Here is a 121,896-nt window from a genome sequence, read left to right on the forward strand (position 1 = left end):
TTGCTCCATCTCTGCCTCACCCTATCATTGCGCCTCACCTCCCGCCCTGTCTCTGATTCTGCACGTGCTCCTCACCTTGTGCCGTCATTATCGTCAAGCTGCTCGCAGAGAGAGCTATATGATGCATAGGCTGCTCTATTCCCTCCTTCCTAGCAACACTGGACTCGCACATTGCATCCCAGCTCACTTGCACCACCCTGACCTATCTGGCGTGCAAAGCCACTACCCGGCCTCACCCTGCAGGAAGAGAAAGAGCGAGAGAGCGAGAGAGAGAGAGAGAGAGACAGAGAGAGAGTGAATGCCCTCTGCAGGTGCGTGTCAAGCTGCCCCTCTTCGCTGTAGTGCCTCGTGAGCTCCGGCTTTGCCCGCCGCCCTTTCCCTTGCGAGGTGTTCACCCTCGCCTTCACTCTTGACACCTACCCTTGAGCCACGCATGGCCTATCGCACCAAGCCTTATCTGACACACGTGAGCTCCTCATTTGATTTTTGGTTTTCATCTCCATAGTCCAATGGGCATCCTTAGAAGCTCAAAAATGGAATCTGCCTTGGATTCCGTCTAATCAACCCAAAAAAGGATGTCTTGGCCACCTAGTGGTAGTGTTGATCACTCCACATAAGGATAGACTTGTGGAAAGAGATGTCAGCCCAGACGTTGAGAATTTGTCTATTTATTTTCTGCCAAACTCACAACAGTGAGTCTATGTATTAGATAGTCCACAAAGAAATGTACAAAGCAACATCAAGCTTGAGATGAGCCTTGAGAGACCAAAGGATACATCCAGAAGTTACACAGCCTCAAACCGAGATGAAACATAATCTAATGGCCCTTACTCCTCGTAATTGGACCTACCAATGAGAGCTACCCTATTCCACTCGTCCGAATCCTTGATTTTTCCAACCACAACAATAGTTTCCCTACTTTCTTTGATAATCTCTGAGAAATTAGCTATAGAGAGGTTCTTATCGAGCACTTGGTAGTTGTTGTCCTTCCAAACATGGTGAAAGAAGCAGAATCTAACAATTTGAGTACATATTAGAAGTTCTCGGCTTTTTTCACTTTTCCTCCTAACAACAAATAGTTCTTGGAGAACACTAGCTTCCAAGTTCTTTGGATCCATTTGTAGATCTTACCTATCACGCCTCTAATCCCTGGGCACTCCTAGAATAGGTGGGATAGGTCCACACTAGCCATTTTGCAACCCGAGCACCTATCGGAGCCGATAACATTGAGACACGATTTTTTGAATGGTGATTTGCATTAGGAAGTGTTTATAATATAGCCTCATTGTTTTGTCCAAAAATAGAAAGGAAACAAGGTGTATAGATTGAAAAAGGCTTTGTATATTTTAAAGCGCGCTTTGCATAATTGATATAAGAAGATACATCTTACATAGCTACATGAGTTTTTCAAAAAAGATTAGGTGATTGTGTTCATTGTTCTTTGTGTTGATAACTTGCTACTCAATGGACCAAATGAGGGACATGTTGCTGATTTAAGGCTAATTTTAATGTGTCTTTTAACATTCCAAATTTGGAGTTTTTGCATCATTATTTGGACATACATTATGAGGAATAGGATAGAGGTATTGCTTGTAGTCAAAACAAAGTATATTTACAAATTGTTGAAAATATTTTCTTTTGGTTTAGTTAACATGAGAGAAGAAAGAGAAAACCCTAAGCACAGCCCTAAATAAACCGAATGTGTAAATGTGTACATACTTCTATTTTCCTGAGTGTGTGTTTTAGTAGGTATGAATTTATGCAGCTATTTAACCTCACTTTTACTTTACCTACATTAGTATTTCTAAAAAGTAGAAGTGTTACTAAAGGTATGAACGAGTGAATTATAATTTTCACATGGGAGGAAAATAGTTTTGGGAAGGATACAAGGTATAGTGACCTTGCATTGACATTTTTAGAATGTACATAGATTTTCTATAAATAGTCCAAGAAAATACATGGCAAGTTGGATTCCTTGGTTTCTTATGGAAAAGAAATGAAGCATGCATGCCACAAATCTTTTTTTTATATAAAAAAACTCACAATCGCGAGTGAATTATATTAATCAACCCAAATAATTACAAGGTCTTGTCATGCTCGTGTTGAGCCATGACATCATCTAAGGACCATAATTACATCGGCTATCAGGGCAGCCATCCCTACCAACTCACCCCCTTATCCATGATACCTAAGGTCCATCTTTTAATTATCGATCGCCAAGATTTTCCCCCGTCCTAGGCATGCTCTTTGCTGACAACAAGGCACAAGTAGTCCTAGACCAATCCTCCAAGTGTTGCTTGCACCTGAGCGTCCATATTAGTACTTTGCTTGCTTGTATAATTTTTGCGAAGCTTGCCACCTCAAGAACTCCTTCAAACACACAACGGTTTCTTGTCTGCCATACATTATGTAAGAAGAAGTACCTGACGATTTGAGTGCTGATGAGGAGGGCAAGACCACCTGAATACTTCCCTCCAAGGAATAGATCAGTCTTGTAAAAACCAATTTTCCATGTTCTTTGGACCCACTTGTATATTTTCCCTTCGAGGCCTTTGATAGTTGGGCAATCCATGAAGAGGGGGGCCACATCTTCACTAGCCAACCTGCACCCCGAGCATCGATCTGACCCAATCCCTCTTTGCTGAATCTTCACCCCCGTCGGTAGAGCACCCCAAATTACATTCCATAAAAATACCTTCATGTGCTGCGGAACCTTTGGCTTCCAAATGTTCTCCATTACTTGCTCCCACCTTCCTCCGGCCATTGTTTTTTCCATATCTTGTTAAGGGGGTTAGACCAATTCTTCTTATGGATCATTGTATGATAAATGTCTTTAGGATGCAAGGCATCTTGGAAACATGCTCCTCCCATACTTCCAAAAGAGGACTCTCTCTCTCTCTCTCTCTCTCTCTCTCTCTCTCTCTCTTTACGGGCATATTTTTCTCTCTTGCATTTTCCATAATGGAAATTATGAAAAATTATCAAAATACCCCTCTAATTTGTGGAAATTCCAAAATACCCCTCAAATTTCAAAAATTCCAAAAATACCATTGTGTCTATTTTGGATGGATTGCTCTGGATTTTTTAGAGTTTATTCCTTTTGACAATTGAGGTCCATTTTTTATCATTGAACACATAAATTCTCATGAATTAGCTAGCAAAATAAGACATTTCTCTCTAAAACACTACAAGAGGTTCTTCATGTTAGCGACACTCAAAAGTTAAAATCCACGGCGTCTCTATGAGCGTCGCTATTTTCTTTATTGCATACTGATGCTTATAGCGACGGTCATAACGACGCCGACATGGGTAAAAAATAAATCGAGAGCACCAAAAACTCAAATCTCATATTTGAGTTTCGGCGCTCTAGCGAAACAAGTAAACCCATGTCTCTCCCCCCCTCTCTCTCTCTCTCTCTCTCTCTCTCTCTCTCTCCCTCCCCCCACACACACACATACACACACACACGAGGAGAAGAAAGAGAGCCAGGTATGCTCCTTTCCTCTCCTCCCTCTCATGTTCCCTTCCCCTCTTTCTCTCTCTCCCTCTCACTCACACACACACACACACACACATTGTGTCTGAGTGTGTGTGTGTGTGTGTGTGTGTGTGTGTGTGTGTGAGAGAGAGAGAGAGAGAGAGAGAGAGAGAGAGAATGCACACACATACATAAACAAAACACATACACACACACATTGAATGCACAAAAAATTACACACATTGAGAGAAGAAGAGAGAGAGAGAGAGAGAGAGAGAGAGAGAGGGGGGGGGGGGGGGGGGGGGGGGGGAGAAGACGAAAGGAAAGAGGTAAGGGGAGAAAACAAAGAGAGAGAAAGAGAGAGATAAAAAAAGTAGAGAAAATATGAATTAATAAAATGTTATATTAAGATTTAGGATTAAGTTAGATTTAAAGTTACATTTAAGATTAGGTTAGATTATATTTAATCTATATGTAAAATTTATGCTAAATTTAAAAGTAAGTTAGACTTATGATTAGGTTAAGAATTAAATTAGGTTAGATTTAAGATTAAGTTAGATTACATTTAGGTTTCCATTAAATTTAAGATTAGGTTAGATTTAGGTTTATGTTGAGTTTAAGATTAGATTACATTTAGATTTATGTTAGATTTAAGATTAGGGCAAGATTTAAGATTAGCTAGGTTGGTTTTAGATTTAGATTTAGGTTAGATTTTAGGGCATGTCAATGAAGGGGGAGTTCCAGCGAAGCTCAAGGCTTTGTCCAAAGAGCAAACACTAGGTACACAATGCAATCAACTGTCCCATCAAAATCTGACACCTATTAACTCACTCACTAACCATGTTCAATTAGCTCAAAATCACCATATGTTCAATTAGGTTAGATTTTTGATTTAGTTTTTATATTAAAGTCTATTTTCGGGATTATGAAAAAAAATTGGAGTTAGGCCAACGGTGATCCCTCTCTTCCTCTTTACAGATGCGACCTTAAGTTGGAAATCTTTCAACGGCATGATACTCGGATTGGAGGCCAACATGTAATGTGCACAGTAATCCCTCGAGCAAGGATCTGTTGTGAAGAGATGTTAAGATGCTGTGAATTGCTACAGCTAAAGAAGAGGCAAAGGGGTTTTGTCCACTACATGCATTGTCATGTAGACGTGGGTGTGTAGATTTCTTGTACCCACAAATATAGGCATTAACTAATAAAGACGAGATTATAACTCGGTGGTTTTGATCTTCGTGCACCTCTAGATCGAGGTGTACGGGGATCGGACACGACTAGAGAATGTGAGGTAGTTTATAGTGTGATCAAAGAGAGAGAGAGAGAGAGAGAGAGAGAGAGAGAGAGAGAGAGAGAGAGAGAGAGAGAGAGAGATAAAATGGAGGATGCCAATAGAAGATTAAATTTATGTCCAGGTTATAAGGGTTTTACATTCACTATGATTAGTGATGACGATGTGGGGCCATCCAACCGAAACTCCTATCTCTCAACAAGGATCTTATGTCCTTGTAATCAATGCAAACATGATGTGCGACAGACAAGACGTGTTTCTTTGCAACACGTTTGTAAATTTGACGAGTTTAATCCATCTATTATAGATCGAGTTGTTGCCATTTATAACTCGTCGGACTCCGATGTTGGTCAACAGACAGCAATCTTGCAACCCAATAGACGTATTCGCAGATGCTTTGGTCAAGCAACATACATGAGGCCACAAGATGTAGTCTCTGACAGCTCGGAGGATGATCATGCAGACCACATTCCTAACAAGGCTATGTTTGAGCCCGAGATCGATGAAACGATCGAGATGATCATGGATTCAGAAAGGCTTATCTATGATGATATGAAAAGTGAAGCCGATACGCCATTGTATGATGGAGCACGTGTGTCTAGATTCAAGGTGCTTTTGGTTCTTCTCAACATGCAGGAAAAGTTTGGATGGAGTGACACTAGCGTCACAGTGCTTTTCAGGTGATCTATTACAATGTGTTTACTTCAATAAAAAACTCTAGATGTATAATGATCTGATAGATTACTTACACAAGTGTACCGCATTGCTTAAAGAGCACATATTGCCAGCTGATAATGTGATGCCAGATTCCAAAGAGGAAGCAAGAAAGATCTTGCAAAACTTGGGGATGGATTACAATTCAATTCACGCTTGTTCTAACGACTGCATTCTTTTTAGAGGGGAATACTTAGACATGGAGAAGTGTGTGAAATGTGATTTTGAGAGATATCGAGTAGATCTCCACGCACAAAAAATTCCACAAAAGGTTTTGCGACACTTTCCTCTGCTTCCTTGCATCAAGCATTTCTTCGAATGTAAGTCCATGGCCACCCTAGCATCATGGAACGAGGAGAATAGATCTTCGAATGGTATGCTATGGATTCTTGCAGATTGCACAACCTGGAAACATATAGACGACACATGGCCGGATTTTGCTAGGGAAGCTCAAAATTTACACTTAGGGCTGGCGAGGGATTACGTAAATCCATTTGATTAGAGGTCAATATTTTACAATGTATGGCCTGTTGTCATCGTCAACTACAACATTCCCCCGTGGTTGACTACCAAGAAGGGGCATCTCTTTCTAAGCTTTATTTTTTCGGAGCGGTATAAAGTGAAGAATATGGATGTTGGTAGAGGTACAACAATTGTGGATTGGCATAGAAGTGGTGGATATGAGCCAACACACAGGTCGACGGAATGCTTTGATGAGAGGCATTCTAATGTGGACCATGCACGACTATCTCGGACTAACAGAATACTCAGGTGATTTATACTCAAACTCAAACACTATAAATCTTGGTTTTTCTCAAGCTTATCTATTGTCATGTGTGTACATGCAAGGGTTCAAACAAGAAGATACAGAGCATGTGTCACATGTGAACCTAAACTTAATGCACGTCAAGCGCCCTCACTAAAAAAGCAAATCTACGAAGATCATCAAGCGTATCTTCCAGAGAATCATGAGTTACGCGATGGTTTTTTGGGAAGAGATCCATAAGGGATGTCTGCACAAGCATGGTTAGAGCTGAAGGAGATGTGTGATGACGGTTTGCCCCCAGGGATGAAGAGACTCTCTCTATGGTATGAGTTACCATATTGGCCCAGACTCATGATCAATCACTTGCTCGATTTAATGCACATATTCAAGAATGTGGATAATCTGTTGTGGGACCATGTGATCGGCAAGAAAGATACTTTGGGAGCCAGAGTTGACCTTAGAAATGTGGATCGTATGGAGCAATATTGGCCGCAGACAGCACCCGATGGATCGATAAAACTCCCTAAAGCGCCATGGATTTTAACAGGAGCCAAAGAACGCAAAGTGAAAGAGACCATTCGATTTGTGTGGACCCCAGTGGCGTAATGCACTTGCTCCGAACGTGTTTCACTAAAGAAGGAAAGCTTACTAGTTTGAAGTCACACGACGGGCATAAAATGTATCAGGTATGTTTGAAGTGGAATATATCATAGTGGGAATTCTATAAAAAATTTGTGTGTGGACTTTAATATCATTGCTAGACGTGTTTTGCAATTTAGAGGCTAAAATCAATCGATTTTGCAATGCTTCACAATCCAGTGATGCAAAAGTGGATTTCACAATATGAGGATGCAAGGCAAGAGCGACAAAGGGCATCGATCAAGTGGAGATGGGAAAGACGACCACCGATGCATTATCCGACAGGTCTAGAGAGCCTACCAACATTCATAAGCTTAAGATGGTTGCACAACAAATTGAAAAGCGCACAACAGTGCGGTGAAGAAGTGACTGAGGAGGAGTGGAGTACTCTCGAGGTTGCGCGACCAAAATAATTTTGGAATGTACAACTCACAACTTTCTAGATGCTTGAACGGCCACTCACAATCTTTGTTGGTTGTAGTATTAGTCATACATAGCAGCATGGTGTAAAGGTCGACATTTTAGGGTGGAACAAATCGACAAAAAGCATTTTACACAAGATTGTGGAATCATGGCAAAATTTGAACAGTCGAGCCGACGATGATCCGCGACATTGCCTCGTGTTCGACGAGACTGCTTACTTTCCCCTTCTTTGCCCGCCCCCATACCAGCCACGGCCTCGCCATCTACGCCAGGTTTTGCGCGGCTATCGGCCATTCCTGGCTACACACCACTAGCTACTCCTCCGGGAGTCACCCGGGTCAACACTCCTCTGGGAGTCACCCCAGTCAACACTCCTCGCTTCAGGGCCCAGACTCTAGTGGAGGCACCTAGCGTCCATAACCCCATCGAGACACCACTAGGGACACCACCCGAGACTCCTGCCCAAACACCTAGGTTCATGCATCACAGGTGAGGGGACTTACCGTGCTCGGTCGCCATTAGTGAGACAACATCATCTTGGATGACGAAGGTAAGAAGGTGATCTCGCGCATGCGCGGTCTTTGCTCTCAGGCGTTTCAACACTACATACTAAACACCTGGAGTGAAGTGCCAAATGAATTAAAAGACAGAGTCATTAGCATGTTGCATGACGAGTTTCCCATGTCAAGTCAGGATGAGCGCTTCAATCAAGACCTGATGAAGGTTCAAATGCGCAAATACTGCAAATACAAGCATTCTGAAGTACAAAAAGAGATAAAGCATGGGTGGAACATACCACATTGGCTAGCCAAAGAAGATTAGAAGAATGCAAAGTGCGCAGCACACGAGAATCCTGACAAGTGGAAGCAACAAAAGGAGGCAGCCAAAGCGCGAGTAGAGGCAGGGAGCTCACACCACTTAGGGAGCGGCAGGTAGGCATCATTTGAGGACGATTTTGTAAGTCTTTCTGCATTGCTCTTTAGTTTTGGTAGTTACGTCTATTTGTACTTTTAAATTCTAGCATAATGTATTCTTTGTATGTTTTAAATCGTGGTGGATGATAGGACGTGACCCCACCCTGTACGAGCACGAGTACGCGGACAGAAAGAGCTTAAACGCCCTGATGGATATTCTCAGCTCACGCGGGGACATGGTTAGTATTTCACTTTACTCTTTTACATTTGTTGTATTTTAATGATAACCTAAGATAATAAATTGTTTTGTATTTGTATGTTTATGCTTACAGAAAGTCTCATTGTTTTTTTGCAAAATCCGATAGATACGCCGCTTGGACACGATGAGACGTCTGATTAAATAATGTCAGTCTAGTTGTAGCCAGATAGCACTAGTTTTCTTTTGTCATAGCATGTATAATGAGATGATGTGTATACGTCTTTTTGTAACTATTGAAAAACGATGTATTTTCTCAAATCAATGACAATTGTGTTGTAACTATTACATTTGCAAAGCTTAACAATCAAGCGATTTTGCCTATGATGTGTATAATTTTGTCATTGATTTACTTTCGTTTAATTACTTTTGTCAGTTTTGTATCTTTATTCTGCAAACAATACTATACATGATGGAGTTAATGGTTGTATTTTCTTGTGGGTGACTACTTTGGGTCCATACCTTGCACTTTCTTTCAAAGGTGAATCTATGCTTATCTTGGATTCAATTAGGTATGCTTTATTCTGGAAACATTCAATATGGTTGATGGGTGAATGCCCTGCCACCCAAAAAATTTTACTCTCGGGCGTCGCTATAAGCATCTCTATATAAGGTTCTACAACGTCGCTATGAGCGTCGTTACAAAAGAATTGCAATCATCGCTATAGACGTCGCTAATGTGTCACTATTTAGCAACGCATATAGCGATGCGTATAGCGACGTTCCCGTAGCGACGCTTGTAGCAACATCGGGGAGTAAAAAAACCCAATGTATTTTCGTCGCTAAAAGCGTCACAAGTGCACATAACCTCTTGTAGTGAAAATAATGAAACAATTCATCATCAAAGCCTACATAACCCGCTCAAATTCTAGTTTTAAGATCTTACAATGATAGACAATGAAGTGTCTTATGAAAAGGTACAAGAAGAATTGTCTTTGAAAATGTTTAGTCTCCTCTCCAAAAGTATTTTGGGAATTTCCACAAATTAGAGGAGTATTTTGGTAATTTTCCCTATAAATTAATATGCTGACGCATAAACATGATCCCAAGGAGTTAAATGGACCTCTTAGTGACACCCCATTTTTTCTTTGACTTTTTTTACTCTCTCTCTCTCTCTCTCAATTGTTCTTACCATCATAAAAACCCAAGAATTCAACCATGAGAAGTTTGTACATACAGACCCTAATTATTCTTCTCATAAATTTCACATGTGGAAAAGCAAAAAAGAGACGAGATCAGTTTCAAATCAGCCCAAGATGTCACGTTAGCAAAAAATGGAGGTAAAAATCACCATTCCATCAAATTTAAGTGATAACTCTATCCCATTTTTCCAATTCTCTACTCTGATCGTTTTACATTTTTAATCTTTTATTTTTGTCACTTATGATACCCTTCTTTTGTAACAATCCGTCATTTATGTAAACAAGAATTTATCTATTGATTGTAATTAAGATAATTTTAATAACCTTAAGCACCTATAAAATGGAGGTGTGCTAAGAAGAAGAATCCTTAATTTCTTATGTCAATTGCCTTGTGCAAAGCTCAAGTTTTGTTTCTCAAAGCCCCTTGTGAGCTAATGTGAATGCAAAGCTCACATGCTTGACACCATGCCTTACACTAGAGTGAGCAATTACTGAAACCCATGTATATTGGTCCATCTTTGGACAAGCTTATAATATCTAGATCAAGAGATTTGTGAGTTTAAGGAGCTAGCTTGGTTAGTTGAGCACTCATCCTCTATGACCCGAGTCATGGGTTCAAGTGCAGCCAGTGAACTTGAGTGCGACCAATGAACTTGATTGCGCTCACGAACACTCATTGTATCACGCGACCAAAAATGCTCATGTTGCTACCACACCAAAAAAAAGAGAGAGTGGGGAGAGAATTGACTGGATATATTCCTACTTGCCGGTAGCCACGATTGTATCTTGAATGCTCACAACATAGCAAGAGAAAATATCATATTTTCCTACAACCCTCCATAAGCATTGTAAGTTATATTTAGGAATTTTAAGAAAAAAATGCATGATTTTGGGACAAATTTTTTTGAAACAAGTTCTTGAGTGGTGGTGGTTGCATTGTGCTAGGTTGCAGTGTTGTCAGCCATTGGTGTCGAGTTCTAGCGAAAGTTTGCATTATGCTAGGTTTCATTATTGCCAAACCATTGGTGTCAACTTTGCTAGGTTCCATTGTTGTCAAGAGTTGGGTGTCTAACTTGCAGAATTTGCATTGTGCTAGGAATTAGGAATATACACAGAACTTGGAAAATGTTGATGTTTATATGGGGATCAAGCGTATACAAAGAAATGAGAAACATTGATTTTTGAATTTTAAAGTGAACAACTTTGCCTTGTTCTAGAAGCAGAAATAGAATTTGAATAAACTTGGAGGGCCTTAAGTGTGGGGCCTTGAGTTTTAGTAAAGCTGAAACGTTGAAAGTGAGTAAGCTAGAACATGTTTGACTACAAATTGACTACAAGTAGTCAAACCCCAGGTACATTGGCTGATCAGGGTGCCATTGTCGAGAGAGAAGAACCATACCACCGCAAAAGGGGTGGGGCCTAGAGTCCCCATCACCCGAGCCAAAGTCTGAGGTGCCACAAAATAGGAGTTGCTTCCACAAGTCATCGATGTGCCTCAGAGGACACTACATAAAAAAGGAGCAGAGCACAAGTCAAACCCCCACCAAAATGAGGCCCACAAACCTCATAAGACAGCAAGAGCATCCCAAGCCATCACATGAAGAGTCCAAGCTGATCGGGTGAGCCTTGCACCCACTACCATTGAGTCAACAACGACCATGCATGCCAATATGAAGAGAGTCACTACCACTGATCCCCCCCTCAACAGGGCCGATGCCAAATCACTGGTAGTATCCACAAACACAGACACCATTTTTTCCCAGAAGGGGCCATGGAGGGGCATCCTCCACCAAGGCTTAAAAAAGATGGAACGGGCATGGATGAGCATGCAGCAACAAAGTCGGAGTTGCCAAGCACTGCCTTCCTTGGGAAACCTAGCCCCGCATGGACAACACATGTCGCTGAGCATTGTCTCCCCATTAGCCCCTCTACCCTGCCCCGCAAGGTGAAAGTGGCCTCCCTTTCATTCGCACTTCACAGACATATTAAAATTGAACTAATCAAATCAAATTTTGATGTGCTAAAAACCTTTCCAAGGACTTTTCGTGAAGATTATAGCAGCATGTCATGTACAATCTAGTTTTAGGCTCGAGGAGCCACCCATCATAAAAATTCCATGCTAGAATTTGGTAATGGATTATGAGATCAAACAACCAAAATTTCCAAGGTGGATCTTCATGTACAAATTTTACAATACATGTAGGAACTCGATGAATTCTTTCTCATCGTTTTTTGTATAGAGCATAACATCGGGAGATTTTGCTTGGGCAGCATATACCTAGCCATTTGCAATTGCAAGGCAAGGGCCAATAGTGCATAGCACTGTATGTGATGCATCCCTTGCAAAACCTTGTGATTTTGTGGTGCTCTGTGGACAGTATTTTGAGAATTTGTCTAAAACATCTTGTGAAAGTTTAGTAGGAACTTGTAAATTCACTCATACTAGAAACAAGAGGGATTAAATTGAATGTTCTGATCTGAAAACTTTTGTAGCATTTCTCTTGTACACACTTCCAACAAGGCTCAAACTAGAGTTTGAGGCTTCAAGAGCCACCTGCCATTTAATGATTCCACTAGATACTTGAGCTTTGATGTAAGAAACTCAAACTCGTGAGCTTTTGAATGTACCACATGCCCCCCATCAACATGGTGATTCTTTGATCGAACAACACCAAGCTAGGTATGTGGTGCCCTCTTCACAAAAGCTCATGAGATTTTTTTTAGTCATAGTTTAGGATGAATGATGAGAAATTTTGTTGGAAGGGGAGTTGGCGAGAATGGGTGCTTGCTTCCAATTTCCAATTTTTGCTTGCACCTCTTCTTGTCAACCTTTCACCATCCCTTCCAATTACCAAAAAGTACTCACTCACACCTAGACTATGACAGCACACACACACACACACACACACACACACACACACACACACACACACACACACACACAAGAGAACAAAATGACAAGGAAAGAGTGTAAGAGGGGTGTAAGAGATATAGACATAATCATGGAGTACACAGAGAAACACAGCATAGCATAAGAGAGAAGAAAGGGGAAAATTTGAGCATCTACACAAGAACGGCCTAAAGATTGCAACCCCAAACTCCACGGCACCTCTTGTGGAGTTTGGTATTTGATATTTGATTCATTATTGGTGCCAAAATTTGGAGGCCCCTCTTTGACACTTTAGTCCCACTTTAGTTATGAGTGGTACACACTACTTATTGCATGACCCTCTTAGGGTGAGTTCGCACTATCCTATTTACAAAGCGTCCATAGTGTCTTATTGGTAAAAGATCTAAAATATTGTGTTATGATAAAATGACTGAGAGAATTATTATTTGCCGGTGCCTCCTCGTCAACTCCTAGAGTTCCAATCTACAAATCATCATGCACTCACGGTTAGTAAAATTCAAATAGACAACACATAATTAACCATTAAGCCAGCTATCCTACTTGCAGTTAACCACATACGACAGGAGGGTGCTCAGTCTCGTAACATCCCTCCCACCACGGATAGCAACTGTCCTCAATTGCTCACTAAAGAATCAACTGGACCGTGGGTGATGGAAAGTGTTGAGAAGGTCTGAAAAGTTGCGGAAAAAATTTTCAGGCATCCATTTGGCATCCTCTCAAGGGTGTCTATTCTAACTTAAAAAATTTTCCAAAGACCTGCTTTGAAGTTTTCAAGGATTATCAATTTAACGTCTTTTACGTCAAAAATCTAAAAAATTTCTTACCATTGTTTGTACCATTTCTCTCTCAACACCCTTCGAAGCTATCTACTCGATAAGTTGCCATATTGGGTTTGTTTTGGTCATATGATATGTAGAGTGTGTGTTTCTAAATATGATTGTTCACTTTTGTACGTTCTCTCTCTTCTATCTCTTTAGAACAAAATTTGTTGCCATTCATTCATAGTAATATTCATTTTGCTATCATTTATGGATTGTTACTTGATATTTTTAGTTAATCATTGATGATTTCATTCTATATATTTTTCAATCTTCATGCTACTAATCAAAGCACAAAGACCACTTTTAATCCTAATGCTGACACATCACAAATGCAATCACTTTTTAGTACAAATTCTCTCACAAATTGTGAGGTTAAAATTCCAGATTTACAATGGTTTACACTCTTTTCAAAAAGCTGAATGCCCAATCATTAAGTTGCTAAAATGACATCATTACTTTATTTACTACTAGTATGCTAACTCTGTTTCTACATAGAAACATGTCTGTATAACAAAATACACCAATTTCTTCGTAAATGTGTATTTTAGATCTTTTATCAATAAGCCACTATGGCTGCTTTGTAAATAGGACTGAGAGAATTATTATTTACCGGCGCCTCCTCATCAACTCCCAAAGTTCCAATCTACAAATCATCATGAACTCACTGTTAGTAAAATTTAAATAGACAACACATAATAAACCATTAAGCCAGTTATCCCAATTGCAGTTAACCACATGCAATAGGAGGGTGTCTTGTCTCGTAACATACTTTCGAAAGCCGTTTCTAACTTACCTCCTCCTTATTCCTGTGAAGTCAAGATCTTTTCTTAACTTAGTATCAATGAGCTTCTCTCGAAGCACTTCTAAGGCTTCAAAATTTCTCAAATTGCCTCTTCGTAATTAACCTCTGATTTCTCTTATTCACATGCTTGATGACTTAACAAAATAGACATGGAAAAAAATAGCCATACCTTTGTTTTTCTCTCGTTTCCTTGTCTGTAACTTCACAAATCCAAGAGAATTTAGCCATTGCTTAGAAATTAATGTTGCACATACCAAATTTCAATCGTCAATAAGTGGAGATAATATTTGATTTGCCAATTAGTTGTTAGGTAAGCCTTGATATTGCAAACTTGGTGCTGCATTTTGTAGTTTGCTCCTTCAAAATTTGAATCGGGTGCCAATTTTTCTCGAACCAGAAGCTCTGATATCACTGTTGGAAGGGGAGTTTGCGAGAATTGTTACGATATTGGGCACCCTCCTGTTGCATGCGGTTAACTGCAATTGGGATAGCTGGCTTAATGATTAATTATGTGCTGCCTATTTGATTTCTACTAACCGTGAGTGCATGATGATTTGTAGATTGGAACTGTGGGACTTGACGAGGAGGCGCCGACAAATATTAATTCTCACTGTCCTATTTACAAAGCAACCATAGTGGCTTATTGAGAAAAGATCTAAAATACTGTTCTAGGATAAAATGACTAAGAGAATTATTATTTGCCGGTGCCTCCTCGTCAACTCCCAGAGTTCCAATCTACAAATCATCATGCACTCATTGTTAGTAAAATCAAATAGACAACACATAATTAAGCCAGCTATCCCAATTGCAGTTAATCACATGGAATAGAAGGGTGCCAAGTGTCATACATTCATTTTATCATAGCATAGTATTCATTAGTTGGCAACTGACTTGGTGGATGAATTGTGGCCATGCTCGGACGACATCTCCCCTATGGCCCATCCAATGCAAATTGTGGACATCCAAAAATCATGCAACATATGTGATCTTTTGTCCGCAAGTGGAAGTGTGATGGACCTTCATGAGCTTGCTAATTTCTTCAAAGTTGAAAACACCTTCATAAAATTTGAAATCAAACGTTAGTTTCAAATTTTGAAACTAATAATGGAGAATCGGTGACGTGCCAGTCATGCCCTATTGTGTTGCTAAATTGTGAGCCGCGGCCTGCCACCATGGAGTGTGTCATGAGCTTGCCATGCCTTCTTGTGATGTTGTGTTGTGAGCACACCATGAGCTGTGGCATGATATGGTATGCCTTGATCCCCCCATGTGGACTCACAACAAGAGAGAGAGAGAGAGAGAGAGAGAGAGAGAGAGAGGTACACCAATTGCGGCTCTCACAAACTCCTCCACCCCTCTCTTCACACCTGCTACAATCCGAAGTTGCATCTTATGTATCTCACTATCGCTGCCATGTCAAGCTAAATACCTCTGATCACTTCATGAGATCTTCTACCTCTGATCGCTTCACGAGAATTGATGAATATCCATGAGTTGGGACTTGGTGAATATCCATGAGTTGCAACATGATCTGAATATCATCGAGAGGAACCTCTTTCATGAACTTCACTTCTTTTGAATGTGTAGATGTGTGTAGATCATGACATGAGTTGAATATTCTACCTCTGATCATCTCTTCATAGGATCTGTTCAATCTTCTACCTCTAGCATGAACTTCACTTCTTCACCTCTTTCATGCATGTCATAGACAATAACCTAGCATGTTGATGCCTAGACCAAATCATCCTTGTTATTCTACAGACATTATGAACTTTGCCTTTGCATAGAGCCTTGCAATGCCTGTTTTGTGAGCCTCTCATACTTGATGTCAGTTGCACCCCCATCTGTGAAGTCCTGGCAGGAATGGATTGGTAAGGAGTCTGAGTCTAAGGACACAAGAGAGCGAGAGAGAAAGAGAGAACCTATTGGTGAGTGCTTGCCCTTCTTCTTGCTTGCTAAGGATGTACAATGTACACAGCCAACTCTGAACCAAGCAAAGGAAAGGGAAACCATATGTGGTCAATTGCCTCTGGTCTTCGAACCAAGATTATCTTATGTGTACATAACCTACAATAATGTGTGTAGATTGTACTAGTGTTTGCAGCTGATGTGTGTGTAGTGTACAGGAGAAGCACCTCCCTTGTAGCTATTAGCGGAGCTTGCCACATCCTACAAAGGCAGTTACACTTGCCCTCTCTTTTCCCAAGAGGACACATTTTGTTTTGTTTCCCTTTTATTACACCTGATCAAAGAGCCTAGCAAAGATTAGCCAAGTGCCCTAAAAGCTTTGCTACCTCTACAACAAATAAGATTAAACCCATGACAAACAAATTCACTAGTACTAACTACCAATGCATTGTCACTCGGTGGTCCTAGAGTCTCTAGCTCATGAGGTTCGAGCTCAAGTTTGAGCCTCATGACCTCGAGACTCAATTTTCAAACCTCCTAAGCTACAGATTTTAGCAAGATTCTTTCTAAGTAGAAACCATTTGCAAAAATTTCTAGCTCATCAGGCTCAAACTTAAGCTCATGAGATTCTTGAGACAAAGAGACTTGCCAAAATTCTATTTAGTTGAGCATTCAATCTATAGTTCATGGGCTCAACCTTAAGTTAGAGCCTCATGACTTGGACGCTCAATTTTCAGGCCTCATGTGAGCACTCTAGTATGACTTGTTTTAGTAGAGCATTCAGTCTCTAGCTTTCAGACTCGAACTTAAGTTTGAGCTTCATGACTTGGATACCCAATTTTCAAGCCTCATGAGCACTCTAGTAAAGCTCTTTCTACCTAGAAACATTTTGAAAGATTTTGTATCTCACAAAGCTTGAATTGAGTCTTTACCTTGTCTTACTTGAACTTATGTTTGAGTCTCCTGACCTAAAGGCTCAATTTCTAAGCATCATGAACACTCTAGTAGGATTGTTCCAAGCTAGAAGCAATCTACAAAAGTCGTATCTCATGAGGTTGAACTTAAGTTTGCACCAAAGACTCTTCCACAACTCTTCCTAGTTGATAATCATGGGACGCAATTTTTTGGCGAACACTTTTTTTTGAATCCAACGAGCATCTTTTTCTCTCTCAACCTTCGATAGTTGAGGATCCACTCTTTTTCTCTCTCTCCTCTCTCTTTCTCTCTCATAGATTTCTTTTCTTGGATACAAGGAACAAAACACATATGAATCATTAAACATACACACACTCTTTCAAATATTTAACACAACTCAATCAAAGCTTGTGCTCCCTTGAGCAATAACGGGGTCTCTCTCCCTTCTCTTGTAAAGCTCTCACTCTCCCCCGTCAACTCTCCACCCCTGCCTGCCTCTCTCTCTCTCTCTCTCTCCCCCTCCTCCAGTCCCTCCCTTTTCTCTCTCTCTCTCTCTTCCCCCTCCACACCCTCGTCATTGGCTCTCTGTCTCTACCCTGTCTCTCTCTCTACACACACACCCTCTCTATCTCTCTCTACATACATCCTCTCTATCACTCTCTCATTCTACCCCGCCAACTCCCTCTCCCTCTCTCTCTCTCTCTCTCTCTCTCTCTCTCTCTCTCTCTCTCTCTCTCTCTCTAGCTTGCCCCTCTATCTCTCTCTTCTCCTCCCCCCCCCTCTCTCTCTCTCTCTGTCTCTCTCTCTCTCTCTCTCTCTCTCTCTCTCTCTCTCTCTCTCTCTCTCTCTCTCTCTCTATATATATATATATATATATATATATATATATATATATATATATATATTGCCCCTCTAGTCCCCCCCTCTATCTCTCTCTTCTCCTCCCCCCTTCTCTCCCTCCCTCTCTCTCTCTCTCCCTCCCTCCGTCCCTTTTCTCTCTCTCTTTCCCCTCTACCCTTCTCTCTCTCTCTCCCCCCCATCCATTCCCCCTTTTCTCTCTCCTATCCTTCCACCTCCACACTTCTCTCTCTCTCTCTCTCTCTCTCTCTCTCTCTCTCTCTCTCTCTCTCTCTCTCTCTCTCTCTCTCTCTCTCTCTCTCTCCACCCATGTCCCCGCGGTGTGTGGACTATCGGCCACCCGTAGTCCACGTGGCATGGCCACGTGGACTACCAACCACCGACCATCCACGTGGACATGGGTGGAGAGAGAGAGGGGGGGTGAGGGGCGAGAGAGAGAGAGAGAGAGAGAGAGAGAGAGAGAGAAGAGAGAAAAGGGGGATGGAGGAAGAAGTGATAGAGAGAGGGGGGGGGAGGTGGAGGTGGAGGGAGAAGAGAAAGAAAAGGGGGAATGGATGTGGAGAGAGAGAGAGAGAGAGAGAGAGAGAGAGAGAGAGAGAGAGAGAGAGAGATGGAAAAAGGAGTTTGTAGAGAGGGGAGAGAGAAGAAAGGGAGTATACATGTCCTTGTGTGGGTGTGTGTGTGTGTGAGAGAGAGAGAGAGAGGGAGAGGAAGCGTTGTAAGAGACAGAGGGGGAGAGAGACCTTTTTTGCTCAAGGGATAACAATTATTGATCGAGGTGTGTTTGGTCCTTGTAAATGTGTGCTTGCCAAAGAAACAAATCTGAGAGAGAGAGAGAGAGAGAGAGAGAGAGAGAGAGAGAGAGAGAGAGAGAGAGAGAGAGAGAGAGAGAGAGGATCCTTAACTATCAAGGGTTGAAAGAGAGAGAGAATCTTTTTGGTCGACGGATCCCAAAAAAATGCTCGCCAAAAAAATTCCCCATCATCTTCCAGAGCCTCTAGCTCATGAGGCTCAAACTCCCATGACTTGGAGACTCAATTTTCAAGCCTTGTGAACACTCTATTGGGACTCTTTTGATCCATGAATCATTTTCAAGAGTGAGCCCCATGACTTAGAGACTCAATTATCAAGCCTCCTAAGCTAGCAAGATTCTTTCTAGGTAGAAACCATTTACAAAAGTCTCTAGAGATTCTTTGAGACAAAGACTACTGCCAAAATTCTATGTTGTTGATCATTCAGTCTATAGTTTGTGGGATCAAACTTAAGCTAGAGCCTCATGACTTGGACATTCAACTTTCAAGCCTCATGTGAGCACTCTAGTATGACTTGTTCTAGTGGAGCATTCAATATCTGGCTTTGGGGCTCGAACTTAAGTTCGAGCCTCATGACTTGGATACTCAATTTTCAAGCCTCGTGCGCACTCTAATAAAGCTCTCTCCACCTATAAACTTTTTGAAAGAGTTTATATCTCACAAGGCTTCAATTGAGTCTTTACCTCGTCTGGCGTCTTGACTTATGTTTGAGGCTCATGTACCCTAAACTTATGTTTGAGTCAGGTGACCTAAAGGCTCAATTTCTAAGCATCACGAACAATCTAGTAGGACTCTTCCAATCTAGAATAAATCTACAAGAGTCCTATATCATGAGGCTCAAACTTAAGTTTGAGCCTCATGCACAAGAGACTCTTCCATAACTCTACCTGGTTGATCATCTTCCTGAGTCTCTAGCTAATGAGGCTTGAAGTTAAGTTTGAGCCTCATGACTTGAAGACTCACTTTTTGAGCTTTGGGAGCACACTAGGGGGACTTTTTTGAGCCATGAATCATCTTCAAGAGTGTCAATCATGCTAAGCTCAAGAGCCTCATGACATAGAGACTTCTATAAAACTCTTTCAAGTTGAAAGACATATTCAAAATTCTTCAGCTCATGTGGATCTTGACCCTCATGACCTAAAGACTCAATTATTTATCCTCATGAGAGCTCTTGGAGGAATATTTCTATCTAGAAACTATCTGTAAAACTATCTATTGTACTAAGCATGAGAGCCTCATGAGCTAGAAACTTTTGAAAAAATCTTTCTAATTGAAATCCATCTTCCAAAATCTCTACCTTATGAGTCTCTTGAGCCTCATGACCTAGAGACTTGATATTCAAGCCTCATGAGTACTCTAGTAGGACTCTTTCTAGCTAGAAACCTTTTGCCTAGTTAATCTCTAAAATTTTTGGATAGCTTGACTGAAGATTTCGTATCTATTCAATATATTAAAGTTAATTGTGGGGGATTATTCCTCACTCATCCTTGAAAAATATTTTGAGGTATAATGTTATTCTCATGAGAAGCATATGGATATGTAAGAACTTGTAGCTTCTATTATCCTAGTTTAACAATAGGACTAGAATAGGTAGTTGGTATTTTACTTTCAAGATTTATTCTAAATAGAGAGAGGGACTTCAATAATTCTAATTGGTACAATTTTATGAAAATGGATTTGATGCTATTAGATCATGATGCTTTGGATTGTTTAGTTACTAGTCAAGTAATCAATACGAACAAATAGTGGTTTTCCCATGGAATTAGATCCCATAGTACATACTACTCTTTCCCAGAAGAAATCATGCTTATGCTCATTATTAATAGACAATTCCAGCATGTCCTCCATCAATCAAGCATGTGATAGAAGGTTGTGCATTTAAGTGATGAACCGCATTCCTCTCCTCTTTGATGCTAATTGATACTCTTTCTAGTTACTCTTTAACCTATCGAAGATAAACAAAGAATGTCACCCCAATGAAATTGTCTCACATTAGGAAAAATAGAACCCTCTATGGGCCCTTTCGGATTAAGATTAATTAGAGGCTAGCCAATAGGAAGAGGGTGGTGGACACACTCTATACCCTCAAAAAAAGTAGGGGTACAAGGTAGTTTTACACCTCTTAATGGCCTCTTACCTAGTGCGAAGGTAAGGGAGGTGGCCAGGGGAAAAGGATGGGGGGGGGGGGGGGGACCACTTTTCTCCCACTTTCTGGCCCAGATTTAAAAATATACTAAAAGTTTGAACTTTAAAAAAAAAAACCAAATTTCAAGTTTTCTCTCATTAAAGGTCCCCAAACCTATTTCATGGTCAAAAAATCATTTTTGACCTCCAAAAGTCAAAAACATGCACTAAAAAATCCAAAAAATTGATTTTTTTTTCAAAAAAATCAAAACATCATTTTCCAATCTCTCTCTAAAAACCCTTTTCCAAGCTCTCCATTGCTGCAACAACCACATGCACCCCCTATAATCTAGCATTATCTCTCTGCTAGCTTTCTCCCATCTCCATTGTACCACGAAGCAAGCTCCTGGCCCATCTCTTCCCCTTGCCCACCACATAGTTTCACACCAAGCTAGCTCCTCTCCCTTCTCTCACCTCCATTACAGCATGAAACAAGATTCTACTCCTTCTACTTTCATTCACTCACACTACATGGAAACCTCTGCTCTCAAAGATGGAAAAAGTATGAGCTCACATTACTTGCATACCACAACAACAGGAGGTGTGAATAGTGCATGGGCATTCCAAGGGTTCAACTCCAACATAAAGATAAAATGGTAAGAAAACTACCCTTGTAGTTTACAATCAAAGCTTAACATCATCTCTATCTTTAAGTTTATCATGTTAGAGAGAATTGACCTCTTTATGGCTTTCAATTTTTAGGCCTCACACCTCATAACGTTGGGGTGTGCTATTTTATTGATGGCTTTTGTGCGCCATCTATAGTTGTGTAGTATGTGATTGAGTCTCACAATGCAAGTAGGTTGTGTTATCTATGGAGAGTCATCAAAGATTCTCCTTCTAATTTCTTCTTTGTATAGTTGTCACTAGATTATTACAATGATATCATTTTGTACTTTATAACTTTGTGCTCACAAAATTTGTTGTCTACTTATAGAGTCAACTTGTTTTGAGAGGACATGAGCAAGAAACCATGTGAAGAGATGGAAATCACTCTATTTTTGGTCCGTGAGGAACCTTTCACTACCATGTTAAAAGATTTTGATAAGAATAGTAGGATTTGTGTAGAATCTTGAACCAATAGGTACTCTCTAGGAGCTCTTAGAAAAGCCATCCATAAAGTACTACTATCTTCCCTAGTGTCATAGACACACAAATACTCAAGTGTATATGAATCTCTAGATGAGGAAGACAATACTTATAAGATAGCAACAACATTGTATCCGTTTGTATTATTTTCATGAGGTTGGATTCTTCTATAATGCTTTTATATTTATACTCATTTTGGTGCAATATAAATATGTTTTTTGGAAAAATGGTGTCACATTGAGTGAGAGTATTAATTTAGATTACTAGAGTTTCATACAGATTTGAGAAACACTATTGACCTTTATGGATATTTTGATCTGCATATAAGATGTTTCAAGTCTCAAGTCTTAATCACTCCACCATGAATAAATTCAAGCAATATTTTGATTTCAGTTGAATCATTAATGGTTATTATTATTAAAGTGGATCATAACCTTTGTCAAGATGTCCTCATTTGGTGATGTTGAATATATATCATTAGCAATGTTTCAGAAGTTGAAAAAGCTAAATTCTTACTTTCCAACATGTTATTGTTTCCATACTATACCTATGCCAAGCTTGACTTAGAGAAAGGACAACTTGAGATGAAGGTGTCGATGTATAGCGATGATTGATAGGTGAACAATTAACTTATTTACTGATTCCTATTTCAACATACATATATTGTAAAGCCTTTGAGTTTCCACCTTTTTGAGTAGTGTTGACAAGTTTTTGGTATCAAATCTTCTTAAATATCCCTATTCATTAGCTATTGGTAGCTATTTTTTTGGTATTGCTAAAGATGATACCAATAGCTATCACCTTGTGAACTTAACTATTAATTTGCGATTTTTAAATTTACTTTGTAGCTCATTTGGATAGAGAAAGTGTAAACATAAATTATAGATACATTCATTGTTAACATAGAAGATATGTACCACTCGAGCCTATGTAAATTGCTAATCAAGAAACCTTTGGTTGGATACTATAACAATAGGAAAGAAATGGCTTTACCAAAACATTCCCAAGAACACTAGGTGGACACAAGGAAGTAAAAATTGGCTCTTTGTTTGGTCGATTTCTAGTGTTGAATGTGTAGTGCATAGGATTTGTGAGGCCTTTGACCCGGGGAGTTTACTAAAGTATATGTAACATAGCACATGTGTTCAACAGAATGGATTTTATATTCTTGTAAAGTTACAGAAACATGTGTAGATAAGGCCTATAAGGGGTACTTTTAATCCATTTTGGTGAACGCACGTGATATAATAAAAGTTTACATAGTGAATGTCCCGGGGCCTTTGAACACAGAGAAAAAGGGGGGCCGGGGGGGGGAGGCTGCTTTGAGTACATCAAACACTACACCTTTATCTTATGATCATGCATTGGAAAAAGGCCATATTTATCATTTTAAAGCCCTAGGAACCCTCAACAAGAGGGGCCACAAGGGTGCGCAAAATGGCCAAATGGGGACCCCTGCTTGGTTATTCCGCGCGTCCTTGTGGCCCCTTTTGTTGAGGATCCCTGGTAACTTAAAATGGCAAACACAGGCACATTTTACTTGTTTGGAAGTGATTCAAGTAGCAAGTTTTTTTTTTAAGTGTTGAACTTTTAGGCTGTTTTCAACAGCTTGTAGCTCCCAATTGGCTCCAAATCTGTTCGGGCTTGTCTCACATGAATATGTTCATCTTGTCGTGCTCTTCAACCATTGTGTGATGCAAAAAAAGTCATATCTTGCTTGGATTCTCCACAAATTAACGTGCAAGTTGGCAATTTCTTAAAAAATGATGTAAAACAAATATTTCTTACATTTTCCTTAATCTACGGGCTCCAACGAGCATTAGAACCATGGAATCTAAAAATACTCAAAGAAACAATGCTTTTCATTGCATTATGGACTATATTTCCTGCCAAAACTTTCTCAAAATCTCATCCTAACACCTTCAAAAGTGGCTTCCAAGGAGTGCCCTTGGTCAGAATGAAATCCTAGACTGTGTACAAACTTTAAAACAACCAATATTTCCTTCAAAAAACATTTATTGCTAAAAAATTGAAAATAGGTCCCCCCTTGGACTCCCCACAACGATAGAAATCAAAGGGTTCAAGGAGAGATATGGTGTCACAAGTGCATGGTAGGAATCTCAATGAGTGCATGGTGTCACAAGTGCATGGTAGGAATCTCAATGAGTGCATGGTGTCACAAGTGCATGGTAGGAATCTCAACGAGGTTTATTCCTTAAAGATCTCTAGTACTTTATCATGTCTTCTCATGTACATTCTTACCAAACAAAAACAAATTTACACTTTAAATGACTACAAATCTTATTTAACTTATCAAACAATCTAAAATATGGTAGGCCTAAAGTGCTCTTACACATCAACAAACAAAACAGTTCAAATTTCTTATCATTAACTTTGATAAAGATACATTCATGAACAACTTCCAAGGGGTAGTGCGGTCGTAGTTCTTGCATCCATTCCATGACATGGTATGCACATGGGGTGACCTATCACATAAAATATCTTTGGTGGGGGTGCCCTTATGTTAGGAAAGGGTGTGTTGCTGATGGAAAGCTGCTGTATTGTCCTACTAGGAATTTCTCCATGTTAGCATAATGATTCTTAGTGTAGTGGGAGCCACATTGCTTGAGGAGAGCTTTGTGACACCGTAAAAGATTATGTTATGCCAGTTCCTTGAGCCATTGTTGCAAACACCACCACTCAACTAGCATAGTAAGAGGTCACCTTGTACCATGATGCGTTAGAGACATGTTCTTCCAACAAAAACATGTAGGAATTCAACATTTGCAAGCTGTATAATAAAGACACTTGTTAAGTATATGATGTACAAATTTGCAAGTATTTCCATACAACTGGGACTAAACAATCCTAAAATATACATTAGGATGAGATTACCCACCTCTAATGAACATGGATTTGGAGCACCTACCTGCAAGATGTAACAAAGAAGGAGGCAAGTGGTGACACTTAACCTCTCTAACCTTTGACCTTTCACTATCCGACACTCATTGAGTTTCAGCACAAAAGAATCCTTTGTGCCAAGCACTACAAAGAAAGTAGAGGCAACACCTTAGACTTCAAAGTTTATGATGAAAGGGCAAGGGAACTGAACATGCTCATCACCCACCCAGCCATGCCCTATATAGACCCTTGGCCTGCTAAATATAGGGACCCCCTTGACTGCATGTCCATTCTGGCCCTTGGTCGTGTCTGGTCTTACCCTTGGCATGACATTACTCCCCCCTTGGAGAAGCATTTTCGTCCTCGAAAACAAGAGTGATGATACACTAATGTTTTCTATAGTGGGATCCTTCATGGATCCAGTTGTTTGGTTGATCGGAACACGGTTTAGCAGGAGGTTCAATGAAACCAAGAGTAACATCTTGATTTTCCAGATTGTTGTCCATTTGCAACTAGCTTGTGTTACCAATTCCTATCCTATCATAGTGTGTAGACTCCATGTAGAACACACATGAGTATTCAAAACGAGTTATCACACAAAGATGTACCCTAAAGAGTACCTCTTTTCACTTTCCATCAAAGTAACTTGCTAACATAACTCATCAACCAAGTTTAAGTCCTTGACTTGTTTTCCAATTTCAGCAGTAAACAACCCCACAATAACTAGTGTTCAAGGTTGAGAACTTGATTTATACATGAAGAGACTACACCTAGTCGCAGACATGCTTTAACTTATGGTAAGCAAACTCCAAGTAGAGCAATAAATGCTTACTAATTGGATCGCTTGGTGCTAACGTACGCACTTTGCATATCCTTCAGCACAAGATTACACTTTGTAATCTGCCTATCCCCTTGGATAATTGACAGTACTGAGGTGTGTTTTTCCTCACGGTTTACAGACAGTCTTTTCAGATGACTGGTAAATGGGAATCACAATATTGTGTAACATTGTTGAGGAATCAACAATGTCCGGAATAACTATCGTGGTTAACTTGAAAAATCCACAAACACCCAAACCGATCCATGACCTCTATTGGTGATTAGTAGCCCCAAAAGTAATCTCATAGAGATACTACATATAGAGTGAAAAATGCTTCATAAGCAACAACTTGAGGAATATGCATGCCGTTCCAAATCAGCCTTTGCTAAACGCTAGGGCCCATAACACCTAGTGTGCATGCATTTAGCAAAAAGCAAATCTGAACCTGTATATCCATGGTGATCCTTGCCAATACTTATGGCAAATGTGATGCGCCTAGCACACATTAAAAAGGAATGTAAATAGTTCTGAAAAAAAACTAAATACTTTAAGTTGCAATCTTTTGCAAGCCTTGCTGAAACTTCTGAACCATAATAGAAGGTGAAACATTAATCACTTCTAGGGACAAACAATGAAACTTTTTCGTTAACAATTCAGAGCCTTGCTATATGTATAAACAACCATCTGTAATGTTGTTTAGCAGTACTTGTACCTGAACAAGTCATTCTAAGTATCCGACAATTTTTGGCCATCGAAATTGCTTCTGATACGCCGTGCTTAAAATGGTCTAGAAAATAGATGCGACCAACACCTAGGGACTTTGTCGTGACACATATTTGAAATAGTGGGCGCCCAGTCTTAGAGACTCATATTCGCCACATGTGGAATATGTCTCAACTAATGATGTCTAAAAAAAGAACATCCTACAAGTACAAGATGTACTTGTGTGTGGAGGTAACTCTAAACACTCTGCGACAAGAGTGAGAGGGACCCTCATTCATTGCTCCACACTGGCTAAACGGAACTCCTTGAGTCCCTATACCATGTTGTATCCCATGTGACAACATGTGCCGTATCGAATCCTACAAGTGGATTCATAACAGGATAATGTACATTGGACACTACGGCCCAAAATACTTTGTACTGACATGTCCTTGGCATGGCTCAGAAATATTCAAGCAGATTTATATGAGTTGAGAAAAGACCAAGCAAAGCATACTAAAAAATTGAGTAACACCAAATCAATAGATGCGTACTTAATGGTCACTTACCCGTATTCAAATGCAGAGGAGCACGTCGCCCACTTGAGAAAAAACAAGCAACATTGCACTGAAAACCCTGGGTGTTGCCTTTGCAATCCAAACCCATTGGGTAGAATCTACGTAGTTAAACCACTTGATAAGACCCTTTGTAGCAAACTGCTCAACTAGCAGGTAACGGTAACCAACATAGTTAACCATGTACAGAATGATGAGAATCAACTTGAAAAGTTGAATTTTTCCGCTACCGCGTGATAGATTGTGGAATTCTTTCCTTGAAAGTATAACAAGAATAGATCAAACTATGATCCTCAATGCCTATGGGGTGATTTAGTAAGCACCCACTGGGTCGTACCCCAAAACTATGATGCCATAGACACTCATAATGCTATAGAGAGAGCAAGAAATCCACACAAGTGAGATACCTAGCTCGTATCAATAGCCATGCTGTCTCAACTGTTTGCTGCCTCTAGACTCCATGGTACAGATCAGCTGATGTGAGTTCAAGAGTATCAAAAACTCAGCTTGAGCGTCGCACTAGAAACATGTAGTGCAAAATGACATCGTAATCATCTGAAATGACAAGACTCTTGCTCGTCCATTAACGTCGATGTATTTGATGTGTACTCCACTGGGCATATCTGTTCAGTCGTAAGAACAATCACCCAAGGAATGCCAATAGTTGGGTCCTACCCAAAATCTGACAATGGCTCTTAGCCAGCCTGTGTGGCTCCTAGCCATTATGGCAATTATTGTTCAATCGTGGAACTGATGAAGACTAATTTGAATGGCATCTTTCCCAATTTCTAGCTAAGAGTTAGAGCACCTTGGCTCAGGCTGTGGCTCAGGCTGACTCACCAGCTAGACATGTATCAAAAGCTTCTTAGAAAGTTTTCATTATTCTTAGAGAGAAAAAAGAAAGAGAGAGAAGAAGAGCATGTTGGGCTGAGGAACTTTCCTTAAATTTCTAGAGTGTGTGCCCAGAATGTGTGCTCTTAGGAATCTTATGTCCAATTTGTAGCTTATCCTTTAAGCATACCACCATTTTCTATCCTGACCCACCTACCTTGCAGGGGTCGTGTTTTTTAGGTTCTTCGTAGTGTTGTTGTGCATTGACAGCAACCAAAAGTATGTGAAACAATCCAAAACTTATCTTGTCCTTGACAAGGTGTCTCGTGTTATACTGGAAGCGTAATCCATGATGTGGTGGAGTTCAGTCCACTTGGCCTACAATGCCATGCATGTAAGGTTGTAATCCCTTGCTATTGTGACGGTCTCAAGCGCGAGAGCCAAAACCATAAGTGCATTGCACATTCTGTAGTGGTAGTGATACATCGTAACGTGATGTCACTGTGCCTAAAATGGGAACAAATTTTTGATCGTACCAATTCCCCAAACTTGCATGCCCATGCCCTTAATGCCAAGTCAATGGACAGTATCTTAGCACGAAGACAAAGCCGTGCTTCATGTGAAACTGGTTATCCTGCTGTAACCAGTTGTCTTGAGATGTCAAGGAAGAAATCGCTCAAATGCAGCTCATAGCCCTATCTGTTGCGCGAGAGAGAATTATTGTATATATCATATACCCGTCTGGTATGTAATGAAATAACCTGCAATCATATCGCCAATTTTGTATGCTCATAGCACAGTCCAATGTGGGGATCTTTAATGCAAGATGCCCAAATCGTAGTCGACAGATACGAGTACCGACGTACAAAGATCATGGCAAACGAGAATTGACCTTGTCAAGCAATTTCTATTGAAATTGGCTAGTGCCATGTGGCGAGCATCTTTGCCGGCTTCTGGAAGCAGTAACAAGAAGTCAGTCATGTGGAGCTCTGTGCACCCTAGATGAAGTGGAGCCACCGGTTATGTCAATCTCCTTGAGATTCCATGGGCAGCAAAAGTGAACTGCTATTGATCCGTGCAGCAGATCAGGACTTCATGTACTCAAGTCATGCTTGAGTCATGTTGGCAAGTTAAGCATTGGTTCGATTCCAAAAAAAGTATGATGCTTGAAACGACTGTCACAAGCCGTGCTTGTGCTTGGAGTGCCTAAATTGCACGCACATCTGGTGCATGGAAAGATGATCGTTCGATTCTCATACATTACTTTATGTAGAGATACAACAATTAATTATAGATCAAGTTATGCGGATAACCATGGAGTAGGAACATTGTAATGCAGCGACAAAGCATACCTGAAATTGGTTGTCAAAGCATGGAAAAGCTATTTGCAAATCCGGACTGACTAAAAACCTCCGGCCTAGATATAGCACGATAATTTTTCAAGACATGCAATGCATGCTTGATCGTACTGATGATGGAGAACAATCGTTCTTGTTATGCTTATGCGAATAACAGAAGCACCTTGGGCTTGAGACAAGCCTTGCTTGTGGATGCATATACACGTCTAGTACATGTGTTGTTACACGGCATCACTCATAGCCCTTGCATGTTATACTATGCAACCGGTACTTAAATAGTTTGATAAATACAAGTAAAATTGAATGATTACCTTATAATTTACCTGTATAAACTTGTCGTGTTGATCACCTGGCCGGGATGCTCAAGCTTTCCTGAACCTCGAACCAAGCGTCAACATCGTCTTTGCCGAGCAGCCTTGCTTAGAACCTTGCCCGATGTCGGAAATCACAAATTCCAATGCTAACATGCCTTCTTTGAGGGATGGAACCATGTGTCGTAATCTGCATGCATCTGACGCGGTGTAGAGCAGGCCGTGCCTTTACATGATCGGACCCGACTGCCAACCCGAGAGCTTTGTGCGGGGCCCGTGCATGCCTTTGCATGTGAATGTGGTAAAGCTCCCTTGCAATGTAAAAAAAATTAACACTTTTTGTGGTTTTTTTAAAAACATTAACCACTGCACAGCGATGGCTTTCGGCCTTTGTTGCGCAGGGAAAGCCGCTCCCATGCCATCGCTATGGTGCTCCCCACGCTTCCATCCCGTGAGACGGGAGTTGCAGAGCAGGCCCTCATGCTCATGCTGAGCCCAAGACCCCTTGATTTTGATGAGGCCGATTCAGAGCACCCGAGCGTGTAAGGGTGCTTACTCGCACGGCCTCGGCCTCCTTCGTTCTGCATAATCAAGGGGCCATGCCCACGCCACGGCTTTTTGCTATCATGTCGACCTCGACCTCCTTTGCAGTTGAGCACGCATAGCATGCAAGCACGGTCTCCTCCTTCGTCCAGGCCTGAGAGAGAGAAAACTTGCATGAGAGAAGAGAGGCCTTGCTCTCGCATGAGAGAAAGAGAGAGAGTGAAGAGAGAGAAGCCATGCAAATCTCCTTCCCCTCCCTTCCATGGCTGCTCTCCCCTGTGCTCTGATACCAGTGAAAGGGCAAGGGAACTCAACATGCTCGTCACCACCTAGCCATGCCCTATATAGACCCTTGGTCTGCTAAATATAGGGACCCCCTTGACTACATGTCCATCCTGGCCCTTGGCCGTGCTTGGTCCTACCCTTGGCATGACGTATGATCAGAAGAAGACAACCAAAAGTAAGAAGTATATTGTTCCCTTCCACCAAGGGGTGTTTCTTTCAAATATGTGATGGTATTGGCAAGCTTCATAATATAGACATCCTTTTCCTACATTTGTTACTAGAGAGTTTCAATCTCCCTCTCCGAAGAGGAAATACTTTCGTGTAATGCCACTATTTTGAGCTAAAGAGTTTGACATTTGTGCATCCTGAATGCAAAGAAGCACCTGCACCCATACACAACCGATTGCAATAGCCTAACAAGCCTGCTTCTCACCTCCCAAGATATTGAAGAACCATCAACATTCGTCTCGCTAACGGTACGACGTTGTTGGGATGACCTATGTTCACCCTCACGTGCAGCCTTTTGGTGCAAACACCTTGGACAAGCGAATATGTATACTTTTGGTGTGTGGAGTACATGGTGGTGAAGGCACACGATTTGTGATGTCCGTGAGCACCATGGCAGCTATTGTGTGAGGAAGAAAAGGATGAAAAGAGAGAGGGGGGAGGGAGAGGGAGGAAGATGGGAGGAGAGAAGGGGGCAGGGGGGAGAGGGAGAGAGAGGGGAGGAGGAGGAGAGAGGGGGCAGGGAAGGAGAAGAAAGAGAGAGAGGAGGAAGGAGGAGAGAAGGGAGCAAAGAGGGAGAGGAGGGTGAGAGAGGAGGAGAAGAGAACAAAGGTTTTTTTTTTGGGGGGGAGGGGGGGTTTGAAAAAGTGGACTTTCAGTGCTTGTATGTTAAAAAAAGGTCAAGAAATGATTTTTTGTTGATAAGTTTATATGTTGGGTGGGATTTGTGAGTCAAAAAGAAGTAAAAATGACTTTCTTGAAAAGAAAAAAAACAAATTTTAGCTCTTAGTTACCCACGCTTTTGTTGATGTAGCCACTTCCCTTAACTCCCTTCACTTTCAAAAAGCTAGAGTCTAGAAAAAGTGACCTCCTAGGTCCACATCCTACATGTGTCTAAAAAAAGGTTAGGAAAGCCTACTCAAAACTAGCTTCTTGAATGCCCTTGTCCCCTTAACCCTACACAACATTAGCCTTAATCCCTAAAATTTAGGATTTCTTACAAGGCCCATGCAAAGTCCATATTTCTCCTAATGATGGATATATCTTTCATATATGTGCTATGTAGTTGCAAAAGCAGAGAATGCTTGTATCCTTTATAAGAGAGAATGCATACCTTTCGTCTCAAAGAGATGCCCTCCACAATCTAGCACGTGAGAGGTAGTGGTTTGTTTGTGTTGGAGCTATATATAGTGTGTACTTTACAAAATGCCCTAGACCTAGGGCTTAAAGCTATATATACATGTCTAGTGCATGTGTCTAGTCTACACACTCTTGAGGCTCTAGATGTGGTGTATTGTATACCCCTCCTCTCTACTTTTTTCTTGTCTATGTTCATTTTGGTGCTCTATCTTTGTTGGGTTCAGCATGGTATCAAAGTTATTATGATGATCACTTCATCTTGAGCTTGTTGGCGTGGATATGGAGTTCCCAACTCTCGGAGGATAAGCTTTGTTTCTTCATCAATTTTTTTCTTACATCAATTTCCATGGGGTGATTAAAAATTGAAGTAAAAAGAGGCCTTTTGTAAGATTAAAAGAGAGTAACTTTTTTCAAAAGAGGGGCAAATGAAGCCGCAATCGGTGTATCATGTTTTATGGTGTGTTCATATCATGTTTCTATGTGTTCATCATGAGAAGCCTCTCATTTCAATGCTAAAAACAAGTAAAAGCCTGATTGATAGCGTATAGAATGGGGTTTGATCGCTTGACACAGGTAACCAAGTTTCCATATCACAACTACAAAACCAATCTATTTATGCCGCATGTGTGTGGGTGGCCTTGCCTGCAGCGGCAGGAATGACTGAAAAGCAACATATGTGCATGGATGTGCCTAGCCAGAGGCAAGCGTGATTGTAAAGCAACTCCTTTTGTTATTTTTGTTTGACCTTTTTGGAATTAGGGTTGAAGAGAAACACACACAGCTTGGAGAAGACGAAGGAAGCTCAAGGCACACAATAGAGAGTGTATAACTTAGTGTGCAATGGAAAGATAGATAGCCCTAGAGTGATGGGCTTATATACAATGCACGGGGGAAAAAACCTCCTAAAGAGGGAAAAAATGCCCCGGCGATCCTAGTGTGTTCACAAACATCACTACCACATGTATATGGTAACAAATCCCCCCTGGAGTGATGCGGTGAACGAGAGCTGGAACATGAGTAAAGGGAAGTGACATGCCCTGAGGACATGATCAGTCCACAAAGGGGAGTAAGCCCAAAGCTTTGCGGAAAGCTTAGAGCTTCTCACGAGACAATGCCTTTGTGAAAAGATCTGCAGGGTTGTCCTGTGTTGGCACATAAGCCAAGCTGATCTCTCCTACTGAGAGCCTCTCCCTGACATAATGGTAATGCACCTCAATGTGCTTTGTGCGAGCATGAAAAACTGGGTTCCTCGCAACTGCCAATGCGCTCTGAGTGTCAGTGTAGATAGTGTTCGCAGTGTCTTATCCAACACCCAAATCAGCCACCATAAGGCGTCTGAGCCATACACACTCAACCGTAGCTGTGAAGACTGCCTTGTACTCAGCTTCACAACTCGAAGTGGCCACGATAGGTTGCTTCTTCCTCAACCATGATATACATGAACTGCCAAGCATGAAACAAAAACCACTTGTGGACACTCGCGTGTCAAAACAACCAGCCCAATCTGAGTCCGAAAAAGCATGTAAGTCTGGCAGAAATGATCCCCCCTTGGGATACAACAAGCCAAGATGTAAAGTGCCACTAAGGTAGCGGAAAATCCTCTTAACAGCCTACCAATGCTTAGACCCTGGGCTATGCATAAATCTGCTGACCTGTGAGACTGCACTGCAAACTGAATATCCGGCCTCGTGTTGCATACATAAATGAGGCAGCCAACAGCAGTTTGATAAAGAGTGACATCAGCAGGATCACCAGCATCATGTAGACTCTATTATCATATACATGTGGTAGTGATGTGTGTGAACACACTAGGACCGCTGGGGCATTTTTTCCCTCTTTAGGAGGTTTTTTCCACCGTGCATTGTATATACGCCCATCACTCTAGGGCTATCTATCTTTCCATTGCACACTAAGTAACACACTCTCTATTGTGTGCCTTGAGCTTCCTTCATCTTCTCCAAGCTGTGTGCGTTTCTCTGCAACCCTAATTCCAACAATTGGTATCAGAGCAGGTCATGTCCTCCCGGGCTTAGTCGCCAGCTGCTCCAGCACACGCCTGCTCACTTTCTCCGATTTCAGTGAGCTTTGGCAAGCGTTCGCAGGTCGACCAATATTTTGGGAGAGTTGGCGGAGCTCGGTCTGCTCAGAATTTTGATTCGGGCTCATTTCGGCCTCCGTTTCCACTACATGCAGTACTGCACAAGCTATTTCGTCATTTTGTGCAAAATTTTTGTCAGTGCCGTTTTCTGCATAACAGGTGCCTTATAGTCTTCTACTGTTTGTTCTATATAGCACAGGCTGTTCCCGCTCCGTTTCTCCTATTTTCGGGCAGTTTTCACATCAGGTGAAGCATTTACCATGGTGGCTCACAACAACAACACAGATGTGTTCAAGATGTTTGCTACTGAGGAGGGGTTGGATGGGGACAACTACCCTATGTGGGCTTATATGATGAAACATGTTCTTGTGTCAAAGGGTGTCTGGAACATTGTGCAGGGCATTGATGTACGTCCTGGTTATGAGGATGTAGGCGATGTTGAGGATGTTACAGGTCTTGCTACAAGGATTGCAGCTGTTAGAGTTGTTTTGCCTACGGCAGAACAAGCTCGTTGGGATGTTAAGGATGCGCAGGCTCATGCATTGATTGCGTTGTCTGTTAAGCGCACCATTGTTCCTCACATCCGTTCAGCAAAATCTACAAAACAGGCTTGGGATATTCTAGCAGGTCTTTATGAAAGCCACAATGAGGCTAAAATTACTTTGCTGCGTAAAGAGCTGGAGTCAAAGATTATGCATGAGGAAGATGATATGGACACTTTCTTTGCTAGTGTCAAGGATATCAATGAGCAACTTATTTCTGCAGGTGAAGTTATTTCAGAAAGTTCCCTTGTGCAGAATGTTCTTGATGCCTTACCAGATTCTTACCAGACTTTTGCTAGTACTTGGAGACTTATGACCCAAGGAAATCCAGAAGTTGTCAAGTTTGATGCATTATGCACATTGCTGTTGCAAGAGTCACTTTCCAGAAAAAACAGGACTAGACAGTGTGCAGTTGAATAGGCTTTTATTTCTTCTCAAAGAAAGGGTGGTAACAGTAATGCAGCCACTTCTTATGGTTCTGCTGCGAGTGGCAAAAATTATGTTCCTAATGCTTCTGCTGGCAGCAATTCGTCTCGAAATTATGGTGATAAGGGCAAAAAGAAGATGCGTTGCCATTATTGTAAAGCCAATGATCACTTGATCAAGTCGTGTCCTAAGTTGAAGGCCAAAGAGGCTAAGAAGAAAGAGGGTGGTTCCACTGCATATGCTGGTTCCACTAATTTCTGCAGGTGAAGTTATTTCAGAAAGTTCCCTTGTGCAGAATGTTCTTAATGAGCAACTTATTTCTGCAGGTGAAGTTAATTCAGAAAGTTCCCTTGTGCAGAATGTTCTTGATGCCTTACCAGATTCTTACCAGACTTTTGCTAGTACTTGGAGACTTATGACCCAAGGAAATCCAGAAGTTGTCAAGTTTGATGCATTATGCACATTGCTGTTGCAAGAGTCACTTTCCAGAAAAAACAGGACTAGACAGTGTGCAGTTGAATAGGCTTTTATTGCTTCTCAAAGAAAGGGTGGTAACAGTAATGCAGCCACTTCTTATGGTTCTGTTGCGAGTGGCAAAAATTATGTTCCTAATGCTTCTGCTGGCAGCAATTCGTCTCGAAATTATGGTGATAAGGGCAAAAAGAAGATGCGTTGCCATTATTGTAAATCCAATGATCACTTGATCAAGTCGTGTCCTAAGTTGAAGGCCAAAGAGGCTAAGAAGAAAGAGGGTGGTTCCACTGCATATGCTGGTTCCACTACAAATGCAGCCATTGATGAGTCTTCTCTGAAAGGAGATTGTGTTGCTGATGTTGATGCAGAATGGGCTTTTAGCGCAGAGTGCACTTACAATCCTGTTGTCCATGATGCATTCTTGTTAGTTGCTGCAGATTTACATGTGTGGTATTTCGACAGTGGTGCTACAAAGCACATTACCTCACATCGTGAATTGTTTACCTCTCTCGAGTCTACCCCTCATGAGAATTCAGTCACTTGCGCCAACAACGCCTCTTATCCAGTTCAGGGAGTTGGAAAGATTGTGCTCACTGCTGCTAATGGCAATTCCTTCACACTTGTTGATGCACTTTATGTACCTGGGATCAAGAAGAATCTCTGGTCTGTATCCGCACTTGCAAGACTTGGACTTATAGTCAAATTTGTGGATGACAGATGTACAGTTCATGATCTCAGTTTTGGTGATGAAATTGTTGCATCTGGGCTTTTGTGGCGTGGGCTGTATAAGCTCACTTTGTATGACAAGTGTGGACAAAATTTTGCAAATGCTGTTGCAGATTCAAGGGCTATTTCAGATGCAAAACTTTGGCATGCACGTTTTGGTGATCTGAATCTTGCCAGTTTGCTACGTTTGTAGAAATCTGATATGGTTGCTTCTTTGCTGCCTCTTGAAGCACGTGTCAAACATGTTTGTGAAGGCTGTATTTTGGGTAAGATGCAGCGTTCTAAATTTCCAAAGGATGGATTAGCTCGGGCCACATGCAGGATGCAGCTTGTACATAGTGATGTTTGTGGGCCCATGCAAACTCCATCCTTGGGCAATTACCTGTACTTCGTGACTTTCATTGATGATTACTCCAGGCATGCATGGGTATTTCCGCTTAAAGTGAAGTTCGAAGTTTTTATGTGCTTCAAACAATTTCTGGCTATGGCTAGAAATGTCTCGAAATGTACTATGGGCACCCTCCATTCCGATCGAGGGGAGGAGTATATGTCTCATGAATTTAATGCATTTCTGGTTAGTCGTGGGATAAAACACCAATGTACAGTGCCTTATACACCTCAGCAAAATGGTGTTGCTGAGAGGAAAAACAGGTCACTGACAGAAATGGCACGATGTATGGTCAAAAGTCAAGCTTTGCCACATTCTTTTTGGCTTGAGGCCATCATGTGTGCCACTTATGTACTTAACAGGTGTCCTACGAAAGCTTTGCAGTCTATTACTCCATATGAAGCATGGCATGATAGAAAGCCTTCTATAGAGCACATGCGTGTTTTTGGTTGTTTGGCATATGCTTTGGTGCCACAAGTGCAGCGCAAAAAATTGGATGATAAGGCTATCAAATGTATTTTTGTTGGTTATAGTGCTAAAAGCAAAGGTTATAGGTTGTATCATCCACAAACAAAACGTATTCTGGTTTCTCGGGATGTAGTGTTTGTGGAAGATTCTGTTCAGCCCTTGCTGTCATGTACTAGAGACAGTAATGTAAGCTCACAGGACATTTATGACACTTTGTTGCCTCTTTTCAGTGGTGGAAATACGAATGTAAGTTCCAATGAGGCAAATGTACAGCCTATGGGGGTTTCTGAAAATGTTTTAGATCAGCCTATTACTGATGCAGATGTACATGATGTACTTGATGGGGAAAGGGTTGAAAATGAGCAGGCTAGAGGTATGCCAAAATGGCTGGTGCACACTTTGTGTGACACTAAATTGGATGCACCTTTGTCTACTCGTACTCATTCAGGCTCTCGCCATGCATCTTATGCATCAGATTGTTATGCTTTGGCTGTGTCTAGCTTACATGATGTTGAGGAGTCTCTGTCTTTTGATGAAGCACAGAATTCAGAAAATTGGATGGCTGCCATGCAATCAGAATATGATGCACTTATAGAAAATGACACATGGACTTTATCTGATTTGCCTCCTGGAAAAAAGGCCATTGGTACGAAGTGGGTTTACAAGTTGAAACGCAAGCCGGATGGTGAGATCGATCGCCATAAGGCTCGATTTGTTGCAAAAGTTTATGCACAGCAAAAAGGCATAGACTATGAAGAGACTTTTGCTCCCACTTGTCGTATGACTACTGTACGTTTTCTATGTGCATTGGCAGCTGATTTTGGTTGGGATGTACATCAATCAGACTCAACTTCAAACATGTTTCCATGGGAGTGGCAATAGGTTCTTGCATTTGCAAAATTTTGTCCACACTTGTCATACAAAGTGAGCTTATACAGCCCACGCCACAAAAGCCCAGATGCAACAATTTCATCACCAAAACTGAGATCATGAATTGTACATCTGTCATCCACTAATTTGACTACAAGTCCAAGTCTAGCAAGTGCGGATACAGACAAGAGATTCTTCTTGATCCCAGGTACATAAAGTGCATCAACAAGTGTGAAAGAACTGCCATTAGCAGTAGTAAGCACAATCTTTCCAACTCCCTGAACTGGATAAGAGGCATTGTTGGCACAAGTGACTGAATTCCCATGAGGGACAGACTCGAGAGAGGTAAACAATTCACGATGTGAGGTAATGTGCTTTGTAGCACCACTGTCAAAATACCACACATGTGAATCTGCAGCAACTGACAAGCATGCATCATGGACAGCAGGATTGTAAGTGCACTCTGCACTAAAAGCCCATTCTGCATCAACATCAGCATTACAGTCTCCTTTCACAGAAGACTCAACAATGGCTGCATTTGTAGTGGAACCAACATTTGCAGTGGAACCACCGTCTTTCTTCTTAGCCTCTTTGGCCTTCAACTTAGGACACGGCTTGATCAAGTGATCATTAGCTTTACAATAATGGCAACGCATCTTCTTTTTGCCCTTATCACCAGAATTGCCAGACGAAGTGTTGCCAGCAGAAGCATTAGGAACAGAATTTTTGCCACTCGCAGCAGAACCATAAGAAGTGGTGGCATTGCTGTTACCACCCTTTCTTTCAGAAGCAATAAAAGCCTGTTCAACTGCACACTGTCTAGTCCTGTTTTTCCTAGAAAGTGACTCTTGCAACAGCAATGTGCATAATGCATCAAACTTGACAACTTCTGGATTTCCTTGGGTCATAAGTCTCCAAGTACTAGCAAAAGTCTGGTAAGAATCTGGTAAGGCATCAAGAACAGTCTGCACAAGGGAACTATCTGAAATGACTTCACCTACGAAAATAAGCTGCTCATTGATATCCTTGACACTAGCAAGGAAAGTGTCCATGTCATCTTCCTCATGCATAATCTTTGACTCCAGCTCTTTACGCAGCAAAGCAATTTTAGCCTCATTGGGACTTGCATAAAGACCAGCCAAAATATCCCAAGCCTGTTTTGCAAATTTTGCTGAATGGATGTGAGGAACAATGGTACGCTTCACAGACAACGCAATCAATGCATGAGCCTGCGCATCCTTTACATCCCAACGAGCTTGTTCTGCCGTAGGCAAAACAACTCTAACAGCAGCAAGACCTGCAACATCCTCAACATCGCCTACATCCTCAGAACCAGGACGTACATCAACGCCCTGCACAATGTTCCAGACGCCCTTTGACACAAGAACATGTTGCATCATATAAGCCCACATAGGGTAGTTGTCCCCATCCAACCCCTCCTCAGTAGCAAACACCTTGAACACATCTGTGTTGTTGTTGTCAGCCATGGTAAATGTTGCACCTGATGTGAAAACTGCCCGAAAATAGGAGAAATGGAGCGGGAACAACCTGTGCTATATAGCCCAAACAACAGAAGACTATAAGGCACCTGTTATGCAGAAAATGGCACTGACAAAAATTTTGCACAAAATGACGAAATAGCTTGTGCAGTACTGCCTGTAGTGGAAACGGAGGCCGAAATGAGCCCGAATCAAAATTCTGAGCAGGTCGAGCTCTGCTAGCTCTTCCAAAATATTTGTCGACCTGCGAACACTTGCCAAAGATCACTGAAATCGGAGAAAGTGAGCAGGCGTGTGCTGGAGCAGCTGGCGACTAAGCCCGGGAGGACGTGACCTGCTCTGATACCAATTGTTGGAATTAGGGTTGCAGAGAAACGCACACAGCTTGGAGAAGATGAAGGAAGCTCAAGGCACACAATAGAGAGTGTGTTACTTAGTGTGCAATGGAAAGATAGATAGCCCTAGAGGGATGGGCGTATATACAATGCACGGGGGGAAAAACCTCCTAAAGAGGGAAAAAATGCCCCGGCGATCCTAGTGTGTTCACACACATCACTACCACATGTATATGGTAACAGACCTTAGTCTTTTCATCTTAGTGCATGCCTTGTCCAAGTTCCTACATCTATCATATTTGCTTTTCTATTCATGATATGTTTGTTGGTAGTAGCAATGTGCTATATTTGGCAGCAAAAGATGTTTTTTATAAGGCTCGTTATTTTATTTGAATTTAAATCTACTTTCTGAATTGTTTTTAAGGTTGTTTTGAATACAAAGATACTTTCTAAATTATATTCATGTTACCACATTAGTAGCAATGGCTAGTATCTTTTCTTTGACTTACCATGTCTGAGGACTTGAAGTGATGTAAAATTCATTGAGGTGCTTCACAGTATTGTTTAGTGCGACATTCATTCATGATGTGGATTTATTCTCTCCAATAAATCGCGATGCATGATACCATGGTGGGGTTGTGTGTGTCATTAGTGATTACATTTATTTATTTGTTATGCTCACACGGTAGCATCTCTACTGACATGGCGAGCTCCATGATGTCATGGTATGTGAGATCATGGCATGTTGTCTTGTTACTACATACTATGTTAGAAGATCATCGTGAAGGCTACCATAAAACTATTTTGAAAATACATATATTTTCATAAGTAAGTGTACTAATTATCTTGATGATGTAGGGTGAGGTTACATGATGCGTCTTTATTCTCTTCATCCATGGCCATGGTTCTTGATAGTGCAAGGTGATGTTATGTGATTCATCTTTGTTCTCTCCATCCATGGCTTTAATTCTTGAAGCCATGAGTATTATCTCATCCACTTTGGAACTCATCACATATACATCTCATTTTGTATTTGAACTTGATGATCATCATGGATATTGAAGTCTATATTAGTGCCTCATTTTTGTATTTGACATTTCATGATCAATTAAGAAATTTTAAAGATAGTGTCTTTGATGCCATGGAGAGTTCCATGATTCCATGGTACATGACACCATGATGATTATATGATTTGAATTTTTTTGGGCCCCATCATGTCTATTTTATGTTGGCATTGTATACATGTGCACATGTGTTTACATCAATATCATGTTTGTTTCTTTGTTGTCTCCAAAGCAGCATTGTGAACCCTCCCTAAGACAATGTGACATAGTTATTTCTAACCTTCACATCTTGATATGTTTCTTGAGTTGCTATTGTTTATAGGAAAAGTTTCATGTCAAGCAGCATCTAAGCTGCTCTACAACTAAATTGTATACATAGGATTATAGAATTTCCAAAGACCCTTGAAAGGGAACATTTGAAAGTAGGAGTGATGTAGCTCCTACAATTGAAACTTTAAATTTGTCTCAATTTGAATTTCAATAAAGTGTCATGTGTATATAGTATAACTTTGGGTTTTTTCTTCGAGCCCCCAAAGGTTTTTCATCCACATTTAGAGACCTTTGTTTCAGCTGGTGTGTTGGAGCTATATATAGTGTGTGCTATATGTAGCTCCCTAACCATAGGTCCTAAGGTGATATATACATGTCGAGTGTGCCTATTCTACACACTCTTGGGGTTCTACATCATCTGGTGTATTGTCTCCCTCTCCTCTCTACTTCTCTATCATCTATGTTCATCTCTCTGCTTTATCTTCCTTAGGTTCAATAGTTTGGAGTCTAGAACCATACCCCTATCCTCTTTGATTTGCTAGATAGTAATGTGTTTTTTTTTTTTATATTTAAGATATATAATGTAATCAAAGGGTACTAGACCCATGAAATACATCTCATGGATGTACCTTTATTCAATTAAAATAGCAAGCATGATCATTGCCTCCATAAGAGAGAGTCCCTACATTTTGGATTAAAAAGATGCTCTCCACCCTCACATAAGTGAAAAATGCACAAACATCCTCCATTTTTCAAAATTGTGGAAATGATAAGGTTGAGAGCTAGAAAACATCCTCCATTTTTCAAAATTGTGGAAATGATAAGGTGGAGAGCTAGAAAACTGGTACAAGAGGATTTACACATTGTTAAAGGACACATATGTATTGGGTTAGCCCCTTGATATTGCTATCAAGCTCACATTTATCTTGTTGTAAATATGAATAACTGTATGGTTGTTTTATGCTTTGTGTCAGGGCTTCCCAAAAGCTATTCTTTCTAATCTAAGAAAAAAGAAGCACACTTCAAACTCTACCAGTCTTTAGGCCAACATTTGAAGGATTTTCTCATTTTTATACGAAAACATGTAAAAGTTTGGCTGTTTTCATTAGGGTCAAAAATGACTCAAAAAGGGTTGTTTGTTAATTTAAGGATTAAGGAATAGTTCAATAGTTCTTTGACACGTATACAAAAGTATGGCACTCTTTTCTCCTCTATTTTGGGTTTTGGTGGTCCTATTTTGACGGAGAACGGCTAAATGTCTTGATCATAAGGCTAAAACTGCTATATTTATGTGCTTTCGGCGAGTGAGCTCATTAAATTTGCGGCCCAAAGTAATGAAGTCTCATCTTTTATTCTATTTTATATTTCACAAAAGCGTTATCAAAAGATACGAAATCTATGTCAGAAGGCTCTCAAAACAAAGCCATTAATGACAAATCGCCTACTTTTTTCAAACGTATACCTTTTTCACTCTCTCTCTCTCTATTTTGTGAGAGGTTTAAGTCTTTCCGTCTCTATATTTTCTTTCTTCTTCTCTAATCTCTGAGTTTCGATGGCGTCTTTTGCACGTCGCCCTTCACATAACATAATTTCTTGTGACTTTCATAACGTTAGAGAGAATGGTCTTTGGAAGCCCATATCTTTTCGTGTGAATGACTGAGTAACAATGCTTCCTTCATGCAAAGGTGTACACAGAGTGAAGAGAACTAAACGTGATAAAGTAAAAACACCATTGGAAAGGTCGTGTTCTTGCTTTCAAAGTGACCAACAATGGTTGTCTAGCTAAGATTCAACATGTGTACATGGCCAAGGATATGGTGTTAGACTGGGAAGAACATCCCACACTGCATTCTTACTGTAAGTAAAAAGAAAACTTCTATTTGATACAATGAATTTTTCATTCTCCCATTGTTTTTTCTCATTTTTTATTCCATTCCAGATATATTTCCTTCAACAGCTGTGGAATGGCACCCTGTGGAGAGTTTAAGTGGGACGTTCAAAGCAATGCATAAAGGGATTGCAGATGCTATGTATGCTGACAAGCCACCTTCTTTTTACAAAACAGTGGATTTGTTTGTCTATTTTGCAGAATACAAAGTTCCATCACGAGAAGGTGCATATGGAAAACTACATCAGTTACCCGTTCCCACCATAAGTTCACTTGACTAGGAAGCTCCTGATGCATATACTATATCAAGCTTCAAATCCAAGATCAAAGAAGACATTCTTAAAGCTATGTCTCCGGGAACAATATCAAGAAGGATTAAAGTTCAATGATTCTTGCCTATACATGTCCTTGTGGCATGTTTCAAAACAATGGACTTGCAAAGGGCAAAGACGATGTGGCTTAATAAAAGACTTTCTATGACTGAACTGGATAATGTACTTGGAGACGGATGGAGTACCAAAGAAACCTTCCATATTGGTGATAATATTAGTTGTAGAGTAAGCCCAAATTCTATGTCTATCTCATATCAACTATGTCATCAATCATTAGTTATGGGCTACGACTATAGGAGATGGAGAAGCAAATTAGGTAGCTGGGTTCCTCTCGACTCTGAGGAAAATTGTCCAGAGGTTGAACTAAAGGTCACAGTCCATCCACACACCGAGTATAGAAGCCTTATAGTAACAACAAATGGAGACTACATGATGTTAGATAATCTCTTGAGTTTCTTGATGAAACATCTTTTAAGTATAGATTGAAAGTGGATGAAATTGTGTTGAGCACAAGGATGGAGAATTCAGCCTCTTGCATCACATGCCTTCCCCCAAAAATAGTTGTATTTGAGCCATTTGCAAGGACTTGAAAAAACACGTTCAATAGTGTAATCATTGCATTTTGCAAATATATTTATCTTTTCTCTACCTTATTGTGATCATTATTTATGTTGTTTTAAACTTACGTGACACCATGATACACATTTAAGAATCGATAGTTGGTATTAAGTATTTGAAGAACAAAATTATGAATCATCAAAGGGTATATGTTCATATGGACAAAACGAACAAAAGTGTATATAGCTTTTGTGGAGTAATCAATCATGAAACTCCACTTTTCTTTTTGCCTGAGAGGATTATGCATCCTCAGAGACCCTTTTTCTTTTGTGTTCAGAAGGGGGTGAAAGTTCAGGAGTGGGTGGTGGTGACTTGGGCTCCTAGGGCTTGGCACGGGGGACTTGGCAGGGGTCAGTGCTTTGGGCTCCTGAGGAGTGGTTGGCTTCGGTGACTTGGCAACCTTCTTTGGCAACATGAATGATAGCTTGAAAGGTGAGCTAGGTGCCTCCCCCTTACTGTTCTTAGTTGTACAACGCTTTTGAACCTTGAATTTCAATGGTGAGTGGAATGGATGGCCCTTTGTATCTGCTCTTTTTTTTGTAGGGCTCTTCTTCTTGGTGGGACTCTTCCCCTTGGCACGACTCTTCTTGGCATGGCTCTTCTTTGTAGGACTCTTCTTCTTGTGATCCCTTTTCTTTGAAGGGATTTTCTTTGTATAGATCTTCTTTGCAGGACTCTTCTTCTTGTGATCCATTTTCTTTGCATCCAAACCCTTGATGGCTCTACCATACCCCTATCCTCTTTGATTTGCTACATAGTAATGTGTTTTTTTTTTTATATTTAAGATATATAATGTAATCAAAGGGTACTAGACCCATGAAATACATCTCATGGATGTACCTTTATTCAATTAAAATAGCAAGCATGATCATTGCCTCCATAAGAGAGAGTCCCTACATTTTGGATTAAAAAGATGCTCTCCACCCTCACATAAGTGAAAAATGCACAAACATCCTCCATTTTTCAAAATTGTGGAAATGATAAGGTGGAGAGCTAGAAAACTGGTACAAGAGGATTTACACATTGTTAAAGGACACATATGTATTGGGTTAGCCCCTTGATATTGCTATCAAGCTCACATTTATCTTGTTGTAAATATGAATTGCCTACATAACTAAGAGTACTTGTTAATATCTTCTTATTCTTCATTTGTTATCTTGGTGTTTTCAAACACCATCCTCATTTGAGATCCCCTCACACATTGCTCTAGCAAGGGCTTGTAAACAAGTCCATTTTTGTTGCGCATTTGTTATCCCAGTTTATTAACGTTGTACTCTTTGATGATGCTTTTGACTCCATTGGCCTCTCTTTTAAAATTTTGTGAATTTGCAGACAATATATTATTTTGTGCTGCACTATTTGATGGAAGTACTATTCATTACCAATTTTTCTTCCATATCAGCAATATTAAAGTCATGTTTCCAATTTTTTCATTGTATATACACAAAGCAATATAGCTATGTGTTGAGGCTATGGTAACATGTTAAGGCTAAATTTATGATAACCACCTCTTGTTACATAGACCTTGAACCACGTTTGAGCCTCATGTCCACTTTCTAGGTTAGGTGAGGCATGTGAGGCTTGAACTTAGGTTCAACCCTCATCTTAATATGCTATAGAGAAAAAAAAAATTGAGACTTAAACTTATGTTTGAGCCTCACATCCATGTGATAGTACCTTGAACAAAGTTTGAGTGTGTCCACCTGCTAGTCTAAACGAGGCAAGTTTGAGTGTGTCCAATTGCTAGTTTAGACGAAGCATGTGAGGCTCAAACTTAACTTCAATCCTCTTCTTATTAGTATCCCACATGACACCAACAAGTGAGGCTTGGCTAGTTTAGACGAGGCATGTGAGGTTCAAACTTAACTTCAATCCTCTTCTTATTAGTATCCCACATGACACCAACAAGTGCCGCTTGAACTTAATTTTGAGCCCCACATTCGTGTACTAGTGACTCATTTTGATATGGTGCAAAGGGTCCCCACAAACAACCATGAGGTCAACTTTAACAAAAGCCATTTTAATTATAGGTCTCATTTTTAAAAATGGGACTTGAATAATTCCCAAAATTCGTGAGTATGAGATTTGTCGGCATTAATTCTACTTCAAGCCCATATGCCACAACCCTTGACTAACACTTTCATCACATTTCTCCTACTTGTCGAGAGAGAGAGAGAGAGAGAGTTCCTACATCACGAAAGAGGAAAAGGTGGAGTGCCCGGAGAGAGGAAATCCATGTCTCGCAATCTCAGCATGTCGCCTCCATAGAGAGAGAGAGAGAGAGAGAGAGAGAGAGAGAGAGAGAGAGAGAGATTTTTCCCTACACGATTGCATCATGTGAGCTCGTGTGCTTAGATTCCCCACAATTGAAAAAATCAACGAGAACGTCACCTCCGTCCCTCCCCATTGTCACTGACATCTGCCATGTGTGCACTACCAGGATGGGGTGCACACCATGATGGGGTGTCAACTATGTCACACCCATCAACTGCAACCTACGTGCCTAGCTAGGTATACTCTCCTCCTTGTCACCTTCGCCCGCTCCCTGATTGGCATTCCAAATGGCGACCCCTCTCTTCCTTTTCCATTTGCAATTTTTTGTCTCCTTTAGCATTTCCCTTGTCCAAACAAAGGAATCTACCTCGTGCTCTCTCCCCTCTCTCTCCTCCACATGCCTTCCACCCCTTTTCTTCCTAACGCTTATGTGAGAATCTTCTTAGATTTTCACTAATTCACTTGCTTCCCAAAATTTGGGAGACGTATTTTGCATAATCTCCAATTGGTAGAATTGAAAAGGTGGTTAAGCTCTATATTTTGCAATTTTTTTGTTTTCGTCATCAAACCCTTGCAAGTGTAAGCTTTTATTTTATTTTTTTCAATGAGATTGGGGCTTATTTGTATTTGTGAGTATTTTCTTGTAGACATAGCCCTTAGTAAGTCATTATAACAGGGTGGCAAGATAGAGAGAACTCCCCTAGCCCTAGGGTAAAGTAGCCAATTTAGAGATGAATTTTTTTGGGCCCCAAGTTTGGAACGGACCTGTCCCCAATTTAGAGACAATTAAATTGGCATATTTTTAGAATCTTGTCTATGTGTCTTGTTGTGGTTTGCTGAAAGGTGTACCAAAGTTGGGCCTTGAGTGTTTCTGATGCATCAAAAAAGGTCAAAATTGAAGTTTCTCAACTGGAGCATTGAAAAAAAATCTAAAAATTATCAATCTTGGTATCATCGGATTCATCTTTTCATGAGGATTCTGATGCAATTTTTAAATATTCAAAATGATTAGATTTGCAAAATCTCCCCCAAGAATATTAAAAGTAAAAGGCTTGTTTGTAAACCATCCCCAAACTGGCTACTTTACCCTAAGTACATGGGGGACTATTGTTGGTGTGGTTTTGGGTTGTGTAGTCATGGCTTGGTGCTCGATTCTTTCAAGGACTTTGGTGAGTTGTTTATGTGTGCTATGGTGGATTTGTGAGGAGTGATGTATGATTTAAGCTTAGTGATGCATGTGACATGTTGATTTTTGAGGCTTACATAAGGGTGGTTGATTTAAGCTTAGTGAGTGGTCAATTTGATAAAGTCACACTTATGTTGCCTCCTCTATTCCTAGTGTAGTGATTCTTTGAGTAACATTGGTTGAAAGCAATATCATTGCAATGTTGCTTGCTCGCGCTCTCTCTCTCTCTCTCTCTCTCTCACACACACACACACACACACACACACACACAGTTCATGGCCCAACAAAACTAGGCGACACCCTTACATTTTTCAAAGTATGTGTGTGGTGATTGGGCACGTGTTGTTCTTGGAGTTTGTTGCATGTGTTTGCATTAGGCCCTCACCTAGCAACACAAAAGCCTTTAGAGGCCACATCTCTTGGTGCCTACCCCGGTTTGTCTCACTGCATAGAGTTGGCCTTGAGACTCAAAGGGGTTGGATCTATAGTCATCTTAATATACCACATGAGTTTAGCCAAAGGGGTTTTCTATTTTTCAAAATTTAAGCAATTTAACATGGATACATTAACGAGAGGGGTTCTTTTTAATCCATTTTGAGAGAACACCCTTTAATGCATAAAAAAAGAGGGGTCAATCTATTCATGTCAACATTTTAACATAAGGTTTTTCAAAGTACCCTAACGCACGTTATATCATGAGGTTCTTAATAGTGGACCCCCCAATCCTCGAGGATTGCAAGCCTATTTTTACTCCTATGCATACATGTTTGTAGCTTAGTTCTCATGATGTTGATGATTACTTTGGTGCCACTTTTTATTAGAAACCTATTGGTTGCCTTATTTGTGCATGCATTACAAGGCCAGTGGTTTTGCTTAGTATGCAATGTCACATTCGAGCAGATTTACGCATAGCTTAGGGTCTAAGCATTAGAAAGCAATATTTTACACTTGAGTGGCTTTATCCCATATTGGATTATTTTATCCTAAGGGCAACCATTTCCATTGGATTTCATGCTTTCTTAGACTCACATTGGGCTAGGTTCTATTATGCATGATTCGTCCACTAGTGGTTTTTGTTTCATGCCTGAGAGCTCTTGGATATCTTGGTTGAACAAGAAGCATCTTATAGTGCCACTTCTATTGTGAGGCTAATCCAAAGGGTTTTGGATGATGAGAAATGTGAAGCTTTTTGTAAATCTTTGAGTTTACTCATGTTTTGTGGATGGCTCATACAGAGTGCTAGCTCATGTTCATCACATCACTCCAAGGGAATTTCTCACCATAGTCCATTAGGATCATCAAGTCACTTTTTTTCTTTGCTGGGAGGTTTATGCTTTAGGGCTAACCTTGTCTTTGTAGTATCATGTTGAATAATACCACTTCTTGTGTTGAGCGCCCTTGAGCTTCTCCTTGATCTTCTCAATCTTTGCATGCATTCAAGTATGGAGCTAGGAATTCTCTCTCACTACAATCACCTATGCATGCGTTTGAAAGGCATGTGGCATAATGCAAGGTGTTGACATGACCAAATTATTTCATGATGAGATTAACCATTGGGGGCTACTCGAAAACGATGTTGTGCTTGGTCAAGGTCTATTTGACATGTGCGCCAAGTGTGGGACTTCCACCGTCATAGAGCTCGCTTCATTATACAATGTGATTGGTACTAGGGTAAAGGAGTCAGTTGTAACACACGTGCCTTTTAAAAGTCATGCACGCCTCAATTTAGAGACAAAAATTTGGAATATGCTAGGAATCTTGTTTATGTGTCAACTTGTGATTTGCTGAAAATTGTACCATTACTGGGCCTTGGGTGTTTCTAACCCTTAAAAGACCTCAAAATTTAAACTTTCTCAAATTGACTGCCCAAATTAAATCAAAAAAATATCAATCTTGGTATTACCTAATCCGCCTTTGCATGAGGAATCTAATTTGGAATATGCTAGGAATCTTGTTTATGTGTCAACTTGTGATTTGCTGAAAATTGTACCATTACTGGGCCTTGGGTGTTTCTAACCCCTAAAAGACCTCAAAATTTAAACTTTCTCAAATTGACTGCCCAAATTAAATCAAAAAAATATCAATCTTGGTATTACCTAATCCGCCTTTGAATGAGGAATCTAATTTGGAATATGCTAGGAATCTTGTTTATGTGTCAACTTGTGATTTGCTGAAAATTGTACCATTACTGGGCCTTGGGTGTTTCTAACCCCTAAAAGACCTCAAAATTTAAACTTTCTCAAATTGACTGCCCAAATTAAATCAAAAAAATATCAATCTTGGTATTACCTAATCCGCCTTTGCATGAGGAATCTAATTTGGAATATGCTAGGAATCTTGTTTATGTGTCAACTTGTGATTTGCTGAAAATTGTACCATTACTGGGCCTTGGGTGTTTCTAACCCCTAAAAGACCTCAAAATTTAAACTTTCTCAAATTGACTGCCCAAATTAAATCAAAAAAATATCAATCTTGGTATTACCTAATCCGCCTTTGCATGAGGAATCTAATTTGGAATATGCTAGGAATCTTGTTTATGTGTCAACTTGTGATTTGCTGAAAATTGTACCATTACTGGGCCTTGGGTGTTTCTAACCCCTAAAAGACCTCAAAATTTAAACTTTCTCAAATTGATTGCCCAAATTAAATCAAAAAAATATCAATCTTGGTATTACCTAATCCGCCTTTGCATGAGGAATCTAATTTGGAATATGCTAGGAATCTTGTTTATGTGTCAACTTGTGATTTGCTGAAAATTGTACCATTACTGGGCCTTGGGTGTTTCTAACCCCTAAAAGACCTCAAAATTTAAACTTTCTCAAATTGACTGCCCAAATTAAATCAAAAAAATATCAATCTTGGTATTACCTAATCCGCCTTTGCATGAGGAATCTAATTTGGAATATGCTAGGAATCTTGTTTATGTGTCAACTTGTGATTTGCTGAAAATTGTACCATTACTGGGCCTTGGGTGTTTCTAACCCCTAAAAGACCTCAAAATTTAAACTTTCTCAAATTGACTGCCCAAATTAAATCAAAAAAATATCAATCTTGGTATTACCTAATCCGCCTTTGCATGAGGAATCTAATTTGGAATATGCTAGGAATCTTGTTTATGTGTCAACTTGTGATTTGCTGAAAATTGTACCATTACTGGGCCTTGGGTGTTTCTAACCCCTAAAAGACCTCAAAATTTAAACTTTCTCAAATTGACTGCCCAAATTAAATCAAAAAAATATCAATCTTGGTATTACCTAATCCGCCTTTGCATGAGGAATCTAATTTGGAATATGCTAGGAATCTTGTTTATGTGTCAACTTGTGATTTGCTGAAAATTGTACCATTACTGGGCCTTGGGTGTTTCTAACCCCTAAAAGACCTCAAAATTTAAACTTTCTCAAATTGACTGCCCAAATTAAATCAAAAAAATATCAATCTTGGTATTACCTAATCCGCCTTTGCATGAGGAATCTAATTTGGAATATGCTAGGAATCTTGTTTATGTGTCAACTTGTGATTTGCTGAAAATTGTACCATTACTGGGCCTTGGGTGTTTCTAACCCCTAAAAGACCTCAAAATTTAAACTTTCTCAAATTGACTGCCCAAATTAAATCAAAAAAATATCAATCTTGGTATTACCTAATCCGCCTTTGCATGAGGAATCTAATTTGGAATATGCTAGGAATCTTGTTTATGTGTCAACTTGTGATTTGCTGAAAATTGTACCATTACTGGGCCTTGGGTGTTTCTAACCCCTAAAAGACCTCAAAATTTAAACTTTCTCAAATTGACTGCCCAAATTAAATCAAAAAAATATCAATCTTGGTATTACCTAATCCGCCTTTGCATGAGGAATCTAATTTGGAATATGCTAGGAATCTTGTTTATGTGTCAACTTGTGATTTGCTGAAAATTGTACCATTACTGGGCCTTGGGTGTTTCTAACCCCTAAAAGACCTCAAAATTTAAACTTTCTCAAATTGACTGCCCAAATTAAATCAAAAAAATATCAATCTTGGTATTACCTAATCCGCCTTTGCATGAGGAATCTCATGCAAATTTCAAAATTCAAATCTGACCAGATTTGCAAAATCCCACCCAAAATTACACTTTTTTTCTTGAGTGTCTCTAAACTGGCTCCTTTACCCTAGAGCTTGCTCCCCCACTTTCTCCCTCTCCCCATCACCCTTTAACCACAAATCATTGTCCAAGGCAACATAGTGGGACAGACAGCTAGACCACCTCTTGTTTAAAAAAATCAAGCTGCATTAATTAGTGGACAACTCAAAAGAATACAGGTGAATAGAATATTCAAATGAATAAAGGAGTTTATTATTCCCGCTTATATATCAGCCGCACAAACGAGGACCATTTTGAAGGTCACGTATATTAGTTTCAAATTTCGATCAATGGATCGGTGAGAACTATCACAAGAAGATTTAGAAATTTTCTCATGTAGGAAAAGGGAGCCTTTTTCAGTGTTTTTCATACGATACATAACATCATGAGCTTTTGTTTGGGAGGCACTGCAGAGCTAGCTAGGTACGATTGGGGGAAGGGGACCACCGGACCCCCCACCGGGCCGACGGTCCCCTGCCCCCAGTCGTACCTAGCTAGATATGCCGCGCCTCCCTCGTAGAAGCTCATGATGTTGAGGTAAGTCAAAATGTGGGAATTATTGTGAGAATCTGTCCAAAACTTCTTCTGTATGAAGCTTGAGAACGTAAAGTAAGGTGTTCTCTATTGACAAGTCAAAAAAGCTAGAGAGAGATGGATAGAGAGGAGGGGCTACAAGTTTGAAGGAGGAAGCTAGCAAAGGTGGAGAGAGGAGGGGCCATAATTTTGCAGGAGTAAGCTAGCAAAGGTGGAGAAAAAGCGCTTAGACTCCAAAAAATTGACTCTAGAGAAGATATCAATTGGCTTGCTTCATGACACAAAACCAAAGATATATAGCTTAGATGGCAATGGAGGTGCATACTTTTTGTGACGTGGAGAGTTCAACTCCTTTATGTAACGTACCAGAAATTTTTTTGTGGTGTGGGTCAAATTGTTTAACGTTGTAAGAAAGAGCACAAGCTTATAAACCAAAGCTTAGTACAAATAGAAGACCAAGTTGGATAAATATAACACAACTATTTAAATTTAAGAAGGATTGGATTTTAGCCTTTGATTCATGAAAAGAAACCCATCGAAGTCAAGCTTGTATAGGTACTCTACTAGTGCATGAAAAGATCACCACGGAGCTTTTTATAACCACTGGTCAACCCTTAAAACACATACACAATTGCCATGCAACCTCTGAAAAATTATTTTATCGAGCCATCTGTAAACCGATTTTATCGATAATGTAATTCATTTAAATTGGGGAATTAACATTAAAATATGTGATTCATAAGAGGAAATTAATCCCTTTTTCAACTTTTTTCTAGCATTAAAATATGTGATTCATAAGAGGAAATTAATCCCTTTTTCAACATTTTTCTAGCATTTTTTCAATTGAAAAAGCTTTGAATGGATAAATCAAATCTATTACATTTAAATTCGGAAATAACAATGAGAATTTCCGAATTGTGAGAGGAAATTAATCCCTTTCCAAACGTTTTCTAAGCATTTTTCGGTCGAACAAGGTTTGGATAAACCAAACATAATTAATGTAAATTTGTAAATCAAAATTGAAATTTGTGAATCATGAGAGCAAATTAATCCCTTTTCCAAAAAAAAAATTGAGCATTTTTTAATTCAGCAAGATTTGGATAAACCAAACCTACCTTTCCTCAAGCATGAACAAGAGCCTTTAATAAATGACCCTCATGGGAGAATTACTTTTCCTTGCACGCAAAAGTCATGGATGTCTAACAGAAGCTTTTGGTTCTATGTACCTATCATTCAAGAATAATGTGTTCTTTAATTTCTATTATATAAACACAAAGTGAGGGTTTTTGATACAACACATCATAAAAGCTCTTCTTGTTTCCCCTAATCATGGATCTTGATACAAATATGGAGCAAATCAATGCTCAAAGTTTTTCAAGTGATATCAAGGTCACCATAGACCACATCTACAGTGTTGTTCCCGCCGGTCCGACTCCAAACGAGGCGTTTTCTTTGTCCAATATTGATCTAACAGTGATGTTCCCTGTGGAAACAATCTACTTCTACAATGCTAAGCATGGGAAGGTCTATGATCGTGCTCATGTAGACAAGATAAGAGGGGCGTTAAGCAAACTATTGGTGTACTACTATCCACTAGCAGGGAGGTTCAAGTTCAATAAGGATAAGGATAGGATGGAGGTTGATTGTAATGCAAAGGGGGTTCTGTTTGTGGCGGCAAGCTCGATGCTATCGATCAAAGACCTTGGTGAAATTGGGTTTGTCAATCCCACATTTAGGGCCTTAGTGTTGAACCCTCTTGCACTAGAGAGTCCACCAATTGCCACCATTCAGGTTAGTACTAGTGTCTTTCATTCTCATTCACATAACTAGGTTTGTGTTGATTTGTAACTAGGTGCCATAGCAAGTCATTAAGGGTGTAATTTGGCTTTCAATTAGATATATTAAACTAATTGAGTCCTCAATTGAGGCTTTCATCTCAAAATCCTACTCAACTCTTCCATTCTTTGGTGTCTCACAGTTTTGCTTAGCCTCCTTTGCTAAACTTGAATATGTCAAATTTATGTTATGCACCAATGAGTTCTTTTTTTTAACCAATTCTAGTCCATTCATGTAGGTGACCACCTTCAAGTGTGGCGGATTTTCCTTCGGCATGTATACAAGCCATGCGGCATTTGATGGTTTGTCATCTTGCAATTTTCTCCATAACCTAGCAGCCATGACAAGGGGAGATGATATCAAGGTGATCTTTAAATTCCTATCAGTGGAGCGTAAATATCTTGATCAACAAAAATTGTAGATCAAATGCATTAATAGGCCTAATGTAATCTGAACCCCACTGGAGACCTTGTTTATACAAACATAACAAAGATGTAGGGAAAGATAATGAGCTTATTATGAACTTATTAGTCCTCATAAACTAGCTTAAGTTAGATTGTTCTCTTCTTGAAACATTTATAATCACTCTCTCTTTTGATAGTGTAGATTGTGCCGGCATTCGATCGCACATGCCTTAATGCACGTGACCCTCCAAAGATTGAGTACGAGCATCCAGAGATGATGGAGCTACCAAAGGAGGCAAGTAGCATCTTTACAAAAGGAGATGTTGACCAAGGGGTGCAGGTAATCATAATGTCAATTTTCCTTGATGATAATAATGTGGGTGTCTGAGTATGTAATTGTATTGAGCTCAAAAGCTCAATACCCATGACGTATAGGGACTGGGCTATCTACCGCTTTTAACCCTATCTAGATAGGTTTTTGAACAGATTTATGTGCAGAAATCCTAGGAGCTTTGTCTTCTACACGTTCAATCGATTGCATTTGTTTGAGCAAAAGCACAACAACATATTTGATGTATTCATAATTTTTGTCTTATGCAATCTAGCTTTTTGTGTCAAAATTTTTGGATTCCGGATGTATTTTATTGCTAAAATAACAATGGCATGAATTATCTCCAATTTTAACTTGGATCTGTTCAGAGAACTATCTATTACTCTACAATACTTGTTCATCCATTATTATTGAGCCCCAATTGTAGATCACCTAGTCAACTATCTATTACTCTACAATACTTGTTCATCCATTATTATTGAGCCCCAATTGTAGATCACCTAGTCGACAAAAATAAGATATATACATCCAATTATGCCTTTCATCCCTCACCAACTCTAATTGTGGATAACCATAGTTTAAAGCCTGTCCTCGTGTTATGAAGACATAGGCAATTTTAAAGTTAAGCAATGGTTCATTACTATGTTTATTTCTACACAAGATTATATAAATGTTTAGTGTTTAGCATGTAGTTATTGTATGAGTTTTGTGCAGGATCTTACAAAAATTTCCTCGCAACATGCATACCGCTCTTTTCCATTCTCATCACTTGAGCTAAGGAAGATAAAGGAGAAGGCCATGGAGGGGGCTGATCCATGCTCCACTTTTGAAGCCATGGTATCACATGTGTGGCAAGCACGAGTGAAGGCAACAGAGCAAGAGGGTGATGGGGAGCAACCTGTGATGGTTCTCTTTGCAGTCGACATTCGCAAGCATGTGAAACCGCCCTTACCTAATAACTTTTGTGGCAATGGGGTAATAACTGCCTATGCACAAGCAATTGCAAGAGAAGTAAGAATTCAACCTCTCTCCTTTTGTGTTAGAAAAGTAAAGGAGGGTATCAAGAGGGTCACTAGTGACTATATAAAGTCAGCTATAGATTGGCTTGAGGTGCACAAGGGCATACCTTCCATGGGCATCCATGGTACTTTCTATCTCTCTGCTTGGTGGAAGCTTCCCTTTCACAAAGTGGACTCTGGGTGGGGTGAGCCCATATACGCCGGCCCCATCATGACAGGTGTTGTTGACATGGTCCTCCTCATCTCCAATTGCTCTCCTCTTGATGATGGACTTAATCTCCTTTTGGCTTTGCCACCCGATCAAATGGCCAACTTTGAACACCACATCCACATATAGTAGCATGTACAAAATGTCTTCAAAATGAAATGAGAAGCTATCTTGCGATTCTCCTCCTCATGAGCCATCTTGTATTGTGCTATTTATCCCTTCTTGAATATGAATAACTGTATGGTTGTTTTATGCTTTGTGTCAGGGCTTTCCAAAAGCTATTCTTTCTAATCTAAGAAAAAAGAAGCACACTTCAAACTCTACCAGTCTTTAGGCCAACATTTGAAGGATTTTCTCATTTTTATACGAAAACATGTAAAAGTTTGGCGGTTTTCATTAGGGCCAAAAATGATTCAAAAAGGGTTGTTTGTTAATTTAAGGATTAAGGAATAGTTCAATAGTTATTTGACACGTATACAAAAGTATGGCACTCTTGTCTCCTCTATTTTGGGTTTTGGTGGTCCTATTTTGACGGAGAACGGCTAAATGTCTTGATCATAAGGCTAAAACTGCTATATTTATGTGCTTTCGGCAAGTGAGCTCATTAAATTTGCAGCCCAAAGTAATGAAGTCTCATCTTTTATTCTATTTTATATTTCACAAAAGCGTTATCAAAAGATACGAAATCTATGTCAGAAGGCTCTCAAAACAAAGCCATTAATGACAAATCGCCTACTTTTTTCAAACGTATACCTTTTTCACTCTCTCTCTCTATTTTGTGAGAGGTTTAAGTCTTTCCGTCTCTATATTTTCTTTCTTCTTCTCTAATCTCTGAGTTTCGATGGCGTCTTTTGCACGTCGCCCTTCACATAACATAATTTCTTGTGACTTTCATAACGTTAGAGAGGATGGTCTTTGGAAGCCCATATCTTTTCGTGTGAATGACTGGGTAACAATGCTTCCTTCATGCAAAGGTGTACACAGAGTGAAGAGAACTAAACGTGATAAAGTAAAAACACCATTGGAAAGGTCGTGTTCTTGCTTTCAAAGTGACCAACAATGGTTGTCTAGCTAAGGTTCAACATGTGTACATGGCCAAGGATATGGTGTTAGACTGGGAAGAACATCCCACACTGCATTCTTATTGTAAGTAAAAAGAAAACTTCTATTTGATACAATGAATTTTTCATTCTCCCATTGTTTTTTCTCATTTTTTATTCCATTCCAGATATATTTCCTTCAACAGCTGTGGAATGGCACCCTGTGGAGAGTCTAAGTGGGACGTTCAAAGCAATGCATAAAGGGATTGCAGATGCTATGTATGCTGACAAGCCACCTTCTTACAAAACAGTGGATTTGTTTGTCTATTTTGCAGAATACAAGGTTCCATCACGAGAAGGTGCATATGGAAAACTACATCAATTACCCGTTCCCACCATAAGTTCACTTGACTAGGAAGCTCCTGATGCATATACTATATCAAGCTTCAAATCCAAGATCAAAGAAGACATCCTTAGAGCTATGTCTCCGGGAACAATATCAAGAAGGATTAAAGTTCAATGATTCTTGCCTATACATGTCTTTGTGGCATGTTTCAAAACACTGGACTTGCAAAGGGCAAAGACGATGTGGCTTAATAAAAGACTTTCTATGACTGAACTGGATAATGTACTTGGAGACGGATGGAGTACCAAAGAAACCTTCCATATTGGTGATAATATTAGTTGTAGAGTAAGCCCAAATTCTATGTCTATCTCATATCAACTATGTCATCAATCATTAGTTATGGGCTACGACTATAGGAGATGGAGAAGCAAATTAGGTAGCTGGGTTCCTCTCGACTCTGAGGAAAATTGTCCAGAGGTTGAACTAAAGGTCACAGTCCATCCACACACCGAGTATAGAAGCCTTATAGTAACAACAAATGGAGACTACATGATGTTAGATAATCTCTTGAGTTTCTTGATGAAACATCTTCTAAGTATAGATTGAAAGTGGATGAAATTGTGTTGAGCACAAGGATGGAGAATTCAACCTCTTGCATCACATGCCTTCCCCCAAAAATAGTTGTATTTGAGCCATTTGCAAGGACTTGAAAAAACAAGTTCAATAGTGTAATCATTGCATTTTGCAAATATATTTATCTTTTCTCTACCTTATTGTGATCATTATTTATGTTGTTTTAAACTTACGTGACACCATGATACACATTTAAGAATCGATAGTTGGTATTAAGTATTTGAAGAACAAAATTATGAATCATCAAAGGGTATATGTTCATATGGACAAAACGAACAAAAGTGTATATAGCTTTTGTGGAGTAATCAATCATGAAACTCCACTTTTCTTTTTGCCTGAGAGGATTATGCATCCTCAAAGACCCTTTTTCTTTTGTGTTCAGAAGGGGGGTGAAAGTTCAGGAGTGGGTGGTGGTGACTTGGGCTCCTAGGGCTTGGCACGGGGGACTTGGCAGGGGTCGGTGCTTTGGGCTCTTGAGGAGTGGTTGGCTTGGGTGACTTGGCAACATGAATGATAGCTTGAAAGGTGAGCTAGGTGTCTCCCCCTTACTGTTCTTAGTTGTACAACGCTTTTGAACCTTGAATTTCAATGGTGAGTGGAATGGATGGCCCTTTGTATCTGCTCTTTTTTTTGTAGGGCTCTTCTTCTTGGTGGGACTCTTCCCCTTGGCACGACTCTTCTTGGCATGGCTCTTCTTTGTAAGACTCTTCTTCTTGTGATCCCTTTTCTTTGAAGGGCTTTTCTTTGTATAGATCTTCTTTGCAGGACTCTTCTTCTTGTGATCCATTTTCTTTGCATCCAAACCCTTGTTGGCTCTACCTTTCTTTGGTGGCAAAGGAGATTCTCGATCATTTGGGTTTATTGATCTTTCCAAAACCATAGAAACAGCCTTCTCTCTCACCCACTTGACCCAAGACTCTGGATAGTCATGCAACTAAAACAAATAGAAAAAGGAATTAAAGGACATGAGTACATACATACATAGTTAAGAAATCAAAATAAATCAATGGCACATGAGATACACACTAACAGTGAGTGTAGTCATCTTGTACCTTGACTCAAGATATCTCCATGCATTGGCAAGCACCCTCCATCATGTTGAGTCTGTTTGTAAAGGCACTTTTTGATTGTAGTACTTGAAACCTTCTATATTGTAATCCTTATTTGTGGTACTCAGGTGACCAACAATAAGTTTGGCAGCACTGCAAGAAGACGATTAAAAAGCTATTAATAGAAAACAATGGGCCATCAAGCGTAGATCATACTTCATACTTACAGTTTAGTTCTCCCATGGATACTTGACAATGAATTCATAAATATAATATCTTTCTTCAAAAGATTGAAGATAATAAGACTCCAATGTCCTCTACAAAAAATAACAATTAGCTAGGAATACCACAGAAAGTTTTTAATAACATGTTGAGTTATAAGAGTTACCCTTCAACATAGGGGTATATTATGTAGTTGCAGGTCAGCATGTTAAAATCTTCAAAAAAAACTGGAAAGGCTTCCTTACTTGTTAAAAAGGCACTGTGAGAGGATCAAGTATGAAAATTTGCATAGTTATAGCCTCTAGAAGATCCCTCATAAGACACCTGAAAAAGAAACACATCCCCCAATGAGGCCCTTGTGCTTGCACATGCACTAATAATTAAAGGGGCAACACATACCTGAGACAGATAAAGAGCACAGTATCACCAAGCTCAATGTTGGGGTTTACAAGCATACTTCTGTCTTGAGGGAATATGTCACAATACACCTCATCATCCCCACACAAGGAGACATCCACCACCATTTGGCCTGTAACTTTTTCATAAAGGAGAGAGTTGGATGCTCTTAAAATTTTTGCTTGCTCTGTAAAGATAGCATCCTCTAAATCATGTCTTGCTCCCTCTCAACCTCCTTGCCTGCTTTGATATCCTGGGCCTTTCTTGTCTCATACTGATGTGTAACATCTTCAATGACAACCCCTGAATCTTTCTGCTGCCTGGAAGGGGGGATATTTAAAATTTGGAAGGCTTTAAGATCCTCACTAGGAATAAGCTCAAGAGCCTTATCAAACTTGTACCTCAGCCTTGACACAAGCACAAAATCTTTGCTCATAAGTGTGACCCTGTGAGCAAATGCAGTTGCAATGTAGCTATCATTCATAAATCCTATGAGAAAATCCTTGGCAGCCTCCTGAAGGCACATCAAGGCTTGAGATTGCCACCTTACTAAAACAAAGGTTTTGATATTCATCATGCTCACAAGTCTATCTAATATCTCTTTGACAACTCTCATGAAAGGTATCTTTGGAATCAGAAGACAAGTAGACTTTTGTGATTTTCTTATTTCCCTTAGAGATTTGACTTGGTAATTCAATCTTTTTCTAGCAGTAGGCCTCTGACGAGGTTGTGAAGGTGGTTTCTCTGAATCATCATCTTTCTCTGGATCTTTTGGGGCTTGGTAAACTTTTCTTGCAGTTTGTTTTGTCCTCACCATTTGAGAGTCGAAAACTTCTGCCTTTTGTCACAAAATACTTCAAAACACCGCACGACGCGATAGGGGGGACACCCACAGTCTAGAACATCTCGCTATCGTGTCGTATGTGAAGATGCTGAGCTCGGTAGCGCGTGGCGCGGAAACGTGAAAAGACACCTCACAATGCGATAGGTGCGCCACCCACAGTTTAGAACATGTTGCTATCACGTCGTATGTGAAGATGTTGAGCTCCATAGCGCGTGGTGTGAAAACATAAAAAGACACCGCACGACGCGATAGGTGGGCCACCCATAGTCTAGAACATCTCACTATCGCGTCGTATGTGAAGATGCTGAGATCGGTAGTGCTTGGCCCGAAAACATGAAAGGACACTGCAGGACGCGATAGGAGGGACACCCACAGTCTAGAAGACCTCCCTATCGGGTTGTACGGGATAGGGATAAGACGCACTCCGGAAGTGTGAAAAATTGGAGAGAAAGGGGGTGTGAGGGTCGATGAAAAGATGCCGGAGGATGCTTGGGATACGAAACGACACGAATGTGTGGTTTGGGGGAAGGTGAAAAATGACATGTGACTCTAGCTTTTTATACAACCGACTGTCTGTACAACGACCGTTGGAAGCATGCCACATGGCACGTGTGCATGGATGACACGTGTCATAGCGGTAATTCTTTACCACCTTATATAAAGCTTGATCTCGTCTTTTGTTGGTGTTGTACTTTTATTGGTGCCGCACGACGCGAGAATCTGCTCTGCTTTACTTCTCTCTCCACTCTACCACGGCTTCTCTTTTAACTCCATCACCTTGGTCCCGCACGACGCAAGGGTACGCTTTTGCAAAGTCTGGATGGGGCCTCTAGCGCTTCGTTCGGGCTTCTCTCCAGTCCATCAGTTTGGTCTCGCACAACGCGAGGGGAAGGCTTTATAAATTGTGGAATGGACCTCTATCGCTTCGTTCAGGCTTCCCTCTTCACTCCATCACTTTGGTCCGGCACGACGCTATCGCTTCGTTCGGGCTTCTTTTGGACGTCCTTGTCGACAGGCACGACGCGATAGACGAAGGCCGTAGATTGTGCCTGGGGCTTCTATCGCGCCGTTTGGGTTCTTTGGCTTCACCCTCTCCGTTTTGGTCTAGCTTCTCCGATTTGATTTTTTTTTCAACCAAACCATGAACGAAGGTCGGGAAGAGATTTTAGAGGAGAGTCCAAGTGAGAAGCTCTTGGTTGCTGTGATGGATGGAGGTGACATGGATGTGTACACCAAAGCATATGAAATATTCAACCCTTTGTTTGATCTTGCAGTTATGCTAAACTATTTAAAGGACCCTCCCCAAGTAATATGTGATGTCTTTTGCTCCCCAAGCATCTGTAATAGCAGTTATTGAAAGCTTTATTTATCTTTTTAAAGTCATCTGCATATGTAGCAGAGCTAACTTGTTGTCTCAAAACTTTCAAAAAATTATCGAGCTTCTTCCACACTTCCATGCGTTTGTTGGCTACATCTGATCTACTTTTGACATTGGTTGTTATTACACAAAGATCCTTCCAGCAGTTCTACATAGCATCAACTTGTTTGTTGTCATGGTTACTCAAAAATCTTCTGGCTTTTGCTCCACCCATTGAAACATCTTGCAAAACATCACCCGTTCCTTTTGAAAGAGTAGGATCTTTTTTTAGATGCACTTGACCACCATGAAAACCCATTTGAGAGAGCAAAGCCTCGCATTTTTCTATGCACTCGTCTGCAAGTTTACTTGGCTTAATAGAATATGTATAATCAAGATAGAGTCGAAGCAATTTGTCCAAGATTCTAATCTCTGCATGCATTGTACATATATGTACATTTTTTAAATCTATTGTTAGAATTGGATCCCAAATCATAGAACACGATGGGTAGTCGATGACGTTCACACTATTTCTCGATGGTGGTTTCCCAACCTCGTGTTCTGCAATCCATCCTTTTGTTCCAGTGCTTGCCATGCAATATAGACATGGATACTTGGTATTGGCACCTCTACATACACCAAACATGCACTTTAATGCTTTTAGGTCGGCACTCAAGTGCCATTCTACAATAAAGTCACCCATCTACACGGAGTTTTTCACCTGCATTTTGGTCTTGTATAACAGAAGGGATATCGGTCTACAAAAAGAGCCATTTCAATGTATCGTGATTTTCTACTAGTATTTGAGCTGCTCCGATCCACCAAAGCTCCATTTCTGATTGAGTTTTGTGGTATGGGGAATCAAACTTACCATGGCTATAGTCCAGTGCTCTATTCATTAGGGATATGGATACTCTTTCCATTTTTTGACATTTTTGAATTTGAGCTTCATCCAATTTCATAATAAATATAAGTTTTCCTTCACAATCTACTTCTTGTATGTTATAGTATCTCATTATAGCAGATTGAACATTTTTTATACTCATCCAAATGTTATTAAAAACATTATACTCAAAAGAAGATTTTTTTTTCTGTTTTTCATATGGCATCGTTCCTTCTATATGATAGTACTCTCCAAAATGTTCGGGTATTTCTTCATTTAACACAGTGCTAACTTTCCCAACATTGTGAGGCCTAGGCAACCCAAAAGCTTTAATCTTGTAATACTTTAAAACCTGAAACCAGGTTTTAGAGATGGCCCTGTAACCCCTTCTACTCACCCCCACTATGTCACAAACTTCTTGCATTTGAGAAGGCTGGACCAGTAAACCCATATCTTTCAGTAAATTTTGAAATACCAATTTCTTCTGAGTTTGATTTTCAAGAAGGTGCAAAAGTTTCAAAATATCACTTTTGTTCATTACCTCATTCAAAAATCTCACCCTTTCTTGAACATTGGACATATCAAATCCTAAAAGACTAGTCACATGTTCTCTAGTAATCTTTGTTGGAATTAGGGTTGAAGAGAAACACACACAGCTTGGAGAAGACGAAGGAAGCTCAAGGCACACAATAGAGAGTGTATTCCTTAGTGTGCAATGGAAAGATAGATAGCCCTAGAGTGATGGGCGTATATACAATGCACGGGGGAAAAAACCTCCTAAAGAGGGAAAAAATGCCCCGGCGGTCCTAGTGTGTTCACACACATCACTACCACATGTATATGGTAACAAATCCCCCCTGGAGTGATGCGGTGAACGAGAGCTGGCACATGAGTAAAGGGAAGTGCCATGCCCTGAGGACAGGATCAGTCCACAAAGGGGAGTAAGCCCAAAGCTTTGCGGAAAGCTTCAAGCTTCTCACGAGACAATGCCTTTGTGAAAAGATCTGCAAGGTTGTCCTGTGTTGGCACATAAGCCAAGCTGATCTCTCCTGCTGAGAGCCTCTCCTTGACATAGTGGTAATGCACCTCAATGTGCTTTGTGCGAGCATGAAAAACTGGGTTCCTCGCAACTGCCAATGCGCTCTGACTGTCAGTGTAGATAGTGTTGGCAGTGTCCTGTCCAACACCCAAGTCAGCCATAAGGCGTCTGAGCCATACACACTCAACCGTAGCTGTGAAGACTGCCCTGTACTCAGCCTCACAACTCGAAGTGGCCACAGTAGGTTGCTTCTTGCTCAACCATGATATACATGAACTGCCAAGCATGAAACAAAAACCACTTGTGGACACTCGCGTGTCAAAACAACCAGCCCAATCTGAGTCCGAAAAAGCATGTAAGTCTGGCGGCAATGATCCCCCCTTGGGATAAAACAAGCCAAGATGTAAAGTGCCACTAAGGTAGCGGAAAATCCTCTTGACAGCCTGCCAATGCTTAGACCCTGGGCTATGCATAAATCTGCTGACCTGCGAGACTGCAAACTGAATATCTGGCCTCGTGTTGCATACATAAATGAGGCAGCCAACAGCAGTTTGGTAAAGAGTGACATCAGTAGGATCGCCAGCATCATGTAGACTCAACTTCAAACCTGTTTCCATGGGAGTGGCAATAGGTTTGCAATCCTCAAGTCCAAACTTACATAGCAATGTCTCTATGTAACTTTTCTGACACAAGGCAATACCACCATCACACTGCTTAAACTGTATACCCAAGTAATGATGCAACAGCCCCAAATCTTTCATCTTGAAAGTAGCATCCAAATCAGCCTTAAATTCAGCAATATGTCTCTCATTTGGTCCAGTGATCAGCAAATCATCAACATAAAGAACCACAATGAGAAATACATCATCCTCACGCTTTACATACAATGTGCTTTCTGTTGGACTGTTACGAAAGCCTCGTTTAACCAAATGAGTGTCAGCTTTCTCATACCAAGCACGAGGAGATTGCTTCAACCCATACAAAGCCTTCTTACATTTGCACACTTTGTCCTCTTGTCCTTTTATGACAAAACCGCGAGGCTGCGTTACATAAACTTCCTCAAATATGTCACCATTCAAGAAAGCAGTAACAATGTCTGATTGATGTACATCCCAACCAAAATGAGCTGCAAATGCACATAGAAAACGCACAGTAGTCATACGACAAGTGGGAGCAAAAGTCTCTTCATAATCTATGCCTTTTTGTTGTGCATAACCCTTTGCAACAAGTCGAGCCTTATGGCGATCGATCTCACCATCCGGCTTGCGTTTCAACTTGTAAACCCACTTCGTACCAATGGCCTTTTTGCCAGGAGGCAAATCACATAAAGTCCATGTGTCATTCTCTATAAGTGCATCATATTCTGATTTCATGGCAGCAATCCAATTTTCTGAATTCTGTGCTTCATCAAAAGACAGAGGCTCCTCAACATCATGTAAACTAGACACAGCCAAAGCATAACAATCTGATGCATAAGATGCATGGCGAGAGCCTGAACGAGTACGACTAGATAAAGGTGCATCCAATTTACTGTCACGCAAAGTGTGCACCAGCCATTTTGGCATACCTCTAGCCTGCTCATTTTCAGCCCTTTCCTCATCAAGTACATCATGTACATCTGCATCAGTAATAGGCTGTTCTAAAACATTTTCAGAAACCCCCATAGGCTGTACATTTGCCTCATTGGAACTTACATTCGTATTTCCACCACTGAAAAGAGGCAACAAAGTGTCATAAATGTCCTGTGAGCTTACATTACTGTCTCTAGTACATGACAGCAAGGGTTGAACAGAATCTTCCACAAACACTACATCCCGTGAAACCAAAATACGTTTTGTTTGCGGATGATACAACCTGTAACCTTTGCTTTCAGCACTATAACCAACAAAAATACATTTGACAGCCTTATCATCCAATTTTCTGCGCTGCACTTGTGGCACCAAAGCATATGCCAAACAGCCAAAAACACGCATGTGCTCAATAGAAGGTTTTCTATCATGCCATGCTTCATATGGAGTAATAGACTGCAAAGCTTTCGTAGGACACCTGTTAAGTACATAAGTGGCACACATGATGGCCTCAAGCCAAAAAGAATGCGGCAAAGCTTGACTTTTGACCATACATCGTGCCATTTCCGTTAGTGACCTGTTTTTCCTCTCAGCAACACCATTTTGCTGAGGTGTATAAGGCACTGTACATTGGTGTTTTATCCCACGACTAGCCAGAAATGCATTAAATTCATGAGACATATACTCCCCCCCTCGATCTGAACGGAGGGTGCCCATAGTACATTTTGAGACATTTTCAGCCATAGCCAAAAATTGTTTGAAGCACATAAAAACTTCGGACTTTGCTTTAAGCGGAAATACCCATGCATGCCTGGAGTAATCATCAATGAAAGTCATGAAGTACAGGTAATTGCCCAAGGACGGAGTTTGCATGGGCCCACAAACATCACTATGCACAAGCTGCAACCTGCATGTGGCCCTAACTGAACCATCCTTTGGAAACTTGGAACGCTGCATTTTACCCAGAATACAGCCTTCACAAACATGTTTGATAGGTGCTTCAAGAGGCGGCAAAGAAGCAACCATATCAGATTTCTGCAAACGCAGCAAACTGGCAAAATTCAGATGACCAAAACGTGCATGCCAAAGTTTTGCATCTGAAATAGCCCTTGAATCTGCAACAGCATTTGCAAAATTTTGTCCACACTTGTCATACAAAGTGAGCTTATACAGCCCACGGCACAAAAGCCCAGATGCAACAATTTCATCACCAAAACTGAGATCATGAACTGTACATCTGTCATCCACAAATTTGACTACAAGTCCAAGTCTAGCAAGTGCGGATACAGACAGGAGATTCTTCTTGATCCCAGGTACATAAAGTGCATCAACAAGTGTGAAGGAACTGCCATTAGCAGCAGTGAGCACAATCTTTCCAACTCCCTGAACTGGATAAGAGGCGTTGTTGGCACAAGTGACTGAATTCCCATGAGGGACAGACTCGAGAGAGGTAAACAATTCACGATGTGAGGTAATGTGCTTTGTAGCACCACTGTCGAAATACCACACATGTGAATCTGCAGCAACTGACAAGCATGCATCATGGACAGCAGGATTGTAAGTGCACTCTGCGCTAAAAGCCCATTCTGCATCAACATCAGCATCACAATCTCCTTTCACAGAAGACTCAACAATGGCTGCATTTGTAGTGGAACCAGCATTTGCAGTGGAACCACCCTCTTTCTTCTTAGCCTCTTTGGCCTTCAACTTAGGACACGACTTGATCAAGTGATCATTGGCTTTACAATAATGGCAACGCATCTTCTTTTTGCCCTTATCACCAGAATTGCCAGACGAAGTGCTGCCAGCAGAAGCATTAGGAACAGAATTTTTGCCACTCGCAGCAGAACCATAAGAAGTGGCTGCATTACTGTTACCACCCTTTCTTTGAGAAGCAATAAAAGCATGTTCAACTGCACGCTACCTAGTCCTGTTTTTTCTAGAAAGTGACTCTTGCAACAGCAATGTGCATAATGCATCAAACTTGACAACTTCAGGATTTCCTTGGGTCATCAGTCTCCAAGTACTAGCAAAAGTCTGGTAGGAATCTGGTAAGGCATCAAGAACAGTCTGCACAAGGGAACTGTCAGAAATGACTTCACCTGCAGAAATGAGTTGCTCATTGATATCCTTGACACTAGCAAGGAAAGTGTCCATATCATCTTCCTCATGCATAATCTTCGACTCTAGCTCTTTACGCAGCAAAGCAATTTTAGCCTCATTGCGGCTTGCATAAAGACCTGCTAGAATATCCCAAGCCTGTTTTGCAAATTTTGCTGAACGGATGTGAGGAATAATGGTGCGCTTCACAGACAACGCAATCAATGCATGAGCCTGCGCATCCTTAACATCCCAACGAGCTTGTTCTGTTGTAGGCAAAACAACTCTAACAGCTGCAATCCTTGCAGCAAGACCTGCAACATCCTCAATATCGCCTACATCTTCAGAACCAGGACGTACATCAATGCCCTGCACAATGTTCCAGACACCTTTTGACACAAGAACGTGTTGCATCATATAAGCCCACATAGGGTAGTTGTCCCCATCCAACCTGTCCTCAGCAGCAAACATCTTGAACACATCTGTGTTGTTGTTGTCAGCCATGGTAAATGCTGCACCTGATGTGAAAACTGCCCGAAAATAGGAGAAATGGAGCGGGAACAACTTGTGCTATATAGCACAAACCGTAGAAGACTATAAGGCACCTGTTATGCAGAAAACGGCACTGACAAAAAATCTGCACAAAATGACGAAATAACCTGTGCAGTACTGCCCGTAGTGGAAACGGAGGCCGAAATGAGCCCAAATCAAAATTCTGAGCAGACCGAGCTCTTCGAGCTCGCCCAAAATATTTGTCGACCTGCGAACGCTTGCCAAAGCTCACTGAAATCGGAGAAAGTGAGCAGGCGTGTGCTGGAGCAGCTGGCGACTAAGCCCGGGAGGACGTGACCTGCTCTGATACCAATTGTTGGAATTAGGGTTGAAGAGAAACACACACAGCTTGGAGAAGACGAAGGAAGCTCAAGGCACACAATAGAGAGTGTATTCCTTAGTGTGCAATGGAAAGATAGATAGCCCTAGAGTGATGGGCGTATATACAATGCACGGGGGAAAAAACCTCCTAAAGAGGGAAAAAATGCCCCGGCGGTCCTAGTGTGTTCACACACATCACTACCACATGTATATGGTAACAATCTTTAATCTTTTTTTTCTTTGTCCAGAACCTTCTGTTAAGTTTACTACATCTCTCATTCGTTTTACTCGTGCTCTTAATCCTATTGGAGTTTCTTTTAAAGTCTGAAGCCGATGATTCTCTTGTTTTAGAGATGCTATTTGGTTTTCAAGTTCTAAAATTCTTGTTGCATTTGAAGACAAAACAGTTTTGAGATATTGAATGTAATGTGTATGATCAATGTGTAAATGAGATAGCTTAGAACTATATCCTAGTAAGCCATCAGGCCCATCACCAACAAATCATGAGGTGTGTGAAAAGATGGACACCTTCCAGTGCTAGGATCCGGTGGATATAAGCTCCCATCTGTCCATATATCAATGTGTTTCTTTCCCTCGTTGCGAAGTTGTCGTGCTTCATTTGCAATTGTAACTGGTCTTTGATAAACACTCCGCGTAGTAGCATATTCTTGGCTTAGCTTAAGTGAAACTTGCGGTTATCACTAATGGAAGATGTATCACTCATTGTAACTAATGAACACACAGAAAGTATAATGGAAATAACGTAGTAGCAGAACAAGGTGCATCAGAGAAGAAGACATAAAGCTCGCGAACGGTGAGAGAAAAAAGAGAGATTGAGTGATTCAAAAGTAGAAATGACTATTTGCCACCAAGTGAAGTAAATGAGAACAAATTTCGAGGTGAGCCGCAAAGGAATGTGAAGAAAATGATATCTTTTTGAATATTTAGAGATATGTACCTAGATACGCTTTAGATTGCGTAGATATGCTTTAAATGACCAAAAATCGGACAAATTTGGAGCCGTTTTGACCATAAACGGCTCTGCTAATTAGTAAGTTAACCAATTCCTTACCCAGCTCTTTTTGAGTTGTTTTTGGCCTAATGTCTTCAAAGAAACCTTGCGATCTAGCCAGGATTTTGAAATTTTAGTTGCTGAGAAATACACTAAAGACTGGTTCTTTTCAAACATGCTAGCCTCGTAGGGCCCCATAGTTTACTACTACTCCTTGTTGTATTGCTTCACATGAAATTACAATATATTTATGATGTCATGCAAACACATGCAGCATTAATTGCACCACCAAAAACAGTAGCTAAATGTCTTAACACATGGAAAAGAATGTCTTTGATTTGAGGTTCGGCTCTTGAAAACTTGAAGTGCTTTGTTGACTTGCTATAAAGCAAACATAGTGGATGCCAACCAACATGACAACATCCCAGCTTCTTGATATGACAATCAGTGTTTACCAAAAAGAAATTAGGAACCAATGGAAAAAAGGAGAGCTTTGAAAATCTACCGGTTTTTATTGGTTTTTACACTGAAATCCTCAAAATTTAGCTTCAAGGCGGCCCTCAAAACTAAGCGGGAGTTTTCAATTTTTTTCCTTTTAAAAATACACTAAAGGCCGGTTTTCTATGAACACTGATGACAATCAACCTTGCCATGAGAACCTTTAGACAATATCAAGAAGAGGTCCATAAGTTCTTGCAAGTGATAACCAGTTTTGAAAGGAAATACATTGTCTCTCTCACACTAGCCTTCCAAGGTTACATGGAGAAAGACCAAATGGACCGAACACTGGAGATGAGACGCAGAGTCGGAGTTCCCCACTCAAACGAACAAGACCCTCAAGTAGGCGTCCCTTGCGATATTTCTTTATATTAAACTCTCAGGTTGTGTGTAGAGGAGAGCCCCAACTCTGGAGCTGATGAGAGAAAGGCTCCCCAAGGCACTCATGTAAAGGGCCTAGGCCTCATGCATTACAAAGTGCTCAAACGCGAGAAAACCAAATCCTTTCTTTAAACCTGGCACCTATAAACTCCCAAAAAGCGCCCAGAAAGCAAGCTGCTGTAAGTGTAGACCAAGAGAGATCATCCCAAGTGGGAAGCTCATCAAGAACTTGTGCTCTTGAAAGTACATGTTAAGCAAAGTTTTGCTCAGCATGACATCAGCCATGACTGACAATCTAATATGAAGTGGATAAATATTTAACCTGATCCATTATGAAGTGGATAAATATTTTAAAAGGTAAAGCCTTGGAAGTAATTGCTAGACATTTGTAGATATGATAAATGTACTATGCACCCATGGTGTTGTCAAATCCATCTCATGCTCTGCTTTGAATCAAAATGTTACAAGTTTTGATATATGCCATATAGAAATGGTACAACAAGATGTAATGTATGGAGTCAAAGGGAACTCGACAATCCTTTCATCTCCTACACGAATAACATATGATGAGGAACGAACAAGAAGGCTCCGATGGTCTTGCAGCAATAAGCTTTTAGAGCTCACATATTGATGGTGTTTGTTATAGCCTTGATTATGTGAGCAAGCTCTCCCAATTGAATGATTGGTGTACACGCTTTTTTTAATTGATTGTACTCATGATGTCATTCTGATCTTCAAAACTGGCTAATGCCACTGACTAGATGTTGGAAATGATGTTTTTGTATGTGAGATCAAGGTATTGGATGTTGAAAATGATGTTTTTGCATTTGAGATTAAGGTATTGCCCTGAAGCTTCAAATTGGGTGTGCTTATTTTAGTTTGAATCACTTAATTTGTGTGATGTAACATGTTTATCTACACCCATCTTTACTGCAACTTGCGTGTATTTGAGAGGCTACTTTTAATGCATGCATGCATTTTTATGTAATCAAAATGTTTATTTCAATTCATCGGCATCAATCAAAGAGTGTGTCTGGGGATTTTATGTGTATAGCGAGAAGTGGGAATCTTTAGCACAGTATTGGATTTTATACTATGAACTTGTGAGAATTGAGGCATCGTGTTGAATGTAATATGTAGGATTCATCTTGATTCATTCACCTTAGCAAGAAATGTTTTTCTCTTAGACCAAACACACCTTTTCACAATAATATGATGTTTGCAAAAAAACTCTACAACAAGCTTTGGTAATAATTGTCTTTCAAAATTTTAGTCATAAATTAACGAGAAAATTGTAGCTCTCATTGGATATTTGGTTCAGTTTTTGGAAAGTTTCATTTTGAGGACTATGATATATGAAGAACCACAGAGTCACACTTAAGTCCATCCCCCCACCCGGGAACCCGCGTGTGCAAAGGAAAGAAAAAACACACAAGGCACAACACATGGGGCATTGGTCCTATGATGACTAAGCATCCGTAGTACAAATGTCACAACTATCATCTTTGTCATGGGAATAGTCATTTTACAAGGCCTAACATGGGAGAGAATATGCTACAATACATTCTTAGCAAGGGGAATCAAAAACACATGGATACTCCCTATATTGTGTGTGTGTGTGTGTGTGTGTGAGAGAGAGAGAGAGAGAGAGAGAGAGAGAGAGACATGGTCCGACTCCACCATTGAAACATGATTTTTCAAGGTAATTGGTATTGTCATGGCCAAAAATGGGCAAGAATTCAATGCACTACATTTTAAGGATTGTAGTAGTCATAATTAGAGTAGCACCACTAATGAGGGGAACTAGAGATAAGACAAGGTAGCTTTTTATTCAAAATGTCATCTCTTTAAATGCATTGAAGTAGCAAGGCGGTTTGCAGTAGCTCATTAAAATTTCAAGAGTGATCAACTCACACCAGTGAAGTAATTTCATGAAAAAGGTTGAAGGTGTAGGAAAGGCCCATTCTGCAGGTCCGACGCGACAACCGAGAGCCTGGTATAGAATGGGTGACCAACGACCATTCCCAATCGTCATGGTTGTTGGGAGGCTGACAAAACACCCAAAATATTAATGTTATGCCCTACTTACATGTCAACGCGATGAAAAGCACACGAAAAAAGTTCTGTCAATTTTTGTCGGTTGTAGTCGATGACTGGTTGCAGAATTAGTCGGCCAGCTACCATGACAAAAAGAACATAAAAAAAGTAGCTAAGAATGTGACATAATACGTGAGTAGACATATTTAGATGATTATGAATATGTTCTCTTTTTGCCGCCGGAGGCAATGGGAGTCTCACTCATCATTTTAAAAACAAAACTTGAAAAGGAAGCATTAATGCCCTAAATGGAAGGACCATTTAGAAACATATATAATAAGGAGACGCTCAGATTGACATGTTAAGACCCAAAATTGAAAAAGAAGTCACGTGAGGGTCTTACATGAGGGGCCCCATTTACAAACTAAAAAAAAGCCATTCAAAAATTTGTCCATCTTCCTCCCTTCTCCTTTAAGGCATGTTTTAAAGAGCCAATAAACTAGTGACACCTGTTGGTTTTAAAAACAAGGAGAGGCTGAGTGACATGACCACTTGGTTTTTGGACTACATAAGGAGTCCTTAGTGAAGGGTGGATTTTGGGTGCAAATCTAGACCATTGGAAAAAAGCTTGCCCATTAATGCCACATGACAAGCTAATGATAATTTTAAATCCATTTTTTAGGCCCTTGTGAGAGGATGTTGACATTTGTGAGAGGATGTCTTTAAAGAGGGCATTGAGTTTTGTGTCAAGCATTATTTTTTATGCCTTTGGAATGTATTGTAATGTAAATAGTTCATTGTTACACTTTTTTTCAAGAAAACACAATATTGTATTGTGACATTACATGTTTAAAAATAATAGTGCCACTTTCTATTTTTCTCAAAGAAGCTTTTTATTAAGAAATTCTTGTCAATAGCCTCATGTAAATTTTCACCTTGTTTACATCCTGCCAAGCCTTCAAACTTGCACGTGGCAACTTTGGCATATCAAAAAGCTCTTCACAAAAGGAGTGTTAAAAAATGCACCCTTGTATCAAGTGCCCTTCACAAACAATCCTTACAAAGGAAACTTCCTGTGTTTATCTTGCATGATATCTACAGAACATCATAAATGAGTCGATGTGCATCAACAAAAAAACTAATCTATAAGAGCATCTGACATAGCACCTTCAATAATGGCTCTGCTATGAGAGATGTAATTTTCAATTCAAACTGCAAGTAGAGCACAAGTCCGTAGAGCACAAGTCCGTAGAGCACAAGTCCATTGATAAACTCAAAATAATAAACAATCTATATATCTATATCTATATCTATATTCTATATAGTCTATAAAAAAGACAAGGTTTTGATCCACGTGGCTGCAAATGCTTGCAGCTACTAGATCCCCCTTCCCTTCTCTTTCAACTAGCTACTCGGGCTCTCGATGAAGCCCGTTCAACAGCGGGCTGCCACGGTGCCACCCTCAAGCAACGCTGATCCCTCACCTTGCCTTGAACAACGGGCCTCAGAGTACAATTTTACGATGGGGCCATGTGGTGTGTTACTGCTCACAACCAGAGAGTAGGGATAATGCTTGCCGACAGCTCGAGAGCCTCTCGTCTACCTCCGTATGTGTATTGCCCTCGCCAGCCCCTCTTCATACTCATTTCAATTCTCTCTCTCTCTCTCTCTCTGCACAATTTGCAAGGCCATGGCCACTGCCATCATCACCAAAACAAGTCATCAGTAATGTGGGGTGGGTCTTAGGCGGGCGGAAGTCAAGGTGAGTGGAGTCGAGGAAGAGGTAAGGGCTATTGGTGATGTCGTTGATGTGGTGCGCCGACGCAAGAGCTCCCGACGACGTCTAAACATTGCCAACTTGAAATTCTTGGTCAGTTATGAGTTGGAGACAGAGATGGGTGTTTCCATTCATAATGCTTTGATTGCGTGTGGGGGGGGCCAACTAAGATTGTGATGTGCATAAATGAGGTGTTTGTGGATGTGGCCCATGCATGTCTGTGTGTGGGTTTATGGTCTGCCTGTGTGTGGGTTTTGGACCATATGGCCCTAAGCCCATTTTTGAACATACTCGGCTCCTACAAAATCTCCCATCACCATAAACTCTAGCGTTGCAACAATGTACCCCTTGAATGTGATGTCCATCTCTCGGACATTGTTAGGGCGGAGCTCACTGTTCTTCCATTGGTAGTGGAGGACTCACTCGATCGGTTTCATTTATGCATATCACTTGGGCTCTCCCTAGAGACAGATATGCTCGATTAGCACTAGAGTCTTCGCGACAGCTGGCATTACAAGGAGATAGATCATGTTGGTATGCAGAGATGGCCTCTTGGTTTCAATTACATGGCTTTAGGATGGACCGGCTACCCCCATTTCAGTACTCTTTGGATGCACCCTCCATCTCCCTCACTAGGGCAGAGATTACCAGGCTCATCAGACAAGATTTGATTCAGTTGGATACGAAGAGGACATGGATACAACCTACACATGAGCTAGGTACGAAGATGACTTTCTATAGAGAGCATCTTCTCCAACTCACGGAGGATGGTTTTGTGATCAGACCAGGATACATGGATACTCATCTATCCCGAGGGATACAATGTGCTATTGGTCAGATACGCACATCCTCACATCAACTAGAGATCGAGACAGGCAGATTTAGAGGAGTACCCGCTGAGTCCAGGATTTGTTAGGTGTGCCAAATAGAGCCAGAGACAGAGCTACATTACATATGTCATTGCCCAGTATACTATGAGATACGAGGCCACTTTCACTGACTATTCAGAGAGGGTTTTGGGCCACTTTCTAGAGTCATGAGATACCAGGATCATAGATGCCTCGGATTATACTTACTAGAGATTCGCAAACACAGAGAGGACCTCTTGAAGAGGGGCACAATGAGAGAGATCCAGAGATAGCGCAAGATTACAGGTTTCTTTCAATCACAGACAGAGGAGTTCGAGCAGCCCCCACATCATAACAACACCAGAGGCACCAGAGGCATACTGCTTGATCGGGCGATAAGTGGGGCGGTCCCGTCGCCCACGGATGAGGGGGTCCTCTCGACATCGACGCAAATTGTGACAGAGGATCCATACCATACTGGTGCACATAGGAGCCGTCCCGGATACTGATGTATATGTATATGATGCCTCTACTTTCAGAGAGCTCCATTGTATCAGCTCACCCTTTGTATTCCCCTTTGTATCAGCTTTCACCCCACCCCTACCCACTATTTTGTTTTCAGTTCTTTGTACTTTTTGTACCCAAACCTGGTATGAGATTCACCACATGTAACCTTTTGGTCTCATAGGTCATTTTGGCCTTTTGAAGACGTTAATATTACATTTCATTTCATTTCTCTCTCTCTCTCTCTCTCTCTCTCTCTCTCTCTCTCTCTCTCTCTCTCTCTCATTTCAGTACCACGGGCCATTATCCGAGCAGAGCTAGCGGCCCCCTCACTTGTGGTGGAGGCGCTCACCAGATCAGTCTCCTTCATAAACCGCACATGGGCACTTCCTAGAAACAGATATGCTCGCATAGCACTTGAATCCTCTCGACAGTTAGCCATAAAAGGAGATACAACATGCTGGTATGAGGAGATGACATCATGGTTTCAGGCACATGGGTTCAGCATAGACAGGCTGCCACCATTCCATTACTCATTGGATGCACCATCTCTCACTCTTACACAGTCAGAGATCACCAAGCTCATCCGCCAAGACCTGACCCAGTTAGACACCAGGAGGACATGGATACAACCAGCACAGGAATTGGGCACGAAGATGGCTTTCTACAGAGACCACCTCCTCCTCCAGCTTACGGAAGATGGTTTTGTGGCGAGACCCAGATACATGGATACCCACTTGTCTCATGGGATACGATGTGCTATTGGCCAGTTACGCACATCTTCTCACCAGTTGCGGATTGAGACTGGGAGATACAACGGAGTGCCAGCAGAGGACAGGACATGCCCCTTGTGTAACATGGAACCTGAGACACAGCTACACTATACATGCCGCTGCCCCATCTACTACGAGATACGAGGCCGCTTCCATTGCTTGTTTAGAGAGGGGTTTGGACCACTCTCAAGAGTCATGGGATACGAAGATCAGAGATGTTTGGGTTTGTTCTTGCTCGAGCTGCGCAGACACAGAGATAGCCTGATGAATGGCGAGGCTAGCCAGTCTCAAAGACGGATCACAAACTTCTTCAGAGCAAACACGGGACAGCCGCAAGAGCCACTCCCACAACAGAGCTCCCCCTCATCTCACACCAGAGGCACACTGATTAACCACACTCAAAGTAGTTGCCTGGAACTGCAATGGATCTATGCGTCTTGATGTGGGTGCCTTTGAGGATAGCTTTACTAGAAGAGACATCATCTTTTACTCTGAGACACACCAGGCCCCTGGGCAATCCATGTCTCACATCAGTGGATACAGGTGGGAGACAACCTATAGACAGGAGACACGCTCAGAGCACAGAGGGCGGGGCTCGGGGGGAGTGGCAGTGTTATTTAGAGAGGATCTGCAGCCATTGATACATATAGCCCGCAGGGACGAACACGCTAGGTACATGTGGGTGAGATTGAAAGCAAAGATAGGCAGATACCTCTATCTAGCTATTTGCTACTTTCCCCCGAGTACATCAGTTTATGCATCACCCAGAGGACAGTCCCCTTTCTCTATTTTGAATGATGACATATGGGAGTTCTCTAGGGACGGTGACATTATCATCCTAGGGGACTTCAATGCTAGGACTGCCCATCACCAGGCAGTGTTTTATGATACTTCAAAGGAGATGCTAAGAGAGCTAGATGTTGTAGAGACGGGCCTTTCCAGACTATCACACGATGTGGAATATACTGAGTATGGGCGACACTTGATAGACATGGGCACTGCACATGGATTGGCCATCTTGAACGGCCTACAGAGATTTCCGGTTGCGGGAGGTTTTACATGCTTCCCACACAGACATGGAGCCAGCACAATGGACTATGTCATGGCACAGCCGAATCTCATCTCTAGTATCCAGGATCTCACAGTTGAGCCCAGACCGGTCGGGGTGGCAGTGGATCATGCTCTGGTGTCGATGACCATCTCCTTCCAGTTCATTGTAGCACACAGGCCACGAGTAGCAGCCCCTACTCGCTACACATTCACACGGGAGACGGATTCTGTATACATGGATGGAATCTACCAGGGTTGTCCACGTCCGTCGAACGGAACGTCCCGTCCCGTCCGTCCCGTCCGATCAAAAAAAAAAGTGAACGTTGGCGGACTTTTTTGACTGTTTTTACAGCCATTTTGTAGCGCCACGTGCTGGCAATTTTTGAACGTTAAAAATTGAACGTTGGGGGCCTTGGAGCCTTGGCCCTTGGGGCATCATAAGCCAATGTGCCATCCCACCCACCCCCCCCCCCCCCCCCAACATCCACACACACACACACACACACAAAGCCACATGGGCTATGGCCATGGCACATGGAATTTGAATTTTGAAGCATGATCTCTCTTTAACCCTCTTCTCCCTCTCTCCTCAAAACCTATATAAGGTTGCCCACCCTCTCTTCTTCTCCATATATCCCTCAAGCTCTCTCATTCATCTCCTTCCCTACTCAAGCTCCCTCAAGCTCTCTCCATTCATCAAGGGCCAAGGCTTCAAGCTTTGGCACTCCATCAAGGCTTCAAGCTTTGGCACTCCATCAAGTCTTCAAGCTCTCCATTACTCCTTCGAGCTCCCTTCATCTCCTTCAAGCTCTCCATTGTTCCTTCAAGGCTCAAGCTTTCTTCATCTCCTTCAAGCTCTCTATTATTCCTTAAGCTCCCTTCATCTCCATCCATCTCCTTCAAGCTCTCCATTACTCTAAAGTTCTCTCATCACTCCCCATCCCTCAAGCTCTCCATAATGCCGCCCGCTCTTCATGAAGCCTTCAACAAGCATTGCCGCTACTTTGAAAGGGTGAAGAACAAGCAAAATGTTTGCAAATGGTATTGCAAATATTGCCCGAAGACCATGAGCTCAAGCTCCACCCGCCTTATCATCCACTTGACCAAGGTGGGAGGGGAAGCGGGTCCTTGTCCGAATATCCCCGACGACATTCTCCAAGAGTGCAAAGCAAAGTATCTCCCCTTGAAGACGCGCAAGGCGGTTGCAAAGGCATCGGAGGAGGTGGTTCCGCCCGACCATGATCTCTCCGATTCGGGAGAGGATGCTTCTCCATCAATGTCCGTTGCATCCGGCGGCGCTACCATGGCCTCCACCGAGGGTGGTAGCGTCTCAAAGAAGAGCAAAAGAAGTCATGGTGGGCGGCCTCCAAAGCAAGCTACTCTTGCACAAACGGTGGGTGGAACTTCCGGTCCATTGTCTTTCCTCAAAGAGAGGCAACGACAAGCGGAGATAGAGATTGCACGCACCATCATTGAGTGCAATCTCTCTTTTCATATTCTTCGCACGGATCGTTGGAAACGCATGGTGAAGGCTATTGCCGCGGTTGGTCCATGTGAAGGGTGGACGGGAGTGTCATACCATGACATGCGCACCAAAAAGCTTGATGAAGAGAGGGCACGAATCGACAAGTCTCTTGACCCGTACGTGCCGGATGGGTAAAGTATGGTTGCTCTATTCTCACCGATGGATGGAGTGACCGCAAGAAGAGGGGAATCATTAATATCCTTGTCTCATGCCCTCTTGGCACCTACTTCTTGCGAGCGGTTGATGCGGGAGCAAGGGGGAAAAAGGTCACGGGTGCCTTTATTTACCGCCACATACGTCAAGCCATAAAAGAGGTAAAATTTTTGATTCCACTCTCAAGTATCTACTATTTTCAATTTTGTCTTTTGCCTTGGCTCTTCTCACTTTCCCTTCTTTCTCCATATGTAGATCGGTCCAAGCAACGTCATTCAAGTAATCACTGACAATGCCTCCAATTGTGCTTCCATGGCCAAAAAGCTAGAGGCGGAGTATCCACACATAGTATGGACTCCATGTGCATCACATTGCATTGACCTCCTCTTGGAGGACATTGGCGACCTACCTTGGGTAAAGGACATTCTATCCCAAGCCCTCTCCATCGTCAACTTCATCAACAAAAAGGTGAGAGTACTTGCGATATATCGCACTTACTCCGGCTTGGAGTTGAAGAAGCCTTCCGCAACACGCTTTGTCGCTATGTGGCTCCTCCTTGAGCGCCTCTATGATGTGCAAACCAACTTGCAAAAGACAATGGTCTCGGATGAGTTCAAAGCATGGATTGAAGAAGAGACCCAATCATCCCAACAAGATGCAAAGGCCATCCAACGGCTTTGCTTGAAGGAGGAGTTTTGGCAAGAGGTCAAGGGTCTTGTCATGGTGGTATTGCCATTGTATAAGGTGCTTCGGATGACCGACATGGAAGGGTCTACCATAGGTCTCCTTTACCACTTCATGGAGAAGGCTTACAAGGAGATTGAGAGATCCACCATTCTTGATGGAGCACCCGATGGTTCACGGTAAACATATCACCTTATGATTTATGTACATTGTAAGTTGTCTTTTTCTATCTACGGTTCTACCCTTCCATGCTTGACTATCTTTCTCTCTCTCTTTGTAGTGATGTGTTGGAGGACTCTCCAAAGAGAGATGACATTCTCTTCCTTGTTAAAAAGCGGTGGGATTGGATGAGGCGACCAATCCATGGCTTTGCCGCCCTCTTGCATCCGGCTTTCAAAAAGCCATCAATCTTTGCGGATCAAGCACGTCAAGAGGAGCGCGACAAGTACCTTCCAAAGATACTCAATGAAGAACACCATGGAGAGTTTCTCCAAGAGCTCATCAACTATGGAGACCAAAGAGGCACGGCATTCGCTTCCTCGGTGTGTTGGAAGAGGGATTCGTTAGTGAAGCCTCTTTTTTGGTGGGAATGTTTTGGCTATCAATTGCCTCACCTTCAAAGGGTGGCATTGAGGGTTCTTGGACAGGTATATCATATATATTAATAATTATACATAATACCATACCATAAATTATAAATTTATAATCTCAATCATGTCATCATTTGACATTCATCATTCATGTGACATGTCACATAAGTCACCTCTCAATTGAAAATTCCCACAATTCAAATCTCATGCCTCTCTTCTATCATCTATGTGCTCTAGGATTGCTCATCGGGTGCATGTGAGCGGAATTGGTCGGCGTATTCTCTTATACACACCAAGATCCGCAACAAGCTTTCTACGAAGCAATTGGAGCGGCTTATCTATTGTCGCTCCAATTTACGCATGTTGAGGTCCATGCACGAGATGCCAATGGCTAGGCACGTAATTGAGTTGGCTACATCATACTCTTTATTTATGCTTTCACATGTATGATGTAATATGTATGATGTATCATGTGCTCATATTTTTGCCATACCAAATTGCTAACTCCATTAATCTTCTTGCATGTTGTAAATGACAAATAGGTGAATGTAGATGAATGCAAGCTCTCCATTGAGACTCTTAAGAGTCTCAACAAAGATCGCGATCCAGAGGAGGAGCAAATATTTCGAGACCTCTACTTGGAGTTGGAGGAGATTGATCGCCGTGTCTCTCGCACACGGTCCCGCAAGAAGGTGGTTGTGCGAGCTTTGGCAACTACAGGTAGAGGAGCTTCCACTTCGGTTGCTCGTGGGAGTGGAAGAGCGTCGGCACGGACACCCAGGACCTATGTGCGGCGAGGCTCGGGTAGCGGATCTACTATGGCGGACACCACTTTGGAGAATGTGTCCATTTCTAGACCTGCGGATCCTAGAGAGCCAGAGTTTGATGATGAGGGCAACATCCTTAGTGAGGGAGATTATGGTCTTGCATCTAGTGCATCTGATGCAAGTAGTGATGAGGATGATGCAGCTACCTCTAGCTCAAGCTCGGACCACAACTCCGGTGATGAGAGCGATATGAGCACTTAGAACTCTCTCTTTATGCTTTAAAGTTTGTACCCATGGGCCATGAGACTATGAGTTGTGTCACTACTTTTTTGTACTACTTTTTGTCACTTGTATCTCTCGAGCCTCGACTCTCTACTTATGTAATGAATTATGAAATCAAATGCAATCATGATCATCTTTTTTCGAACATTGCCGTTTCCAATGTCCATGGCCAAATCTTTAATGTTCTTACTTGTAAGACATCTCCTTTGAGTTGTATGTACTTAATACTAAGTAGTTACTCATAATAGAGTAAAAGCTCTGAAAAATATATGATTTATTTTTTTGCATCGTACGTTACATCAACGTACGTCTAATTTTTTTTAGTTCAATTAGTACCGCACGTCTTCGTACGTGTAACCATCGTACGTGACCGTACGTGTCAACTATGGAATCTACAGACGCCTATGCACTGAGGACCCGGGGCGACCTCTGGAGGAGCTAACTACTATACTGACACAGGCATTACATGAGGCAGCAGTAGAAGCATACCCACACACCCAGCCTGAGCAGAGCCGCCGATCAGGGAGCATGCCTCAGAACAGCTGGTATGATGAGGAGTGCCGCCAGACTAGAGCCAGACTTCAGAGGGAGGTGTTGTTGGGGGACGTCACTCACAGACAATCACAGATTGACTTCCGACACCTGGTGCAGCGGAAGAAGAGGGCTTTTTTGGCTCGACTCAAGCAGGATCTATATCAGCTATTCTTGAGTCAGGACTCGCGTGAGGCGTGGCGGCTCTTTCATGAGCAGTCCCCCCCCCCCCTACTATTTCCTCCACAGAGACCTAGGGGCAGTACGCATCATCTTTGTACACAATACCTGGACAGCTGCCCCTCCCCAACCCCCCCGATCCATGCCCACACGCATGTGTCTTTTTCACCGCTGAGATGGTGAAGAAAGCTATTGACAGGATGAAGACTGGGAGAGCATATGATCATGATGGCCTAGTCGCTCATGCATGCAAAGACCTACTAGCAGAGCTTCTAGCAGTTATGTTTAACCGGGCCATGTGTGAGGGCCTACCGGACACTTGAAGCCTATCTACGATCATACCTATCTTCAAATCAGGAGACCCCATGGAGCCTAGGAATTATCGCACTATTATGATTGGGCACACACTGGCACGGTTGTGTGCATCCATTCTGGAGCAACACCTGAGTAGATGGGCAGAGAGGGAAGGAATACGTGCAACTGGGCAGGCAGGATTCAGGAGAGGCTTCTCTACTCTTGACCATATCCTAACACTCAAGGCCATCATCGAAGAAGGCAAATCTCATGGGAGACGGATCTATTGTAGCTTTGTGGACTTCCGCAAAGCTTTCGACACAGTACCCAAAGCTAGACTGATGCGCAGATTACAGGAAATGGGAGTACCCAGAGAACTCATTTGGGGGATCATGGCATTGTACAGATCAGTAGTAGGGCATGTACGCACCCCGGAGGGACTTTCTACACCGGTTCACTCCACTATTGGGGTGAAGCAGGGCTGCCCGCTCTCTCCTACTCTTTTCGGTATGTATGTGGATGAGGTTTGTGACTACATTGACAGTGATGGGGATAAAGGTGCTCAGTTGGCAGGGACATGGATTCCACTTTTGTTATATGCTGATGACATAGTGTTGATCTCTGGATCCCCAGAGGGAATGCAACGTCAATTGGATGCTTTGCATACGTTTGCCCACGAAAGTGGTTTGTCTGTCAACCTGGGAAAAACCAAGGTTATGGTGTTTAATACCACCCCACAGTGGATCAGGAGGTCAGCACCTACATTCACATACGGCCAGGAGACTGTGGAGTACACAGACGCTTACACTTACCTTGGAGTGGTTTTTAGCGGACCTACATTCTCACTCAGAAGAGCAGCAGAGACCAGACTTACTAGAGCCCACGCAGCATTGGGTAGATTGGAGAGGATGTGTTCGCAGGTTCAGTTTCAAGAGCCCTGGACGAAGCTCTGGCTCTTTAACACCTTGGTGGCTTCAGCATTGCTCTATGGAGCCGAGATATGGGGACCTTCACTGGATCACCACGGGAGGCCGGGTCGCTCAGACGGATGGGGGAACATGGAGAAACCTCTCGTCTCTATAATCTCGCCGCTCATTAGAGCCAAGGCATCAGTACCACGGGCCATTATCCGAGCAGAGCTAGCGGCCCCCCCACTTGTGGTGGAGGCGCTCACCAGATCAGTCTCCTTCATAAACCGCACATGGGCACTTCTTAGAGACAGATATGCTCGCATAGCACTTGAATCCTCTCGACAGTTAGCCATACAAGGAGATACAACATGCTGGTATGGGGAGATGACATCATGGTTTCAGGCACATGGGTTGAGCATAGCAACCAGCACAGGAATTGGGCACGAAGATGGCTTTCTACAGAGACCACCTCCTCCTCCAGCTTACGGAAGATGGTTTTGTGGCGAGACCCAGATACATGGATACCCACTTGTCTCATGGGATACGATGTGCTATTGGCCAGTTACGCACATCTTCTCACCAGCTGCGGATTGAGACTGGGAGATACAGCGTAGTACCAGCAGAGGACAGGACATGCCCCTTGTGTAACATAGAACCTGAGACACAGTTACACTATACATGCCGCTGCCCCGTCTACTACGAGATACGAGGCCGCTTCCATTGCTTGTTCAGAGAGGGTTTTGGACCACTCTCAAGAGTCATGGGATACGAAGATCAGAGATGTCTGGGTTTGTTCTTGCTCGAGCTACGCAGACACAGAGATAGCCTGACGAATGGCGAGGCTAGCCAGTCTCAAAGACGGATCACAGACTCCTTCAGAGCAGACACGAGACAGCCGCAAGAGCCACTCCCACAGCAGAGCTCCCCCTCGTCTCACACTAGAGGCACACTGATTGACCGAGCGATTGAACTGGTGAAATCCAGACGCCCGCGACTGCGAAGAACTACATAGCATCGACGGAGGCTACGACAGAAATTCGGAGCACGCTGGCCAGGCATGCACGACGCCCGGTCAGACTACTAACCATGGAGGAAATTGATGAGATTAGCCAACGACCGATGCTAGATCTCTTGTGATTCAGCTATCCCAACAAGCCGCCCATTTTTCTGCTTAAGTTTTGCTTGACTCACATCGACCAACTTAGGACCCCATAGTATATATCTTTGTTTTGTACTGTTGTTAGGTTATTTTGTTACTCTGACTTTGTATCAGATCCACCACTTTGTAACTTTAAGGTCTCATAGGTCATTATGGCCTTTTGAAGACGTTAATATAACATTTCATTTCATTTCATTTCTCTCTCTCTCTCTCTCTCTCTCTCTCTCTCTCTCTCTCTCTCTCTCTCTCTCTCTCTCTCTCTCTCTCTCACAAATCGACCTCCTTCATGCTTCCATCACATCCCTCACCCCCGAGGAAGGAGAGATTAAAGAGATTAAAGAGGAGGCTAAGGAAGCCCTCAAGGAGGAGATCACCAAAGCCCTCACCGCAAGCATTGAGGACAAATTAGAAGCCACCAAAGAAGGATGGGTCGAAGTGGTCAAAAAGAATATCAAGAAGGTAGCAAGAGAGGAAGCCCAAAAAGATGAGGTACTCATCGTACACACAACCATCGAGGAGGAGAAAATGCGACAAGCTCGTCGTCTCAATGTGCGAGTGACCGGCATCAAAGAAGAAGAAGGGTCCACACCCGAGAGCGATGGGAAAGCCTTATGCAAGAAAGTGGGATACAAGGAAGAAGAGATCCCTTTCTCCAAAGTTTGGAGAGCCGGCAAAGATCCAAAGAAGAGAGCTCTCATCCTCCAATTCGCCTCCGAGGAGTCTCGAACTTCTTTCCTCCGAAAGAGGGTCATCTTGAGAGGGCTAGAAGGCCCCCCGATTTATCTTGATGATGACCTCACAAAGATGCAACAAGATCACCGCCGCACGTGCATGCCTAGAGTCCACCAGGCCCGCAAAGAAGGAAAGAAGGCAGTATATCGAGATGGTAGGGTTATCATTGATGGCAAGACCATCGCATAGGGACTCGCGGCCTGTGGGACACACGAGGAGATTCATGTCACGGTTTGGAATTGCAATGGAGACCTATGGACACACCCAGAGAGACTTGAGGAGGTGATGAGAGGTCGAGACATCATTCTACTTACAGAGACACACGAGAGCCCAGAGAGAGGGTTACCACGGATACATGGTTTCCAATGGGAGTCTCTACATCGAGGATGTATGCGCCAGCACACCACTCGCGGTTCAGGAGGAGTGGCTATACTTTTTAGACAGGGGCTTCACAGCAGACTACAGATTGTTGCCCGGGACCCACAGGCCCGATACATGTGGATTCGCCTCGAGCTCTCATGAGACAGGATCGTCTACATTGCCCTTTGCTACTTTGCTCCCACAGGCTCCAGATTCGCCCCTATTGAGCAGGAGTCACCGTACGCATGCCTCACGGAGGAGATTATGGAGTACTCCACACTGGGTGAAGTCTTCCTTATGGGAGACTTCAATGCTCGTACGCGCAGTGAGCAGTGTGAGACATATGACCACGAGGACCCAGAGGCACTACACACTCTAGATGAGGAGGCTACTATGAGAGATACAGCAGACAGAGCTCCAGTCACAGCCTACGGACGACACCTACTTCGACTTGGCTCCCAGCACCGTCTCGTTATTTATAACGGGATGGCCCAGTGGCCCACCTCAGGGGGCCTGACTTGTATGCCACATGGAGTTACAGAGGGAGGGGGGAGTACAGTCGACTATATTATGGGACCCAGGGAGGCTACACACCTTATCACATCCTTCACCATTCCACCCATACCCATCGGAGCCGACCACACATACCTCTCTTTCTCCATCACCGGAGACACCATCCCACATAGCTCCACAGCACACACTCCACACACCACCATCCATTTCACACATGAGCTAGCCTCTCTTTACTCAGCCGAGGTCGAGCATGGCCTATGCCTCCTCCACCCATCCACACCACTCTCAGTTCTCACATCACATATCTCTTCCGTTCTCCACACTTCAGCTATTAGCTCTTTTCCACACACCACTCACACAGGACGCACTCCCCCTCCCGGGACTATGCCTCAGAACCGCTGGTATGATGATGAGTGCAGAGAGTTATACCGACGCCTCCGTGCACGGCGAGCCTTAGGAGAGATCACAGAGAGAGAGGCCAGACGAGATATGAAGACGCTGACACGCCAAAAGCGGCGAGCATTCGAAGAGGCACAGGAGCTTGAGCTATACCGCCTATTCATGAGCATAGATAGCGCGACGGCATGGCGCACCCTGCGCGAGCCACGTCCGACCACAGCTATTGAGGATCCACAGATATGGCATGATTATGCAGAGCGCCTCTATGAGGTGCGAGGGCAGCCTCCTATCCCACAGCCACATGAGCCACGCCCCACGTGCTCCTCCTTCTTTACAGCAGAGATGGTAGAGAGGGCCATACGCCGCATGCAGCACAGACGATCAGCTGACCACACTGGATTACAGAGTGAGCACATCATTTATGCGGCCTCCACTATAGCCCCGTTGATTGCACATGTCTTCAACCGGGCTATAGGGGAGGGCTTCCCAGAGGAGTGGACACAGCACACCATAGTGCCTATCCACAAATCTGGCGACACCCTGGACCCAGGGAACTACAGGACTATCATGATTGGCCACACGATGGCCAAACTATATGGAGCAGTACTTGAGGCACAGCTTAGCTACTACGCAGAGACCGAGGGTTTACGAGCTCCAGGCCAGGCAGGTTTCAGACGAGCTTTCTCCACCACTGACCACATCTTCGTTCTGCGCTGCCTCATTGATGGGGCAAAGGCGCGGAAGAAGAGGCTTTACTGCTGCTTTGTGGATTTCCGCAAGGCCTTTGACACAGTCCCACGCGAGAGACTCTTCCAGCGCCTTCACAGCATTGGGGTACCGACAGAGATGATTTGGGCCATATATACTCTCTACGAGAGGGTGACGGGTCGAGTTCGTTGCCCAGGCGGCTTTTCAGAGACCATTGCTAGCACCATTGGTGTTAAGCAAGGATGCCCACTCTCCCTGACACTCTTTGGGCTCTACATCGACGAGATCTCCGACTACATACTACGAGCAGGGGGAGAGGGGAGCGACTTGGCAGGTACTCCGGTCCACATCATGTTATATGCTGATGATATTGTGTTGATTTCAGAGTCACCCGAGGGCTTGCAACGCCATCTTGAGGCCTTGGACGAATTCAGCACACACAAGGGGTTGACTGTGAACCTTGGCAAAACCAAGGTCATGATCTTTCACACATCCAGTGCAGTGAGGAGCGCTGCCACCTTCACAGCAGCAGGAGGACAGGTTGATGTAGTCACCTCCTATGTCTATCTTGGCATCACATTCACCAGCCTACCAGGACCCTTCACTATGAGGCAGGCTGCTGCTGACAGGCTCACCCGAGGATATGCAGCTCTGACCATGCTAGAGCGGAGATGCCACCAGGCACACTTTCAGGAGCCCCGCACGAAGGGCTGGCTTTTTGACACCTTAGTCACCCCGGCCCTGATGTACTCGGCGGCAGTATGGGCACCAGGATTGACGGATGACCAGTGGACACAGCTTGAGAGGCCACAGGTATGTATGATCTCACGCTTGCTCCGCAGCAAGAAGACAGTGCCACATGACATTATTAGAGCCGAGCTCGCCACACCACCTATGGTTGTAGAGGCATTATTCCAGACAGTCTGCTTCATCCAGAGGATGAGAGAGCTACCTCCTGACAGACTTACTCGTAGAGCATTTGAGGCAGCTATACAGCTATCAGAGAGTGGGCATGCGAGAGCTTGGTACTCACAGGTCAGAGCATGGTTTGAGGGACACGGTCTTGACATGGAGAGCCTACCACCATTCCAGTACGACCCCCACTCACCATCTGTTCACCTCTCTCGCAGTGAGAGAAACTTGGTATTGAGACAGGATCTGTGGCAGCTATACACTAGGAGAGTCTGGGAGTCACCTGGCTTGGGGACGAGGATGTCAGATTACAGAGACCAGTTTCTCACCATATTGTCTGGGGGGTTCATACAGAGACCACGCTATATGGACACATATATGCCACATAGCTCACGGGTGGCGATTGGTCAGCTGAGAGTGGCTTCACACAGGTTAGAGATTGAGATCGGGAGACATACTGGTGTTCCCAGGGAGGAGCGAGTCTGCAGAGCATGCACAGCGGAGGTGGAGAGTGAGGAGCACTTTGTATGTAGATGCAGAGCATACACTGAGATCAGAGGCAGGTATGAGGCCTTATTCAGAGGACAGCCCACTCTCCGAGAGATCATGGACTCTCGAGATCAGAGACAGCTCGGACGTTTCTTACTAGAGATACAGAGCCATCGGGACACACTACTACAGCCACGCACAGCTACACAGACAGAGGGGAGACAGTCGCAGCTCACAGACTTCTTTCATAGGATTGCCACCCCTACCTCACCAGATACTCAGAGAGGAGTGACACTCCCACAGGCGGAGGTGAACCGAGCTAGACGACGACCACGAGTCACACGCTACAGGGGCGTGAGCTCCCACCACCGACAGATCGAGGAGATCCGAGCCCGGGAGCGCCGTGCCACTGAGGAGCGAGTAGCTCAGATGAGGGCCGACCCGACAGCTTTCATCCGGGTAGCCTTGGCACCAGCCCCGCCCATGTACCACATCTTACATCCCCCCATTTGTACAGGATGGAGCTAGAGAGCTTGATGCATTCTCATGATTGTACTACCTTGAGCATATAGACATGCATATACCCCTAGAGATAGAACCCCATCCCTCCTCAGATACTCCATTACCTACATTCAGTTCAGTTTTGTATCAGTTTTGTTTCATTTGTCTTTCCGATAGACGGATGACATACACGCCATGTACATTTGATTTGTCTCATAGGCCGATTTCGGCCTGACATAGACGTTAAAAATCTTTCTTTCTTTTTCTTTCTTTCTCTCTCTCTCTCTCTCTCTCTCTCTCACATCAATGCCCAAAAAAAATATAGGTTAAGTGTAAATTTATACACGCATATTATAACATTCCCTAAAATATTTTAAGAAATCCATATATTAAAAAGAAAGGACCCCTCTCCACCTGGCTACTTTAGTATGCAGCCACTGGGAAGAAGTCCTCACCAGCCAACCCCCGGATTCCAGTGTCCAAGCCATGTCAATAGGCCATGCCCTGACTTTACTGCATGTCTTCTCCACACCTCATGAGGCTTGGTCCCTACAGTTGCTGCCTTCGAGCTTTCTCTTGCTCAGCTCATGATGACAATCATTGTTGTTTTTGGTTGCCCAACGACAACAGCCAGCATGAGTTTATCCTTGCTACAAATTTCTAATAACATCAATGTAAGGATCATGCTACAAGAGTCAAAACAGAGATTGGACCTTCGATGTGATTTTGCTAGGGGACAATCAAAGGCTCAATAAAGATGTAACTTCGAGTAGTAATCTTTTTGTTGCTGCCTGCGCCACCGCCGGAGGCGGCGGTAGTCTCACTCTTATAACCAACCCTCTTGGAACATGTGGCTTACTTGGTTTGAAATATGTTCTGTATCATGCCCATTGAAATTTGGTTAGAAGCCTCATCAAGTTGTGAAACTTCTGCATTAGTTAGTTTCCAGCCGAGTGCCCCAAGATTATCCTGTGCTTGACGAAGATTCTTCACCCCAGGAATAGGAATGGTCCCTTTGCATATGCACCAATTCAAAGCAACCTGTAGAGAAAGTTTTCAAGCATGGTTAAGGCACAGTTCAATCAAGAAACAACTTTTGACATGGATTTGCTTGAACTTTACAGCAACCTGTTCTAGTAGCTAGAGTTGGCTTTCCAGTGCAGGGAGGTCACAAAAGTTGGAATTTGTAAATTGCTACTATTAAGAATGTGCTTACCTGAGACATGGTCTTGCCTCTTTGTTTGGAAATCGACGTTAACACCTTCAAAAGAGGTTCTAAACCTGGTAAGATTCTCTGAAAAAGTGCCCCCCTGCACAGGAAGCATCATCAAGTGGTAAATGCCATAGAAAAGTATCCTATTAAATACAGAAGGCATTACCACAACTGAGTTTTTTTTCCTTTCTTTTTCTTTTTTTTTGAGGTACAACTGAAATTTGATAGATGCCCCTGGGTATCGAACCTGAGTCTTTACACACCCACACATCCACCTTAACCCCTAGGTTACAACCCTGTTGGTGTTTGCGTTTGTTTTGAACCTCTTCTTATTTGAATGAAATATAATACTGCAATCAATACATTATCACAACCTGTAATTCAAGCAAAGTTGCAGCACGATATAATACGAAGAAAACTGATAAAAGCATAAAGATAGAGCTCCAAAGCAGATAACATGAACTCCCTCCACGAAAAGTAAAGGACAAAAAACATTAGTCTTCATAATATCTTCCTGTAAAAAAATGTTACTATAACATCCCAAAATGATTGAGACTTATGTAGTGCTGCAAAAAAAATTCCACAAATACTGCTTATGCAAAGAACAGAAAAGACCAGCCCCATGGTAGTAGCTTTGAATAAAATTATAATCAACCCTCGCATGCACTCAAAGCGCTACGAAGCCAAAGCGTGGCAGTTAAGAAGGCACTTGACTCTGTAGTAGAAAATTTTATAAACATTCATCTTAAAAGTAGTAGATGTAACAAGCAGAAATAAGAAGCCAACAACATGAGCAAATTTGATATTGATAGTTTGAAGATATTGTCCAATACAGCGAAAATATCTATAATGTAATCTCTTACACATGCTTGGGCAAAGTTGATATCATTAAATTCACAGGAAATATCTAAAAGGTACTCTCTCACTGTTGAATAGTTTATGCTTCAGGGAAGCTTACCGTGGCCCTTTTGGAAGGCTTGCTTGTGAGTACTTTCCTGTGAGCATACCCAATCCAAGAGGACTGTAAGCAATCAACTTAATCCCTAAACTTTGGCAAAGAGCTTTAATATCCAACTGCTCTGGGCCATTGCTTACGAGAGAAAACTGAACCTAGAACACATGTAACAGACAGAAAAAATTAGACCTGCATTCTGGCCAGAGTAGCTACTGTACGGGACACGGCATATGATATGGGGCGTATAATACGCGTACTAGACGTATTTTTTTGCGGATAAAAATAAAATGTGTGCTTCTTAAAATATATTTTCTTACAAATATTACGGGTAACCCACTTGAAGATCTAGTTTTGCCCATAATTCCATTGAAAATTAAAATGTGTAAAGATTAAAGTACAATTAAACTCAATGTCACTCCAGCCTGGCAGCCTACAATTGCACGTGTGTGGCTTACAGAGCATGTTTTTGAAGGCCACTTTAATAAAAGACCCAGCCCCTGACTTCTAAAAGTGTCTATGCTTTCTATCAATAATACGTACAGAACGTTACAAAACGTGAAGTACTGTACTTTAAACAAAATACGCGCATTTTAGCTGCTGCGATTCCAGCTTCCACGTGTTCATGCTCTCCTTTGAAAAGTTAAGCATAGAGTTTTCTGCTACCAATTAACAACCTGTGCTGTGCTAAGAGGTACGCCCTTCCTCTCAAGATAATCATGCACTTTCTCCAGCTGCCTTGGACCATAATTGCTAACACCCACTGCTTGAACCAGTCCCTGTAAGTAACAAAACAAGACTTGGTTGATGTTTGTTCTGGTTTACAGAGAAAGCTTTTTTAATTCTGTGAAACAACTTGAACATTAATTAATTAAGCAAACAATGAAAGTACGATTATCTAGTAGCGGTTAAACTTGCATTCTCCTTGATTCATTGTCAATTGCTTTGACGGCAGGTGGCAATGTTGTGTTGCTCGCAGTTACTTCTTTAGGACCCGTCACACATGAAAGACAAAATAAGGATCCATGTATCTTTACCTCTTCATACATTGCAACGAGTCCACTCCACAGAGCTTGCTCTTGAAAAGGAGCATAGTTTGCTGTAGACCAATGCAGCTGCCCAATTGCAAGTCGCTCACAATTTAATCGCCTTAAAGAAGCTCTGCAAGGTAGAGACACTCAGTCAGCAAACAAAATTCTCTTGCTTGTTCTACTTCATTTTTATTCGTGCACAGAATGCAAGAGTGTGTTTGTGAGAAACATTCAATGAAACCAAATAGCAATTGTCTGTCCTTTCAGCTGTGACTGAAGATCAACACATGCAACCAGAGTCATGTTTCAGCTGTAATACGTTTTAACAAATACTGAATCATACAAAGTTCTCCTTCTATAGCAGTACAACATGGATGGATTTTGGTGGTGTGATCATGTAGTCAAATATATACAACGGTCAAATACATGGGTTACAAGCATAGTCAGATGGGACAGGGAACAAAGTTCTCCTTATAATGTACATCATTCGGTCTCCTGTTGAAACTGAGCAAATAAATGTCTCAAAACATATAGGTAACAGGATCTTGAGAACTCATTGAGAAGAGGCCACCTCACATAAGGCAGAGAGAATTTAGTATGACAGGCTCATAGGCAAGTGCCAAGCCCGCCGAAGGGAGACCCGCATTGTCTAGAACCCTATAGAGGCTCCAACACTTAAGGTAGGTTTTCCCTGACAAGATTGGACTTCAATGGTCTGATGCTGTTCCAAACTAAGGCATCACTAGTAAGGGGACGGACTCCATCCCATCATGGGCGGCTGCCTCATGTGACAGGTTGCAGAGGAGACGTCCAACCATCCCTGACCATCCAGAAACCGTTGAACATACCAAGCTCCACTCCCCCCCGACCCAAAACCCCTTTTTTTGCAAAAATCTTTGCCTCTTCCCTTTCGCATGGGGCCCCTTTCTCTGTGTCGCAAGCAGCAATAATTAGAAGTTTATAATCACTGCTAATGCTATGCCTCCATAAAAGTCTCTGTGAATTGTTGGAAACAGTGCAGGTCATAAAGTGGAAAGTAGCGTACTGAGTAAAAGTTTTCACCCCTTACTTGCATGCAGTTACAAGCTGCCTTGATGTGAGCCGCCATGGATATGCTGCAAACTTTGTGGCGATATGGATGTTTCTTCGTCTTTGTTCTGAGCCTAAGCCAATATACATGCAAAACTTGACAATGATAAAGAACAGTTAAGAGCAGCCTTTATGGTTGACATCCAGGGACTTGAGCCAAGAAAATTTATTTTAAAAACGGGAAAAAAAAATTAATGAACCCACCACTGAAGAGAAGTTAGGTTGTAACAATCAAAGAACATGCAAACTACAAGCTCTATTGGGTAAAAAAGCCTCTAGTGAGGAGCTTCAACTGTTTTAGGGCGAAGAAACAAAAGGATACATTTGCAGTCAAAACTACTATTTCATGAATCTCTGCCTTGACTGTTTCATTTAAATGTCTCTTAATGAAAGCTGCTAAGGTTTGAGATAGCGGCAAAACATCACGTCCAATCTCTTAAAATTTCAAAAGCTTCAAACGTCAAAGATAATTCTTCAATCTCATCAAAGGTTGAAAAAACATGTTCTTGAAGCTATCTTCCTCAACTGTAGATCATACAGCACTGAGTAGTAGAGACACCTTAAAAATCTGAAACCATTGAATCTTAAAACAGCAACATATATATTATAGCTCGTGCCTAAATTAGTGACTGATCTGTGCCCCAAAAGTCTGTTTTGAAACCCTTCCACCCAAAACATCAAGTAGCATTGTGTTGGCTACTGGCCCTAACAACTTCGTTATCACAACTGTACAAGCAAACAGAAGTGGGCCAATTGAGAAGACGAAATGTGACGCTAACAATCTTTCTACATATGCTCCAGTTCTTTAACAGCTTTCTACACTACTATATCCTGATAAGGATAATACTTAAAGCAGCAATCTGGAAGGGTAAGGACTACGCAATTGAGAGAAAACAACAAATTCATCTTGATCAATGTGTCATTGGTCCTTTTCGCCATTACAAGAAATCAAACACCATTTGTTCTTGAACTTACAACCTCGACTTGAATTTTTCTAGCTTGCATAAAATAATAATACATAAAGCAGCAATCTGGAAGGGTAAGGACTATGCAATTGAGAGAAGACAACAAATTCATCTTGATTAATGTGTCATTAGTTCTTTTCACCATCAACAACATTTTATCTTGAACTTACAACCTCGACTTGAATTTTTCTCGCTTGCATTAAATATCAACGATATAGTGGACACTGAAAGACATACTGGGTCTTACAAGACTATTCCAAGGCCTTGACGCCCACTTAACTTTTCCTTAATCAGCTACAACATGAGGTGGATAGATGCCTTGCTTCTTATCAATTGATGACATCGTTATTTCTGCCTTCCTCCTGCTTTACAAGAGATTATGCAAAAAGCTGGTAAGCAAGCCAATCTTATTGACTTCCCAAGGCATCAGTGTCACCGACTCACCAGATTATATCTTCAGGACAAATAACCAAACAGATATTACAACTCCGAATTTGAACAGCATTCACCAGCTTGTTTGAACCCAAGCAAAAGCAACACTAAGAAAAAGGTATTCACTTCCTTGAAATATAGCGTCCCAATCAGTTACAAAGCACAAATATATTTCCCTATAAGACCAAGTCCAAACCCATTCTAATCAAAACCTTTAATCATACAGGCCCCACGTAGCATGGACCATTGCACATGTTAAGCCCTATACTTTGAGCAATCAAAAACTTTGAAAAAGTAAAACACAACATCATCATTATTATTAGAAAGTCTTTTCCTATACCTGAATAATCGCGAATGAAGTTTCCAAGAAGCAATTCGCTTCGCCCATTTAACCTTCCAGTTCCATAAGAATCAGCCGTATCGAAAAGATTGATTCCAGTGTTTACAGCAAGGTTGAACACTTCTTGGAGCTCCATGTCCATGCTCTCATCGTAGCCCCACAGAAACTTATTACCCCAAGCCCACGTACCAAGTCCCATTGGAGAAACAGATAAGGGGCCAACAGTTATCTACAAGAAACACGTAGAACATTGAAGAAGCACTAACAACAGATAATGAGAGTGCAGATGAGGATGGATCCTCACCATTTCTTCCATCTTTGTTTCACACACTGTTACATCCAGTTTACCGGGTACCTATTGTATCAGCTGCTACACCCACGTAGTTTTAGATTGTAGTAGTAGTAGTAGTATTTTGTTCCACTTCTAGTTCTTTTCTAGTTCTTTTGTACCCAGACATGGTATTAGATTCACTATTTTGTAACTGATTGGTCTCATAGGTCATTTTGGCCTTTTGAAGACGTTAATATAACATTTCATTTCATTTCATTTCTCTCTCTCTCTCTCTCTCTCTCTCTCTCTCTCTCTCTCTCTCTGAAAGGAGAACTTGCGGCTTGCAAATTTACAACTAAGGAGAAGGGAGACAACCAACCTTCGGTGCTGAAGGAGCTCGAGGACATGAAGGATCAGATGAAAGCTCTACGGGAAGGAGACGAACAGAAATCGAAAACAGCATCTTCATGGGCGGAACGTCTTTGTAAGACACAAGAAAAGGTTGATGAAGCAGAGAAATGGATTGAGAATGCGAAGAAAGGGAAGGCCCAGATGCCTGAGACCACACCTACCTCCACCATTATTAATATGACCATTGAGGAAGAGCAGAAAAGGAAGAATCGGGCCCTGCATGTGCGGGTCACAGTAGTCAAAGACAAAGAGAATGTAGATGAAGAAGTGAGGGAACTGCTACAACGCATGGGCATCACAGAGCCTACTCACACAAGTGCATGGAGAGTGGGCAAGAAGGGAAACGTAAAGGATAGGGCACTTATTCTCCACTTCCCGAATATAGAAATAAGGAAAGAATTTCTAAAGAAGAGGCCAACTCTTAAGAAAACCGGTATTTTCCTGGGAGATGACCTTACATTGGCACAAGTGGCACACATGCAAGAGTTGATGTCAGAGATCGGGGCAGCAAGAGAAAAGGGGAAACTCGCCTTTTATAGAGGAGGGAAAGTAGTGGTTCTCGAAAAGCGCTCATCATGATGGTGCAAGACCTATGGGGCGACGCTCCGGATAGCGGCGTGGAATTGTAATGGATCATATAGGCTAGATGTAGGTGCCGTTGAAGACAGCTTTAGGGACAGAGACATAGTTTTCTACTCAGAGACACACCACATACCGGGACAGCTTATGCCACATGTGCAGGGGTATTTATGGGAAACAGCTGGTCGACCAGACGAGATCTCTATGAGGTAGCCGGGGTTCAGGAGTAGCAGCAGTCTTATTTAAAGAGGAGCTGAAACCACTACTACAGATTATCAGGAAAGATGAACAAGCAAGGTATATGTGGGTGAGAATGAGAGCTGAGACAGGTAGATTTCTATATATCGCTATATGCTACTTCCCTCCAAGTACATCAGTCTACTCCTCACCTAAAGGACAGTCCCCTTTCTCCATATTGAATAATGACATATGGGAGTTCTCTAGAGATGGAGACATCGTTCTCTTAGGAGACTTTAATGCCAGAACGGCCAACTCTCAAGCAGTATTCTATGATACTTCTGAGGAAATGCTCAGAGAAGTGGATTTATCACAGGAGGGGCTTACTAGAAACTCACAGGATAAAGAACACACTGAATATGGGAGACATCTCATGGAGATGGCAACTACACATGGTTTGGCCATACTTAATGGTCTAGAGAATTTCCCTTTATCTGGGGGATTCACATGCTTCCGCACAGGCATGGGGCCAGTACAGTGGATTATGTCATGACTTCACCAAGCTTTATTTCTAGTATCGAGGACTTTAAGGTGGGACCCAGACTGGTTGGGATTGCAGTGGATCGTGCTCTCTTGACCTTATCAATCTCTTTCCAATACAATGCCTCTCAAGTACATAGGAAGAAGACACACACAAGATATACTTTCACGCCAGAGACTGATTCAGTCTATGTGGAAAAGATCTATAATAGGATGTGGGCAGCCGAGCCAGTATATACTGTAGAGGAGATTACTTCTCAGCTAACAGAGATACTACATGGAGCAGCACAAGAGGCATACCCACATACTCAGCCTGATCAGAAGAGAGGATCTGGGAACATGCCTCAAAACAGTTGGTACGACGAGGAATGCAGAGAGACGAGAACCCAGGTCCAGAAAGAGCTTACACTTGGGATCATCACATATAAGCAGTCTCGGATTGCTCTTCGGCGTATAGTACGTCGCAAGAAAAGGGCATTTTTAGCCAAACTGGAGAAGGATTTATATCAGCTCTTCTTGAGTCAGGACTCACATGAGGCCTGGCGTTTATTTCACGAGCACTCATCGCCTCCGACAATTACTTCTCCTGAGATTTGGGGTCAATATGTAACATCATTATATATGGTATTTGGACAGCCTCCATTACCAGATCCGCTAGAGCCATGCCCTGCTACTAGTACTTTCTTTACTACGGAAATGGTGGAAAAAGCCATTGACAAGATGAAGACAAGAAGAGCATATGATCACGAGGGTTTAGTAGCAGAACATCTGATCCATGCAAGGGATCTACTTTCAGAAGTCCTTGCTCGTCTTATTAATCGGGTCATGTGTGAAGGATTACCTGAATCTTGGAAATTATCTACTATCGTACCTATTTTCAAGTCAGGGGATCCTTTGATACCCGGGAACTACCGTACCATTATGGTGGGTCACACACTGACCCGACTGTACTCATCCATTCTGGAACAAAAATTGAGTAGATAGGTAGAGAATGAAGGCATAAGGGCAACAGGACAAGCTGGATTCAGGAGGGGTTATTCCACTTTAGATCATATTCTTACGCTCAGAGCCATTATTGAGGAAGGAAGAGCAAACGGGAAAAGGATGTATTGTTGCTTTGTGGATTTTCGGAAAGCTTTTGATACAGTACCAAGGGCCAGATTGATGCGCAGAATGCAAGAGTTAGGGGTGGGTCCCCAAAGAGATTATCTGGGGGATCATGGCCTTATACGGGTCAGTAACTGGTTATGTACGTACTCCAGAAGGGGATTCCGACATTGTTCATTCCACCGTTGGAGTGAAGCAGGGATGCCCACTGTCCCCTACTTTATTTGGTATGTATATAGATGAGGTATCAGACAGTAGACTACATTGATAGAGAGGGTGACAGAGGTGCTCAACTTGCAGGGTCATGGATCCCTTTGTTGTTGTATGCACATGATATCGTATTGGTAGCAGAATCACCAGATGGAAAGAGGCAGTTAGATGCATTACATAAATTTGCGGAGGACAGCGGACTGTCGGTAAATTTGGGTAAAACCAAAGTTATGGTGTTTAACACCACACCGCAGTGGGTTAGGAGATCGGCACCTACATTTGCATATGGCCAGGATACAGTAGAGTACACAGATGCATACACATACCTTGGTGTGGTATTTACAGGACCGAAGTTTACTCTTAAGAAAGCAGCGGATGCTAGATTGTCCAGAGCCTCTGCGGCCTTGGGAGGGTTGGAGAGGATGTGTTCACAAGTGCAGTTTCAGGAACCACGAACAAAACTTTGGCTCTTTGATACTGTGGTAGCTTCGGCTATGCTTTATGGGGTCCAGATTTGGGGACCATCTGTGGATCAGGATAATTGGAAGTCAATGGAGAGACCTTTGGTATCTATGATTTCCCGAATGATTAGAGCCAAGGCCTCCGTACCACACGCGATTACCCGAGCGGAACTAGCTGCCCCTCCGATAGAAATTGAAGCTCTTACCAGATCAATGTCCTTTATACATGGTTTGTGGGATACAAATAATTGCCGATATACTAGATTGGCCCTCGAATCCTCTCGACAATTAGCAATGAAAGGAGATACATCATGCTGGTATGCGCAACTGTCCTCGTGGTTTCAGAGACACGGGTTCAGTATGGAAAGATTACCCCCCTTCCAATACTCTCTTGAGGCTCCATCACTGGCAATCACACGAACGGAGATTAATAAAATCATCCGCCAGGATCTTATACAGTTGGACACTAAAAGGACATGGGTAGACCCTACACAAGAATTGGGCACGAAGATGGCCGACTACAAAGAAAACTTCCTACAGCTATCTGAAGATGGTTTTGTGATTCGCCCGAGCTACATGGATACCCACCTGTCTCATGGTTTGAGATGTGCTATTGGTCAGATTCGTACATCCTCACACCAGCTGGAAATTGAATTTGGTAGATTTAGGGGAATCCCACCTGAGAGCAGAATTTGCAAGTTATGCGGAATGGAGCCAGAGACAAAATTACACTACATATGCCATTGCACCGTATACTATGAGATACGTGGGCGTTTCCATTGCCTATTTAAAGAAGGCTTTGGACCTCTAGATAGAGTCATGCAATACCAGGATCAAAGATGCTTAGGCCTGTACCTACTCGAACTACATCGGCACAAGGATAATCTAATGAGAAGACAAAGAGCACTACAGCCTCAGAGGCAGATCACAGATTTCTTCGGATCGAGAGAAGCAGGAATGGAAGGAGAAGCAAGAGGCCAGCAGCGAGCACAAAGGAGTACCCACATTCATACCAAAGGCACCCTCATTGACAAGGCGATTGAGCTTAGGAAATCGAGACGACCACGACCGAGATGCAGACGCACACTTCACTGGAGGAGACTACAACAAAGGATTAGAAGCATTCTAGCCAGACACCCATAATGCTCCTAAGAAGTTTATTTAATACTTTGTATTTAGTTTTCACATTTATTTTCACACTTTTCACACTTAGTACTTTAGTACTAAGGTACCCAGACATTGTAACAGATTCACCACTTTTGTATTAGTTTGGTCTCATAGGTCATCCTGGCCTTTTGAAGACGTTAATATAACATTTCATTTCATTTTCTCTCCCCCCCCCCCCCCCCCGCCCGCCCCCAATTGGGCTACCCATTGACCCCCTTTCACATGGCCTCTCCAATGGCTACAGCCTGCCTCCCTCTTAACATGAAGTTCTCGATTACCAACAAGCGGATATCAACACTTGAAGTTGAAGTAAAGGAGTGGAAGAAAGAGATGGAGGCAACCTTTCTTCAAAAGATGAGGAAATGGAAAGAGGACAAAAAGAACCTATGCGAAAGGATTTCTCGCGTCGAAGAGCAAGCGGCTTCACAAGAAGCCACAATCCGAACTCTCCAAGGTGAACTTCTTTGCAGCAAAAAGTGGGCGGCTCAAAGAAGGCGAAATTCAGCCATCCATGATGGAAGAATTGAATACCATGAGAGAAGAAATACGGGTTATCAAGGAAGATGAGGAGAAGAATTCATGGACCGCGGTCATCTCCACAACACAAAAAAAAGTAGAAGAGGCAGAAAAATAAATTGAAGTCACCAAGAAAGGGAAAGGTAAGGAAGTTCCTTGTACACCCACTCTTATTAACATGACCCTCGAAGAGGAACAAAGGAGGAGGATACGTGCTCTACATGTGAGGGTAACCGGCCTCAAGGACATAAACAATGTGGAAAAAGAGGTCACAATCCTCACATCCATGATGGGGGTGTACAAGCCTTCACACACAAAGGCATGGAGAGTGGGCAAGAAGAGTGGTGGCCTGGGAGAATCTTCATAAGAGAGAGCTCTCATACTACGCTTCCCCTCCTTGGAAGAGAAGAAGAAATTACTGAAAAAAGAGGCCTACTCTCAAGAAGACAAGTATTTTCCTCGGTGATGATCTCACTCTCTCACAACTTGCGCATATGAGAGAGTCTATACTAAATGATGATATATGGGAGTTTTCTAGGGATGGTGATATCATCCTCCTAGGGGACTTCAATGCCCGAACGGGCAACTCTCAGACAGTCTTCTACGACACTTCCGATGAGATGCTTAGAGAGCTGGATGTGGGTGACTTGGGGCTTGACAGATGCTCACATGACAGAGAGCAGACGGAGTATGGGAGATACCTCACGTAGATGACGACCACACATGGGTTAGCCATACTTAATGGCTTACAGCGATTTCCAGGAGCAGCCGGTTTCACATGCTTTCCACACAGACATGGGGCCAATACAGTGGACTATGTTATGGCACAGCCGATCTTTATTCCTTGTATTCAGGATTTCATAGTGACTAGTGGGTGTAGCAGTGGATCATGCTCATTTGACATTGTCTGTAACCGACTTGGACACTCCAAGTCAAGATTCTACCGCGGCACGACAAGAATTCACTTCAAAACAGTTCGCATTCACAGTTGATTCGACACTGCCCGGCTTAGTTCCGTGCCTAGAGATATTGGCCCCAAATACTGGCGCCCCTTTCGGTATTTCTTTTTGTATTAATCTATTGCACAGAGTACACGGGAGTGGTTGGGTCTCACTCTCAGACTTTGCGTCCATGGCTCTGAGAAGTGGGAGCCCAACTACCCTTATAAAGAGTTACAAGGGATGCCAAAAGCAAAGCCCCAAAAGCTGCCCATAAAAGGCTTAAAAATCAAAAGCTTCAAAAATAAGGCTATGCTTCTAGAATAGGTTTAAAATAAAGCAATTTCCCCCAAAAGCTTTTCAGCCATTGCGTAGGTTTTTTTCCACTGCTTTTCCCAGCGCAAAACGCGGAATTACGTACAGCATGCCACGTCAGCCAGCTTCCGCAAATCACAAAAATTGTCGTAATGCCACGTCAGCATTTCTGCCGCAGAGTTCTGTCAACCAGGGGGTGTGTGTGTCTCTGCTGCCTCTGGAGAATGTGTCCAAACCATGCCACGTCACCAGTTTGTGACATACCCCCCTCTTGAAAGTATATTAATCGCCCTCAATTACGCCTGCAAAATAGACAAAGGCCATAAACTATCTTAGCAGACACTGACTGTCAGTACCGACACACTAGGAAGACACATCTAGCACATGTACCAATCGACAGTCACATCACACGACATCACAGGAAATCACTCGACATCACAAGACATCACATGACAAATCACATTCAAAATTCATTCGGATCTCAAACCATGATTTATCGGCAACGTATTTAGCAATCGCATCTAGATCCACTCAGGACCTCACAGATGCCCGATTGATTGATCCTTATTGCAACCATGTCTATCGAGATCATTCAGACCGAAATGTTGCAGTCATTTCGTCTATCAGTTCCTGCACTTAAACAAGTCAAGAACAAGTCAATATCATGTTCGGGAATTACGGTTCATAAAGTCATACGGCAGAATACTGTCAGCTCGCAATATCCCTGAAACTCAAAAGAGAGATCAGTGACTTTAGTATCAAAAATCAAGGCATACCCGCTGCACCAGATTCCGCCAAAGCTGAGTTCGGGGTTCCATTAGAATAGATTATGCTAATCCAAATGCTTCGAGGTAAAGATTCACAATCTGAGGAGTATCTGCCAGGTCCTCCTCCATTCACTTCGCATCCAATGTGAAGTAAGTCTTGAATAACCAAGAACCGTCTTGTCACTTTACCTTTTATCTTTCTATCTTTCTGTGCCAATATCTGTTCTGGAACGACTATCTGCTCGTTTTCCTCCAATTCGGGTTGCTCATCTGGCTTCCCATCATCGGGCACATCGCCTTCAAAAGGCTTCAAGAGACTCACATGAAAAACATTGTGAATTCTCCAAGTATCGGGCAGCTTCAGTCAAAAGGAGACATCATTTATCTTTTCGAAAAATCTGGAAAGGTCCATAGTATCTCATGCTAAGCTTTGGAGAAAGCCGCTCCTTTCCCTTTTTCTTTCTCAGGCGTGCCTTCCCAAAATGTAAGAACACCCAATCGTTCTCCTTCAATTTCAAATCGCGACGATGTCAATCTGCTGCCTTTTTCTGAGATTCCTCTAAAGCCTCCTGAACCAAGTCCAAGTCCCTCGTGAACTAGTCGGCTTCAAAGAAAAATCTTATCTTTCGGGTTAAGGAAGGGTGGAACCTTCGTAGCAAATTCAATAATCTCAAATGGCGCCTTTCGCCATGAAAGAGTTAATCATGTTTCTATAGGCATATTCCACCAAAGGTAAAAACCTTTTCCCATAAGTCTTCAAATCCAAAGAAGAAGACTTCAACAAATCTAGTACTACTGCATTAGCAATCTCTGATAGCCCGTCAGTCTGCGGGTGGAACGATGACGAGAACTGCAACCCCGTGCCAATGTTCTCCCAAATAGCCGTCCAAAACAAACTCGTGAATCTGGGGTCTCTGTCGGCGTCTTAGACACTACCATGTAATTTGAAGATCTGGGCCATAAACAATTGTGCCCACGCTGTGTTTTCAGGAGATCAAAAATGAAATCCATTGCAATACTTTTCCAGGGGCGGGTGGGTATGGGTAAAGGCTGTAACAATCCCTGTGCTTTATGCCTGTCAAAACTTGACCTTCTTGCATACCAAGCAACTACGTACAAAATCGTCCACGTCCTTCAGTTTCGGCTAAACAAAAGTATCTCTCCACACCTTTCAAGGTGGTAACAATGCCGCGGTGACCCGTAAAAGGTGGACAGTGGCATTCGGTTAGAATCTTTTCCTTCAACGGTTGTGTGACGCACAACATCATTTTCTTCATAAAGTAGCCATCCTGAATGGAATATTCCACTACTACCTCTCCATTCTGTATTCAATTGAATACATCTAAAAATATATGTATCTGTGGCGAACTGACCGACCATATCCTCAAAGCTTCTATGATGTATCGCGGAAATAGCCAAAACCAACAGCTTCCGGGACAAAGTATTTGTCACCAATTTCTTATGTCCCTAGCACATGGACAATCCGGAAGTAGAAGTGTGACCAGATGTTTGCCCACCGCATCTGCTTTTCCAATAGTTGCTTCTGTGACAAGAAGTAGCGTAAACTCCAACCATCTATGAAAACCGTTAAAAAAATCGGCTCCAAGTAGGTAATGTCGCCACTGAGTAAGAGCATTAGATAGCCGCCAAAAGCTCTTTCTCACATATCTGTATTGTCAATTTCGGCCTTGAAAACAATCGGCTCTCATAGGCAATGACATGGCCTTCATGCATTAAGACCGCATCCAAACTACGACCACAAGTATCACTATATACTTCAAACGACTTCTGCAAATCCGGCAAAGTCAAAACTGGTCCTGTAGTCAAATTCTGTTTCAATTTCTAAAAGGCAGTCACCTTTGTGGGTCCCACGAGAAAAGAACTCCTTTCTAAGTCAACAAATGCAAAGGGGTAAGCAACCTTTGCAACTGATGAACCGGCGGTAGTAAGAACATAAGTCCAAGAAGCTTCCAACTTCATGGACATTCTTCAAATTGGGCCAATCACAGATAGTCTCTATCTTGGCCGAGTCCATCCGCACTCCTGCTACTGAGACAATCTGTCCCAAAAAGTGTATCTCTGGGCTCGGCTCACACGGTAAGGTGGCCCGTTTGGTGGTGTATTTCCACGTATCAGATCAATGGTATGATCCTCAGAACGAGCTAGTGGCAACTCAGCTGGCAGGCCCTCTGAAAAGCAATCGGTATGAGTGTGGAGAAAATCTTTGCATTCTTTTTCGAGGTCAAAACATATTCAACCTTCAATCATCATCTAGTTTTTTCCAGAAAGTAAAGAAACTGAATTTCATTAAGTACAATGTCTGTGCCCTTCATTTGTCAAAGTCGCTTTCTCGGCCCGATAGTCAACCACGGTGTTGTTCTTGTGGTACCAAGGGATTTCGAGCACGACGTCACAACCTCCCAAGGGAATTACATAGAAGTCATTGTGCCGTAAACACGCCTGACATTGCAAACGACGTTTGCCAATGATTGGTGTAATGGCAACATCCCGTCCGGGTGCCGCTAGAACTACCTCCGCCTGTGGCCTCACGCTGTTGGGCGTAATTCCAAATCCAGCCACCAATTCAAGTGAAAAGAAGTTGGCCTTGGCTCCTTCATCCAAGAAAAAGAGGGCTTCCTGATCTTTCACTTTGCCCTAAAAGCAACAAAGTTTTGTACTTTCATTCATTTGATTCGGTTTGGACCCCACGCAATGTGGTACCAATTCTGCTTTCATCTGCATTTTCTGCAACGTTCCTCAGTTGCTTTCGAACTCTATGACCTTTCTTCATCCTGTTCATTCAGTGCCTTTTTAGGGTACTTCATGGAGATGTGCCCAGTTTCCCCGCATCCAAACCACTTCCCATCTTTGATATAGCTGACCCTCTTCGAAGAGTGAGCTGGGGTCGTGCATCCTTTTCTTTCTTTTCTGGGTTGCTCTTCCTTTTTCTACTTTCATTGTTCAATGTTCGAAGTCTGTTCGGTCCTTTGCGTCGTGATTTCATCTGTAGGGTAGGTTAAACTGCCTGAATGAATGGCAAAACCCCGTTTCGCATGACTCATCAGTTCCTGAATGGAATCTGACTTTTGCTCTAAGCAGTGATCTCGGATCTCTGTAGGAAGTCCCAAGGTAAACCGCTCAATATGTTCTTTGAACGAGATCTTCTTAAATGAAGAGGCTGGTAGAAAAGAGCTCCAGAATCTCTCGCAATATGCGTCCAATGTATCCTTCTTGGTCATCCGAAGATGGTTCCAAGCAGTTCGTATGTCGCGTTCATACTCCCAAGTCAACCAAGAAGAAATAAAAAGCCTTTTAAATTTCAACCACTTAACTGGCGCTTTCTTGTTCAATAGAAGCGTGGACCACCAAGTTCGAGCATTTCCCTTGAAGTAAGAGGTAGCCCTCCGAATCTTGGAGTGCTCTGAGTAACTCCCTCCAAAGAAAGCTATGTCAAACTGTTGTATGAAGGCCAAAGCCTTCGAAGCGTCTCAAATTCCAGAAAACAAGTCAAATTTGATTGATTGTCCACCTTCTTTAAACTCTCGGACTTTCTTGCTTTTATCCTCCAGAAAAGTCTGGTTGACTTTATAGAAATTCTTCTTCTTTGCATAAAATTTGTTGTCATCGGAGTCCGAACTATCCGAAGACGAGTCCTCTATAGAACTGTCCGAAACTGGGCGAAATCTAGGCTTCTTTGCCTTTTTCTTGCCCTTTCCAAAGCTTTGCTTTTTGCTTCGCTTTTTCCCTTTTCTTTCTTCTTCGCTCGAGTCAGAAGAGCTAGAAGGACTGTCAAAAGAAGAAGAAGAAGAACTAGATACTCCTTCAAATTTAACATGCTTTTTCTGCTTTCTTGCCAAGGCAAAAGTAGATTGACGAGCCCAAATAACCCGGGAAGTCACTTCCTTTCTTCTGCTTTTTGTCGTGCTTTTCAGCTTTGTTCTGCGCGTCAAAAAGCTGAGAAATCCGTGTATCAACCACCTCTTCTAATTCTTGCTCTGTAAACATCCTTGGAGTAGGAGGTTTCTTGAGTGCCGGTTTGAGGGGTGGTTATGTGGTTTGCCGCCACTGTTGTGCACCTCGTCGAAGGAGGTCGATCATAAATTTTGCAAATTTCGGGTCCTTCGCAAAATTTAACATCTCTTTGCTGCATTGTCACAATCAATCGTCGACGCTCTTGTGTACCTAGCTCATGTCATCTTCGTACCTAGCTCATGTGTAGGTTGTCTCCATGTCCTGTTCATATCCAACTGAATCAAGTCCTGTCTGATGAGCCTGGTAATCTCTGCCCTTGAGGGGGATAGAGGGTGCATCCAGAGAGTACTGAAATGGGGGTAGCCGGTCCATACTAAAGCCATGTAATTGAAACCAAGATGCCATCTTTGCATACCAACATGATCTATCTCCCTGCAATGCCAGCTATCGCAAAGACTCTAGTGCTAATCGAGAGCCCAAGTGCTATGCATAAATGAAACTAATCGAGTGAGTGCCTCCACTACCAATGGAGGAGCAACGAGCTCCGCCCTAACAATGAAATCATAGACACCAATGGCTTCTCCGTACATCTCCATCCATCGGTACTGCCAGCTCTGCTATGATGATCAACGGAGGGGTCCCATATCTCCACTCCGTACAGCATGGCCGAAGTGACCAAAGTGTCAAAGAGCCAAAGCTTTGTCCGAGGTTCCTGGAGATGAACCTGCGAACATATCCTCTCAAGTCTCCCCAATGCTGCATAGGCTCTGGTCAATCGCATATCTGCTGCATAGGCTCTGGTCAATCGCGTATCTGTTGCACGCCTCAAGAAAAATACTGGACCACTGAAAACCGCCCCAAGATAAGTGTATTTATCTACATACTCCACAGTCTCTCGACCATATGTAAAACTGGGGACGAACCTCCTTACCCACTGCGCCGTGGTGTTAAACACCATTACCTTGGTCTTACCAAGGTTCACAGCAATCCACTGTCCCGTGCAAATACATGCAGTGCATTCAAATGATGTTGCATCCCTTCAGGAGAATCGGAGATCGGCACAATATCATCAGCATATAATAGCAACGGAATCCATGTCCCTCCAAGCTGAGCACCTCTATCACACTCTGTATGTACATAATCCGAAAACTCATCTATATATATCCCAAAGAGAGTCGGAGATAGGAGACAACCCTGCTTCACTCCAATGGTGGAGTGAACCATATCGGACATGCCCGGAGTAGTGCGTACCTGTCCTACCACTGTCCTGTATAAAGCTAAGATCCCCCAGATCAGCTCTGTGGGCACCCCATGTCTTGCAATCTGCGTATGAGTCTGGCTTGTGGCACTGTATCGAAGACTTTGCGAAAATCCAAAAGCTACAATATATCCTCCTGCCATGGTATCTACCCTCCTCAATAAATGGCTCTGAGTGTCAAAATTTGGTCAAGAGTGGAGAAACCTCTCCTGAACCCTGCCTGTCCTGCTGCCTGTATGCCCTCTCTCTCTGCCCATCCACTTAACTCATGCTCAAGAATTGATGCATATAGCCTAGCCAAAGTGTGACCAACCATGATGGTTCGATAATTCCCAGGAAGCATAGGATCTCCCGACTTGAAGATAGACACAATAGTAGACATACTCCAAGTCTCGGGGAAACCCTCATACATAGCTCTATTAACCATCTTAGCAAGAGGCACTGCAAGCATATCTCTGGCATGGATAAAGTGCTCTGCTACCGGACCATCATGATACTGTGCTCTTCCTGTCTTCATCTTGTCAATGGCTTTCCTTACCCTCTCAGCAATAAAGAAAGTACATGTTTTTGGGCATGCCTCTGGAGGGTCAGGCAAAGGTGGCTGCCCCGATGCTGTATAGAGAGATGTATATACCTTCATAAGTTCAGAATAGTCTGAACTCACGAATTATAAGAGGGAATAAAGCACTCATAAAACTATAAAAGCAAGGGACACATGAAAAGAAAAGAAAAACAAAAACAAAAAAACAAACAAACTAAATCACTTTGTTAGCTACGAAACAAAACTAGATAAAACAAAACATTATTAACTTAAAAATGTTTTTTAGAAAAGACATGTGTAAAATAAGTTGACGCGATTTACTTGGCTTAAAACAAGTACTCAACTTTAAGCAAAAAAAGGATAAGACATCTTAAAAACTTAATCCTAGAAATCAAACTTCACACAACAACTTATAATGGAACACATTCTTAAGTCCTCAGGTAAGCTAAATATGAAATCGAAAAATGAATACTACTACAAACCTACGAAGAGCAAAGAACCAAACTTGACAATATGTGATCTCAACTTCACTGCTTGTCCAAACAGGAAGAATAAGATTATCACCTTTATCATGCATAGCTTGGACAACAGCTATGACATCCCTACTCACGTCGTCAGTGCCCAAGAGTAGGTGCAGGTTTATATAGAGGCCATTCATGCTTTGAACGTACTCTACAAAACCAACGAGCTGAGTTTCTATCACCCTCCGGAGGTGATGCGCATACTCAGCCATGATAAAGGCTAGCAATTGTCAAGCTATAGTGAAAATACTAGAAGCGCTAAAGATCAAAACAACAACATAAGGTGTTATTAAGTCAAACAATAAGTGGGCTTTTTAGCTCCCCACTTCTATTGAATTTACTACTGATTATCTTGAACATTCCAAAAGAAGAAACACTAAAAATAAACTTACTGCGATGCAAAAATGAACGAACTTTTTTCATGATTCTTTTGAATGAGTATCCTTTTTCAACTAGTAAAGAAATAAGATGGCAAGATTGAACAACAAAAGTAGATATACTAGAACAAAGACGAGAAAATCTAAATAGTTGAGAGCAAATGACACCGTACTTAGCTAAAAGAGAAATGTTCGAAGAAATGTGAGGTATGCGGATGATTTTTAGATTGGCATATTCTCGTTCAAGGCGCTTATCATAGATATCTACTTCTAATCCCAAGGGAGTCTTAAAATCTTAAGGTCTAAAAAGACACAACAATCACTATTTGTGGTACAGTTAAGTTCACAAAACTCCTTGGGATAAATTCCTCCGCCTACAGAACTCGAATTCAAGTACATAAAATCTTGAAAAGAAGGAACGTCAGGGACAAAAAGATCATCTACAAAGCGTCTTACATTGCATAACTTATGCAAAAATATTGGGCAAGTGTTAGCAAGGACACGACGCTCCATAAAATCAAACTCATAAGTAAAAAGATAGAAATTAGCAAGAAAAACACCACAATTGGTGCCCATAGGGATACCAATTGTTTGCTTGAAAAGAGAGTCGCCGATGGTTATATATAAATTGTCCAAAAGAAAATCTAACCAAGATATGATGTCAATGTCATCTACAATCCTGGTGAATCTCTTTCTTCCTTTGTCTACATCTACATTCTTATTTTTCAGCCATAAGAAGTCAAAGTTCAAGGCTGACTTTTCTACTAACAATGCCTTGTACCTATCCTTCTCAAGCTTGTACGCAAAAACTTTTGAAATAAGAGACTTGACTCTAAATTTAAGGTCCTCCAAATTTAGCTTCGTGTATAGCGTTGTAAAGTCAAAAGTTTGGAGACATAAAGGAGAAGATTTCTCCTTAAGGCTTCTTGAAGAGTTCAAAAACTTTAAAACAGGAATCACGCCTACTGAATTATTTAAAATCCAACTTGAATCGGTAGGTACGTAAACTTCCTTTAGCATATTATTCCACAATTCATTTACGTTAGGTAAAATGGCTTTGAAACAATAACTAAGCCATTTGGAAACCTCGGTCAAAGAGGTGTTACAAGAAGCAGCTATAAATCTAGGCTTTATAGGATTCTTGTGGAACTTCCAAACGGTATATAAAAAAGGTAATTTAGGCTGGCACTTGAAACCAAAAGACTTACAAAAGTCTTGATGTTTCGAGATAACCTCTTGCATTCAAAGATCACAATCACTGTAAGTCTGAGAGTTTACTTCACCTAACAAGCATTCTAAATAGAACTTTTTGCACGTAACAACAAAGTTATTAGAGCACTTATCTACATAAGAGATTACAAAATCACGATGAAATTTCCTAAGAGCATCACGATCAGAAGAAGATAAGCTATTCCTTCCTGAAGAAACGTTCCGAGAGCAAGATGCTAATTTCAAAGAAGCTTTCTTGAGGATTACAGACTTCCAATGGGTAAAAATACCTTGAACTCCTAAAGACTCCTCAAACTTTACTACGAAACTAGAAATTCCTTTTTCTATGGCTTTGAGAAGGCAAGAGTCGTTTGAAGAAGGAAGCCTATATTTAGTACCTCTTGAGAAAAGGTCTTTCAAGGAATCCGAAGGAAGGATAGAACAATCCGCAGTAACTACATGACCCAAAGCTCCATTTACGTAAGAAGAAAAGGCAGATTTACTACAAGGGCAATCAATACTTGAGATTGCAAGCCTCTCTTGCTTTTTAAGATTACGTCCTATGTCACTATAGTTGAAAGCTTTTTGTCCTAAAGTTTTCACATATTTGAAAGCTACGACAGGATGGTTCCATATCTTTCTCACACAAGGAGGGAGAGCATCCAAAGCTTAGCATATCCCCCCATGTCTCTATGGAAGTGATGGCTGGCGGTGGAGAGTGCTCATTGAAAAGCTTCCATGTCTCACTAGAGTCGTGACTCATAAATAGCTGATACAGATCACGCTCTAATTGAGACAGGTAAGCCCTCTTCTTTCGTCACACTAGGCGGTGGAAGATAATACGTGACTGTCTATGTGTAGTAGTACCCATGAGTACCTCTCTCTGTAATCTGATCCTCGTCTCTCTACACTCCTCATCATACCAACTGTTCTGAGGCATGCTCCCAAATCGTCTGCGTGTAGGCTTGTTGTCGAGATATGCCTCTCTGATGCTGCATCATGCGGCGTCTTTGTCAAAATGTGGGTGAGTTCATCTAGTGGTCGTCCTGGCTCCTGAGTGCATAGCTGCCTTTATATCTCATGATAACAAGGGAAGAATGGAAGGATGAGAAAGAGTGTGTATGACTCACTACTCAATGCCCAAATAGGAAAACAAATGTCAACTCTCTCAAAAGTGGCCTACATAAACAAAAGACTGCGTAGTCAATCCCCCGTTACAAAAAAGATGAAGAAAGTTTGCCATCATTAACTTGACAAGCTTTATCCAACGGCCCACAATTGCTCCCAAGAGTTCAAACTAGTAGCTTTAGAGCGCCTTCTCATAAACCTGTTAGAGGCACCTTTTCAAGAAAGACCTCCTAAAACTTGGAGGTGCCTTTGGAAAGGGACAGTGGTCCCATAGCCAGGCTTCATCCCAGTCATTGAGTGATATCTTATTTGGAGTGTTCACTCTGCGCAGCTTACAGCTCTCAAAATAGGCCTGTAAACGATGGGAAAGCTAGTTGTAGCCGGTCAAGCTGTGAGAGGTAGATTCAGAGGGTGGTTCAACCTCCCTCTATCCCAGCAGCAAATCTCCCTCTATCCCAGCATCAAATCAAACGTGGGAGGCAGTTTTGGCAAGCGTATGGGGGCTTCACTTTTTGCAGAAGGCCTTCTGAGCAGCGCCATTGGCAGGATTATAAGAAGGCGCTCTTATGTAGACCACAAATGCAGTATTAGGGAAAGGCAGTAATACTGTGACCTTATGGCGAGCGGCGGGTAGGCCGTGGATGTTGGGGAGAGGGGGCCAATAATGCAACAATTTGCGGGTATAGGTGAGGAGTGATGACTTTCCCAGGTGTGCACTGTGCAACAATCCGGTGCGCCCTGTTTGGAGGGCACGAGCAGAATTCCAGAGGTTCTAAGGTCAGCAGAGTAGAAGAGTTTGTGCCTCCTTGAGTCCCTTCAATTTTATGAAACTCGGATTAAAATGTCCTTTGGAATTTGAGATGCTGCGAGTAGATTCTACTCTCTCGACCACTGAACGAATAAAGACCAAGCCTTCGTTGCAGATTGGAATTTGAGATGCTGCGAGTAGATTCTACTCTCTCGACCAGTGAACGAATAAAGACCAAGCGTTCGTTGCAGATTCAAAATTTTATCTTTCACAAAGTCTTGAGAGGTAGTGTGTGTGTGTGTGTGTGTGTTGGGGAAAACGGTGAGAAACAAGGAGGGGGAGGGGGTTGTGATAGCGTACACTCTCCCAAGGCCAGTAGGCAGGCTTAAGCTGCTGGAAAAAGGAGCGCGTGGCCAAGTTGCTAGACGCGGGCGGGATGTTGCAGGTAATCGTACAGTAGCTCGCCATAGCTTAGCTCGTCCTTCCAACGTCGCGATGAACGTTCTCTGCCACGTGGAAAACAATGTCCTCACCACTCATTTGGAGCGGATCTACCGTCCGATATCATGGATAATCGTGAACCATCCGATTCCTTAGCTTCTTTTGTGCACTGGTGTTGGTTGCGTGAGCCCTCCGTGCTATTTGTGGTGGAGAGAGAGAGAGATAGGTTGTGTGTGTGATTGTGTGATTGAGAACCGATCTTGTCAGTTGGTGTGTCGCAAGCCGCAATTTTTATGAGTGTGTGTTTGGGTGTGTGCAAACAAAGGTTTGCTGAGAAGTTTGAGTTTTTTGAGAGGTGTTTACGCTCTAGTTGTAGAGAGGCATATTGTGTATTGTCAAGTGTATTTTCCTTTTCCCCCCCCCTCCTTGTGCTTTCTGTGTAGGGGAATTTTGAGGATATTGTATGTTTTCTCATAATGCATTGGGATAGGCTTTAAACTTACCATGATTAATGCCTCCGACTCTTGAAAATGATTATGTCTTTGTCAAAAAGGGTGACCCTCTAGCATGGCATGCATAAATGTAGGCACCTTGGAAAAGATAAATACGGAAATTGTGAGATAGCTCTTGGAGCTTAGCAAAATTTGTCCTTGTCCACTTCATATCAATCTCTGTCAAGGTGTAATTTGGGACAATAGGTTTGAGTGTCTCCTTAAGACCTTAGACACCCCATAGAAATTCTCTTGTTAAACATTGACTTCAATTTTATGGCCTTAAAGGATTTTCTCTTTCTTTCTTGTTGTCACTAAATGTTTTTCACCTTCTGACCTTCCTTCTCATCCTTTCCTTGCTTAGTTTTGTTGTCCTTACCTTGCCCAGATCCTTGCCTTAGTGTGCTTTGGTTTGTTTTCTTGTTGTGACTTTGTGTCGTTTCCTTGTTGTGCTTTGGCCTCCTTGCTCTCCTGCGTTTTATTGACTTTCCTTGCTCTACCTTGTTGGGGCCTATGGAAGACTAAGCAAAGTAGCAATCATGATTCACTTAGCAAGTACACATCACAAAAAAATTATAATGTAGAGGAACCTCTAGATCCAAGATAGTACAAAGGGGCTCTCGATGCTCTCAAATATTGTCATCATTCAGCCCATCTGGCTTCCCAGCAAAGCCACTGCCCCACAGTCACTTCCGTATTGTACAACAATTCGTTCTCATTTGTATATTGGGCAAGCAATTGCCAATGCCCATGTTCCATACCTCTTGCACGACAAACAAAAGTCAAAGATATAGACAAAATTTACTATGATTAATCGGTGTCTTAGATTACCTCGCATAGGTGTCCCATCAATGTCCTTTGTCTAATCACTCTCATCTAGCCCATCAAACCAGGCATCGTCCGACGGTATGTCAATTGCCTCGTAAGTCCGGGTGTGCTCTTTCCTCATTACAGACACCAAAAGTGTCTATTATCCTTCTTGCATATCGGTGTTTTGCAAACAACCACATTTGTGTGGTCTTCACACCATCCACCAACAGTGGCAATATAATGTACCATTTTATAATTATTCGACAAGCAAATGACTACGAACACACCTCGGTCATTTGATGTAGATAGCGTTGGATAGGCAAGCTCTCCAAAATTACACACCTCCATTCTGTTCCATTCAGGCACTTCAGAATCTGATAGCCCAACACGAACGATGGGAGCAGGCACTATGCAATAAAGGCATTAACTTTCACACATGAGATGTTGTATCAAACCCTTCCAATTGAGGCATTTGGATACTTGAGTTTGCTATCGCAAATGTGTGTGTGCCTCCACATGCTCTTTCCTGTCTATCCTTCACTACACCGTTGTGTACCTTCTCTTCATTCGGAGGGAAGTATCCCTCATCATACTCGAAGAACCAGGGCAAATCCTGATAGACTCTGCTCCTAAAGTTGCATGCTATCTGCATTGGGTTCAAAATATGCTCTGATTTTTCAATTTCAAGCATTGTTTGTAAGGGCCTGACCCCTTTTATGTTAAACTTGCACATCTGCAGCCATCTAACACAAGCAAGTGTATTGTTAGCATTAAATTTCAATTATCGTTTGCACTGCAATTGTCTATTGTGCATATATGCAAAGGCTCCTTTTTCTTGCATCCGCCAATGCTTTGCTTGACTCAGATTAAGTTCCCTTTTTCATTACGCCTAGCTCATAAGCAAAGGTCTTGCCCTCATGTGTCAATTTAGCATCCTTGATGAACGACTCCAGGTCCAATCTAGGCATCAATTGTAAATCTATACTACGGGTACAACTGTATACATTCTCTGCCTCTCTAAGAATGGAAGACCAGAAAACTTCGATCCTCAACCACTTTCAAAAAACGACGGACTCTCATGTGACAACGTAAAAATGATTATGACATGATCTATCACCAAGACTAAATTGTCCAAAGACTAGGCAATCAAATGTACCCATCAGTCTGAGGAATGTTCAAATTCTTAACATCTCCTCGATCAATAGAGGCCATCACACGCAGGATGAATGTCTTTTTGTCCAAGAGAAGAATTGCACATGCCAACCCATCCAATCTTTCCTTTTGTTATCCACTTTGGCCGACCTGTCCACTCGATTGCCTGCAATGTCCTACCATTCATCTCCCAATGCAAGGTCAACAATCGCCAACGCATATCTTGTCATTTTTTTAGACTGTGCGTCTGCCTCAAAGAGGCTTTTTTGTATGTTGCTTGAAACCCGGTCGGAAGCATACTATTGTTCTCTGCCATAATTTTTTTCAAGGCAAGCATATATTTTTCTACAGACATGGCGCCAATGAGCAAACAAATTTATGAACACAATACTTTTTGACTAACAAGCGAACAATCCGAGAACACATACTGGATGTAGAAGCTATGACATTAGTGCACCTAGCACATTGTACCAATACTTTCTCCCCACCCTTTTATGGATCTCTGCCTACATCCAACTGTATACTACACATGGTAGTTTCTCCATGATTGTTTCTTTTGAAGCAAGACCCATTGCTCGCACCATGTCCGTGTATGATGTGGATATGTATCATGTTTCATTCAATCTACAAAAATTGAAGCAATTCAACCCACAAGTCAATCTCACACTATTTCCAGACAATTGTGCACTCTACCAAACAAGTTACTTGTTTATACACATTACTATGCTCAACATGTCGGCCTCATTTGACAAATCCACTTTAACTAGTTCTACTCAAACTCGAGGTTACAGATCTGCATCTTTTTCGTACGCAACACCTAACATCACAAGAAAGGACAATTATTTATTGTTTTTTCATACATGCTTGCAAATCAAATCCATTGATAACATAGCTTACTCTCTTTTAGTACTCCCATCCAAGCAGCTAGCCTACGGTTTCCATCCCAAGTGTACAATATTTTACCGCATAGGTTGCTTCAACAAGTGTCCTGAATCTCAGCCTTGAACTCCTCGTTTCCTTCATGCCAAAAGGGATCCCATGTCTTCTTGATGTCATTTTCTACATCAATAGCAGGATATCCAGGAGCATCAAGAGAGCATATGAAGCTCCCTTGGGTTCATAATACCCCTCCAATAAGTATGTGTCTGCTAGAGGTTGTAATCTCTTAGTGTCCCAGCTAACTTGTCTTGCTTTTTCTAGCTTTACCATAAATGACAAAGAGGAACCCAAGGTAGTGGTGATTCATGCTCTATCTGCAGTCGTCAATGCATGTCAAAGACCAAATCAAAGGACCCTCATAATAGCCTTAAACCAAGAAGCTCTAAGTTTACCTTCAAGTTTCCTAGATTCTTTGATAACATATCTTTCCGAACTGTTTCGTCTTCGTATTTGAGAAATTCTCCTCCAACATTTGCTCCTGCTGTCAAATAAGCCTCCATTTCTCTATCATCGATTTCTTTGTTAGAGTTGTATTTGTCCTCCACAAATCTAAACGATGCTCCTTCCTGAACTTTAGCTTTTCTCTTTGCAAATTTTTTAGATTTCTCAGATGTTGTGGCAGGTGGAGATGACAGAACATTAGCTGGCATGCTATTTGATATAGTTACTGTAGTAGAAGTAGATATTTCTTCTTATTCTTTCCTAAGTGATATCTTGGTGACACACAAATAAAAAAATGATACAGGATTGATTAACTACTATCAAGCAATCATTCATTGATAGACTATACTCAAATATGATGTAATTTAAGCTCTAAAGAGAGGAACAGATAAATTACTAGATCACTTTTTGGCCATACAACAAGGCTTTTCTCTGCCTTCTTTAAAGTAGTCATTTCATCATTTGTTGATGGAACATGAGGCAAAGGAGCATCCTTGCCATTATAAACTTCTAGCACAGTAACAGAGAAACAACCTGAAGGCAGTCTGCTTCCATGTAACTTATCCAAGTTTGAAGTCTTCTCTATTCGACCTATACCAATTGCATCTCCATTGTAAATAAACTCCACGGTAGCACCGGCATCAGTTTTCTTGGCCATCTTTAGAGAGTAGAAAAAGTTGAGCACCAAAGCTTTTATCTGTAAAAAATAATTGTTTTGATTTTGTGATTAATTTTCTCTCTTGCTCTCAAATAATCTCTCGCTCTCCCTCCCTCGCAACCTCCCTCTATCTTTCTAACTATCTCTCACGTTCTTTCCTCTTTATCTATATTTATCAACTTTATATGTTTTAATATTCTAATACACCCTCTCTCTTCCCCTCTTTCCCTACCTTTTGAGAACTTGCTATCCATCACCTTCCCTCCCTCCCTCTCTCTCTCTCTCTCTCTCTCTCTCTCTCTCTCTCTCTCTCTCTCTCTCTCTCTTTCTCCAGACCGATGTGATGTGCGATGAGAAATATAAAAAGAATACCATGGATGCATCCGAAACGTCCCAAAATCTCAGGATAGCACTTTAAAACGCTGAAATTTGACGTATCTAGCTCAAGATATAACATTTTTAAGCCTAGGGCCTCATGAGGTGAGAACCAAGCGAATAGAGGGGGCCTCTATTTGCTTGGTTCTCACCTCATGAGGCCCTAAGCTTAAAAATGCTATATCTTGAGCTACAAGCAAAGGGCCTATGAGGTCAGAACCAAGCGAATAGAGGCCCCAAAGACCCCTCAAGGGCCTCTATTCACTTGGTTCTGACCCCTTAATAGTCTTACATAGTACATATCAATCTCCCATGCTCATTCAGCTAAGAGAGCGCTAGCGTGCACTCACGTAGAAGCTCACAAGAGAAGACGAGGGAGGGAAGGAGAGAGTGTGAGGGAGAGGGAACTAACCTTAGGAGGGATGATTGTTTTCCACACGGATATTGTCGATTTAAAAACAAGCATTGACACCTTTTTATATAGGCTTTAAACTCAAGATCTCTCTATTTTTTCTTTATTACCATCCACTTAAACAACACTCATGCATCCCTCTCTCCCTCCCTCTCTCTCCCTCTCCCTCCATCTTGCGTTGAGTCAAAGGTGAGCGCTAGCGCTTAGAAATCAAGTTGCCAAGCTATCCCCCCTATTCCTCACAATCTCTCTATTGTTTCATCACACTTGGCGAGCGCTAGCGCTTGGCAAAATCGATGCGCAAGACCTTTGCATTGAGCAAGACAGGGAGAGAGAGATAGAAGAGAACGTGATGGTACCTGTAAAGCTTTAAAATTCTCCTCGCTTGAAGTTTTTCTTTGTCAAAAAATTATTTACCATTACCTATTTATATAGGCTCTCATAAAAGCATACATTCTTTTGATTTTTTTAAAGCTTCATTGTAGAGCGTGAGTGCTAGCTTGGTTGATTTTGAATCGTGCAATCTTTTATTTTAACCTCATTGCAACGCTTGAGCGGAATTTTGAGCGCTAGCGCTCATTGAAAGAGTTTGTTGCCATGCTTGACTGATAGAGAGAGGGTCAGATGCATGAGTTAGGTCTTCAAACAAGCTTTTTTTTTTTTGAGGACCGTCGTCCCTACCTCCTCTTCCTCCTCTCGCCGCCCATGTGCTTCCTCCTCTTCCCTTGCTCCTCCTCCTCCAACATCCTCCCTCTCCTACACCTCCTCTCTCCATCTACTCTTATAACTGTATTCCCTTCCTCCATCTTGTCCTCTAGCAACCCCCCTCCCTTCCTTAAGGTCCTCCACTCCTTCTTCCTCTCTCTTTTCCTATCACTCTATACCCCTGCGCCCCCCCCGCCCCCCCCTCTGGCCACCTCTCTCTCTCTATCTCTCTCTCTCTCTCTCTCTCTCTCTCTCTCTCTCTCTCTCTCTCTCTCTCTCTCTCTACCCCCACCTCCCTGGACCCTCTGTGTGTGTGTGTGTGTGTGTGTGTGTGTGTGTGTGTGTGTGTGTGTCCACCCCTTGTCACCCCTCTCTCTCCTTGTCCCCCCCCCCCCTTCTCTCGCCTGCCCCCACCTCTTCCCTCTCTCTCTCTCTCTCTCTCTCTCTCCCCCCCCCCCCCCCCCCGACATGGATAGATTACCCCCGTTCCAAGTATTCATTGGGCACACTCTCCTTGGCAAAGAGAGAGAGAGAGGGAAGATATGGACAGAGAGAGAGACAGAGAGGGGGGGGGGAGGGGTTTGGGGGGGAACGCCTACATGAAAACTCATCTATCCCATGGATTAGGATTTGTTATTGGTGGATCGATGTGCACATCATCACATCAATTAGAGATTGAGGCTGGCAGATTTAGAGGAGTACCAACAGAGGCTATGGTTGAGAGAGAGCGAGGTGTGGTAGAGAGAGAGAGAGAGAGAGAGAGAGAGAGAGAGAGAGAGAGAGAGAGAGAGAGAGAGAGAGAGAGAGAGTGGGAAGATATGGAGGGAGGAGAGAGAGAGAGAGAGAGAGAGAGAGAGAGAGAGAGAGAGAGAGAGAGAGAGAGAGAGAGAGAGAGAGGGGGGGGGGGTGCCTTCTTCTTTTTTTCTTTAAAAGAGGGAAAGAGTGGGGGGAAGGGGGTGCCTTAGGAAAAAAAGAAGAAGGCATATACTGCTAGTGCTTGGGCTTGGTTTTTTTTTCTTTTTTTCCTAAGACACCCCCTCCTCCTCCCACTCTTTCCCTCTTTTAAAGAAAAAAAGAGGAAGGCATCCCCCCCCCGGCCGCCTTCTCTCTCTCTCTCTCTCTCTCTCTCTCTCTCTCTCTCTCTCTCTCCGCGCCACATCTCGCTCTCTCTCAACCCTAGCCTCTGTCGGTACTCTTCTAAATCCGTCAGCCTCAATCTCTACCTAATGTGATGATGTTCACATCTGTCCAATAGCACATCGTAATCTGTGGGATAGATGAGTGTTCATTTAGGCGGGTCTGGTCACAAAACCATCCTCTGTAAGCTCAACGAGATGCTCTCTGTAGAAAGCCCTCTTTGTGCCAAGCACAACCGTAGGCTATATCCATGTCCTCCTAGTGTCTAACTGAATCAAGTCCTCTCAGATGAGCTGAGTGATCTCAGTCCGTGTGAGAGACAAGGATGGTGTGTCCAGTTAACACATGGAAAGGGGGTAATCTATCCATGGCAGAGAGAGAGAGAGAGAGAGGAGGCAAAGGGAGAGAGGGAGGGAAAGAAGAAGAAGAAGAAGATGAAGAGGAGGATTTTAAAGTCGTAAGAAACTATCCCAAGAGACCTCAACAATGGGAGTTGAATTCAAGACTTGTTATTCAAGAGGGAAATGGCATAACCAATCTACCACACTTGGGTGATAGAAAGGTTATAATGTTTTCCTCTTTTTATTAACACACACATCCACACACACCCAAGAAGAAGAGGATTTTAACATCGTAGGAAACTATCCCAAGAGACCTCAAAGATACGAGAGTTGAACTCGACCTGTTATTCAAGAGGGAAATGGCATAACCAATCTACCACACTTGGGTGATATAAAGGTTATACCGTTTTCCTCTTTTTATTAGCGCGCACACACACACAAGTCAGAGAGAGAGAGAGAGAGAGAGAGAGAGAGAGAGAGAGGCGGGAAGGGGAGGGGCCGATAGAGAGAGAAGGGGTGAGGGGAGAAAGAGAGAGAGGGGGAGGGGGGAGGGTAGGGGCTAACACACACACACACACACACACACACACACAAAAGGAGGAGGAGGTTCTTGGCTACTCCACTAGAGGGAGGGGCAACAATGGGCTATGATTGTAGGATTAGGGGCTGCACATGGTGGTAGTAAGCTAGCACCACTAACCACCAAAGGTGGGCTAAGTTGGTGGTGGCAATGGGTGCTGAGGGGCGGCAACGGGAGGTAGTGGTGGTGGGATGGGGAGAAAAAATCTTGCTCCGTTGAGCTCGCTCCATAACCGTCCCCGAGATTCCTGAGCGCTAGCACTCGTTGAAAGCTAGAAATTTAGATAGGGAGAGAGGGAGAGGGAGAAAGTCGGAGAGAATGCCACACACACACACACACACATAGAGGATGAGAAAGAGATACGGTGAAGGCATCAAATTGAGATTGATCGTTGTTACGTGTGGTCCATTAGAGGCCAAAAGCATCAAATCTCAATTATTTGCTTGAGGAGGCATTGGTGAATAATAGAGGTGGGAGGATCACAAGGGAGTTCTCAATGTCAAAATGAACGTAGATGCAAGAAGCCATTGGAGAAAGTCACTCAAACTACAAATGTTGGCGCGTTGTTCATAATAGCCCTTGATAACTCTAGGGGACTAGTATAGTGAGGTTTCAACCAAGCCAAAGTCTATTAGGATTGATTCCTTGGCACCACTACCATTGTGGATGCGGCAAAAGAGTACGTTTTTTAGTTTGATATCATGGTGGATGATACCACATGAATATTAGCTTTTGTGCTTGAAAGAAAGGATAGAAAAAAGGTAAGAGATGAAGTGAGAGAGAGAGAAAAAAACAATATAGCTATACATGTATAGTTATAGAGAAAGAGAAAGGGGATTGAAGATGTGTGAGAAAGAGTAATGGAGAGAGTGAGAAAAAAATAGAGAGAAAATAATAATAGATAGAGAGATAGAGATAAGGAGAAGAAAATAATTTATGAGAGGGAGATGGAGAATCAATAAGAGGGAGAGAGATATGGATTTAGAAGAAGTTTAAGAGTAAGAGAGGGAGGTGGAGAATCAATAAGAGGGAGAGAGATATGGATTTATAATAATTTCAAGAGAGAGAAAACACAGAAGAGAGTTTTAGAGTAATAGTGACAAGGGGGAGGATTAATAGTATCTATCTTTAATTTGATGGAGAATCAATAAGAGGAAGAGAGATATGGATTTAGAAGAAGTTTAAGAGTAAGAGAGGGAGGTGGAGAATCAATAAGAGGGAGAGATATGGATTTAGAAGAAGTTTAAGAGTAAGAGAGGGAGGTGGAGAATCAATAAGAGGGAGAGAGATATGGATTTATAATAATTTCAAGAGAGAGAAAACACATAAGAGAGTTTTAGAGTAATAGTGACAAGGGGGAGGATTAATAGTATTCTCCGCATTCACTATTACTCTCTCTCAGTGAGTCACCATGTTCATATCCATTGTGCTCAAAAAACCTATATAGGATAGAGCTTTGTATATCTGTGTTTAAGTGAGCCATTTGCCTATAAATATAGGGTAGGGTGTAAGCTAAAATATAACTTGGTATCTAGCTCCCTTTACTTGATTTGTCGAGCTATGGCTTCATCTTCATCATCCAAGGTTAGCTTGTTCTTGAATACTACTAGCAGTGTCCCTTTGCAGCTTGATTGCCCATCATGATTTTCCATGGTCAGCCCTAGGGAGTACAGGTGTTGTGGGGCCAGAGAGATGTATGCCATCATTTTCCACTCCAGATGGCGATATCCAG

At 42.2% G+C, this 121,896-nt stretch overlaps 4 protein-coding genes and 1 pseudogene across 6 annotated transcripts; 3 read left to right on the plus strand and 2 right to left on the minus strand.

Moving 5' to 3' along the window:
- Positions 1–53,013: 53,013 nt before the first annotated feature.
- On the plus strand, positions 53,014–55,779 carry LOC147441248 (acyltransferase GLAUCE-like). The gene is made up of 4 exons (XM_086482936.1): positions 53,014–53,520; positions 53,804–53,929; positions 54,172–54,309; positions 55,015–55,779. The coding sequence occupies exons 1-4, from the start codon at positions 53,059–53,061 to the stop codon at positions 55,654–55,656; spliced, it is 1,368 nt and encodes a 455-aa protein (XP_086339062.1). The 5' UTR covers positions 53,014–53,058; the 3' UTR covers positions 55,657–55,779.
- A 21,831-nt stretch (positions 55,780–77,610) lies between these two features.
- On the plus strand, positions 77,611–78,417 carry LOC147441249 (uncharacterized). Its single transcript, XM_086483412.1, has one exon. It carries the CDS (start codon positions 77,716–77,718, stop codon positions 78,415–78,417), a length of 702 nt encoding a protein of 233 aa, XP_086339538.1. The 5' UTR covers positions 77,611–77,715.
- Positions 78,418–78,592: 175 nt separating this feature from the next.
- LOC147441250 (uncharacterized) lies at positions 78,593–81,045 on the plus strand. Its single transcript, XM_086483683.1, has 4 exons — positions 78,593–79,298; positions 79,400–79,766; positions 79,947–80,108; positions 80,252–81,045. The coding sequence occupies exons 1-4, from the start codon at positions 78,748–78,750 to the stop codon at positions 80,735–80,737; spliced, it is 1,566 nt and encodes a 521-aa protein (XP_086339809.1). The 5' UTR covers positions 78,593–78,747; the 3' UTR covers positions 80,738–81,045.
- Positions 81,046–88,816: 7,771 nt separating this feature from the next.
- On the minus strand, positions 88,817–112,206 carry PLR1 (NAD(P)-linked oxidoreductase superfamily protein). 3 transcript variants are annotated; one of them, XM_086482937.1, is made up of 8 exons: positions 112,043–112,206; positions 94,470–94,698; positions 92,713–92,806; positions 91,650–91,773; positions 91,290–91,391; positions 90,619–90,770; positions 89,664–89,757; positions 88,817–89,488 (listed from the first exon to the last, which is right to left on the minus strand). In XM_086482937.1, the coding sequence occupies exons 1-8, from the start codon at positions 112,148–112,150 to the stop codon at positions 89,303–89,305; spliced, it is 1,089 nt and encodes a 362-aa protein (XP_086339063.1). In that variant the 5' UTR covers positions 112,151–112,206; the 3' UTR covers positions 88,817–89,302. The 3 variants fall into 3 exon arrangements, with proteins under 3 accessions (XP_086339063.1, XP_086339064.1, XP_086339065.1); XM_086482938.1 differs by lacking the exon at positions 112,043–112,206 and adding an exon at positions 95,120–95,358; XM_086482939.1 differs by lacking the exon at positions 94,470–94,698 and having other exon boundaries at positions 92,713–92,828; positions 112,043–112,204.
- Positions 112,207–115,778: 3,572 nt separating this feature from the next.
- On the minus strand, positions 115,779–116,410 carry LOC147441252 (uncharacterized; annotated as a pseudogene).
- Positions 116,411–121,896: the final 5,486 nt, after the last annotated feature.

Source organism: Adiantum capillus-veneris, chromosome 15, assembly GCF_014529385.1.
Source record: "Adiantum capillus-veneris isolate H3 chromosome 15, ASM1452938v2, whole genome shotgun sequence".
Lineage (NCBI taxonomy): Eukaryota > Viridiplantae > Streptophyta > Polypodiopsida > Polypodiales > Pteridaceae > Adiantum > Adiantum capillus-veneris.

What these genes read in the sequence shown, in the direction of transcription:
- LOC147441248 (XM_086482936.1), top strand. Translation starts at nt 53,059, where the DNA reads ATGGATCTTGATACAAATATGGAGCAAATCAATGCTCAAAGTTTTTCA. An exon ending in CAAGGGGAGATGATATCAAG is followed by an intron (nt 53,930 to 54,171) that starts GTGATCTTTAAA and finishes TTGATAGTGTAG; the next exon opens with ATTGTGCCGGCATTCGATCG. An exon ending in ATGTTGACCAAGGGGTGCAG is followed by an intron (nt 54,310 to 55,014) that starts GTAATCATAATG and finishes AGTTTTGTGCAG; the next exon opens with GATCTTACAAAAATTTCCTC.
- LOC147441249 (XM_086483412.1), top strand. Translation starts at nt 77,716, where the DNA reads ATGCCGCCCGCTCTTCATGAAGCCTTCAACAAGCATTGCCGCTACTTT.
- LOC147441250 (XM_086483683.1), top strand. Translation starts at nt 78,748, where the DNA reads ATGGCCAAAAAGCTAGAGGCGGAGTATCCACACATAGTATGGACTCCA. An exon ending in GGAGCACCCGATGGTTCACG is followed by an intron (nt 79,299 to 79,399) that starts GTAAACATATCA and finishes CTCTCTTTGTAG; the next exon opens with TGATGTGTTGGAGGACTCTC. An exon ending in CATTGAGGGTTCTTGGACAG is followed by an intron (nt 79,767 to 79,946) that starts GTATATCATATA and finishes TATGTGCTCTAG; the next exon opens with GATTGCTCATCGGGTGCATG.
- PLR1 (XM_086482937.1), bottom strand. Translation starts at nt 112,150, where the DNA reads ATGGCGAGCTACTGTACGATTACCTGCAACATCCCGCCCGCGTCTAGC. An exon ending in TCGTTGCAATGTATGAAGAG is followed by an intron (nt 91,392 to 91,649) that starts GTAAAGATACAT and finishes TGTTACTTACAG; the next exon opens with GGACTGGTTCAAGCAGTGGG. An exon ending in GAGGCAAGACCATGTCTCAG is followed by an intron (nt 89,489 to 89,663) that starts GTAAGCACATTC and finishes CTTTCTCTACAG; the next exon opens with GTTGCTTTGAATTGGTGCAT.